At 48.7% G+C, this 131569-nt stretch overlaps 17 protein-coding genes across 17 annotated transcripts; 5 read left to right on the top strand and 12 right to left on the bottom strand.

Moving 5' to 3' along the window:
- Window positions 1-3028: 3028 nt before the first annotated feature.
- On the top strand, window positions 3029-3655 carry N7446_011880 (uncharacterized protein; the record flags this gene model as incomplete). Its single annotated transcript, XM_058520622.1, has 1 exon — window positions 3029-3655. One exon carries the CDS (start codon window positions 3029-3031, stop codon window positions 3653-3655), a length of 627 nt encoding a protein of 208 aa, XP_058366908.1.
- A 116-nt stretch (window positions 3656-3771) lies between these two features.
- On the bottom strand, window positions 3772-4725 carry N7446_011879 (alpha/beta fold hydrolase; the record flags this gene model as incomplete). The annotated part of the gene is made up of 1 exon (XM_058520621.1): window positions 3772-4725. One exon carries the CDS (start codon window positions 4723-4725, stop codon window positions 3772-3774), a length of 954 nt encoding a protein of 317 aa, XP_058366907.1.
- A 2840-nt stretch (window positions 4726-7565) lies between these two features.
- N7446_011878 (alpha/beta fold hydrolase) lies at window positions 7566-8516 on the top strand (the record flags this gene model as incomplete). Its single annotated transcript, XM_058520620.1, has 1 exon — window positions 7566-8516. One exon carries the CDS (start codon window positions 7566-7568, stop codon window positions 8514-8516), a length of 951 nt encoding a protein of 316 aa, XP_058366906.1.
- Window positions 8517-11535: 3019 nt separating this feature from the next.
- N7446_011877 (uncharacterized protein) lies at window positions 11536-13653 on the bottom strand (the record flags this gene model as incomplete). The annotated part of the gene is made up of 6 exons (XM_058520619.1): window positions 11536-12041; window positions 12098-12212; window positions 12277-12404; window positions 12469-12635; window positions 12688-13095; window positions 13169-13653. 6 exons carry the CDS (start codon window positions 13651-13653, stop codon window positions 11536-11538), a joined length of 1809 nt encoding a protein of 602 aa, XP_058366905.1.
- A 9444-nt stretch (window positions 13654-23097) lies between these two features.
- On the bottom strand, window positions 23098-23952 carry N7446_011876 (uncharacterized protein; the record flags this gene model as incomplete). Its single annotated transcript, XM_058520618.1, has 2 exons — window positions 23098-23241; window positions 23365-23952. 2 exons carry the CDS (start codon window positions 23950-23952, stop codon window positions 23098-23100), a joined length of 732 nt encoding a protein of 243 aa, XP_058366904.1.
- A 138-nt stretch (window positions 23953-24090) lies between these two features.
- Window positions 24091-24810, bottom strand: N7446_011875 (uncharacterized protein; the record flags this gene model as incomplete). The annotated part of the gene is made up of 2 exons (XM_058520617.1): window positions 24091-24172; window positions 24206-24810. The coding sequence occupies 2 exons, from the start codon at window positions 24808-24810 to the stop codon at window positions 24091-24093; spliced, it is 687 nt and encodes a 228-aa protein (XP_058366903.1).
- A 6462-nt stretch (window positions 24811-31272) lies between these two features.
- On the bottom strand, window positions 31273-31617 carry N7446_011874 (uncharacterized protein; the record flags this gene model as incomplete). Its single annotated transcript, XM_058520616.1, has 1 exon — window positions 31273-31617. One exon carries the CDS (start codon window positions 31615-31617, stop codon window positions 31273-31275), a length of 345 nt encoding a protein of 114 aa, XP_058366902.1.
- A 12176-nt stretch (window positions 31618-43793) lies between these two features.
- On the bottom strand, window positions 43794-44282 carry N7446_011873 (ankyrin; the record flags this gene model as incomplete). Its single annotated transcript, XM_058520615.1, has 1 exon — window positions 43794-44282. The coding sequence occupies one exon, from the start codon at window positions 44280-44282 to the stop codon at window positions 43794-43796; it is 489 nt and encodes a 162-aa protein (XP_058366901.1).
- Window positions 44283-52344: 8062 nt separating this feature from the next.
- On the bottom strand, window positions 52345-54301 carry N7446_011872 (SANT/Myb-like DNA-binding domain-containing protein; the record flags this gene model as incomplete). Its single annotated transcript, XM_058520614.1, has 3 exons — window positions 52345-53546; window positions 53606-53794; window positions 53902-54301. 3 exons carry the CDS (start codon window positions 54299-54301, stop codon window positions 52345-52347), a joined length of 1791 nt encoding a protein of 596 aa, XP_058366900.1.
- Window positions 54302-54763: 462 nt separating this feature from the next.
- Window positions 54764-55078, bottom strand: N7446_011871 (uncharacterized protein; the record flags this gene model as incomplete). Its single annotated transcript, XM_058520613.1, has 1 exon — window positions 54764-55078. One exon carries the CDS (start codon window positions 55076-55078, stop codon window positions 54764-54766), a length of 315 nt encoding a protein of 104 aa, XP_058366899.1.
- A 7-nt stretch (window positions 55079-55085) lies between these two features.
- Window positions 55086-55343, top strand: N7446_011870 (uncharacterized protein; the record flags this gene model as incomplete). Its single annotated transcript, XM_058520612.1, has 1 exon — window positions 55086-55343. One exon carries the CDS (start codon window positions 55086-55088, stop codon window positions 55341-55343), a length of 258 nt encoding a protein of 85 aa, XP_058366898.1.
- A 12793-nt stretch (window positions 55344-68136) lies between these two features.
- On the top strand, window positions 68137-68681 carry N7446_011869 (uncharacterized protein; the record flags this gene model as incomplete). The annotated part of the gene is made up of 2 exons (XM_058520611.1): window positions 68137-68308; window positions 68362-68681. 2 exons carry the CDS (start codon window positions 68137-68139, stop codon window positions 68679-68681), a joined length of 492 nt encoding a protein of 163 aa, XP_058366897.1.
- Window positions 68682-87705: 19024 nt separating this feature from the next.
- Window positions 87706-87953, bottom strand: N7446_011868 (uncharacterized protein; the record flags this gene model as incomplete). Its single annotated transcript, XM_058520610.1, has 2 exons — window positions 87706-87798; window positions 87834-87953. 2 exons carry the CDS (start codon window positions 87951-87953, stop codon window positions 87706-87708), a joined length of 213 nt encoding a protein of 70 aa, XP_058366896.1.
- A 16752-nt stretch (window positions 87954-104705) lies between these two features.
- On the bottom strand, window positions 104706-105365 carry N7446_011867 (uncharacterized protein; the record flags this gene model as incomplete). The annotated part of the gene is made up of 1 exon (XM_058520609.1): window positions 104706-105365. One exon carries the CDS (start codon window positions 105363-105365, stop codon window positions 104706-104708), a length of 660 nt encoding a protein of 219 aa, XP_058366895.1.
- Window positions 105366-110892: 5527 nt separating this feature from the next.
- Window positions 110893-111798, bottom strand: N7446_011866 (uncharacterized protein; the record flags this gene model as incomplete). Its single annotated transcript, XM_058520608.1, has 2 exons — window positions 110893-111305; window positions 111366-111798. 2 exons carry the CDS (start codon window positions 111796-111798, stop codon window positions 110893-110895), a joined length of 846 nt encoding a protein of 281 aa, XP_058366894.1.
- Window positions 111799-112557: 759 nt separating this feature from the next.
- On the top strand, window positions 112558-113207 carry N7446_011865 (uncharacterized protein; the record flags this gene model as incomplete). The annotated part of the gene is made up of 2 exons (XM_058520607.1): window positions 112558-113025; window positions 113091-113207. 2 exons carry the CDS (start codon window positions 112558-112560, stop codon window positions 113205-113207), a joined length of 585 nt encoding a protein of 194 aa, XP_058366893.1.
- Window positions 113208-113449: 242 nt separating this feature from the next.
- Window positions 113450-113689, bottom strand: N7446_011864 (kinase-like domain-containing protein; the record flags this gene model as incomplete). Its single annotated transcript, XM_058520606.1, has 1 exon — window positions 113450-113689. The coding sequence occupies one exon, from the start codon at window positions 113687-113689 to the stop codon at window positions 113450-113452; it is 240 nt and encodes a 79-aa protein (XP_058366892.1).
- Window positions 113690-131569: the final 17880 nt, after the last annotated feature.

Raw genomic sequence — 131569 nt, 5'->3', positions numbered from 1 at the left:
TGGCTTGTTACAGCTTTATGGCGTGTCGTCGTGGCTGAAGAAGTGAGGACTGGATATGCACTTGGACACTTGTGGCGTAGCAGGCCATTTTCGAAGTGATGTGCCGCGTCTAGGATAACGCGGGGCGCGAAATGCACAACCATAGATTTCGACCTTGGTCTTTGTCCATTCTGATAGAGCTATGCTGCTATTCATAACCGAGGACCCATGTATCCAATTACGAGGCGTATCATGCCGCGTGTGTGGTCGGCGGTCTTGTTCCGGAAGTAGGCCCAGCCTTGGTCCCCACAACACGCTGTGTTGAACGATCCAATTCATGTTTCTGAGGCACTACAACACGGTGCGGGTGAGTTGCCTCTGGCTTTTTGTTAGCCTTTTCGTCTCTTCAACCCAACAGTCCGCTGCATACTGTATGTTGCGGCCGGCAGCCGCACTTTGTCGAGGCCATGAAACACGTACTGATACAACAGAGTGCCCTTGAACTTTACTCCTGTGCTTCCAAGTAGCATCCTGCATCACTAAAATGAAATAGAACCCGCCAAAAAGCACATGGATAGCAGAAAGCCCTCAACTTTCACTTCTCGAATACCGTACATTTCATCTTCCACGGCTGCAAATGTCGCATTTGCCAATTATCATGACAAGTCGTTCATGGGGCTCGTCTTTGCAGCAAACATCTTTGTTTCCCTCCGTTTCCATACGGACGAAGTGTAAAGAGGGATGGTTGCAGGAGGAATATACGTGGTAGATATGGAAATAGTTGCACATTGCGATCCCATCGGAGGGACTGGGTTAGGAGGGCCAGTTGCAATAGGAAGAGGGTAAGCGTTCAATGTAATTGAAGTGTGACAGATTGGACTGCGGGAGTATGAACGTGGATGTTCTCCATCTGTATACAGCAAAGAGCTTGACAAACACTGAGCGAGGACCCAAAATATTTGATCGAGCCAAAAAAACTAAGGATATTAGAGCAAGCTGATGCGAGCATGTTAGTCAAATAGCATCACCACGCTCCAGGGTCTTTGTTCCTCTCCTGTTTAGCTTCGATACTTTCATCCGCTGGTACCGAATAGATCTGTTCTTTTCCGATGGCCCGTAACATCATCGTTCTAAGCCGTACCACGTTTATTAAAAACCCAAAGAACAATAAATAATATGCCGTTGTGAAGAGGGGCGTTCATAGACGAGTAATCCAGGGTTCTAGCTAAATACCCACGCCTCCATCATATTGAAGGATTTTTGGCCGACCCAAAGGGAAGGAGAGCAAAATTCCGCGTGTACCTTCCAAACTTGTGCAGCTTGTATAGTTTTACAAGGGAAACAAGTCTCCTACAAGGGTATCAAAATTACTACGTGTGTCCTCGGGAACTAACACTTGATCGTGTATCGATATTAGCCCCGCTTATGCTCGCTCGCCTTCCTAATCAAGGCGGACATCCCGTAAACTCTCTTATGAGCCTGCTTCCCCTATCTCCAAAACTCTAATCACCAACGGTGCATTATCGCCTCGTTCAATTGGCAGAAAAACACGTAACGGAAATGCCGTTCGCTTATAATCCCACTCCAGCGGAACTTGGGCAGGCTGACTGCCGGGATCCTTAACCCAATGGAAATACCACGCTCTTCGAGTGATGTACAGTGCCATGATATTAGTTTTGACAAGCACTAAGTACTAGCGCATCACGCTAGATTAAAATAGGATAACGCGATATTAAATTGGCTAACTATTACATACTATTACCTTAATATTTCGTGTACCAACCATCTGCCTCGATTACTGCTTGCACACGATGCCGGATCGTCTGTGATAGACGCACTCGAACCTGGTTCCTAATATTCTCCAACGCCTCCTTGGCGGCAGATTTTAATGCCTCGAGTGTATACGCATTATCATGAGCGTGCTCAAGCTCAGGATATAGCCTATAAATTAACGCCTAAAGGTTTTCAATCGGATTTAAATCGGGAGAATAGGCCGTGACGGAGAACCGACGGGGGACCTGTGTCAAGTTTTGGGCTTAACAAGCCAAAGCCAGCTGATTGGACGATAAGTATGCGTAAAGCGCTTCGCAGGTACGCAAGCCTACATCGTGTATTGTTGCGCCGCTTCTGATGTCCACTTGCACTATGCCATCAAGGCTAGTTAGAATTTTGTTTGTCTGATAAGGTCGAATTTGCTTTCCCTTGAATATTTCGCGGGATAGAGGAACTGTCTACTACTCTATTTCCTGCAAGAGCGCTCGGCTCTTGAAGACATAATTATTAGTGTTGCTAATGATTTTGGGAAGGTGATAATTGACCTTCGGCCCCAGGGCTTTCTAGAGGCAGCGCCTGCATACAATGCCTGAATGCTACCTCTAATCTAGGGAGAGTGGCAGTAGATCCAAGGGAAAACTAGTCTCCGATGGCAAATGGACAAGTCATTTGTGACACAATGGCCCTGAGAGAAACCCCATTGATAGGCAATTCGTCGATTTTCTTATAAATTTGCTTGCACCAAATAAAAGGTGCTCCTTACAATCATACATAGCATTTGGACGTGATATCACGGGGGAGCTCCAGCGGTAGGGTCTATAAATTGCCCATCTCAGCTGCACCACACTATCCTCTCTTTCCCTCCGTTCTGTCCATGCGACTTCTGCATTACTTTCGTGACACAACTGCACTTGTCCTTGAATTTGTGTAACCTTTTTCAGGGAAGTTTACGATCAAGTCCATCCTCAGTTAGGCTCCCACCCAGCCACAGCTGAGGAAGCAGCCACCGTGGCCTCGCGCGAACACGACTTCACCAACATGGATGATGGCTCACCAGAGCAAACCGTCAACGAGAAAAGTGCTCTCCCAACCACTGGTCACGGTACGATGGAAAAGGTGCACAATCTTACGGAGAAATTAGTGGGCAGTCACGGTGACATGGCACCAATCGACGACACCGACTACGTGATGGACAACATCAACATAAAAACTTCTTAAGTACCACGAGTATGACTATAATTTCTCCAACGTTCTGCGAGAGAAGCTCGCCTCCTTGATGGAGGGGCCATCTGAGGAACAAAACAATGAAGAATGGGAGCTGCAGATGAAGACCGAAACAGCTTTGAATCGCTTTTACTCGCCGTACCCTGAGGTGCGCGCCATTTGTACGCCCACGGACGATCCCACTATTCCCTGCGAGACCATTCGGGCCCACCTCCTTGACTATATGTGGGCCATTATCGCCCATTTCACCAATTCCTTATTTAATTCGCGCTATCCCTCCATCACTCTGGGATCTGCCGTGGCACAAATCCTGCTTTATCCATGTGGATTATTCCTTGCATGGGCTCTGCCAGACTGGGGCTTCATGATAGGAGGCAAGAGAGTTTCTCCCAATCCTGGTCCCTGGACGTACAAAGAACAGATGCTTTCCACCATCATCATCGATGTTGGTCTAACTTCTGCCTATTGCTTTTGGAACATCCAGACCCAGACCGTCTACTACCAGGACAAATGGCTTACCCCGGGCTACAGTATTCTGCTCTTGCTGTCTACCCAGCTCCCGGGTCTTGGGTTTTCCGGTCTGCTCCGCCGCTTCGTGGTCTACCCGGTCGAAGCATTGTGGCTCAACATCCTGCCCACAAGACGGATGATCAAGAGGGTTTGGATGGCAAATTCATAATTCACACGCCCCGAGGGGGCTCCAAATTCTTTACTAAGAATCAAAAGGCAAAGTCACATCATTGGAAGGTCCGATTTGCAAGCCGGGAGCTCAAGACTTCATTAGCAGATTGAGGGTTATCTGCAGCTGTCCATGGTCCACTGTATTTCCTGAACTATGCTCTGTGGTTGTAAAAGCTGCACATTGTGACTGCAATGCAGACGAACAGATCTGCTGAGACGAGAAAGCCTCAAAAGATCTCTTTGCCGGTCCTCATTCATCTCGCGCCATCTATCGAGACATTTTCGAAACAGAACTCGTTCTTGTTCTGTTCCATTGCCTGCGGCGACTCCAAAGTCATACATTTTCTGGAAATCTTTAGGTGTATCCGCAATGATGACACTGACCGGATAATCCTTGAGAAGTAGCTTTTCCAGTTGATTATTGTGGGCCAATGCCCGTCTGTTATTCGGCACCGCCTGCAACTCAGCAGCCTCGGTAGGTCGATGTCGGGGATTAGCCTGCTGGTCTCTGACGGCTTTCCACTCCTCCTCGGATAGGACGTGCGACGTTGCAAGACCGGTGGTTTCAACATAGTCTTGGTCACCGAGGACTGGACCGGAAACGTCCCAACCCCACGCACCACTGTCAAATAAACGTTCAGTATTGCAATCCACGAACACCATGCCCACGACATCATTGGGCCTGAGTTCCAGAAACTCGCGAGAAGTGTAGCCTCCCCATGAGTGGGCGACAATGATAAACGGAGGCTCAATACCGGCGTTCCTTAGAAGGGTATCAAGCTCTGCTGCGACTGATGCTGCAGATATGCTTGGTGGTGTTTGGTTGGGACCTTCACTCCTACCCATCCCTGAACGATCATAGTTCAACCAACGAGTAAATGGAACCACAAGCTTTCGCACTGCAATCCACTCATCGACTGTGCTGCCAAGTCCTTGCATGAGAACCACGATAGGCTCTCTAGGCTTGCGATCTGGCCCCGAAACGGACAGATAGAGTTTATGGGAACCGACAGTGACAAGCCCATCCTTATAACCTTTGTCCCAGTCAACTTTAGAAATTGGTTGCATTGTGAACTGGATGTGGATTCAAGTTGAGCAAGCAATGAAGTCAACTGGTTGAGTTTTTGGATAACGGGGAAGTGAATATTTTGAAAGATGCCCAAGCCCCCGCTTCAAATGTTCAATGTTTGTAAACTCCCCCTCCCTGGGTAGAGTTACATCACGAAAATAATGTGGGACTTTCCTTGACTGAATTAAATTTAGCGCAATCTGAGTGGGGCGCTGGCAACGTTTTGAAAGAAAGCGTGAATGTCTCAAGGGTAATCTGTTTTCGAATTCTACTGTAACTTCGTAAAAAAAGGCGGGGCCTGTAGTTCCAACATTTGAATGGTTGAATTATCTCGCAGTTTCAAATGTTGTTATATGAATAAAGCCCTTGGTTCATCGTTGATTCTAACGTTTGAAAGTATCCATGAATTAAGCTTACTGTACATGTGTGGGCTGGCTGTGCCTTGTGTTCAGGAGCCAATAGAGGATAGCAGATAAGTGCGAATAATATATGTCGGAGCAAGCTGCGACAGTAATGGCTAGCAATCCTAATAGGTGAATGAGGTCGAGGATTGGAGCAAGCGGAACCAATCTTGGATCCAAAAGTTTATTGATTAAAGAAAACGAATGTCATGGGGCAGGTTGAAATACCCCATGTATGGCTAGGGTACACGGTGTTACGGCAACCGTACAGTAATGCCAAAGTTACCATATTACTGTAAAAAACACAAAGGAAAGTGAGTCACTCAGTATAACCACGTGTCAGAAATAGCCCGGGTCTAGGAAGCCATTGCCTAGTCCTTCGAATGTATCTTGATCCATAGTTTGTATGAAGGGCTTTTTCAGTGATACGTTGAAACTTCGTCATAAATACAGGCAATAATTCGCTTTGTTGATCAGCTGACTATCAAGATATGTGACTGAATTGACGCTCAATAGCACATTGTGAAACCCGCTTGAAGAAGCGCCTTCAAGCGAGTCTACTAACAAAATTGCTAACCCACAAGGATCCCTATGATATTGACAGCTGAGAGGACATATACTGCAAGGATCCATGTATGAGCTCGAAGGAGGCACGACATATGTATATTAGGACCTGTATTGATAGATCAGTTTTAGTGGCCCTTTCGGCTTGGCCGCCGGGCGTTAATGAATTGTGTGTGTAGGGCTACCATACACAATTTCTTCAATCTTAAGAGGTCTGATCACCAGTCGCCCCTAAATGACTTCGGTGATCGAGAGATTCTCCTGGAAAAGGATATATGATCTAGTCGCAGATTATTGCCCAGCACCAGCTAATCCTGACCCATTCGTTGAATTCATCTCGTGTCTACTCCGCAGCAATATAACCAGATTCTTTCATTTAGCATCGATCTTAAAATACCCGAAACTGAAAATCAAGGACAATACTTTCAATATCGTTTTTCTTCGATGCTAATGGTGCTTGAGCTTAGCGCTCGCCAAATTTTTAACATAGATCGTGAACTGCAATACCCGAGTATTCAGGCAGAGGCGGCAGTTTAACTGTCGAGACGTTGTGCTAGCTAGTGCTTACAGACCGTGGCAAAGTTAAACCGCCGCTGAAAGCACCTTTGTACTGTGTAAGGCGACAATAAACACGAATAAGTTGAAGAATTGTTGGTCAATCATTTTGTGATAATTTGGGGACAAGACGGTGACGTGCAATTAGTGTTGAGTAACCCCGGCAAATTTTATGAACAGATAATAGCAAAACTAGCATAGTTGGTGAAAAGTGAGGTTGCTTTACTTATTCACCCGAATATGATCACTCTTGCTCAGGATCTCGCGTGTAGAAATGCTAAACATTGAGACATGAACTTTGTAATCTGACGAACACTTGAACGAATAGTATATTGAACGAAGAGTATCTTGAACGAACACTACCATGGTTTGCTTCTAGTATTTAGTGGAGCCACTAATTAATAGTATGTATTTTAATGACTCATTTGCTTTGCCTACAGGCTGGAGAAAATCGTTATAACCACAGTTAAATAAACATATTTTGACTCATGGTTCCATTGAGGATAAGAACAACACGATCCGCGTCACCTGCGTGTATATTCCCGTAGGGGGATGCTTTAACAGAATCATATGTGTAAATAATATGATCAAACAGAAGATAACGTTTTAGCTACTTATAGGATGGCCGTTTTGAACGGGTTGGAGCTAAACAGCTTAAAGCTCGAGCAACTAAATGAATGTGAAGTCTTCAAGTTAGGTGGTCTTATATTTTGCCTATACTGGTTTGGATATTGCGTAGGCGAGATTAACTACTCTGTCGTTCCGCGATCATTATTTGCCTCTTTTAGGTAGCCTACGCCATTTAAAGGCGGTGTTAATTGCGCGCGGACAAAGGGACGTTGAACAATATTGACAGTCGGACATTTTGAATAGTTCTTGCCAGTTCCACGGACTGTGTAAAATGTCATGTAAAACTTGAGGACAGATCTTGGCTTCCTCGGCTCAGATTAAACCGGGTAATAGTCTCCAGCACCGCGAAGAGGTGTCTGACATTTGCTGGAGGGCGGGCAAGGGGAATCTCATCGCAACCCGACCTGGTGCTTGATCCAGGATTTGTGTTCGTACTACAGTGGGTTTACAGTGTGCCGTAGCCTTGACCTCGATGGGTGGACTCACAGCAAATATGAGTCATCCATGTTAGTTACAGGGAACAGGTAATTAACCCAGTATAGCCTGGGGTTCCCGTCAGTTAAACCAAACCCCCCACCACTAACACCTCAACTGTTGCTCGAACTCACCCGTTTATAACCCCGAGCCAAATTGAGTTAATCGAGTTGCATCGGTCCAGTTTCGCTCAACCCCCTCCGCTCCTTTTCAACATGGAACATTTTCGTCATACCGCTCACATTGGAACCCACACCCTAAGCTACGCATTGCGAGGAATCCCCCGGCAGCCCGGCGCTCCACTAGTGGTAGTCTTCACCGGGATCACGAGCAGCGCCCTGGAATGGAGCGCAGTGTGTCGCGATCTCGAGCAAGAAGCAACCCTGCTCCTATATGAACGATCCGGCTACGGCCAGAGCGAGGCAACCGTGGCGGAGCCGGACTCCCTCACCATTGTCGAAGAGCTGTCCCGACTGCTCGTCACTGCCGCCCTCCCACCCCCGTACCTGGTGGTCGGGCATTCGTGGGGGGGCATGCTCGCGCGCGAGTTCCTGGCCGCCCGCGGCCCCGAGGCGATCTGCGGGATGGTGTTAATAGACGCGGTGCAGGAACGCATGCTCTTCGAGACGTGGCCTGATCCCAGTATTGCGGCAGTCACCGCGGGGCTCGACTACATGGAGGTCGTGGGGTTGTCGCACGATCACCAGCTGACGGACGCCGAGTGGGCAGAGTTGATGGCGGAGGAAGCCAGCTCGCACCACGCGCGCCAGGCTGTCCGTGAGCTGCCCTATCTGCAGATCAGCCGCCCCGTTCTGGCCCGAAAGCAGCAACTCCACCCTGCCACCCCGGACGGGGGCCGAGCCCTGCTACACGGCCAGCCGCTCAGCGTGCTCCGCGGCATTTCCTACCGCGACCAGCAGCGCCTGTACAACCGGGGTGTGGCCCAAGGATTGGGGACAGAGGCCCATCGAGCGACCTTTCGCAACTATCTGGCAAAGTGGGACAAGAGCGAGGAGGCTTTTCAGCGCGAACTTTTGAATTTATCGACGACCGCACGTTTCTCAACAACAAACAAGAGTGGCCATAACATTCACATCCTGGAGCCGGAGCGAGTTGCAGATGAAATTCGCTGGGTTCTAAGGAGGATTTTATCGGGTGTTCTTTAAATATATATATATGTATGTAGGTACAGTCAACTCTCGCTTATACCACAGCATACTATCCAAGCCAAACTACGTGGTATAATTGAGTTGTGTTTTGGTGAGAGGATGACATAATATTTGACAAGCTAACTCTAAGCCCTAATACCTATTTAGTCTTCCATCCCATCATCTGATCCAAAGTCACCTGACGTTTCTCATCAATCTGAATCCTGCCAAAGTCGCTGATTAAGCTCTCAATTTGTCTAATATGGTCCGAGGTACCCTTTTCTTTGCTACAAACCCATAGTAGGATATCCTGGAGGCTGTCCAATATAGCAGAATTAGACAGAAGCTCAGGTGGGGGCCCATCAATGTCAATATCCTGAATTTCTGAGGTTGTTGGGGCAATATATATATCTTGCTCATTGGTCTCATCTCGCCCTTCAGTCCCATCTTCTAACATGTCTTCGTCCGAAGGGTTCAAAAACTCGTCAAATGGCACAATATCTTTATCACCAAGCTTATCAATTGCTTGATTATATAGACTTTCAATCTCATCACTCAATCCGGGCTCGGAAAATAGTGCAGACTCAGGTGCGGACTCGGGCGCGGACTCAGGTATAGGTATAGACTTTGGACTAATCAAAGTACTTTGTTTAAAGCAATTGATAATCGTTTGGTCTGATACACTTGTTCTCCAAACTTGCGTTACCCAGGTAACAGTATAATAAATGCTCATTCTTTGTTTTGGGTCTATCCCACGATCAAGAAAAGCAATCATATAGCGCATCCATTTCTTCCGATAATGGTGCTTCAAGTTTTGGATAATACCTTGGTCCAAGGGTTGATAAATTGAAGTTGCGTTTGCTGGCAAAAAAACAACCGTAATCCGGGGTGGTGGTGGCGCTCGCTGGAGTCCAATAACATGTGGTGAAGCATTGTCTAAAAGGAGCAAAGCTTTCTTATCTAAGGGAATACGCCCATAGAAAGATCGCAACCAGTCCTCCATAATGTCATGACGCATCCATGCTGCCTTGTTGTGACGCCAAACACATCCCAGAGCTCGGAAATTAACCCCCCGGAGTGCGCGAGGGGTTTTTGCTGTGCCAATCAACCATAAAGGGACTCGATCGGAACCATCCGCATTTGATGCAACAACAATAGTGATTCGTGTTTTATCAAGCTTTTTGCCAGCAATTTTTCCCTTTGAAAGACCACCATTTGGCATACGTCGCCAAAATAGGCCAGTTTCATCCATATTGTAGATTTCGGACGGTTTGAATTGATTGCAAATCGATTTGGTGCTTTTGATCTGATCATGTACCGAGGATGGGACTGAGGCAGCTTCTCCGTGGAAAGTATGATATTGAAGAGAGTGGCGTTGTTTGAAGCGAGTTAACCAACCCTCAGAGAATTGAGGTTTGGTCCGATCTTTGTATTCCGGTATTTGTCTCCAAAGCTCAGCTGCTTTAGTTTGGATCAAAGGGCCATTTATTGGTATTCCATTGCCAATATGGTTATCTGCCCAGTCATATAGCTTTTGGTCCAATAATGGCCAACGAGAGGATGAAGATCGTTTGTTTGCCCCTGCAGGGCCCGTATCAAGATAATTGTATTTGGATGAAAGGATCCTTGATATGGTTGACCGGTCAATCACTTGTTTGAATTGGTCCTCAAACCACTTAGCACATGCAGTCTGCGTGGGCTTTGGGCTAGTATTAGACCAAAATGCCCGTAGTGCCTGTTTCTGCGCGTCTGATATACCCAATTTGGTACGCTTTGGTCCCATTCTGACGCGCTTGGGTGGGGTCGGGAGGGTAGGAGAGCTTGTAGATTGAGGCATTCTGATTGGTTGATTGCGCTGACTAAGCAGATTTGAGAGGAAGAAAGTGTGGTAAAACAAAATGTGTTATATTCTGTCAATTTATATGGAAAAAACTGGAATGAAGGGGCCATCCAAGCAAGGGATGTGTTATTATCAAGAATGTGCAATATCCCACCGTGGTATAAGCGAGAGTTGACTGTACTGCCCATATAATTTTGACAAACAGCCCATTGTGCCTGTGGATTTGGATGGTAATTATCTTTAGAGTATTCTAGACAGCTGAATTTTTATGGCTATAAATCCAGAGTTCTTTATTAATCAATTGGATTATAAGCCTGACAGGCGCCGGGGCGACCTGTTAGCAGAATACAGCTCCTGTCACTGTGTGGCGAGCTCGGCATCACTGGACCCCACCTTCCACATGACTCTTGGCATACATTCCTAAAGTATTGTATTGTATCCTATAGTTACCAGGGTCTCTGGATTAATGTATGTTGTTTGTTTGTATTATTTAACTAGTTCTTAATTAGTTACTTTTCGTCTCATCTTCTAATTGATTAAGCATGACCGATACAGCTACAGTATCTTACGTGACCACTACTTGGTGCCTCATTTGTTGGCGGTTCTCGCAGTGGCTCAAGGTACCAGGGCTTTGCAACGCTGAACATAGAGGCCAAAAAGGCAAGTATCTATATAATGGGGATTTACACATCTAGGAGCCTTGGTAGGTTGTGTATCTTGTTCTCTCTCTTATCTTGCGTACTGGCTTCCCGGGCTTCTTGTGTTTAGAGTCTTGCTCTTCCTTTTTTCCAGTCTCGTAGTCTTTGCATGATAGTAAAAAGTAAAAACAGATGCTTCATATTTTCTCCACAGTCGCAGCTAGAACGAGAGCAAGGTGGCCATGTTCTAGACAATGAAAGATTGGGCATTGGAATTGAATACAGCAAATTGAATACAGAAAAAGCAGAAGAAATGGCAAGGAAAAGCCATCTACCAACGCGTGCAGATATACATTTCAACAAATGAGACCTTCCTTCCCTCTGTTAAGCCTGTTCGCTCCTATCATCAAGCTTCCGGCTCAAACCGACTAAACTATCTCATTTCCGAGTGCCCTAGATGAGAAGATGCAGGTGTTTCCCAAACAAAACCTCATGCCTTAGTTAGAAGCTGCACAACTGCGCGTCATTCGTATTAGAGCATACGCATCTATTCGCCCGACTACACAGGAATAGCGCATCCCCATGAGGTGGCAACTGAGCCTTCTCCGCTGAAGAACACAATCAAAGCCTCAATAGATGCCCACGCACCCATACCGGAAAGGACGAGACCGCCCATAAAGTAAACAGTGCTGGCAGTATTGACTGGCCACCGCTTGAAGTATCCACGAACCCATCTCTTCCAGCCGTTGTCATGTCTCGTGGTGACGCGAGTGGTTGGGTCGAAGCCTTCGCCAGGAAGCTGGGCACCGAGCTGGCAGTTGAAGCCAATGTTCAAGAGGGCCGGGAATGTGTAGGTAAAGTTGAGGATGAGCAGAGCTCCGACGAGGCCCGAGATACCACCCATATTTGGAACGGACGCGGCAACAATGAAGGCGATGACCCAGTAGAGGGGACCCAAGGTGTACCAAATCCAACGCCCCTTTGTAGTGGTAATTGCGGGGAAGTGGAAGATTTCCTGGAACACCTCGATGTAGACTGTCTTCATACCAATATTGAAGTACATGACTAGTAGCAGAGTTTTAGCGAGATGAAAATATTCAATGCTTGTAACAGATACTTACCACATGCAATGCCACCTGTCAATAGGGCAAATACGTTACTAACCGTCTGCAATGAGAGAGGCTGAACTGCAGTTGTGATAACTAGGGCGGAGTATTGGCCATAGAAGGAGTAAACCTTCACGGGTACGACCGTTAGTGCGCTTATAACTTTCGCGTAGCACTAAGTGAGTTCAACCTACAAAGACGCCGAAGAAAATGTACACGACACAGATAAAAATCTGGGCACATAGAAGTCCCTTCCAGAAGTCCATCGGATGTCGCATTTCGGCGATGAAAGCCACGAAGAGCAGAGCACCGCCCCAGCTGTCTGATGTCGAAGGTTAGAGGGAGGTGAAGGTGGTTTTAAAAATGAACGAGCCAAAGTTACATACAAACCATCTGGTTGATTCCGTTCAACTGTCCCGCAAATCCAACAGCTGCAGGCTGATACTGCGACGGGGGAGGTCCCGCAAACTTCACAATAGATTCAACATCATGAATGCGCGTGCCCTGAGTGGTAGCCGGGTAATAGACTGGGTACTTGGCAGCGGCAACCATGCTTTCACGCCATTAGTGTCGCATACGAGATAGTAAATTGCCATAATACTCACACAATGAGAAAGCTGACGATATTGAGCCAAACGGACAGGTTGGCCAGCCAGCCGACATGCTGCAAGCCACGAATCAAGCCAGCAATGATACCAAAGGCCGTGAAGATCACGAGGCAGGCAATATAGCACACTGATCCGCTCGACAGCTGAGCGATGATCGTTCCACTTCCCAGAATAAGCACAGCAACGGTCATGAATTGCTGGAAGGCTTGCGTGACGTTGATAAAGTGGCGTGATTTTTTGCCAAAGATACGGAAGAAAGGGTCGCCGTAACTCAAGATGGGGTACTGAGAAGAATCAAGATGCATGCAAACTTTCCATAAGATCCAACCACTAAGGCCAGCTGCAATAGAGAAGATGATATAGAGAGCTGTTCCCGGGCCATAACCGACGGTAGAAAATGCGTATCTGGGTATGTGTTAGCATCTGCCGGATTCAACATGTCCCTAGAGACTTGATAGAAGAGAATTGGAAAACGCACGGGGTAGATGCCCAACCGAGGATGTCAGTTGTGATTAGGAAGAATATGGTTCCCCAGCTGGCTGTCTTCAATGCCCTGGCTGCAGTTTTCCACTCTTCTTCTGTCGCGGTTACTTCATTGTGCTGAGTGCTGGTTGGATTCTTCTGTTCAACCACGATCTCCATAGCATGTTGAAGAACATTGCTAGCACCTTCTTGCTCCTTCTTCTCCTCATGATGATGGCCGTGCGAAAATCGCGCCTTCAGGACCGTGGCTACCGTACGTGGACCGCGCTTCTCAACGTACTGGCGGTTTCGTTCCACTTCATCAACACGCTCAAGTTTAGCCCAATACTCATATTCCTCGAAGGAGACGGTATCATCGACTCGAGCTTCCAGACCCCAGGTACGCTCCATGATCTCGGGCTTAGCCAGGACATGTTCCGCCGCCGGATTGGCTCGAGTATTCGCAATTGGCTCAATGGTCAGACTCCCTGCGGCATCCATAATCACACAACTTCTGCTTCTGGAGGCAAATCCTTAGATATGGGGGAATGGGAAGCTGATTACAGTGCGGTTTGAGACGCGAAATCCACCTACGGGCAACATCGACCGAGGGTCGAGACGCATATAAAGCTTCGATGGCAAGAGGCGTTCCGCGTTTCACTCAACGGAACCGAAGATAACACTGATAGGGGGTTTTCGGAACTCCGCTGGCGTCCGTAATCGCTGAGACCCGCTATATATCCCTCTCTCCATACAGGTACACAGTACGCCGTACGAGTGAAAGGCAAGTGGGGGTGATAAGAGATCTTTTCATGGGTCTTTGGCCGGGGAAGTAAGCTTTGGCACCATCCACCCATGGGAAACAACAAGCTTCCCTATGAACGGGATTGGGGCCAAAAGCATGGGTTTCCATGTCCACTATCGGGGATCAAAGTCGCCATAATTAGTTACCAAGCGGGTGTACCCGGCTATATACTATCGCTGGATGGCTATCAGAGATCCATTGATAGGATGTTTTTTTCTACCGTGCACCGTTAAAGACTAGATGAACACCTAATCTCAACTAGTCCTCTAATCCCGAATAGGTATGTGTTAAGCGGTACAAGTGGCTCAATCTAAAGAGCAGCAGTAGCCCTGTACTCGTCATATGTCTGAATGATTGACGGGGTTTCCCTGCCCCAGTTAACCCCGCATAATATCACTAGGATCCACTGTCAAGTTCTATCTTCTGCTTCTCCAACCAATTCCTTAATTTCGCGTGCCCCGGGCAACTTCGCATACTGTAACCAGCGTCAAACATCATCTGGCCTTCCAAGGTATATGGCGTGCGCAAAATTTGTGGCCGCGGGGACTGATGTAATTTTCTTTTCCCCACGCGAGATATTATCCTAAATTATGCGGGAAAAGAAACTCAAAGACGAAAAAAGGATAAATGTAATGAATCAAAGGAATTCCGCCCACCTATTACGAAAAAGCCTGGTTAGCGAAGAGATACTGTCGCAGCATCTACGGATTACACCGAGGCGTCGAAGATAAGCCAGATGGCTATGGCCGGTGGAACGAGGGTATGCTAATCGTGCGACGACAAAAGAAGCTTAAACAAAATTGACTCCGACCCACTTGGCATGCAGTGGTCCGTCGACCTTATCGAAGACATTACATTCTGACACCCCTTTCGCCTCGTGACTTGGCCAATCACAACCAACCGGAATGCCCGAGTGGCAAGGATGATTATCCACCATCCTCTTTAATACTAGTGCACGAATAAGTTTAGGCACTCTTGTAGCATGTGTATATTTGTTGTATTGTTATAGAGTTCTGTGGGTCAGGACCCAGTATTTTATAGATACAGGTCTAACCCTAATGTATAAGTAGTGCGTATCAGGGTGACAGGACAATACCATCAATACAGGGGGATCCAACAGGCACCGTTTCATTCCCTATCTTGACGGACTGGCCACTTTCAGTTGCTTCTGGTGGCGCCGGCCATTATAGTTTGCCTACTCCTACCTGGGAGTACTGTCTCAGCTTGCTCCGACATTACACTTTGTCCTCGAGGAAAAAGTTTAAATCCTTCGGCTACAAAGTCGAAACTTTCCTAAATTGGCTTAGTCCAAGGTAATATACTTTCCAATTTCCACGGCAGAGTAAATCCACTGCCTGACAAGGCACGGAATGTTAGAGCTCGGATTTGAGGCTTGGGGAATATTGCAGAAAAGTGAACAGAGTACGAGCTTGTCCCGGAGGACAATTCTGGGTGGGCAGGGTGAAATAAACTTTGTAGCAGACTTGGAGGGTTGCATGGATATTAGGAAGAGCGCGTGATTCGGAGTGAGAAAAGGAAGAGAATCAGTCCCGTCTCTTAAGAGAATGTGTTCGGTCCCTGACGGAATCATGTGGAATCCTTGGGGATATTTTATAATCCTTTCTTCGAAAGGAAAGGAAGGGAATCAATCTTGTCTCTGATGGAAGATTGCGATGGAATTTATGGAATCCTTTAGGAATTTTCTGCCTAAGGGGATGTTCGACAGACCATGGCAAAAGTTTCACTGCTGGGCTCTGGCCCGTTACAAACATCGTCTTATGTAACCCGACCGGACAGTCGAAATCATAATATGCTCAACGCTCACTAGTATGTGCATCCATCTTCAGAGCATACTTATCAACCAGTATACCATAGATTAACCCTCATTTCGAACTATATTCTTGTTGAGATAGGTAGTTGTAGTGTTCTTGTTGAGTGTATTTTTTTATCAGAAGTGGGAATCGCATCTATTTAAACGTCCATCGCTAATCCGCCATAAGCTTTGACCACCGCAATACTCAACACTCCCACTCAATGGCAACCATCACCAATGATGTCAGTGACTATATAATCGGGGTTGTGACAAGCCCCATCAAAACCTTCAAAAAACTTCATTTGAGAAGAAAGGAAGGAAAGGGTACCCTGCGCCTCGGCCTGGTTCAAAGCAAAAATGGACTCGCGATCACTAGGGCTCCGAAAGGAATATGATTATTTGTGAATAATCATGAATATCTGCGAATATGAATTAAATGAATTGAATAATATGAATATGAATAAGCCGTCTATTCATATTCGCATTAATCATGAATAAATGAATAATTCATATTTATCCCAAATACGCAGATCCCATACATTACCATTCATTTCATTACATCCCAATACATCAATAGGGTTCATCATTTTGTTCTTACGCAGCGTAATAATGCGAGGCTTTGAACTTTGAATTACCAGAAATTTATGCTTGATACCGTTCTCTCAGTAGCATCAACCATCGCATAGTCTCTGCATTTAGGCAGTGTCTTCGGAGACCCAACATATCTCTGGCATTACTGAATTCACGTTCAATACCGACCTCTGCTGAGGGGATCGATAGGTAATCGCGAGCGGCTTTTGCCATTAGAGGGAAATTAAATTCGTTGGCCCTCCACCATTTCAGGACCCATTCTTCGTCCGCATCGCCGATCATATGGTGGGACCAGCTGACCGGTGGTGAGTCCAAATATTTATCGATATCAGATGAAAGTTTTCCTTGGGCAGGCTGAACTTTGCGCAGAGTTTTCCACATGGTTTCCGACATCCCTGGCGGACGTGAGTTCTCAGATTCATGCAAGGTAAAGGCCTCCGGAGGATATTCTTTCTTTAGAAACTCGCGCACTTGAGAAATGATGAGCCCTGCATCCTGGTCACTCATCTGCGATACAATCAAGGACGACTTGATACGCGGATCCAACACGGAAGCAACGTAGTAAAGAAGGTTGTCGTCCATTTTCCTGGCAAACTTGTTCATCTTCCGAATCCCTCTTTCCACTGCATTTCGAATTTCAGTGTTCACATCTTCAAAGTCTCCCGCGGCATTCCGAACGTCGTTCAACAAGTCGTCCAAGCTCCAATAAATTGGTAGACTTTCCACAATTGTCGGGCGAGTCTTTGATACGGAGTTTGTGTGGTCCCAAAACGGCTTGAGAATCTTGGCTACTTGCTGAAGCGTCGACCATTCGTCATCGGTGAGCTGAAGGGCCTGGACTTCTGGATGTATCCGGACAAATTGCCCCAGCTCAGTCTGTAGCCGGAGGGCGTCTTGGATCATGACATATGTTGAGTTCCATCGGGTGTCAACATCATAGCTGATTTGCTTGCCTGGTGACACTTCTTTCCAATCTTGGCGGCGTTGTGGGCTGCGGGCGATCCATAGCGTCAAAAGCCGGATTTTCATGATTGCTCCTTTCGTGCTGTGAAGGGAGTTAAATGCTGAGCTAGTATTGACGGCCAAGTCGTCCAGCATCGCCTTCGCCTCTCGTGCCGAGCCGGCCCTCAAAGAAGCTAACACGTCCTTGCAAATCAGATTGAGGACGTGGGCAAGGCAAGGGATAAAGCTCTGTCGTCCACGGAACCGCATTAGCGGCCTGATGCGAAAGCGGTCATCATCGTTGTCGTACTTTTTGCAGAGCTCGTCATGCAGACTATCGCAGAGAGTCCCGTTGTTGCCCGCATTGTCTCCTGTGATAGTCAGGAGTTTAAACGCAATGTCCAGTTCCTCGAGCATCTTTAGCACAATCTCCGCAAGATTTTCTCCAGAATGTGGTCCATTGATATCCGTGAACTCGAGAAGCTCTTCTCGCTTTTCAAACTCGGGTGAGATCCAATGACCCATGATACCCATTATCGCGATCTGATTCTCCGAAGTCCAAACGTCAAGAGATAATGCGAGTGTTCGACTGCTTATAGCAAGCTTTTCTTTCACGCAAGCCCTATCTGAGTGGAATTCGTCCTTGATTCGATTGAAGAGAGTGTCAGCGGTCCTGATAGGCAACTTAACCCCCGTTGCTTCAATAAGTGCCCTGAACGCCGGATGCTCCACTACCGTGAAAGGCTGCCTTGTTTGAATGACCCATTGGACTAGCGTCTTTTCAACATCAGCCTTCTTCCCCGGCGACTCCAAGAATGGGTCGAGGTTCCCTTCGGCCGTGGGCAACAATATAGGGTGATTCCCGGATTTGATACGATGCTTGGTCTGGAGATGCACCAACAAATTCGAAGTGGAACCATAGCGCGCCGAATCCCTGGAGGACCAGCTACAGTGCTTGCAAACCAGCAATCGGTCTTTCTTCAAGGGGCCGCCCTGTCGACACCAAGTGTTGTCCAGCTCTGTGGTCCAAAAGTGCTCAGTGGTCCAACTAGAATAGGACTTGGTTTTTCGTCTCTTATACGGATGCAAGCTACTCGTATTGCTCGTGCTCTCTGAAAACGCGGGATCAAGCGGGGAGGGGGAAGAACTAGGCATACAGTAGGACCGCTTAGATTGGGGTGTTTGCTCAGGGCCCCTAGACGGAGAGGGTTCCGGAGAGTAGGGGCGTCCTATTTCACAAATGGATTCCTCGGATTGCTCAGAAGGTGATGAAACCAGGCCATTGTGTAGAGCATTATAGTCCCGGCGTGGAAGACCCCGCGTCCTCCGCACGAATGGAGCAGGTGTAGATGCCATGCTAGTGTCTTCTGGGTCGGTATATCAAAGTGGTCTCAACAATGATGCATAACATACCTTGAGCTACTTGAATAATCAGGCAGAGCTGAGAGGGGGACTGGAGGGTGGGATGATTGTTGGCAATCTCGGTCATTTTCGCGCTTTATATGCCCCTTATGAAGTGGAAAATCGATAGGTCACTTCTCTATTTCTGCAGCGCGCTATTCATAACATTGAGCGTAAACAGAATGTAAACAAAATGCAGCCAGGGTCATTGGAGGCTCTAGATTGTGAGGCAAACGTGTTTCTACGTGCCATTCATCGTACACAGTGCATGGACGAAATTTGAAATGGATCACAATGAAACTACGGGAATTAGTGGGTATAATCAAATAGACCAAACAAGATGATATGAAGCTGGGTCATAGATATATATAATTTCAACCGCTCTTTTCTACTGGCCCTAAAGTCTCCATGATCAGACGCTTGTGGATGAGTATGGTACCTCAAAACAATCCACTGCGGCTTAGTAGATAAGCGGATCTTGAATTCTAGCATATATTTGGAAATGACATTCTACGGTTCAACGCCGTCGATGAAGTGATGGCATTTTGAAATTAACCCCTAACGTATTTCGGTAATACAAGAACCGTTGTACCGGACAAAGTATTAATGCGGATAAAATTCACAATATGAATAATATGAATGCGAATATGAATAATGCGTTTATTCGCGTGAATAAAAATTCATATATTCATATTCCTGCAGTGCGAATATGAATATGCTGTATATTCGCATTCATTTATTCCTTTCGGAGCCCTAGCGATCACTCGATGCCAAGCCCTTTCCGAAACCACTCAAATCTTTCCCGAGTCAGGGGTTTGGTGAAACCATCAGCAATTTCTGTGGTTGGGACATAATTGAGCTGTACTGATCCGCTGTCCTGGACCTCTCCCTGCCACTTGCGTTGGATTTCCATATGTTTTGTGCGGGAGTGGTATTGTGGGTTTGAGGAGAGAGCGATGGCACCTTGGTTATCACCGCAGATGATCGTGGCGGTTGTTCCTTGGTTCATATTCAATTCATTGAGAAGTCGTCTCAGCCAGACTGTTTCTTTGGTGGCTTGTGTCTGCCCCAGAAATTCGGCTTCGCACGTTGAGAGAGCAACGACGCCCTGGCGTTTCGATTGCCAACTGATGGCCCCACTTCCAATATTGAAGAGATACCCAGCTGTGGATCGTCTCGTGTCACGACATTCTCCCCAATCTGCATCTGTGAAGCCTTTCAGTTTCTGAGGCTGACCCTTGTACGCGAGTCTGAGGCTCTTGGTTCCTTTGAGGTACCGTAGGATGCGTTGAGCGAGTTTTATGTGTTGGGGCCCAGGATTTGCCAGAGACCTACTCGCCACAGAGACTGCGTACGCGATGTCCCCCCTGGCTCCAAGCATAATGTACATCAGAGATCCGACCATGCGTTGGTCAGAGGTCCTCTGATCTGGAGGGCACGTGTAGTCTGGACTGTTCTCTGGAAGCGGTGAGGTTTCTATCGGCGTGCCGATGGGAGCGCAGTTGCCAATATCAAATTGATGAGCAACCTTGTCAATGTATGCTTCTTGACTGAGGGACAGTTTCCTGTTTTGGCGGTCTCGCTGGATGGATATCCCAAGGTAGTAGCTGCATGGGCCCAGATCTGTCATCTGAAAAACGGTTCCTTAGGCTCCGCTTGATCTTCTTGATCTCTGCGATACTCGGACCCACGATCAGGAGATCATCAACATACACCGCGATGTACATATTGCTCCGAACGAAGATACCAAGATCGGCGGTGATTGGCTCGAAGCCAAGATTGCGCAGGAAGTTCGTGAGGGTCTGGTACCAGATGCGAGGAGCCTGCTTTAATCCATAGAGGGCTTTTCGAAGCTTGCAGACCCTTGGGGTGCCATCCATCATGTGGTGGGCTGTTCGACGTAGATCTCGTGGTCGATATCTCCGTACAAGAATGCGGTTTTGACATCCATTTGTTCAATCTCCAAGTCCAGGGCCGCTCCGATGGCGAAGAGAGCCTTGTAGCTCATTGGCTTGACAACCGATGCGAAAGTTTCATCATAGTCAATTCCTTCTTCTTGTGTGAATTCTCTCACTACCCATCGGCTTTTGTGGCGGATGATTTCGCCATGCGGCCCGCGCTTGAGTTTGAAGACCCATTTACCGCTGAGCACCCGCCGATCTTTGGGAGGATCCACAAGCTCCCACGTGTGATTTTGGTGGAGTGAATTCACTTGCCTCAAGCATGGCTCTTTCCCAATCCACCCAGCTTGCGTCGTTTTTTGCTTGGCTCAGAGTTTTGGGTTCAAATGGTTCCGTCTCCTTTGCAGCCATGGCCAAGAAGGTTGGAATGACGTTTTCTTCAGGTACGTTCAAGAGCGCAAGCTCTTCGTCCCCATCGGGATTGTCCAATGTAGCCTCCGAAGCCCGAAGTTTTAGTTCAGGGTGGTGATGTAATGTTCTTTGTTGAACTTCATGGACCGGCCGATGGAGCTCTGAATATCGTTCCCGTTCTAAAATTGGCCCTCGTTGGTGTTGCTGGTCGCCACCGGATGGTGAATCAATCCCAAGGACAGAATCCTGATAATCAGGTAATAGTGGCCCGAGGGTGTTCCCTCTCCGTATGGACGATAAGGTTATGTCTCCTTGAGCATCAACCGCGTCGCCCTGTTGCTGGTCGCCACCGGGTGGCGATTCAATCCCAAGGACGGAATCCTGATAAGCAGGTGATAGAGGTCCGAAGGTGTTCTCACTCCGTGTGCGCGACAAGGTCCTGTCTCCCTGTACAGCAACAGCTGGCTGCGAGTCATCGTCACTCGTTTGGGACAACGCTTGAGTTTGCGAGTTATCGTCACTCGGCTGGGTAAGCACTCGCGAGTTATCATCACTCCGAGGCAGTGTGTGCGAGATATCGTTTCTCGACTTAGGTAGGGCCCGCTCTGGGGGAACCATCGACAATTGGCGCCCCGAGGCAGGCACGGATGCTTGCCGTATTCCTACCGACGGTTGGTTTATTAGTCCCACCGTCCCACTCCCCCTGCGACAGCAGCCGTTGCCTCAGGTGAGCCGTCTTGTCTGGCTCCCACATCTTGTAAAGTCTGTGTGGAGGGAGTTGTAAGGACTTCTTGAAATTCAGCGTTTGGTGTTCCAACGATTCTCCCGTCTCCCAGGAGGATACGGTAGTTGGTATTTCCCTCATAGCCCAGCAAAATACATGGCCTTGTTCGTGGATCCGTGAGCTTCTTTCTTTGCTTTGGCGGAATCAAGTATTCTCCTTTTGATCCGATGACTCTTAGTCTTGAGAGGTCAGGTCTGTCGCCGTACCACGCTTGGTACGGAGTCATGTTGAGCTTCGATGACGGCGACCGATTCGAGAGGAAAGCTGCAGTTCGAGCAATTTCCGGCCAGAACTTAGATATCCGGTCCAGACGTATTCGTTTGCATTTTCGGTCGGGGCGCTCGTTGTGGTCGAGGAAGAACCGCAGTGATTCTATGACGAAGTGTTGTCTTCGCGGTATCGGGAAACTCTCGATCCAGCCCGTGAAGTCGTCAACGATGGTTAGCCAGTAACGGCTGCCATCTAGGCCGTCATCAAATGGCCCTGCGACGTCAATATGGAGGAGGTCCATTGTGTGTTCTCCTCTCCTGCTGACTCTTGATTTTCTGTGAGACCTTTCGATCATTCGCCCCTGCAGACAGGGATTGCATGGATGACGTGCCTCCATGTCCCGCACGCCATGAGCTTGCTGCTTGAGTCGCCGAAGGTTTGCATCACTCATATGAGCAAGCCGGCTGTGCCACAGAGACATTTGTGGGCTAACATGGTAAGAGGCGAAAGTCAGACTTGCCCACAGATGGAGTGCGTAGACTCCATGATATTCACTGGCAGTAAACAGATTCTTTCCGTTTGACTTGTTGCGAAGGATAGCATCCCGGCTTGAGAATTCGACTTTTGCCCCTCGTTGGAGAAGCTGGAGCACCGATATGAGATTGGCATGTGCAGATGGAACATACAGGACGTTGTCAAGCACTAGCCATTTCTTTCTGCCGCGTACATTGCACAGGATATTTACTGTTCCCACGCCGGAGGGAGCTGGAGGCGCTATTGCAAACATGTTGAGCGCATCCACTATCCACGATCCACGCGTCACGGACAGAGGGGGTCTTTATCGCCATCATAATGGGAACATGGTCAAACAGGGTGAGATTGCCCTCGATATCGTTTCCAAATGCTTCGTTGACATCTTTTCCGGAGACTTTCGTCGCCATGAAGGTTGGTTTCTTCGGGTCTTTTGGGCCACTCCCATCGTCGTCCTCGTCGTCCGTCAAGGTCCGCCTCTTCGACTGTCCGCGTGCGCCTATGTGCATTCTGCCTGGTCTTGGCTTCAGTCCGTCTCCGTCCTTCTTTTGGACGTTCAGTCTCGGGTTCTTGGTGAAACATTCGGCGTCGATGTGATAAGGTTTTCGGCAGAAGGAGCAATATGGGACGTTATCGATCTCGATTCGACAAGTAGCTCCGTCCGGCGACGGGATGAGTTTCTTGTCACCTGGCCCACGGACTAGGGCAAGAGCAGGAAGTGCTTGCGACTCCATTGCTTGTTTGCCCAATTGCCCTTTTCTATGCTCTTCCTCAATGGCCTTATTCTCGATATAGTCAAATGTAGGTGCTGCTTTGATAATACTCCCATTTGCCTCTCTTTCGTTGACAAGGTCCATTTGTCGGAAGATATGATCGCGGAAGCTCTCGTACTCGGGGCCAAGTGCATGAACAATCGAAGTGCATGAACAAAGAGAATTGTTCGCTCAATTTCGGAGGTCACGCAATCAGGGTCAAGAAGGAGTTTTTCAGCATGAATATTCCTGATCTCTACCCCCAGCGCTTGGGTGCTCCCACACTTGTCTCTTGTGAGGGTCATGTATCGTCGTTGGAGGCTAACATACGTGCCGGAGCCTTCCGGTTTGAAGTTGTCCTGGACTGCTTTAAGCAGTGCTTGAACTCGAGGTATCTCAAAGGCATTGATTCTTTGCGCCGCGTTGTGTGTCAACTTTGCCGTAATCATCGCAGAATAGAACTTTTGGCGGTGAATCCATTGCCGTGCTGCTTCTTCTTCTATCGGTGGAGTCGCTCCATCGTCGGCAACCGCAGATATCCGAATGAACTCATTGACCTTCTGATTCCACCGAAACCAGTCGCTGGCATTGTCTAATGTTGGAATTCCGTTATAGAACGTATTGATTCCGAATTGCTCGAACTTTGCGATTTCAGTCATGTCGGCAGAGGATGCTCCTCGGAGCTGAAGAATTCAGAGCTAGATATGTCGTTGGGCCGATCAGAGGTAACCGGGCCACTATTTGATGACCGAGGAGAGCGCGCCTCCAAGCCGAAGAGTTCAAGGCTTGACGCGGCACTAGCAAGGCTTGAGATAATGGAAACGCTTCGATCTGATGAGCTTGGCGTAGGCATCCGAGATGGAGGAGTGTAGTCGCTGTCTGGGATCCCCTGTCGATTGAGAGAGTACTTACGATCTAAAGAAGTGGGGGAAACGGCGTCGGTCAACTAGATATTGCGGCTTTCTTGGAGGGAAGTTTGAGGGTCTGTTTGGCCGGAGTTCGTAGCGACTCGAGTTGCACTCGTTGGAAATGAATGGCTTGTCTCTATCCACGGGACTTTGAGGGGTCGATGCCAAAGCCTCAATACTGTTTTCTGATCGACTGAGATTATCCGAGATGGAATGAGTTTTGGAGGCACTTGAGAAGCCTTTCAGCGAGTTGCGAGGATCGGTGATTGGGATAGTGGCGTTCGACGCTCGGCGTATGCGGTCTTCGGTAGACTGGTGCCAGTAGGCTCCTCGGAGTGCGCTCGGAGAAAGTGATGGGAAGTATGACTTTTGGATTTGCTTGAAGTGCCAGTGGCAAGTGTGTCGGAGGTACGAGAGAATCTTCAGCTCCTCGTCTGTCCAAGAGTGTCTCTTTTGTAGTGTTTTTCGCATTTTACCTTCCGAAATGGCCTTGTGGCTGGTGACTCCAAGAAGATAGATACCGAGCTTGTTGAAAATGGTGATATGTCTCAGCAGTAGATAACGTTTGCAGTACCTCGTGGCAGTCCATAGTGTAACCGTAGCAATCATGGCACACGAGCGGAGAAATCCCTAAGGCTTGCTGCAAACGGCGACATGTCCCGGCTATGGAGGCAACCTTGCGATACTGCGTGTCCTTGTCACAGTAGCAATGATAGCATGCTGTCTGTAGCTCTTCAATGAAAATAATTTCCTCCAAATTATTGCTTCGAGAGAGGGTTGAGCAATATGACATCGTATTTTTCATCAAGTTACTGAGAATATCTGATCAGTTTCTGAAGTTCATGGAGTTGGTCTCTTGACAGAGAAGCTTAGCTGTAATCATAGGCAAGGGATTTTTGGTATTTAGATGCCTGCATGCCCAAAGGTAAAGCCACCCGGGCTCATAACCTGTTGAGATAGGTAGTTGTAATATTCTTGTTAGGGTTATTATCAAAAGTGGGAAACCCGTCTATTTAAATGTGCATCGCTAGTCTTGCCACACAAGCTTTGACCACCGTGATACTCAACAAACACCTTCATCAACGCTCATGAACACTTATCAACGCTCATCAACGCTCATCAACGCTCATCAACGCTCATCAACGCTCATCAACGCTCATCAACGCTCATCAACGCTCATCAACGCTCATCAACGCTCATCAATGCTCATCAACACATCCACGATGCACCCAAACACTCAAGTCTCTATTTGCTCTCCGCTCTGATGGCAGATGCAGTCTATTACTGCGGATGGACTAGCATACAGTAAACTATCAAGGCAGGAGGGTTGGGAATACGGCGCTTGATAGTGAAGAAGATTTAGTCGTGAATTTACGATTCTGGTGATTGATAGGCATCTATCTAGGGCTCACTCTATCTCTCGGATGATGATACTTCGGGATACGAAACACATCATCAAGATGTTGCGCAGATCTTTGCTTCTTCGAGTACTCTTGAATACTCGAATACTGGTCCCTAGCACCGCGAAGAGGTGCCTGCACGGGCTAGAGGAACTTGGTTTCGCAGATGTCCCTGCGGAGACTCTTGTTGTCGCAGATGTCCCTGCGGAGACTCTTGGTTTCGCAGATGTCCCTGCGGAGACTCTTGTTGTCGCAGATGTCCCTGCGGAGACTCTTGGTGTCGCAGATGTCCCTGCGGAGACTCTTGGTGTCGCAGATGTCCCTGCGAGGCGCTTTGTTGACGCAGGACCTAGGCTGCGGAGAACTTGGTAATGCAGCGGTCTCCTGCAGAGAACTTGTTAACGCAGCGGTCTCCTGCGGGTCTCACTTGTCATCACAGCGCCCCCCTGCGAGGATTGTTGTTGACGCAGACCTATCCTGCGAAGCACCTTTTTACGCTCGCGGGGCTCAGGGCAGCGAGGGAGCACATTTTTACACTCGCGGGGCTCAGGGCAACGAGGGAGCACATTTTTACACTCGCGGGGCTCAGGGCAACGAGGGAGCACACTCTTACACTCGCGGGGCTCATGGCAGCGAGGGAGCACAGTCTTACATCGCTGGGCTCGTGGCAGCGACAGCCGTGGTCACGGAAGCTCTCAAGCCCGCAGGCAAGAGAGGGACACTATGATGCATCAAAGTATGAGGACCAAAGTGTGAGGATTGAAGTCCTGAGAATTTTGGGCTGGGAATCCGCCCCCTTTTATAATTTTTCGGTCAAGTCTCTACCAAGGAACCATTGCGCCAAGGGTAGAGAGAATCACTGTCCTTTGGTTGGCGTTGAAGCAATTTGAACGACGTTGAAACGGTATTTGGAGACTTTGTGGCCTACCGACACAAGTTTCGACCTGGGATCATTTTTCTCAAATCTTGCGTTGAGTATGGTGAACCACTTTCATCAACTGTTGAAAGGAAGCAACGCCGCAAAAATGTGATTCCTACATATTGTTGAGTTTGCAATTAAATCGTTCAACGCGGTGGCACTCTACATCTGCCTGTTTTAGCCACGGTCACCGTCTCTTCCGTGAGGGTTTAAGTGCTTCAACAGATGCCAAAATAATAGGTTGGAAAATTTCTGGCTGACAGAAACGCTGGACTGTACCTGCGGCTGGCTGGAGGATCCTTTGGTCTCGCTCGAATCAATCCTGTTCATCCTTGGCCCCGCGCCGCTGAATGTTGTTTCTTTCCTGTCTACTCGCAGCCAGCTAATGTTGCTTTTACTAGAATCTCTACTCTCTGGCCGCACAGATATTGACATACTCTCAAGCTCAGGATGAGGATTGTTCTTCTTTCGGAGGGCATAACCAAAAGTCCAGAGCTTATTGGAAAGCCTCCATAGGAAACCGAGCCTAGGACAACCATGTAAAATGTGCAACCAGGCCCACGAGCTAGGTTCTCGTGATCGCCACCCCCTCGCGAGATTGCAACGCTACTATCACATTGATGAAACCCTGGATAGAAATAGCACCCCGACGGACCAATCAAACACAATGCGCGAATTTAGACAGACGCAGGTACGGTTCTGCGATGCAGATCCCAGCGACGACCCACGGGACACTAGTTCAAGGAGGTCTATTTATGGCCCGGAGAAGAAGTGAAGGATTTGCAAAGGTCCAGACCGATCCACAAGCCCAAACTTGACGGCCGTCAGTGTCTGATGGAAAAGGAGTTTGTTGCGTAGAGGGTACGGCCGAGGTACGGTCCAGGCGGGTGAGGTATTTGGAATATCGCGCGGAATTCTGGCAACAGAATGGTAGGCTAAATCCCGATCCGTGGTTATGTTTTCCTGGTTCTTGTCACAGGAGAATAATTCTCCTGTCAAGTGGCAAGTTGCTCCTTGTCTATCAGGTCTGTCGAATGTTCTAGAAGCTCTGTCTTCTGTCCTGCATAAAGCTTTCCCGTAGAGATTGTACTCTCTGAATCCGACACAACCCCCTCAATCGTCAGTCCCATATCCCTAGCGGATAGCTTGTGGAAGCTATGCCGATCATGGACAGATCTCATGAGCTTATGTAAAAATATCTCCGGTTTTTGCACTAAAACCGAGGAACCGATTGGCTGCCGGAAATGGGTTGAGGTTGTGGGCCGGCGGCCCCTAAACTTTATCTCAATTACCCTCCACATCTTGATTACGACTGTAGCGAGAGAGAATCTTTCTAGTACACTGTTGGTCTGTTCAATTCCCGGTACATGAGCAGATCGAGACTGTGGTGAATCTGCCCCAATTCTCTGGGCTTCTCTTTTGGGCTGTAGGAATTAATCATGAGCAAACTAGAAAGCAAGCGGGGCAGAAGCTCAGGCTTGAATCTTTCATGACGACCGCATTCTCTCACCGAGCAGGCGATTCCATGGGTCGTCCAGACTAAGCGGTGGAAATGATTTGCGGTTCCGCTGATGATCGTCAGCTGCGATCGTGATTCCACGGTCTCTGTCTAACTAATTTCCTCCTGACTTGGGTGTAGGTGAAAACAAATCGTACGCTTCACCCCAAAGATTACCCTGCTTTCGACCATCGACCCTATCAAATCCAAGCAGACGTATTACCTTGAGCCAACAAGAATGCCGTATTTCCATTTCCCCAGAGTCCCCTTGCTACCATGTCCTGTCTCCCCATGGGAACACTCATAGTATCGTAAATCCTTATATGCTGTCCGTAGTACTTACCGGGCCACATAACACTCCGATGAAATCCTCCTGGTTTTGCATGACAAGGATGAAAATGTGTAGGCGGGCCTGTTGCAAGGGCACCATCATCGTGCTCAAGTCCTTTGACTTTGGGACATCCTCTATATTGTTGTCATTCCAAAGAAGGGCGATTGCTCCTTTCTATACGGAATACATGGAATGATATACGACCACGCTTATATCCTCATGCTGAGGCTTCATTGCGGATCATAGCCTTTGATATAGGAACGTGCACCAGGACTAGTTTATCAAGATAGTTGGCCACTGTTCCTTGGACATCGCAATGTAGCGCTCCAGCCGATGAATGCTGCTAAAGTGCACGCTCTGTTCGCCGGTATCTCAGCTTCCTAGCAGCACAAACACGATGCACATAGCCCCACCTCCTGGATGACGACCGTGTTCTTTTACGCCGGTACGGAATACGGAAGGGGTGCTGGCGTCACGCGGTCTGTGCTGGACCCTAACAGATCATTCTGATTTCTCCTCTAGGCCACAAATTCGAACCTCCTTGATCCACTGTCCCTTGGACAGACGATGAGATTCCAATCGTCGGTCCGCATTCAAGCGCAGTATTTTCGACCACTTAATGAATCATTTCACATCTGTTTATCCCGAGATACACGTCAACAAAACGTCGTATTTCGACATCAGAGATTGGACCGATTGAGTAGATGCCATCTGAATTCAGCTTGCATGAAACTTTCTTCTTCCAAGTTGTACATTGCTTCAATCCGGTGAAGAACGTTCTGAGTGTGTTTCGGCAGCAACAGAAATCAGAAATCGGTTTTTCAGACCTTCGAGGCGCAGTCTTGGCAAATAAAATTGGCGATTGAAGTTCCGTCTTGACTGCGTTCGACGGCACTCTGACTTTGGGAGTCTATCTTCCATGAACATCAATAGACGGCGAAGCTTCTGCACGCTCGAAAGTCCACCGATACAGAGAGAGAACTCAATGACGACGCGGGTCATGTGGAGAAGAGATTCACGATCCTGTGAAAGACCGTGGACACCAGCGTGGCGGATGCTAGAAACCAATCTTTGCCGTTTTCGCATGGTAACAGCGGCTTGACGGCAAGAGTTACTCCGGATTTTGTCCCGATGTCCCCCAAGAATTTGAAAAGCCTGTGTAGCTCTAGTTCCTCTGGGCACGTCCATCCAACCATGAGAGACCCCTCCAAAAGCCATTTGTGAACGAATTAAAATGCATCGAATTCGAGATGTCGCATATGGCTTGGAGGAAGAAGATTCTGTGCCCGGAAAGGGATGCTTGTCATTGGAACTCCGAGAAGTGAGTATAGACCGTGTAGGACTGTTGTTCGAGTCCGTCGATTAGTCGGCGCGCTCCTACATTTTGTAGCTTGGACTTACTGAAGATGATATCTATCTTTCCCCGGTAATATTCAGTCAATTGTTTTACCAATCTGAGAGCAGTGCGTTAGTAGCAACTGTCAAACCGGGAAGACTGGTTGGGAGTTCTTATCGCTTATTCACAGGCTGAGAGAGCCTGGTCGAAGTGTCTCCGGCCACCTACTGACTTACTGTAAAAGAAACAATGCTAGTCTCAGGCCGGCTTTGTTTGTTATTCGTTATACCATTCCAGTTCCACTGCATCGAGGCAATTGGATGCGGTTGCACTTCACACGATTGGCCGCGGCGCGGGATATCCTTGGCTGTCCAAGCTTGGTCTTTCGGCAGCTTTCGCGCCTGTACATTGAATCTTCCTTGTCGCTGGCGCCGACTTTGACGCCTTGGATGTCTCATTCTGGAAAAATTGAGAAGACGATGGGTCTCTTGGATGGGAGAGCAACTGGAATATTAATCGGACTGGAGTTTGATAAATAAGTTTTCGTGTGCCTGAGCAAATTAAGTGGTATAAATTACGACGCAAATTTTGTGATTAAGCGCTACTCGCCTCTGCTGTGTTCCGGAACAAAGACCAGACAGGAAGCCGAGCGTAAGATGACTGGGTGAAGAAACGAGACTCTACTGAGCGCCGTTTTCCGAGTAGAATGCACTGGCTCGACTCTCACGCCTAGTCATGAAGTTCATTTCCCGAAATATTGATTGAACAACCAAATCTACCGAGGGAGTTGAACCGCTGTTCTATCTCCTCACGAGTCAGATGAATAGCGCTGAAGTTGTCGGAAGCCAATGGTTAAACAAACAATTCCACATCTGTGGGCAATTGCGACAGCAATACACATACATTTCACTCAATTGTCTCATATACCACACGGCCAACTACAGCTGGTGACAACTGACGCCCCAAACCTATCCCAGCGTATGCTCAGAGCCATGAGTATCAAAGTCTCAACGAAGAAATACCACTTTCGAGGGTATCTTAGCACAGGAAGGGCGCTCCTGTTGACTGCAACCCACATCATGCTCTCGTGAGTACTCGAGTCGACCCTGCTGCCGTTGGGTATTCGGCACGGGAGCAATATATTGAACTTGATGAACTCGGCTAGCAAATCAAATGATTGCGCCGTTCAAGAGACTATAGATTCATAAGAAATAATAGCATTGAATGACGGTAACTGGACGTATCCGCTTCGGGTAGCACCTTACAGATATCTCTGTGATCATGGTCTAACTATCTGTCTTGTTCGCTGCTGCGAGCATCCAATCTGCAGGATCGCATCGATTCCAATTCCCTTTTGAGGCTCTTGACTTCTGTTCCGAGGGCCTCAATATGATCTTTGTTCTTCATACTTTGAGGGGAATTTCCTCCGTTGCGACGACTTTGTCGTTCGTCTGGCTTAGCTTTTCCGCGAAGTGACCTATTGTTTGTACGTATCAGTCCTACCGCTAACAAGCTGTCGCGTTTGAAGTGAGCCTTCATGATTGCTACGTAACACACCTTTTTCGCCTGCTCGGCCTGCGTAATAAATTAGCAAGAGGACAGGGGTGCTGATGTTGAAGCGGCAACGATGAACGGAACTGACCAGCTAGCTATGGACTTTTCCGGCGCGTGCGCGCCGGATGGCACGGATTCCTTCAACGGGCCTCCTGGAGCTGGCTCGAATCGCACTCTTTTGAGTGGTCTATCTTCAGGTCTATCTCGGCGGGGCGAAGTATGCTCACGGTTCTTGAGTATCGAGCGACGTATCTCCTGAGACGACACTGTGGGCTCCACAGAGTCTCTGGCTCTGTCGGAAGCCTCAATTGATTTTTTCAAGTCCTCAAGCAGGGTGTGCATGCGGCTCTCAGTAGGCGACTTGTTCGGTGGTGTCATTTGGAAGAGGTTGTTGGGTTGAAAAAGAAAAATGACTGACAAGAGCGATTTCGTTGAGTAAAGTTCGCAAGAAGCAGGAGATTGAGCAGGAGCGGCTCAAGTTAGCGAGTAAAACCTAGGCAGGATGCACAGTAGGAAATTGAGATCGAAGCTCGCTAGCTTGTCATTGGGAAGCTAGTGAATAGCGAGAGAAGAAGCTAGGTGTGGGAACTGTCGAAAGCTAAAGTCGGTCACGAATGGATGGAGCCTCCGAATGGCGTTACGCTGAAATCGTGCTCTAGTTTTGGTCTGCAGCTATACTCACCATCAACACTCACCATCAACACTCACCATCAACACTCACCATCAACACTCACCATCAACACTCACCATCAACACTCACCATCAACACTCACCATCATCCAACATCCCGCAAACAATTTTTTTGAATACCTGCTACCGCCACGTAGATACACCACCCTCATTCACCGCAATGTGAACACGGCGAACCACGCGTAGCAGGTGTTTCAACCCTCATGGAACGGCGTCCTTGAAGGATCACCCCGAACCAGAGCGTTCTCTTGGCCGAGATCTTCTTTCTCGGTGAAGGACCTGCACCCCTGGCGCCTACGCACAACGTAGCTGCCCCCCATAAAAGCAGCCTCCTCCCCCGACCCAACTTTCTTCTTCACACACCGCGGCCACGGTGTGTCCCCTCTGGTCTGCCGGCCAGAGGCTTCCGTGACGACGGCTGTTGCTGGCCTGAGCCCAGCAACGTAGCGACGGTGCTCCGCAGGGGGCGCTGCGTTACCAAGTGAGCAGGGGCACGCTGTGATGACAATTAAGACCCGCAGGAGACCGCTGCGTTAACAAGTTCTCCGCAGGAGAGTGCTGCGTCACCAAGTTCCCCGCAGGATAGGCTCTGTCGTGAACAACTGTGCCTCGCAGCATAGGGCCTGCGTCAACAAAGCGCCTCGCAGGGACATCTGCGACACCAAGAGTCTCCGCAGGGACATCTGCGAAACCAAGAGTCTCCGCAGGGACATCTGCGACACCAAGAGTCTCCGCAGGGACATCTGCGAAACCAAGAGTCTCCGCAGGGACATCTGCGACACCAAGAGTCTCCGCAGGGACATCTGCGAAACCAAGAGTCTCCGCAGGGACATCTGCGACACCAAGAGTCTCCGCAGGGGCATCTGCGACAACAAGAGCCTCTAGCCCGTGCAGGCACCTCTTCGCGGTGCTAGGGACCAGTATTCGAGTATTCAAGAGTACTCGAAGAAGCAAAGATCTGCGCAACATCTTGATGATGTATTTCGTATCCCGAAGTATCATCATCGGAGAGATAGAGTGAGCCCTAGATAGATGCCTATCAATCAGTAGAATCGTAAATTCACGACTAAATCTTCTTCACTATCAAGCGCCGTATTCCCCACCCTCCTGCCTTGATAGTTTACTGTATGCTAGTCCATCCGCAGTAATAGACTGCATCTGCCATCAGAGCGGAGAGCAAATAGAGACTTGAGTGTTTGGGTGCGTCGCGGATGTGTTGATGAGCGTTGATGAGCGTTGATGAACGTTGATGAGCGTTGATGAACGTTGATGTCGTTGATGAACGTTGATGATAAACGTTGATAAACGTTGACGAAGGTGTTTATGAGCGTTGATGAACATTGATAATGTTGACGAGGGTGTTGATGTGGCATACGGCCGGGCGGTGAAGGTGAGTGGACAACGTCTACGGAGGTTAATAGGGATCACGAGTGCAAGAATGACAAATGGTGGCTTTTGTCGGGCAGAATTCCCGCTTGGCCGACTTAGAGGTAGTGAGAATAGTTATGCTGGTACCAGTCTAGCCTTATTAAACCTAGCGTAATACGAAGTAACGTCGTCTATGCCCAATTAGGCTTTAGTCTATCCAGCGCTCACAAATAGACCTAACGTCGGCCAACTCGTCTTCCTACCCTTCCCTGCCTATAAGGCACTAAAACAAGCTGAATTCTTCCAAATAACATGTTTTCGCTAAACAAGCACCTGTCTCCTCTTTCTGACTAGTCAAGACACGCAAATTGAAGTTGATTGAGTCTCAAAATCGAAAAATAACGCGAAATGACATATACTCTCCAAGTCCTTCCACTCCGCCATCTCTGTCTTATGCTAATTACCCCCTGCTTGCCCTCCAGATCTCCGAAACAGGCCCTGACTCAGTCATTCTCTCCATATCCGACTCTCGCAGCTGGTATCTCCGCCGGGTACGTGGTGGAGAGATCCCTGGCGGCACACGAGCTCGCTTTCGCCGCTGCGGCAGCGGTGCCGGTGGTGCTGGTGGCGGAGTGGCCTCCACAGCTCTCTGCGGTGATAATGACCTGATAATTGCTCCTAGTGATGGGAGAGATGATGGGATAGATGCCTCTGACGGCGGAGGAGATGGCGCTGGAGCTCCTGCTGCCACAGGAGCTTCAGCTTCAAGCTTTATCGTCACCGGTTCCGGTCTTTTCCTCTTGATAATCAGGAAGACCTCATAACTATCCTTGATCTTGGTAAATTTCGTACAGAAGTCTGTGAGGAAGCTGTTCATGATCTTCCCGCATGCCTAGGAACCAAGGCTCCTTTTTATTTTTAACTGCAGTTGCAAATCGAAATGTATCTCCCTCCTCACGTGTGTAATCCTCAGGGTCGAGCTCTACTAGAAGCTCGTTTTCGATGAAATCGACGAAGCTACTAATAGTACCCGGCGTAAGGATTGGAGTAACTGTAGCTACTCATAACGAGACAAGTTAGTATATCTCTCTTAGCTGCGGGATCTCTCCATACTTAGCTTTTCAAGCCTATCTGGCTTTCCCGATGCTAAGCACCAATAGAGATAGCAGTGGACGATTAATGAGACTGTCGCTGGCGCTGTAGGGACTTGAAGTCGCCCTCGGCCGAGGCGGCCACCTCCGGAGCTTCTCCCACCAATAAATTGGCGCTGAATCGATCGCTGTTGGATCTGGCGCTGCCGGATCTCATTTGTCGTCCCCGATAAGGCCTGGAAGCGTGGTTCAGGGGTAATTAGGCTTCTCTCGTAAAGGGTCGCCCTAGCCGAAGAGGATAAATTCTGTATAGGAGTTCTCGTGCTATACGTAGGGGAAGTAATCTGGGCAGTGGAGACAGGAGGATAAGTAAAAACATCTTCCCCAGTATCGTGGGACTGAGTATCGCGGTAGTGCGCCATAAAAACACAAATAGGATGTTTTTCGAGGAAGAATATCAGGTACAAAAATAATGTGAACATAGGAGGGAGCCGAGTCAGCTTGGAACAGAACGAAATCCCCTAGTAAAATTAGTACTCAGTTAAGACTTTATGACGAACTGAGGCATGGATATCTTACCACAACGAATCCACGGATAGGCTTATTTAGCGTCGGCGCCTTCCCCTATTAGTTTCGTATGGTAATCCGGATAGAGCCGGAAGTATAGCGCCGTGATAACCTCGTGTTTTGGCGTTGAGACATATATACGTAAGAAAGTTTATATATCGAATTACCTCCGTCGATCCCCTTCTTCCTAGATACTAATTGGCTATCCTAAAATCCTAAGAGCGCTATGGCACTCGCTGATCGGCCTGTGTTTGGATATTGGGCCGAGATGCTGTATAGCGGCGCTGAAAATTAGCTTTCCTGTGCCTCTCCAGGCTCCCAATCCCACGCGCCGAGGGGTTTTGTAGTGAGGCGGAGCACTGGATACTCATCCAATTGGTCATGGAGAAGGGCACGGCGGCGGAGTTCGAGATATTCTGCACGGTTAAGGATGACTAACTTCCACTGGCGCACGAGACGGGGGGTCCTCAGGATTGAAGTCATTCCCAGGCCCATAAAGCTCGGCTCCAATCTCCTGAAGCTGCTGGTGGCACCAAGCCAGGACGTCAAGGGGTAAATATTCATCTTTATCCCAGTCCCGGACGTCCTCCTGTAGCTCGCGAAGCAGCATAGGATCAACTGCACGCTGGTAATCGGGCTTAGATGCATTAAAATAATTCATAAAGGGCTTCCCGGTAACAGCGTTCGGCCGTGACTTTTGCTTTCGGATATTATGAATATTCCAGGTCTTAGCGTACTCGCTAATAACCCGGCGGAGTGTAGGCATATAGACCGCAAGAAGGGCGACTTGCTCAGGGATAGAGCCGGAGAAGAGACCTATAGAGGATTAGCGGCAGCAGCGGATAGTGGGCAGGATAACTTACCTTGTTCCTGGAGCTCCCGGAAATACTGGTAATAGAGGAAAGTACATGACTTAGATAACTGCGCCCACCAAGCCTCTATTCTCTGGTTATCTGTACTTCGTCCTAGCCAGAAACAGTCTCCATGGGCAGCCTCTGGATCGAAAACCTGCCGCAGCGCCCATTGTGCATCCCCAATTAGGGATGTCTCCGAGCCGAGGTCAGACCGAATAATCTCCGGTTGGTAGCAGAGGTCGGCGATGGTGTCAAGAAACTGAGAGAGAACGCTCACTGCTGTACGAGAACTAATTCCCACGTATATCCAGAGAATATACCGAGAGTACCCATCAATAGCGGCATAAACCTCAACTCCGAACTGCGCTAGCTTCATATAACCATCCACATGCCACACGAAATTCGGCCCAGGGCACCAATACTCGCCGCGGGAGCGCTGGAGATCGTATGATCGGCGGAGGAGTGAGTCAGGGCGAAGGGAGCGGTAGACTTCGAATACTCGGTGCTGTGGGAAAAGAAAACCATGACGGCGAAGGTGGTGATAGAGAACGCGACGCCCATAACCTTCGGCATCGCCAATCCCAAGCTCCTCGGTCAAGATAACCTCGATTTCGAGCCGCTGCTGCTGCCTCTGAAGCGGGCAGTCTGTACGAAGCTGAATTCCAAGCTGTTTTCGTAACCTTTTAAGTGTAGGTTCAGAGACCTGGAATCCCTCCTTTTGTAGCACTTCGAGTGTCTCTTTAGGAGATAAACCGGCTTCGGTAACTAGCGTGAGAAGGCGAGCGTGCAAAGCTTCATTTTGGCTGGGTAGTTCGCGTCGCAGGCCCCAGGAAGAAAGGCGAGTTTTGAGCGTGCGAAGTGAGATATTGACGCCGTAGCTTTGTATGATGGTCTGGATATTGGCAATAGGTGTATTCTGAGAATATAAGAGAGTAATCTCCTCCCTATAAGACTCTAGGTTAATTGGAGGGCGTGGCATGGTAAAAATAGAGGTTATTCATACGAGCCCAAAATAGTAGGAATTATACTGTGTTAAAATCAATAGAAAGGATTGCCGGCTACCTGGTCATACGGTCTTATATACACACTACACTAGCGTAACTACTGAGTCGGAGATTTAGTAACGTAATCTACGGGCGAGTGAAACACCGCAAAATACCATATTGAATGCCATATTTTGATTCCTCTATATCTCAACCACTAGCGGTTTATTCTTGTTAAAATTTGAAACAACAGTTTTCCAAGCAAGAGCAATAATATATCTAGATTTTGAGCTAGTCAGACCATTATTTCGACACTTTACCATAAAATACAGCGTAGTTTTGATATTGAGACATCAATATATATATATCTCCTATTTCTTAAACTTTCTATGCTGCACCACTAGGTCACAAATGCTATTTAGGTTATACGAGCTTTATATGCTATCCGAAAGAGCTATATTTTTGGAGATATGAAGTTGTTATTTATCGCATTTAGTATGGAGTTTTGGGGTATTTCACACGCCCGTGTGTTTCACTCGCCCGTGGATTACGTTATTCCGACCTAGAACTACAGTGACTGGACATAAGTTTCTACACCCCGGCCAGCTCACCGTCTCTATTGATTTATACCGCCTACCTAAAGCGCGTAGTATAGAACCATGCTAAAAATAGTAAGCGACGCAAACCTAGGATGGGAGCATTTCCTTGAGACGATTCCGCAGCGGATGGAAGCTATTATTGGGAGCCAGAGGCGGTATACACCGTATTAGATTCCATAGTATGAATTCATGGAGGTTTTTGACTGGCAGTATATTATATAATCAGGGGATGGGGCCAGACAGTGTAGAAACTTATGTCCAGTCACTGTAAGTCTGTTCCTCGCCATAGTGGCTAACCTAATTAAGGTAGGGCGAACAGGATATAAAATACGGGCGGAAAAGGAGGCGGTATACAGATTGCCCAATTATATTGGATTCTGGGTTATTGCACTCGTGATCCCTATTAACCTCCGTACAACGTCTCACAGCCTTAGCGCGAGCCCTTTCTTGCATCTAACCCACATGACAGAGATATCGGTTCATTGTTTCAATTCGCCTCATTTCTTGTCCCCAGCTGATCACTCGGTGAAGTTGGCATACGGCCTTCATTTCGATTGAGCTGGTCGAATGCAAACACTGAACATTTCTCGGTTCAGCTAAAACAGGGCTCAAGGTCAGACCTACCAGGTGTAGAAGCATTTGATGAGGAGACGCTCCAAATATCATTTCTTGTCTCAACTGAACATCGTAACGCGATAGACTGCTCCTTGCTAGTCAAGTTTATCGCTTTGGTCGGCGAATGAAGTCACTCAATCATACTCTACTGTAGAATGCCTACATCATAGAACGGTCGCGATAGTCAAATTGGATTCGCAACAAAGACAATCAAATTATTGAGGGTTTTGCCTCAAGAACATCCGGTCGTCTCCTTCATATGGGAGCTGTCGTACCCTTGTGAGTAATCCCTGCCAACAAGTACGATTTATATGTGAGCCCATCGCCCATGTAGTAACCACAATGCACTCAAATTGGCGATCACTGCTTTTTGGGCGTAGTACCCGAGTCCATGCGATCAAGCATGCTCTACTGCCGAGGGAACACGTCTGCGGCCGGATCGGGGTCCAGCCAGCGCCATCTTGACCAGATCTGGTAAATAACTCCGCCGTCATTGATGACATACTTTCGTGAGGAGAGATCATCGCAATTGGTACTTTACTTGACTTGTAATCGCAGCAGACATGCGCTTAAACCATTCCTCCAAAGGCACACATGGCATGAGCGCCGATCAGGGGTAGGAAATCTCAGTATAGGTTGTCGTAGATAGTCAAAGAGGTCGCACAGCAGGATGACTCTGGGTGGTTTTGTTAGGGACATCAATGCCACCTTCAGTGAATCTGTCCGAACAGTGATATACCAAATGTCGTTCAAAGCGCATTGTCTGACGAATAATTGATTCTTAAGGATAGTCGACGTAGGGTACGTAGAGAATGTGGCCATTCCTAGCAAGAGCTGCTTGCGCGCGACCTGTTAGAAAACGACCTCAATGGAAAAGAACACAAGTGGTCAGCATTTCTGACAGTGCCCTTGATGCAGCGTCGTGTAAGTCCAGTTTATACCTTTTCGCTCGTTCGTTTCCGTTTGTTAGGTTCCACCCGCTTGAATACGTCTAACGGCTCAGCAAGGCGGAGTACGATCAGGTAAAACAGTGTCGGTCGGTGATTCTTTAGCTCGTGGCTCTTGAGTCGGCTCGGCTGTGACTCGGGACTAGATGGTCTCCTTTTCTCGATTCGTAGCTGATATGGTAATGTTAATCTGAGGGCTCGATATGACGGGGCCTTTGCCTCACTTCTCCTTGCACACAGACTTGGACTAACAATCTGGCCGTCTGCGAATGTATGGCTCACCTGCCATCAAGCCCGAAAAATCAACCAGCGCTCCCCGGGTGTTTCGGATTTCCAGGCATCGAAAGATACGAGAAGTCAACCGAGGACAATGAGGATCACCCAATGGACGCCATGATTCTAATCCACAAGAAACTGTTCTTTCGGATACCGAGACGCACGGTGGTGCAAGCCCATCGTGGCTTGGACTCTGTACCAGGTAGACAGATCAGCACATGACTGATGCACAGAGTCGACTGAGAGAATGGCCGAGACGATCTGAACATTACTTTGGCTCATCATCGATGCCACCAGTAGTTATGTGGAAATGATAGACAGCATGCGATCGCATCGGTATAGGGGAGCTCAAGCAGACAAGACATTTGCTCGCCTCGCATTCTACTCGAGTGACGGGAATATGAGGGACCTCCTGTTGTACGTCCGAGTCAGCAAGGCTTACCACTTGGACGAGTTGTTATGACTCACCTGTTCATAGATGTTCGCTTGAGACAAGACGATCAATTAGCTTCGTGGCCATATCTTACCGACGAGATCACTTACAATTGTCTTCATCAATGCAGTCACCATTCATGCCAATTGACATGATGTTGTATCCAGTTCGTCGCACTCTCCGGCTGTCGCTTCGGATAAGCCGCGCTGGGTTCACCGGGCAATTCTGAGCCCCAAGCGCACGTGACGAACCCACCTGTGACAAGAAATTGTACAGTCGTAATGGGACATGACCTCGCGATGGGTACGGCGAGAGGTTCATACACCCCGCCGTTCACGGCGTGAGGGCGGTGAGGTTGAGGCGGAAGACGCGATGGATCACGCGTCGTAGTGACGCCTTGGTCTTATCTCCGATGCGGCGATAGAACTCCCAACAGCGATGTTTCACATTGGGGATGGGCTGCTCCTAATTCCAATAGCATGAAAATCGGCAGTGTTCGTGTTTTGGAGCACAAAAATTTGCGCGAACAACTGATATAGCACAGCAGAAGGCGCGACAAATCACTCACACTACCAGGATGAATGGACTTCCTTGCAGTCAAGCTCGCAATCGAATGTCCATACCTGTTATTGGTATTGCTCCACCTAAGGTATGCTGGCTAGTCTTAAGCGACGGGACCAGGAAAGATGTGTAGGCCATAGCTTGTGCAGAGCACTAACAGGAGTGCGGTAGCCTCGGGGGCACTCTAATGCGATGTCCTTGGTTCACTGTCATTCATTAGCTTTCAGATCGGCGAGATAGTGCATGACTCACATGTTCTGGTGGCCAAAAGTAGGGACGAAGAGACGGCAAAAAGCTGTGGCCCTTGCCCTCGTGCCTTGTTGTCGAATTTCCTCGGTTATATTTAAATCGCATCGACTTCAGGATCAGTAGAATCCAGACAGGTCAGGCTAAGATTCACATAACTGCGACGCGGGTATTCACGCTCTCTTGGGAATACACACAGAGGCTGTACAGTAGATCAGCTCAGTCGGCTTCTGTGGCGGAGGCATCTTCGCATAAACATCTTTAATCGGCTAGTGTGGATAGCAGTGCATCTGGTGGGAATCATACCTGTATCTCTCACAAGCACTGTCTGGCTTGCTAATCCACGATGTATTCAATGAATGTCAGTACAGTGGCAATTTCAGTATGGGATCAATGGGGAAGAACTTCTCCAGTGGCTCAGACACAAGCCCTCTCGAATTTGCAGAGTCAGGAGAATAAATTGTAGAGCAAATTGCCGGGGTAGAGGACGTATTTATAGGCTTATCGGCTTCTGTGACTTACAAGCTTGGTACCTATCCTAATTGAGGTCCATTGAAACTCATGTCTTCTTTTTGCCGCAATATTTGCAGCGACATCCTTGATTCCTTAAGATGCTCAGCGAGAGAGACGAGTAAAAGTGTTGAGAAAAAGGATGCTGAGTTGGTCAAGAAACGTTGGCTGACTGTTGAATCTTTCACGGCTCTCTAAAATTCAGGCACTGAGTACTATTCAATCCGCAATGGCAGGCTCATATTTCTTGTTCTAATACCTCACCTGTGAGTGACTCAACGTTGAATCACCGAAAAGCGCCTACAATTTCGTCCCGAGAAGTATGCATTTCTTTTTCTTAACCTCGCTTTAGTGTGGTGTTGGTTGTGTAGAGCTATGAGTCTGTCCGTCTGGACTGCAGAAAACGAGGTCGTGTTCGACCCGTCAACCCGTTGAAGCTTGGCCACGCGTTGTCAACACTCAATTTCCGAACTTGCGACCATGAAGACACGCCTATTTTTGGTTTTTTGTTTTTTTTTTCCCGTTTTGTTATCTTTTTCAATTTCTTTTTTTGGTGACTATAAGTTCTACAATATTCCATTTGTCGGATTTCTGAGGTGTTCAACGAAACGGAAAGAAGTGTCGGGTTGAAATACATATCCTCAACAATTTTGAAATGTCTGACTATGAGGGTTCTCTTGACAAGAAGTGTATGTCAATGAACGTGAGGTGTTTTAATTCTCACTCTCTGAAGAGGTACTTTTACAGGTATTTCTAGTAGTAAAATACAATAAGCGAGAGTGCGATGTAACTGCAAGAGTTCCATGGTATAGAGCATCCAATGAGCACTACATGGCCATTGCGCATGAATTCAGAGATGTTGAGGCCTCAGGCTTGGTTAGCCAATATCCCAACAAAAAGGTGCTACGCTGATTGACTTTCATGGTGAAAGTGAGAATGAGTAACCACTTACGTCTGCTAGTCTATAGAATCCTCTAAGAATTGATGGACATGCTATTGCCCAGACACTCGACTCTTCCCTACGATCAAGATAGATGCCCCTAACAGCACGTCAGACCAGGAAGCAGAAGGAGAACAACAGCCTAGTGCATTGCCCATCGTTTGTGAAAAAGACAATTCGCAGGAAACTTCCGATCATGCACCAACGGTAAGTGGAACGACTCAGCTTCGAATGCTCTTGCTGGCCATTACAGCTCTCCCCTCGCATCAGGAAGCAGAAATAAGACATACGTGGGCGATCGAGCCTTTTCGACCTATTTTAAAAGTGCTAGCAGACCTCCAACGCGACGATCCCAAATTCGCCTTTCCCGCGGCTCGACTTGTCGGGCTCTATCGACGCCCATGGGATTCGTGCGTGTCCAAACACATCGATGGCCAGAAGCTAGAGCAAAGCAATCGTATCTTGGAGGAGGCTAGCACACACCTGACTAAAGAGAGGGACGGACTTCAGCTTCGCCACGACAAGCAGCTGTCTCGGCTGCGCTTCTTTGAGCAGGCACTGGAATCATCTCGGGGCCGACTGACTTGCGTACTTGATGACTGGGACCACCCGTCCAGACTCAATCTGGCAGGGCTGCCAGACATGGCAAGAGAAGGTTGAAGGATTGTATATTCTTGATTGTCCTATGTCTTACTTTTACAATGTGGAAAGTACCCAACGATGTATCCAACGATGTCGTAATGAAGAGAATTACCGCATGGAAAGCATCTTATATCTTTTCGAGAATTCATATTGTAGCCTTGTGGAATGTGTCTGCGAACAACCCCGCATGTTCTACTAACATTTTCATTAATCCAATATTTCATAGACGAACATATGGATCCAGTGACAATGTAGACAGTGCAGCTAGCGCAGAAAGGGTCGATCGGCTCAGCTATCTCCCATTGTACCACGAGAGCTACTTGAGGTAGACATCGCCAGGTCTGACAGACCATCAAGCCTTCTCCTCGGAGACCGCTTCAACAATCTTTGTGGAACGTTGTCGTCTTCCATTCTGCTTCGAATGGCACTCTGGATGCAATCGTTTCTTGTTAGATCCAGAGAGCTCTTCAGTCTGAAGTTTTTCAGTCTGGGATTGACCACAAGTGCATCAACAATCGAGGAATGCCCGCCCTTGACCGCCAACATGATGGATCCTCAGAACATTGATTTTTGAGGTTCACATCAATCCGATCATGGCTAAGTAGTGCCTGGACCATCTCCAAGTCACCGCCACGGGCAGCCATTCAGAGAGCAATGTCGTGAGTTGCGATCGTGCTTTCATTGATGTTCAGACGTGCGACTCGTTGCCTTAGAAGTCGTACCACATCGAGATGGCCATGTGCAACCGCTCGACAAATAGGCGGATCTATTAAATCCATTTCATTAATCTCCACGCCCTCCATACTCAGTAGACAATCAACCGTGTTCACACGTCCGTGACATGTGGCAACGGAAATTGGAGAGTGGCCTCCAACACAGAGATTCAGACTGAGCCCTGGCACCGCAAGCAGCCGTCGTAGGAGCACGGTATCCAACCTGGTCGCGGCGTGTGGAGGGATGCAGACAGCGTCTCGAATCTCCGGCGGCCTCCAACAAAATTGGTGTTTCTCGGCCAACAGCCTTTCGGTTATCTCGTCGCATGACGAGTAAGTAGACAGCCAAAGTGGCGTATTGCCATCTTTGTCTTTGCAGTTCACGTTGGCACGGGGGTGACTTAGGAGCAAATTGACCATTTCCAAGCGTTTGTTTTGAACGGCGAGATGGAGCGCCGTAGAGCCTTTTCGGTTCTGGATGTCCAAATCCAGATTTTTTGCCTGAGAAGCCTCTTCCGGCTAATGACTTTCGCTCTCATACTGGCTCTTGAGTCCACTAAGAGCCGCCCGGAGGGGAGTTGGTGGCTGGTTCAGGACTCCTGTGGCTTGAAAGGGTTGACCCTGTATGGTTTTGCCAAAGTCGTACTGGAAAATGCCACTGTTCCCAGCGCGAGGAGTGCTGACCACTACGTCTCCTAGACGAATGTCGTGTTTTGAACTTGGTACACCGCCGGCGATGCCTACCATCAGGCCGATCCTAATATTAGGAAAGCTATGCAACATGCCTCTCGCGACATTTGCTGCCGAAGATGCACCGTATTCTCCATCGGGTAAGACGGCAATGACGACCTTATGCTTCCAAACCCTGCCACAAGCGTAGTCGTTATTGTCAGCAGGCGATAGAGGATCTGGTGCTTGGTGCTTCTCATCAAGAAAAGCTTGCGCCGCAGTGAACTCCGTACTAACCGCGCAGATCCAACCGATGGTGTATTCCTTAGGGTACGACATGATGTCTCGTGTAGAACACTAGAGAAGAAAAAGATCCAAGGCGATTGAGAACTTGGGTGTTCGAAAATCTGGCCGTTTACTGTGCAGCAGATGCTTAAGTCGCGGAGACAACACGCGTTATAATGAACAACAAGAAGGAAGAGCAATCTTGGGAGAAGGAATAGAAATCTTGAAAGTAGTCTGGTCACCAGCTGGAAATCTCAGCCCCATGAGCTGGCGGCAAAAAAAAAATGCTATTGGCTGGAGCAGTCTCGTCCTCGCGCCCGACGTAAGAGAGCACCAGGATTTCAGCCCCAAACGCACCCATTTCACCCAATTAATTAAATAAAAGATTCCGCTCTGGAAAAAGATTGCGGACCAATGTGATTCTCCCCCAGCTGCAATTAGGCAGTTGATTGAGTCGCGTACACTTGGCTATGTCGGTCAAAAAACCATTGTTCCTGTTATCAGCAAGCCGATATATAAAGTCTATGCAAATTTTAAAAGCTCTGGCTGTATAGAGCTCACACCCGGATACTGGTGGTGTTTGATCGTATGCTTGGCAAAGTCTAAGACCAGGGTAGAACCGTGAATTTCAAGTGCCAGGTCCACTGTACTCCCTTGATACAAATGAGCGCGCAAGCGGCGACCGGCAGCTGAGGAGGGTAAAGGCGACAAGGGGAGTTGGGGTCAGGAGAGGAGCTAGGAGAGGCGGAGCAGGGTCCCAGTGAAGGCGGTGAGGGCCAGGAACGCTCATTTTGGTGCGGGCAAGGGGTTAAACGCCTGCACTCTTTCCTTTGTCTTATATAAATTCTACATTCGATGTGGCTAGAGAGAAGCTCGGACATGAGCCTCTCTAGGACACCCAGTGGGCTCTGATTAGAGTAAAGCGCTAACCGCTTTGGGCTAGTATGTATACCTGAAACGTGAGACCTGAGTCATTTTCCGGAAGAAAGCATTTTCCGAAACCCGAGATCTGCTGGCAGAAAGCTGATTTGACCAGATCGTCAGCCGGGCTCTGACGCACTTGCGTCAAGGCATGACTTACCCTTTTCAACAAATCGATGGCCGACCACAGCTCTCCAAACTACAAAGATCTTTACCTCAAGGCAGAAGAAGGACGGAAGCAGGCGGAAGAACGCGAGAAGCAGGCGGGAGAACGCGAGAAGCAGGAAGCAGAAGGGAGGCGGCAGGAAGCAGAAGGGAGGCGGCAGGAAGCAGAAAGGAGGCGACAAGCAGAAGAACGCAACCAACAGACCTCTTTCACAGAGCTCTTGCAACACTGTCATGACCTTCTCTCCCGCCAGTTGCGAGTCGAGACACCATCTCGCTCCACCACTGGCAAAATACCCCTTCCCACTGGAAAAGACTGCCCAACTCGATTGGAACATTGGGCCGACTGCCCAGAGCAGCTGCTAAGGGTCTACAGGTCTGTCTGCCAATATCTACAGTCGGAGCTAGGGCAGGCGCCACGCTTATTCTCGTCTCTACCGGAGCTAGAAGGACTTGGCCGTCGATTTGCCCGCAAGCCCCTCAGTAGTGAGCAAGATCTCGAGGCCTATGAGCGGTTTGGGGTGGAAGAACACGTCCATGATATAATAGCCGAGTTGTGCAAATTTCCTGCGGCATGTGACGAGTTCGGCCTCGGTGATGGAATCCAGTTCAGCAATCACGCAAATTCTTTGAGCAGGAACGAAACCTTTGAAGCGGATACAAGCCAGCTGTCAAGCACACCACACCCACGACCAGACCAGTTCTGCATTCATCGTGTCGACGGCAACACGACCACCGTGCTGACGACCGTGGAGTACAAGCCGCCTCACAAGCTGCCTGTCGCAACTCTTCGTATGGGACTACGACCAATGGATCTGTGGAAGAAAATGGTCAGATCAAATAAAATACCCACCGAACAGGATGCGAAGCTGAGGTACAATGCAGAGCGGCTTGTCTGCTCTGCTATCGTCCAAGAATACCACGTGATGATTCAGGAAGGACTCGAATATTCCTACCTGACAAATGGAATTATTCGTGTACTACTTCGTGTTCCACGAGACGAACCCACCACGCTGTATTACTTTTTTTGTGATCCCCACAACGAAGTGGACCCAACAGACGATACAACTCATCAGCTGTCGAAGACCTCTGTTGCGAGGGTATTATGCCTTTGTTTGATGGCCTTCCGTTCACCCACACGTGGGCAAGAGTGGAGAAATCGCTTGCGTCCCGGTCTTCATACGTGGGAAACAAGCTTTGAACATACTCGTTCGCAGATCCCGAGAAATGAATTACAGCAGATTCCTCACTCCGATAGCACTAACCCTGAGTTCCCGAGCCCAGGGTCTGGTTCGTCCTATGAATTACCGTCGTCATCTCCGCTACCGTCTCCCTCAGAGGGCCGTCGAGTGCCTACACGCTCTCAAACAAGCTGTGCACCTTCGGAGATCCGACCGCGCTCGCAGTCACCTAACTCGTCCGGGTCCAACACAAATCAAACATCTAGCCATAAGCGGAGGATCAGTCAAGTCACGCCTTCACCGTCCGCTCGACGATCAGGTCGCCAGCAAGAGTCAGTGCATGATTACGAAGATCATTCCCGACGCCACGCTGCACAATTTTGCACACAGCGATGTTTACTCGGCCTGCAGACTAGGAAATCCCTGGATGAGCAGTGTCCAAGCGTGGACTATCACCGCCGGGGCCAAGACGACCCGACTCAGCATCCCATCTCGGCTGAAGATTTGATGCTTTCACTCAAGGGCCAATTGGACGAAAATATCGATCGTTGCATTCCTCTTGGCGGTTGTGGCTCCTTCGGAGCCCCGTTCAAATTGACTTGCACGAAATATGGTTACACGGTTATCGGTAAAGGCACCACTTCGGGGTTGTGGAAAGAAGTTTCACGCGAAGCGCAGGTATATCAGATCCTGCGCAAGGCTCAAGGATCCGCTGTTCCGGTCTTTTTAGGAACGATTGACTTAGCAAAAATCTACTTTCTACATGGTGCTGGACAGATCCGCCATATGCTCATAATGGGCTGGGGCGGTAAGTGCACGGCCACGATGGAGCTGACGCAACGGCTTCGCCGCGAGATTCACAAATCGAACAAGGAAATAAAAGCTCTCGGGATACTACATGAAGACCTCAGGCGAGACAATGTCCTTTGGAGTGAAGAGCTCGGGCGTGCTTTAATCATCGACTTCCACCGTTCTACTCTGAGATGCCGACCGGCTAAGCAGCGACCGGGGGCCGCAAAACGACGACTATGTCGAGTGGAGGCAGGAGATGCAAAACGACTTCGGGTTTCGTGATAAGGAAATCTATTTTCTACCTGTTAAATTAGCGATTTTGTGACTCAAATTCCCATGGTCACCTATATATTCCGAGGCGAAGTGCGCTCCTTATTCATGTGCATCGACACCACCCGACTTATTATGTGAGCCGGACCCTGGAACTTGAGAACTTTTCGGAATGATACAGTTGTTTTCGAAATCAGTTATACCTCTGCACTCTCTCGACTTGATTGCCGGAAAATATACCCGGTTGACGCTAAGCCCCTTTTGGAGCACCGCTCTGTAATGATGGCACAACTGTGACGGTATTTGCTTCGTTACATTCGATGAGTCATCGCATTAAGAGACCAAAGCCTGATGTCTCACAATGGTACTGTAAGTTACAGAAACTAATTTGGAAAGCGGTCTGAAAAGCCTATGTCGAACATAATATCCAATCAGGACTCGTAAGTGTCGGAATTAGTTTCCGGCAATCAAGTCGTAAGAGTGGAGGTATAACTGATTTCGAAAACTACTGTATGACCATTATAAGAGCATTGCAGACTGTCATTCAATTCTGATACCTAAGACTGTCGTGTATAAACCGAAAATATCGCGGTAAAGGCCCCGGGTTGCTGAAAACCCTGACAGCAGAATTATCCGCTCACGTTTGCCATGCATGTCGTTAGATATACATCCCGTCAACAGGACCCTGCCTGCCAAACTCCTTGGAAAATTTCTTGTTCGATTTCGCGGCTAATTCCAAGTATTTATAGCTGACTTGCGTTGTATCTGCCTCAGCGTGGGGCAGAAGCCCGGGCCTGAATCCTTCATGACGACCGCATTCTCTCACCGAGCAGGCGATTCCATGGGTCGTCCAAACTAAGCAGTCGAATGATTTGCGGTTCCGCTAATGATCGTCAGTTGCCCTCTTGATTCCACGGTCTCTGTCAAACTAATTTCCTCCTGACTTGGGTGTAGGTCAAAACAAATCGTACGCTTCATCCCAAAGATTACCCTGCTTTCGACCATCGATCCTATCAAATCCAAGCAGACGTATTACCTTGAGCCGACAAGAATGCCGTATTTCCATTTTCCCAGGCCCCCCTTGCTACCATGTCCTGTTTCCCTACGGGAACACTCATAGTATCGTGAATCCTTATACGCTGTCCGCAGTACTTACCGGGCCACATAACACTCCGATGAAATCCTCCTGGTTCTGCATGACAAGGATGAAAATGTGTAGGCGGGCCTGTTCCAAGGGCACCACCATCGTGCTCGAGTCCTTTGACTTTGGGACATCGTCTATATTATTGTCATTCCAAAGAAGGGCGATTGCTACTTCCTCTACCGAATACATGGAAAGATATACTACCACGCTTATATTTACCATGCCGAGGCTTCATTGCTGATCACAGCCTTTGATGTAGGAACATGCACCAGGACTTATTTATCAAGATAATTGGCCACTGTTCCTTGGACATCGCTATGTAGCGATCCAGCCGATGAATGCTGCTAAAGTGCATGCTCTGTTCGCCAGTATCTCAGCTTCCTAGCAGCACAGACACGATGCACATAGTCCCACCTCCAGGATGACGACCGTGTTCTTTTAGGCCGGCACGGAAGCGGTGCTGGCTGTGCTGGACCCTAACAAATCATTCTGATTTCTCCTCTGGGCTACAAATCCAAACCTCCTTGATCCACTGTCCCTTGGACCGACGATGAGATTCCAATCGTCGGTCCGCATTCAAGCGCAGTATTTTCGACCACTTGACGAATCATTTCACATCTGTTTATCCCAAGATACACGTCAATAAAACGTCGTATTTCGACATCAAGAGATTGAAACGATTGAGTAGATGCCATCTGAATTCAGCTTGCATCAATCATTCTTCTTCCAAGTTGTACAATGCTTCAATCCGGTGAAGAACGTTCTCGGTGTGTTTCGGCAGCAACAGAAATCAGAAATCGGTCTTTCAGACCTTCGAGGCGCAGTCTTGGCAAATAAAATTGGCGCTTGAAGTTCCGTCTTGACTGCGTTCGACGGCACTCTGATTTTGGGAGTCTATCTATCTTCCAGGAACTTCAATAGACGGCGAAGCTTCTGCACGCTCGAAAGTCCACCCATACAGAGAGAGGATTCAATGACGACGCGGGTCATGTGGAGAAGAGATTCACGATCCTGTGAAAGACGGTGGACACCAGCGTGGCGGATGCTATAATTGAGGGTCACTGGAAAGCAATACAACCGCTAGGACGAAAACATTGCCATGGTCCAGAGAGAAGGATGGACAGATGATACACCTGCCGCACAGACACTTCTCACCATATACGCACCCAGAAACGTATCAGGGTGATCGAAAAGCGAAGGTCTTCTCACCCTGGGGTGAGAAAGATGAAATGAGGATCTCCATCCTCAAGAGTGAAAAGGTGAGAGGGAACTGAAAGAGATCCTAAAAACCCACGGGTATATCGGAGATAGAACCAGAAGGATATCGCAGAACAAAAACGGTGTCGCAGACCCGCAGCCCCCGCCAGCCACGGTGGGTGTGCCTCGACCACTTAGGGTGATCAGAAGAAGGACCTGTCTGAGCAAGCCAGGACAGTATGGTCTAGTAATCCGGATAGGCGAATGAGGGAGAGGAAGAGCTCAAGCGGAACCAATCTTGAATGCAAAAGTTGATTGACTGAAGAAAGAATGAATATCACGGGGGGTTGAAATACCCCATGGATGGCTCGGGTACACAGTGTTACGACGACCGTAATGCTGAGGAAACCAAATTACTATACAGAAACACAATAAGAGTGGGTCACTCAGTATAACCCCTGTCCAAGCGGCAAGTTACTGCTCCATTTCTCGACACCATCCTGCCTCGTCCTAAATACCCTTTCTTAGTCGTGATACCACCGGTAGGAAAAAAGTTAATACTTACATTCTTAGCAATGGTCCCTATTGGTCAAGAAGGCGCAGGAGCTATGTACAAGTGTTGCGGTCTTAGGCTTGCCTGAAGAGCTTATGGTGACCCTCGTGTCTGAACAGCCGCAGCCACCAAACCATCTTGAGCACCCCACGGCACACTTGTGACCATCACTGTAGTCACAATTGATTTCTCCACCAACACACTTTCTAGCAGTTGTGATTTGGAATAAAATAGGAGAGACAAGGAGAAGCCAAGACCAGTTCACCATATCTTTTGAATCGTGATTTTTTCGGATTGGTGAATAAAGATTGTAAGGAAATTCGATTCGAAAGGTACCACTGACTATGTACCAAGATCTTGACGTGAGGAAAGAATAAGAAGTTTGAACGTTGGTGTGCTGTATTCCGCTAGTTAAAAAAGAGGAAAGAGTGGGCTTTTATAAACTAATAGTGGCAGCTGGCTTCGCGTAGAAGGTCTGCCTACTACCCGCGCCATAACTAGTTATATGATATAGGTAGATAAAGCGAGCCCCACCCATCAGCAGGACACGTTGGAATTTTAGGAGCTCACTGATTGGTGGGGCTCGCTATCTGGTGCAAATGGCTCGTTGAGTAGATTAGTCGTTGGTTCCCCTTCCACAATTGTCCCTCTTGAATTACTGGAGAAGGGGAACCGACGATTAACACCCACGTTGCTTTCTTCGGCTTTGGTTATATCTAGCGGGCGTTTAGTCTTAAGTTAATGTAGAGGATTGGAGGTGCATTTGCCCTCCAAAATATCGTACCAATCCAGGAGGGAGTGAGACATGGGGCGAAGTCGTACAAATGGATAGAAATTTGTTTCATCGCTGTTATCACATAGTCTCTTCCCCGAACTTTATTTGGTTTAGCACCTTTCAGTAGCTGCATTGCGGTGGGGCACGAGCCCGCAGCCCCGAAGCAACTGGATGGGTTTCACAAAGTACATGGATGGATGTTCACGGCTCTGGGAGAGATGCAAATTGACTTTTATGTATATTCCCTTACAGATGTTTTGCTCGTACTGTCATGTATACACCATAGAAGTAAAGCGATGGATCGTCTTCGCCACAAGGTGGAGAAAGGAATGGCACGTTTACAGTACCGGTCTTCACCGCCGCGACACATTTTTAGCCTCCTTCCCTTGGGACTGTCAGTTTTCTTGCGGTTACCGTGCTAGGGGACCAGGTACATGGTGGTTTGAGAACCAAATGACCAGGTGCGCCACTCTGTGCCAGATTGGGAAAAGAGTGGCCTGTCGCGGTTCAGTTCGATGCGTTGCTGGGGTATTTTTATGCTTCGCGGTTAGAGGAGGGAGACATAGGAAAATAGTGCGCCGCGGCGGTTGAGTTCGATGCGTTGCCAGGATATTTCATGCGCTCGCAGTTAGAGGATGCAGTCATGAGTTTGCGGTTCTGAACAGCCACGCTTGAGCCTCGGTCCTGAGACAAGGCCATATGATGTTACCAACGACTACTTAACCCCACCTTTCCCCCTATGTGGACCTTCATTCGCAGAGCGGAACAACCAAAATGATTGATCGTCCATGCTCTATTACAGCACCCACATCTGAGGCCTTCTGAAGGCTATTGGGATTTGGATGCTGTTGATCGCTGGATTGACGACTTGCTTGGAATCCATGAATTGGTTAATACACTAATTCGATTTTTATCAGACGCAGAAGACGCGGTACTTGTAAGCTATACTCTGGGAATGATTTTTAAATTATGCTTTCTCTCTCCTGCTCAAAATAGAACCAGCAAATCTTTGGGACTCCTCAACCTTCGTCGTATGGAACGATGAAAACATCTCTAAGGTCAGAAGACTGCCTCGAAGCCACCGCTCTCGACCCTCTGCAGCGATGGGGCATAGAAAGTTAGCCGCGTGAAGCCACAGCCGCAGTTGCGGGACATGTAACCTTTCCACTCCGACCCCGCCTGACATTTCTAGTTCCTCGGTCCTTGAGCTTCGTACTATAGCGAACCTGAAGAGCACCCCTGGTCCTCCCTGGAAAATGCTTCATGATTCGATCCCATGGAAGACTTCGCTTTTCCTTCAGTTCAATCAAGAGTTCGTCCTCAGCGGGCAGGAAACGAGTTGCATGCGCTGAAGGGTTTTTGTTACTAGGCTGCGGGGTGTGCCCTGCCCTGTCTAAGCTTTCTTCATACGCAGGAGCTTTTGTTGGCTCATGCGGACAAGAAAGTTGCCTATCTTCCTCGAAGGTACACGAGTAGATGACTCTCGATAGAAACATTTGCCGCGTAAGGAAGCCTCTGATAGGAATGGTTTGTATGTCCTGCAAACTTGTGCCGGGACCCGGATTTGCAATTTCCACTTCTGGAGCCGGGGAGGAAAGCACGCGATACGGCCTTTCGCGTCGAGCCTGAGCGGGTTGGATATTCGTTACAGCACTTCGTCTCGGCCGCTTCGTTAGACGTGGCAACACGGCGATGTCACCGATACCGGAATCGTTCCCATCCGTATAGTCACTGTCGTCAGGATCATCGCTGTCAACATTGCAGGGGGAGTTTGCTCGACTTTTCCTTTTCCCTGTACAGCATGTGGAGTCGGCTCTAGTGGACCTTGTTTTTGGTGGCCCACGGGACCGAGTTACAGGCACAACGACCGATACGGAGCACGATTTAGATAAGTCTCTTGGTGAATCCTTTCCCTCTGACCTGGAAACTGCCTGTCTTTTTTGGTGCAGAACGGGCGAGATATGCCTTGACAACGCTTCGTCGTCAGGACAACAATCTGTTAAATGGATGTCACTGCCGTCGCTCCGAACGTCCAGGTGGCTGTCGCGAGTTGCTGAAAGGTCCCTCGCGTGCAGCTCGGTGGAATGTGCCTCCGTGACGGGTAGAGGACTTGACTTTCTGGAGTCTGCTCCAGTTTCAGGAGTCCCCCTAAAAAGCCGCTGATTCACTGGCTCTGGTTCATCTCCAGCTGGAACAGAAGTGCTGGGATTAGGCGATGGAGTTTGATCTCTCGAAACATTACCGGCCGTCACGCGTTTGACCTCGGTTTCACAGCCAAAACTGGAAAGCTGGGTTTCATTGCGTTCAGTGGGTGAAAGATCTGTAGTCGTATGATGAGAAGCAGCCTAGGAAAACCCTATCATCAGACGCACTACTAACCTTGAACGGGACATGGTTCGTTCGGTGAAACGGAACCATCAGCTCGCACAGGACAAGTGGGTGCACTGGCTGCTGATAAGAGGCCTGTCTCGGCAGCATTTGATGAGGCGGCGGTGTCTTGCTGCGTAGCAGGATCCTCTGAGAGAAGCCTTAAATCCTCCCTGTAATGATCGTGGTCGCGGTCCGCTACTTTAAAAATAAAAAGTTGGCACATTTCACTTGTCTTGAACTTGAATAGCGGCACCCGAGGGGGACCTGAAAAGCTAGAGGAGCCAGCAGACGATCAGGTCACTTACCATAGTGTTGTTCATGCAATTCCTTTCTTTGAATGTCGTTGATATCCTTTGATTGACTCTCCTCGCTGCCTCCAAAGCATGATCCTGAAGTCTCCTGGCCCTCAAATTCGGCTATTTCCAAGTTTTCCAATTCCTTACCAAACTTGTTTGGGTGGGCGTCGCGATCGCGAGGCAAACATGACGCAACAGGAGAAGGACTCTGCCGGTGACGATGAGGTGTTCGCGGCGAGTCACGATAAAGGGACGGGGGGCGGGGAGGCAGAGGATGGATTAGGATGGGCAGATTCGAGGGGAAATGGGAAGAACCATGAGAGGTGGTCAGGTGTAATGGTTTGCAAGGGGCCTTTGGGATGGGGGGAGGGTGGTAATGGATGATATTGTCGAGATCGATCGGCACCATGGTTTGCACAGGAGGCAGGAGAGAAAGAAGCGGTTGGAGCAAACAACAGAGAGGGTGCACTATATTCTGAAAATCCGGTACTTTCGCTCGCGCGCGGAGGAGGGTCCTTTATACTGAGATGAATAGAAGAAACGCTAGCGATACATGTCCAGCATCCTTCTCCGAACGAGGAATCCCAAGACTCTTTATATGCAGCCCCTGAGACCTCCTTTCATTTGACCTAGGCTTCTCCATCCGGAACGGCTTGGGAAATTGGATGGGACTTACCATTAGACCATTATCACGGAGCCAAAGTGCGGCCCGTCGATATGGATGGTGATACATCAACTTTTGGAGAAAGAATGACCAAGGGGTCAGATAGCAAGCCGCTACAGCATGCGGCATTTTTCCAATTGGACGATAGTGTCACATCGTCAGGTTTGGTCCGATCTCTCCGTCACCGATCAGACTTGCTGCGCCTTGCTAAAAGACGTCCAGAATCAAAGGACCGCCCTTGGAGAATACCAGGGCGCAGCCGAAGGAGTTATGCAAGTGAGCGGCCAATACCATCACAGCGTTTGAAGTTCCGATGCGGAGTTCTCCGAGGCAGCTGTACGAGGCAAAAGGCTTCGCGAACATGTGAGACACCTGGTCAGTCTGCGCCACGGCGTCAAGACGAGGGATCGGCGAGAGAAGACGAGGGATCGGCGAGAGAAGACGAGCCAATGGCACACGGGTACGCAGATTGGACAGCGCACGAAAGAGCGATAGTCGAGTAACGTCGTATCGTAGGCGCATTTGGGCAATGACGAGAGTCAATCCAGTCTCCAGCCAACAACTGGACACTGTTGATGCCCACGAGGATAGACGGAGATATACTGGTGAGACGGTGGGAGCCCGCACGTGTCCAGAGGGCAAATCCTCTCTAGCCAAGATTGTGGACCGGCAACCGCAGCTGAAAAAAAATACACAGGGCGATGGACCAGTAGGACCAGTAGACAGCGCTGCCGGCGGTCTGGACGGTGCTCCAGCCTGTGGAGAAGGGGTACCGCTCCGTGCGTGAGGCAACCAGCTGAAACAGGGGGTCCAGTGCCGTGTGATCCGGGAATACGGTATCATTTCACGGCGGCGAGGTCGCTGGGCCTGGCCGGGCGAGAGCGAAATGTAGCAGACGAGAGTGAGGACGTCGAGCGACGCACCGAGTTATATACTTGTGTCGGTGGGGCCAGCTGGCGGTGGAGGGAGGCAGAACCCCCGTTCGGGGAAGGCGTGGGCCGCTAGACCATCTTTGGACGTGCTAAGCCTAAAGAAGATGGGATGGATCTCGATGCCATTTTGGGGCTAGCGCCACGCCAAACCGCATCGGGAGCGGCTCAACCCGAACGAGGTACCCGAGGGCGGACGCCAAACCCGATCGAGGCGGGCGCCGAATCCGGCCGCGCCGGCACAAATGGTTGTTGTACCCAGACGTGTTGCGGTCAATGTTTGGCTGAAGACGATTAAAGCAATTCTCTGGCCCTAATGTGAGCGTGATTGGTAGATCGCACAGATATCAGCAAAAATAGCTCTTTGCCAAAAGATTTGAAAGGCTCCTTTAATCCCTCATTGGGCAACGTATACCTGATTCAAAAGAAACAAAAGAAGACAAAGGATAGATGACAGCAGCGGATTTGCCAACCTCCAAACCCTTCCAACATCAAGCCGGTCCTAAGAGTGAGTGATGGGCTTATGAGAAGAGGTGACATGTATATGAGAAACTTCCAGGAGCTCGGCAAGAATACCCGCTTTCTCCCCGCTACCGCTCCGCACGAATTTTCGAACTGTTCGAAATTCGCGAATTTCGTCGAATCGAATCGAATTCGAACCTTGGTTTTTGGGCTTCGAATCTATGGGCGATTCGATTCGTCAAAATTCGCGAATTTCGAACAGGTTCGCGAACTATTATCTAGCTTTCTTAGGAAAACCAGGTTCTGAGATGAACTTTCGAGATGTCCGGTCTCTGCAGGAAGACCTCAGCAAATCAATCCATGGACGGAATCACGACTGCCCGTTTTAGATAGATTCACGCGTATTACATTAGGAACTGAATATTCCACTCCCACAATACGGCTTATAAACCTTCTCTCTTACATGTCATTGGAATGCAGAATATCAACCGCATGTGCCAAAGAAACCATAACTATATAACTACTCAGACTTCCAACGTACAGCATCTTTCAGCCTTATTAGCGTCCCAAGAGTCTTGCCTTTCATAGAGAAACGTCGAATTCCCAGTACATCTCTCCCACCATTGAATAATCTCTCGATATCTACCTCTGCTGCTGGTATAGCAAGATGATCTTGGGCTACCTTAGCCATACAAGTAAATTCAAGTCTGTTGGCCTTCCACCAGTTCAGTATAAATTCAGTCTGGCTTTGGCTTCTTTCGAAACCAGTGCTGATTGTAGGAGTATCAAAATACCGGTCGATATCAGATTCAGCGACGTTATACTGTGTAGGCTGAAAGGCTTCCAGAAATCGATATTCGAAGCTCTTCCAATTAGTGCTTAGAGTAGTCGATACAGGCTGTTTTGGGGTGGGATATGCTTTCTTCAGGAACGCCCTGATTCGGCCAATAATCTTCTCTCCATCTGGCAGCGTTTTGAGCCACTTGGTCTTGATTCGAGGGTCCAGAACGCTTGCGATATAGTATATATCGTTGTCTTTGGCGCAGTCGTGGTACTGCTCCAGGAGTGAGATTCCATCGGAAATAAGAATAGTTATTGCTGGCGAGACCTTCTGCCACTCGCCTCGTCGTTCCTTGATAGCGAAGAGTATAGAATGGAGCTCTTCAAACATACGCGCCGCCATATGAATTGAAGGGCTATCTCGGGAGACGTACTCAGTATATTCGTTGAAGGGAGCCAGGATTTTCTTGATATCTGAGAGCTGTCTCCAGTCGTTCGGTGTGAGACGTAAGGCTTCAATGTCTGGTTCATCGTTGACTGTATCTTCGAGCTGCCGGCGGCACTCTTCAGCTCTCTCAATCATAACAAAGGTAGAGTTCCATCGAGTATCAACATCGTAGTTGATAGCTTTTGTACATCCAGGTCGATTATCCCACCTCTGTATTCGCTGAGGAGATCGCGCAATCCAAAGGACAAGTAGTCGAAGCTTTGCAATAGGTGAAGTAGGAGCATTGATCATCTTCCAGCTCCTCTTAGCAACATCATCAAGAAGATCACAGGCTTCCTTATGCGAGCTGGCGCGTAGAGACCTCAATATAGTTTTCATAACCAAATTCAAGGTATGAGCAAAGCAGCGGATTTGGGAGTTCTGGGTAAACTTCATCCTCCCTTCTCGGATGATGGTCTCGGCCAGGTACTTATCATACCGCTGAGACAGCCTTCGGTAAAGGCATCGGTGTAGGGTGTCATTATTAGATGCGTTGTCGGCTGTAATCGTCATAACTTTATCAGATATATGAAACCTCTCAAGAACCGTCGCGACGATATCAGCAAGGTTCTCTCCAGAGTGGTTGCCTTCGATTTCAACAAACTCAATACAAGCTCGATATTGCTGAAAAGTAGAGGTCATCCAGTGAGCACTAATTGCCAGCATTGGCAACGAGTTCTGACTTGTCCAACCATCAAGAGATAGCGCGATTGACGAAGCTGAAGACATCAAGATTAAAAGCTCATTGTCAAGAGCATCAAGCCGAAGATATAATCGGCGTGAAACAGTATCCGCACTTAGTACGGAGTCCTGAAAGCCTGCAGACCTCAGCATGGCCTTAAATGAAGGTTGTTCGACGCATGTAAACGGCTGGTAGGTCGATACAATCCAATTCAGGGCAGCTTCTTCGAATGGGAGCTTCTTTTCCTTAGAAATCCATGAGCTTAATGGTCCTTGGCACTCTGGATGACCGTCCTGAAAGAGCTTGTGTGTTCGCTGCAGGTGCTGTTTCAACGCCGTGGTTGAAGATCGCAGTTTAGATGCAAATCGAAAGAATCGACAGCTAGATGGCGATACAATACACTGGTGTTTAAGCTCGAGCCGCTCCTTATTTCCTAGTCTCCAGGTACCAGATTCAGGTGTTGTACGGTAGTGTTTCCATACCCAGCTCCGCTCTTTCGACCCACTCTCATCTTTCTGCTTGATTTTAACCCTCTCAACCTCGTATTCGATCTGAGAGATTGATTGGGATGGGCATATGTCCGTATCAAGGTTCGATAAACTTCTAGAAACATCGCTGGGAGCGGTAGGGGACGTTGAAATCGGAGGAGTCGGTGACTTAGAGGCGGGCTGGACCGCTCTCTTCTTTCGAGGGGGCGGGGGTGATACATCCTCTGCAAGGAGGCCGTATTTATTAAGCGCCGCATAATCGCGTTTATTCTTCCTAGTATTAGGACAATCGAATGTTGTAGCAAGTGGAGAAGTCATCTAACGTTACATTAGTATATCAAGCTTGTGTCTTGCTTGATTGCTTACTCTGGAGCACCCAGAAGTGGTGGTTTTCGATAGCTCTTTTTACCTCGATTCGAATGTTGTTCTGATTGAAAGCACGTACGCGCGGAGACGCGTTCTTGTGGAATCTCCGCTAACCCGATTAGACGATCCATTTACTCTACATTGAATAAAATATGCAACTATTGATATTTTGGCTCTATATTGATGTGTTACGTGTATCTCGAGGGGATCTATGAGATAATCTAAATTTGAAGCGAAGCCGACTATAAATAAGGTTGTGTTCTTACTGAGTAAACTTAGGGGTAAAGAATATATATTATGTGCATGGACGTAGCTGGCGAAAACCCATGTATATTGATACTGCCCTACAGCTTATTCGATCCAAGGCCAAATCGTTTAAATTTTATATCAAAGACCAACCTCAGCTTAGTTATATCTGTACCTGTTAACTTAATAAGGGTTGTTTATTAGACTACAAGTCTGGTGTCGATTGCTGCTTATAACTGATGGTGTTCAACTACAGGTACTGCCCGACTTGGTTTACCGCCTTCCCAATGAGGATTTAATACAAAAAAGTTCGCGAACACCGAATCGAATTCGAACCGGTCATGAATTCGAATTCGTACGAATCGTTATTTTCAATATTAATTCGAATCGAATCGAATCAGGCAAAAGTTCGATTCGATTCGATTCGTGCGGAGCGGTACTCCCCGCTTGACCTTTCGAGTCTGAACATGAGCTTTGCCCTAACAAACCAGGATTTACCGTTCATCTGCTTCAGCATAGAAGAAATTGATTGCTTGGCTGGACTGGAGGATTCGCCCGCGTCAATCTTAAAGTTTGTCGGGTCCACTGTGGAATATATCCAGATGAATCCGTTGGAGTACTCGAAGGAAGCCGCACTCGCGTTCCATTTCGAAACCAGCGTGTTGAATAATGGCCCGAAGACTGTGACTGGAAGGCCAACACAGACATAGGTTGCCTCATCAGGGCTCTCTGGACGCACAGCATTGGGTACCGATTTAGCCTCTTCAATGGATCTTGAATCAACAACGACCGAGTCGGATACCCAGAATTCAGTTGACCAGCGATTGGAAGAAAGAGAGCCTCTCTGCAACAGGGAATGCTGGAGGCCAAAGAGGCTTCCGCTGAAACGTTTTGTTTGCTTCTCTTGCTTCGCACCGAGAAGGATAATCTTCAGGTTTGCTGAATGCGTTGTCTCCAGAATCCCAATCTGATAGTCATGTGGTTCCAGGTTCGTGAGCTGTGCTTGAGGGAAGACATGAGTGAAGCCATTCTCGATGGATACGAATTTGCCTTGGCTATCAGCTTTGTTTGGTGGATGACCTTGTGGAATCATGGTGGACGAGAGTGTGATGTTGATGCTCTGGCCACAGAGCTTTGACTGTTCCCACTTCCAAACTAGCTCCTCGGTCTTCGAATATATAAAAGGGGCTTTGGTGACCGGGACTTTCGAGGAGAGATCCGCATGAGGAATATGCTTCCTGCTTTGTTCAGCATGTTTACAAATGGCCAATTGAAGTCAAAATACGTACCTATTCGTACCCCCCAATGCGACAGAAACGGACATTCCAGTACTTGTAACATCAAGTGCAGTATCACACAGTTCTTTCCAGCAAGATCTTGTCGTAGTAATCCGCAGATACTGGTCTCTGTCGACGTAAATGTGCAGAATCAGGTATTAAGTTGGCCGTCTTTGGGATGAGATTAGTGTATAAGACTGTATAGGAGCGCCTTACAGTGAGTATATCCTGACGGTCTAGGATAAAAAAAGTGCACTTCACGGAGGACCAAGCGAGTTTAAGTGTTTTCCCATCACAACTTGAATGTGGTCACACTAATCTGGGCTTCCATTGTGGAAAGGTATATCCTGGTGTGAGTAGCAAGCCACGAATGTTGGCCAAACTGTTCTAGGTTACGTTGGCATCACGCCAGGCACTACTTATTGCTCAACGTTGGATACGAGCTGTTTAAATATGATTCTTTCCCACGGCGAGAGACAACACGGTCAAAGCGGGCAGGGATGCAGCTGATGAATACACAGAGCTTTTTGATCTGTGAGTAGCGTATGAAAGAAAGAAGTATGCGATGAAAATGCTCGTAGAAATTCCGGCCAACTTAACTGAATCTTTACTCTGGTCATTAAACATGTCAATTTGTGACTACAGCTGGAGCGTAAAGCCACAAGACTAGACTGCTTCAGTGAGATCCTTCCAGATCAACCTGAGTTGGCTTTGCTAGGATTTATCACTTTATTGCGGGGTAGAAGTGTTGAGCGGACGGAAGATGTAGATGTTGGGCGCTGCCATACTCTGGCGATATCAGAACGTGCAATGAAAAGAAGACACTTGCTCAGATCGCACTGTGGAGATATGATGCAGAAAGCCTACCAAGTGATGTACATATTCTCTCCAGCGTATGGAGACAGGGCCAAATATGGTTGGGAAGAATATTAACATAACGAGCCTCTCGGTGAAAAGCGATCACATCGCTTAGCACGCGTCAATACAAAGACAGCGTACTGACAAACTGGGATTATGCACAGCTCCAATGCTAAGTACAAATCAAGTCTCCTCAACAGCGCCACTTATATGTGGTTTTTCCTGCTCCCAGGACCGCCATATAACCAAATATTGTACAACCGAACTCTCATTCTGTTGAATAACACGTTTGCTCAGTATGCTTATTGGTACTTTCTCGCCATTCTGGAGATGTCAGCCCATTAACTCAAAATATTCTCCTCAGGCGACTTACGAGAACAGAAGAGTCATGGCAATGCATGTGGCAATGCCGGCTGTACTGGGACGACACAGAGGATCTGTTCGAGTAGGCGGATTGCCCTCCGTCGGATACCACAAATGCGCGGTCTTCACTTGTTTCCGAAATATCATCCTCGGAGTGCTCGGAGACTGACTCTGAAGCACAAGAGTCATTGAACTCACCGTGAGAGGACATGACTTCGACAAGTTCACTTTCTCCTTTCGTGGCCATCTTGGACAGGGACACTAGGTGTCAGAAGACTCAACAGAGTATGAACGAAATGATGTGTTTGACTTTTCCAGTCTGGTGCGCCGCCCGCTTATATAGCCAAAATGTCTATTTGATGACTCTATGGTCCTGACCATCTCTAGGCGGTGTCCCAACGGGCGCAGTAATTCTTGGAGGGCGGATGGAAGCCTCAGAGACGTGCGGGAGTAATTCAGCCTAGCTTATGGTGCAAACCCAGTAGACAGTTGATTCACTAGATTCCTAGTGAGGAAGACCCGGTGAGAGGCAGACTTGTTGACCAGATTAGGCGTTGAGAATCGTTGATCGTTGACTTCCCTGCGTATGCTTCATTATAACGCTGGCCATATCGATGCCAGTGAAATCATCAGCAATCCGACAAACCCATCATCAACAGGGTTGCAGTAAACATTTTGCAACGTGTACCGCGTTGACTCAACAATGGCGAAGCAGAGCCCGGAACACCACCAACATTTCAATTTGCGGGCCGCCTAAATTGAGAATTTTGGATCAACATTGCTGTTTCTTCAATGTGTCACGGAATTCAACTTCAACACCCAAGGCAAAAGAACGGACAGATTAGTCAGGAGAGCAAGATACATAATCTCTGACGCATTGACTGATTCCTGGGACCCAGCGGTCGCTCTACCATAAAACCCTAACATCCGTCTCGCTTGGTTTGCCTATGATCCTATCTATACCGACGGGTCTCCTCGCCAGTGAAACACCTCTTCAGCGCGATGTTTTCAATTGGGACAGACTCAGACCCGTCATCTGTTCCAGTATCGCGGTCTTCGGTATGTCTTCCCCGGATGCAGTCAATTGATTCTCACCTAAGAAACGACTTACAGTCTTTCGCTGGCCACTCAAGGATCGTTGCTTTGGAAGCTGGACCGAGAAGTCCCTCGGCCAACCTCACGCGGTTTGCACCCGACCGCCGACATTGGGTGCTCTACGAGACCGCCCAGGAGCACGAATTCTTATCGTGGTGGCTGGAGACCGAATATGGACAACAACTGACCAAAAATGGACAATACAAATTCAGATGGTCGACTGAGTCGCGCTCCTCGGAGGTGTGGAGGCACTTTGACCAGGTGGCAGAGCTCAGGTCTGGTCGACCCAAGGTAGTGTGTCGGTCTTGCCTCACGCCGCTGAATCACCCACATCACCCACATCACAAATCTCATGGAACGAGCGCAATGGGTAAGCACCTGAAATCCAACTCTTGTCGGAGAAGCAAGCAGAAGGTGTCCGTTTCTGCTGTCACCCCAGGCGCAACCCAGGAGGCCCGTGCGGGCTTTCCCCCGAGAGGAGCAGATTCACCAAGGCGCAGCTCATAGAACAGCTTCTGCGGACAGTTACATCCGCAAATCTTCCATTTGGGCTCACGGAAGAACCCACATTCCGAGAATTGTTGAACCTGGTCTATGCCGGACCACAAATTTTGGAGCTTCCCTCGTCGAAACAACTCCGCCAGCATATGTACGATGTGGCAACTACCTACCAAGAGTCACAACTGCAGGATCTGCCCGGGGACTCCAAAGTTTCGATTGCCTTGTGCTGTTGGAAGAGTCCGCTCGGGCACGACTTTCTGGCTACTACTGCGTATTACTTTGATAAAGAGTGGAGCTACCGAGAGGTACTGCTTGGATTCGAGCTACTTTGCAGGCCCGAGACAGGAACTGACCCGGGTGATCAAATACTTGCACTGATCGGGAACAAAGGGCTGCTTGGTCGGATATTCAGCGTGACAATTGACTATAGGGTCGACGAGAATCTGGTGCTGTCATTACAAGAGAAGTTGATTTCCTCTGGTGGTATCAGCCGTCTGCAGTGCTTTGTTGGGCTTCCTGGCACAGTGCAGGCCATCCAGCTCTGTCTTCGGCGGTATATCGAAAACATCACAAGCTCCCCAGAAAGGGAAAGGGTTGAGAATGTGCGAGCAATATCACACGCCAATGGTTGGACTGAACCTTCAGATGGCGAAGAAATAATGTGTGTTTTGGAAAAGGTGAATGTCCTCCGTCCTCCTGACGAGAAACAGCTCTGACCCTTGTGTCTTGCAGATTCGATCGTTTGCAAAGTTTATCAACGAGACCCCCGGGAAGCGCGATGAATTCTTGTGTCTTCAGCCCCCAGGGATTCGACTCTTGCCGTTGGACGATGCAAACGCCCGCTGGAATTCGGTGTTTTTGATGTTGAAGCGAGCCAGCAGATTGCGAAGATTTATCGACCAGTACTGCCAGGAAAGGAAGAATTTACGGTACAAATTGACGAATACGGACTGGCCCAAGGTTGACTACGTCCTGCAGCTGACAATGCCATTCATCCAGTTCACTACAGCCCTCCTGGCCTCGAAAGAGGCGACAGTCCACAAAGTCTGTTTCGTGTTCAAGATACTAATGACGCATATCGACCAGTCAGCTGAAATATTGAGAAGAAAATCAGCTCCATGGAAGCGAACACTACTTGAGGCGTCGCTTGTCATGAAGATGGAACTTGGAGAAGTCTACGAAAAGACATTTCAAGACTTTGGGGTCATGTATGGCACTGGAACTTTTGTTGCGCCCCAATATAAAGTGTCCGCATTCGATGGCGCCTCGTCATGGCAAGGCTTGGGCCATTCCGAGCGCTACATTGAATATCTCAGGATTTTTCACCTACAGTATCGGCCGCAAATGCCCACGAGCTTGTCATGTGTGAATGGACTGTCTTGCTCTCCGCAGCTTCTGGGGCTCGACCGGCTTCTGCATCCACTAGCTGGTCTGGCTGGTAGTTCAAGGAGTGGGCAAGATGAAGTTGATCAATATCTCCGCGAAGGTCTGGACAACTACTCACTATGTTTTCTGTTGACTACTGACACACAACAGGAGTTGTCAATATCTCGCCATGCGCTTACTGGAAAGACCATCAACACAAATGGCCTGTTCTCACTCGACTGGCTCGAGATCTACTCTCCATTCCGGCTACAGGTGCTGGCACAGAGCGACTTTTCACAGTTGCACCAAAAATCTGCTATGCGCATGGGGAATATTTAGATGAGTCGGCCATGCAAGACCTAGTGATGTATGCGTACTCGGAGGAATCTGAAAGAGGGAAGCAATTGATCAGCCGGCTAGAACGTAACAAGGAAAGTAACGAAGAATGGGAGGAGTTCGAAACAGAGGCAGAAAGGCCTGAACCGATCAGCGAGGATGAGTGGAGCCCAGCTGAAGCGAGTATTGACGAGCGCCCAGAGGACGACGAAAACAGCGAGGCAGACACAGTGATTCCGGAAAGCGCACCTACGGATGACCTGGGCCAGGATATGGCGGATGAAGGCGATGAGGACTCATTCCTGCCCCCGCCTGTCACGCGGCTCATCAATAGCGTTCGAAGAAGATTCTCAGGCAGAATGACAGTGATCTAGCAGGGTGTCTCATCATTCTTCTCCGGTGTTTGTTTGTTGGAATTTACCCTGCCTATCCTGCAAGAATGATACTCGCATTACAAATTCATTGTCGCTGATTTATAATAAGCCGCGCCCATGGAAAGGGGAAAACGTCATATCAACAGATCCTGGAAAGCGCGTATGCAAGACAGTCAACGTTACAATTGTCACTTTTAGCACTGCAGTCTTGTTGCGTTTTCTGAGAGAGATGTGGTGGCGATTAGCTGACGCTTCTCTCCATCATGGGCTCATCAAAATACGTAGCAGTACCTTAATGCAAAAATGAGCAAGTGTTACAACTTTGAAAGCAGAATACATAATATCATGAGATCTCAATTACATCTTACTACTGACACGCGACAAAACGCGGCTATCTCAAACAGATCAGTGGACGCTTTATATTATATTGTCAGTGCTAAAATACAGTGAAAGTGACAAATCAGTTTAAGGATAATCAGCGTTCCTTATTAATCTCCAAATAAATGATATAAGTGCCATTATATGTCTTGCTGCTGCGGTGGAGTGTAGTCAGACTGTCGTCCGTTCAAAGTATGGAGCTTTTGGTCATCAAAATGATCGTTGGCTGGACGAATTCTGGCTATCCATTTCAGGCTTTAGCTGAGCATCCATATTAGTACAGTACAGATGGATTAAGAGAGCAAGATAACCTGTTGAGGCCGCCAACAATCAAGCTGATGGAACTACCGGTAAAACGTGTTGACCATTGCTTGTGCAAGTATAAAGACACTAGATGGGAAAATGGTAAGAGTTTCCAGAGTTGCCTAATCCATGTACGTCTCTGCCACTCCTACGTCATTCCTCCGTTTAATGGTGCGGCGGTTCTGTCAGCAGCAAGCCTCTTGCTTTAATATCCTGTTGTTATTACCTTTGCTGGCAAATTAGCATCGTGGTAAGATTTTACAGCAACCCAAGTATGGCATTACGAGATGAGGTTGTTAGCGTACGCGATCCTCTATCGTCTGCACTCGGGCAAGATTGGACAACAAACGAATAGTGCATTATTACCATCCCAACGTTCAAACAAGCTGGGATGAATCTTACTTTCTATTCCGATATTAACAGAGGTTTTGACTAGTACAGGAACATGGGTTATAGGTGGCTGCGCTGACAAACGTTTGTCTTGGGACGTAACTCTGTGTAAGAAAAAGGGATAAGAATGCATAGACTCCTTTAGTAACGAACAATCACAGCCTTCAGAAACACAACAGGCAAACTATGGACGAAACCTAAGTTGGGAAGGTGCTGGAAGATTCCCCCGTAGACACGACACTCAGAGAAGCCCAAGCTTTTGCAAAATCCAGGCCCGTTTGGCACCTTTCATGGTTGCCCCATTCTTTTTGAGATATGCTTTGGTAAATGGGAGGCCTTTGCAATCAGGAAGCCCGGCATGTTCCAGCCACGACAATGGTGTCCCGTACATATCGTCGAGAGCATTGACTTGGGCTCCATTTTCCACCAGAATTCTCGTTGCGTTGTAAGAGCCATACTCAGCAGCCCAGGAAAGAGGGGTACGTTTGTTTTGATCGCGATCGTCAATTGGCGCACCAATATCCAGAAGTCGTAAAAGAAGCTCAGTACAGTCCCCCATAGCGGCGTAATGAATCAGAGACCTCTTGAAAGGGCCCCTTGGGTTGCATATGCCCCGGGATTGGACCGACTTCTGAGTTGCTTCGAGGAAAGCCATGATGTTCTCGTCCAGCGCATTCATCTGGATATTTTTGAGGCGCTTGAATTCACCATCCATGGTTGTGGTGGATTGAGAGGACATGGCCTTTAGACACTTCGAAAAAGCCAAAGGTCAGGGTCGCGAGAGCCCGTGACCAAGCTAAAGGATCATAGGCTATATATTAATGGTGGGAGAGGATGTTCCATGTCTCCCAAAGTATAAAATATGAATATGCTTTCTGCTATCCATGTGCTTTTCGGCGGGTTCTATTTCATTTTAGTGATGCAGGATGCTACTTGGAAGCACAGGAGTAAAGTTCAAGGGCATTCTGTTGTATCAGTATGTGTTTCATGGCCTCGACAAAGTGCGGCTGCCGGCCGCAACATACAGTATGCAGCGGAATGTTGGGTTGAAGAGACGAAAAGGCTAACAAAAAGCCAGAGGCAACTCACCCGCACCGTGTTGTATTGCCTCAGAAACATGAATTGGATCGTTCAACACAGCGTGTTGTGGGGACCAAGGCTGGGCCGACTTCCGGAACAAGACCGCCGACCACACACGCGGCCTGATACGCCTCGTAATTGGATACATGGGTCCTCGGTTATGAATAGCATAGATCTATCAGAATGGACAAAGACCAAGGTCGGAATCTATGGTTGTGCATTTCGCGCCCCGCGTTATCCTAGACGCGGCACATCACTTCGAAAATGGCCTGCTACGCCACAAGTGTCAAAGTGCATATCCAGTCCTCACTTCTTCAGCCACGACGACACGCCATAAAGCTGTAACAAGCCATTTTCCTTCGGCCGGGTTGTGAGGTGTAATCTGGTGAGATGTTGAAAGGAAGTACCTCAGAACTCCGGAGCTCATCAGTTCTGAAAAGGTCGCCCGCATGTTCTAGCCCTAGATACGTCAAGGGTTATTGAGCAAGCATCAAGTTGTCTTAGCTGGCCTAAACTGATCTAACCGATTCCTGACCGCATAGTGAGCCTCAATAACCGACCATACTTGCCAAAGTGTTAATCTCCCATGCACCTCAACTTTGGTCAGCCGACTGACATTTTTAATTCCATATGTGCCCCCTACAGGCGATCTGAAGGCTCTCAGAAATCTCGGTAATTCTATAAAAGCCTCTGTCATCCTTCCTCGTTTTGCTCGACTACACACAACGCCAAATCAATCGGTTAAGAAATACAGGACACAAGACGCAACACACAATATTTTCGAATTTTAAGTTCCTGTAATTCGTCTAAGACAAGGAAAATGCGTTTCTCCATCGTTATGATTCTCGCCAGTGCCTATGCAAGCGTATCTCTCGGCGGCACCCTTGAGATCATTGATATTGATGGTCAATGCGCGATATGGTCCTATGACAACCATGGCTGCACGGGATCTTCAGCATTCTTTGGCCAGCTTGAGGGAGAAAAATGCTCAAGTAAGTGGACTTCTGGCATAAGAGTCAGCAAAAAGTGTTACTAACACTCGCAGCGGTGAACGAAGTCGGAGACCGTACCCATCGCTACCCTGTGCACGGGGTGGAGGCTTGTGGCACGGAAGACAATTCGTCAGCTGCATGGATTCAGGTGAAGGATACGGGGGTGGTCACCTTCTCCAATCACCAGGGAGAAATGTCGTCATGTACATTAGACAACGGACTCAAGCATGGCAGCCGATGTATTGCTTCTGACTCGGGATCTTCCACCAAGGCGTCCTCCGCTTTGACGACACCGAGGTCTTCGTCATCAGTGTCGGAGTCATCCTTGACTACCTCCCAGACCGCACCTTCTTCTGATTGTTCCGCGGATTGAGGAAATATGAAGAACAAGTGCAACTCTCGGGATGTACCAAACATACCCTTCACTACTTTGCAGGTGCATGGAATTTTTGGCTTTCTATTATTTATGTTTTACAATGTCTGGTTTCATTTCCTTTTTGAACATTATATGTATTGAGGGCAAATTAGACGGAGACGTGGACAGCAATGCACTGAGTTAGACTGGATGGGTGTTCTGATAGATTTATGCTGATTCATAGGTTGTGATTTGATTCTGCATTTTGTCCTTTAGGTTCAGTTGGGAGAGGAGTAATAGCTTGTGCTGTAGCTATGCTTTGCTTTCCAATTTGGGCGCTTCTCTTGAAGACTTCCATCGATATGATAGTATTCGAGACCTTGTCCCAATCCGACGAAAAGCAAATAAGGGACTTCCCATTTTCGGAAATTTGGGCCATGGTGATTGAATATGCCCTTTGATGTTGTAGGTTAGTTTGTGCGTTATATTGTCGTCCCAGGGATTGAACATACATATAATATGACGCTTCTTGAGTTTTCCGACGGTCTTCGAGCTCGACGACAAACAGCTCGCCAATCACGGGCGCACGGGTAATGCAAATACCAATGACAGGCTCAAGAGGTATCTCGTTACCTTGAGAATCTGCCAGAATCAGTTCCGAATTCGCATGGTTTGCTTGGAGCGATTGCCTGCTTGTCCTAGCGCATTGTTTAGTCTTTCAATTTCCTTTCTTATCACTTGGACCGAGGAATCACATACAACAGATCGCCCTGTTGGGAGTAAGAAGCTATGTCGATGGAGCAACCGTGCTTGAGATTGCAAGTTGGGGTTGGGTTGTATGCAACTCCCTGCAGTGGTGTTCGACTTCTCACCCGCACGTAAAGTGGTGCTCAAACAGGGGTCATCCCATTGGAGTTCTGCCTCCCGAATAAAGCGAAAAATTATTCTCTCTAGGGGTACTTTGGTCCGAAATCATTTTTATATGGCCTTCAACGCCGGAACTTAGATAAAACTTTCCATGTTTTATGCACACTTTCTGTCTCTGTCCGTATAACCAGCAACTAGATATCCATAGCGGTATCCAGATACAAACATGCACATTTTCTTCATCACCATTAAGAAACAGGTCACGCCCCTGTAGATGGTTTCATTGGTGCTAGGAACTTATCTCTTGACCCTGGGAGTTCTCTTGCTCCCGGAAGCCTCTGAGACGTTTCTGGGAGCAAAGAAACATCCTCTAGGAGCCACGTAGCCCCCAGGAAACCCGATGTAGCTTCTGGGGTCTGCTATCCCCGCCTCGGGGAATCAAAGCCGCGTTCCTGTTGACGACTTGTTGATTCCTGGGGCGATGATTTGACCTTCTAGGAGTGACCGAACGACGCAGAATTGTGCGCAGGTCCGGTGAAGGTGTTTTGTGAGGGCTTTCGCCGATCTCAGAAGGCAAGACAGTGACTCTAGGACCCTAAAGTAAGCTCCCAGGGGCTCCACAGCTCCCAGATCTGGTCAATGTATTCCCAGAGCCAGTTTCGTATTCAGTCAGGAACGTAAAGTGAAGATCTCAGGGGTAGATCCATTTTCCTAGGGATTAGAGATAACCATAGGAGCTATGTGAGGGTCTCACGTATTCATAGAGGTGGATAGTGTTTCAAGATGAACAATCGATGTTAAGAACAACTATAGTTGACTCTAGACACGAGACGTAGCGCGAGGAAGCAAAAGAAAGGTAGCTTCCTCGCGTTCAGGGGAACCCATGTACACCATGTGGGTCCCGCGCAGATCATATGTCTATCCGTTCCGTATGCTTCCAGTATATCCTTGACAAGCTAAAGCGTATTTCCTAGGGGATAAAAAGCTCCTAGAAATGCTTTTGAGGTTCCCAGGGCCAACACATTGATTCCCAGAGTAAGTTAACAAGCACGAGAGTTTGTCAGTCCCTTACCTGTGGCTTTTTGCTAGCAATGCCCGCCTTCACGCGACACGGCTCCACTGAGATGGATCCTTATCTGTATTTCTTTGGTCACCGCCGTTAGGTATCATGAAAACAGAACTCTTATCTACCACTACAGTTTCGAGCTCAGACATTTTCGGAATCAGCGAAACAGTCAATAGCTACTGGCTATGGTGTATTGGTGTCCAGCACTTACGAGATGAAACGGTCGCGTTGTCCTTCTGAGCTTAACCATCGGTATTTCATTTCTTGCTAATTTGCTTCAAAATTCTATATCACGGCTATAACGGCTATAACTCTGTTGCCGATCACGATGCCGAGTGTCGGTCACGTGCACTCACGTGTGATTCACTGGCTTTTCGCATTTTCCGTCAAACTCGGCTGTAACCTGTGATCACCTACGCTGAGTGAAATTCAGTCGTGCCGACCGGCGAAGCGGTGCAGAAGTAGAAGGTTCTCGCGGTAGATGAGTTCCTGCTAGTCTGGCTGAGCGACGGGGCCCACCAGTGGGAGATGGATCGCTTGCCGTGTGGACGGAATGTGTCTCGGCATCCGACGGAGGGATTCGTAAGGGGCGAATGATGGCATCTAGGGCTCCTTCGTTTCGGCTGCGGTCATCAGTATCTTGGTCGTCTCAGAAATAAGGTCATCCACACTTACCACACACAGCATGACGTGCCAAACCCTGTATCTCGCTTTTCCAACCATTCTTCGGCGCATGACAGATGACAGAGCGATGTGCACTGACCGCAGTGCAAGATCACGCTCTCGTCCGCATGGTCTTCATCCTCGGTCTGGCAGAACACACAGTAGATGCTGTCGACGTGGATGCTGTCGACCGCTTGGCTCGGCCTGAGACTCTGCAGCGTCAAGTCTTGGACACCCGCCCGGATATTAGTTGCCGATGAGAGGATGGCTGGTCGGGTCGGCGAAACGCGCCATGGAACATTGTTCGTCCGCAGCGTTGCAGAAGTCACAAATGGATAGAATGGCTGCACTGGCTCGGGGTTGGTTGAAAGCCGCACCGGCGGGTTTTGTCTGAGCCTGTGAGGAGGTGACGGGCCAGTGTTGTCTGATGCAGGGCGTCGCCTGGAGGCTGACGATGTCTGACGCTGGCCTGAATGTACAACAACTGATGGAGAGGCCATTCTGGAGCCATGTGGTACTCGCGCCTGGTTGCGGACTGCAGCTTCATACCACTGCTGGCCAACTTGGTCGGCCTGCCGTTGTCGGTGCCATCTCGCGCAGAGGAAGTCTCTGGCGACATCACAGAGCTTCGACTGCAACGATGACAGGTCAAATGGCTCTCTGGCGAGAGTGGTCAACTTTTGATGGCCGATCTTGGTGTCTTCAACTTTGATCGAGTTTTTGCACGGCTCGCCTTTTTTCGTCATCCCGCAACAGGAGCCAGGACCGCCATTGGGGCTGACCTCTATCTCACAAACAAGAAACGGATTCCAAGGCAGCATGGTAGTTATTGAGGTAGTCGTCAAAAATGCTTCGGACTGTGGTGGTGTTCGGCAATCACTGCGGCGTTCCCTCGCCAGCTTTATATGCCATCGCCCTGGGCTCCTTACCTACATGGCTGCGTGGCTGGCATGGAACACTTCCTTGAAACAGTCGGTACGTGGAAGAATGCATTCACACGCAGTATGCGCCGTATACAGCCGATCAGTGGCCTGCATGAAGGGATATCATTCCAGACCACTGCTGCAATCAGCTGCACCTGTGACTGTCCATCGCGGTGACCAGGGAGTGGCGAACAGACTGGCTACTGCGGTGAGCAGCAAAGTCGACATATGCTGGGTGAAATTCTGGGTTGCCTATGGAATTCGGAAGCGCGTGATAGGTTATGATCTACTCTTATGGCGCTAGATGAAAGTGGGTACCAAGATAGATTCGGTTCCCAGGCCATCGACACACTACCAGGAACAGTTTTGGCGTTCCCAGGAGCTAGACCCCACAGATTCTCCAACTCCGCGCCTGAACATTGTTGTCAAGGCTTTGATGCTGCCGTGTGATTGCTACGCACCTCTCAGCGGAGTGACAGACTACACTCCTAGCTGACCACGGAATTTAGCTGAGGTGAGTATATAAAGGCCTCCCATATCCTACTTTCACATCTCTCACCTCACCCCTATCTACATTTCGTTTGCTCCATCCGCTGTCCAATCATGGTCCGTTCAATTCGTTCTTACGGGGTTTACCGATGAGCTAATACGTTACAGCCAAATATCAGAGACCTGCCCAACGAGCTTTTGCTGTGGATTGTGTCGTATTTGGACGGTAGTGCATTATTTGCCCTCGCAAAATCATGCAAAGACCTCGATTTTAGACTGCAGCCCAGCATCTGGAAATACAATATCAAATTTCAGAACAGCAATCTGTTGCACCTGGCCGTCAAATACGACAACGTTGGTCTTGCGGAGGTTTTGCTCCGGCACAACGCCAACATCAATGCATTTTACCGAGGCAAAACTCCTTTAATGAGGGCGCTGAAATTCTCTTCCGCTGCTGTGCGTGACCTCTTGCTCAATCGTCGAGATCTAGACATCAACATTCAAAATCAAGCGCGGGAGAGCGCCCTGTGGTATGCCATCCACTACGGAACTTTTTCCACCGTCAAGCGCGTTCTAGAACAACCCAACGTCCAGGTGGACATCAAGCACAAACACGGCCGAACGGCGCTCCACCTAGCAGTCTTCGCAGGCCGAATAGGGCTCGTGCATCTGCTACTTTCTAGAGGCAGCGACCCTGATCTACAGGATGATTCGGGCCACTCGCCATGGGACTGGGCATGTCGCTTCAATAGACCCGTGATGGAAATGATTTTTTCAAACGATCCGATGGCCGAGGTGTTTCTTGGTACCCAATCATCACAGGAGGCTGAGCTACCTCTTCACCAAGCAGTGGCATATGGGTCGGTAGATGTTGTCAAACGGCTTCTCGGAGAAAAAGGTCTGAACTTGGACGCCCACGACCCGAATGGTGATACGCCGCTCCATCTCGCCATTCAAAGCGATCGCCTAGAAATGGTCAATTTGCTCCTAAGTCACCCCCGTGCCAACGTGAACTGCAAAGACAAAAATGGCAATACGCCACTTTGGCTGTCGACTTACTCGTCATGCGACGAGATAACCGAAAGGCTGTTGGCCGAGAAAGACATCAACGTCAATTTTGTTGGAGGCCGCGGGAGTTTCGAGACGCTGTCTACATCTCTCCACCACGCCGCGGCCAGGTTGGATACCGTGCTCCTACGACGGCTGCTTGCGGTGCCAGGGATCAGTCTGAATCTCTGTGTTGGAGGCCACTCTCCATTCTCCGTGGCCGCATATCACGGAGCTTTTCTACTGAGTATGGAGGGCGTAGAGATTAATGGAAGGGATACAATAGACCCACCCATTTGTCGAGCGGTTTCACATGACCATCTCGATGTGGTACGACTTTTAGTGCAACAAGACGCACGTCTGAACATCAATGAAAGCACGATCGCAACTCACGACACCGCTCTCTGCATGGCTGCCCGTGGCGGTGACTTGGAGATGGTCCAGGCACTACTAATCCATGATCGGATTGATGTGAACCTCAGGAATCAATGCTCTGAGGATCCATTGATGTTGGCGGTCAAGGGTGGGCATTCCTCGATTGTTGATGCACTTTTGGTCAATCCCAGACTGGAAATCTTCAGTTTGAAGAGATCGCTGGATCTAGCAAGAAACGATTGCATCCAGAGGGCCATTCGAAGCAGAATAAAAGACGACAACACTCCTCAAACATTGTTGAAGCGGTCTCCAAGGAGAAGGTTCGGTGGTCTGTAAGAGCTGGCGACATCTACTTCGGTTAGCTGTCATGATGCAATGCGGGACGGCCGAGTTAATTGACACTTTCTCCGCTAGCTACACTGCCCACACTGTCATTGGACCCGTAGTTTTTTGTTTATGATGTATTGGGTCAATAAAAGCGACACTAGAACATGCGGGATTATTCGCAGACACATTCCACAAAAGCTGTAATATGAGTTCTCGAAAAGATATAAGCTTCTTTCCCTGCGGTAACTCTTCATTGCAACATCGTTGGATACTGTACATCATTGGATACTCTCCACATGGTAAAAGACATAGGACGATCAAGAATATAGAATCCTTCAACCTTCTCTTGCTATGCCTGGCAGCCCTGCCAGGTTGAGTCTGCAAGGGTGATCCCAGTCATCGAGGATCCTAGTCAATCGATCCCGAGATGATTCCAGTGCCTGGTCAAAGAAGCGCAGCCGAGACAGCTGCTTGTCGTGGCGAAGCTGAAGTCCGTCCCTCTCTTTAGTCAGGTGACTGCTAGCCTCCTTCAAGATCCCATTGCTCTGCTCTAGCTTCTGGCCATCGATGTGTTTGGACACGCACGACTCCCATAGGCGTCGATAGAGTCCGACAATTCGACCTGCTGGAAAGGCAAACTTGGGATCGTCGCGTTCGAGGTCTGCTAGCACCTTCAAAATAGGTTGAAAGGGCTCGGTCGCCAAGGTATGTCTTGTTTCTGCTTCCTGTTGCGAGGGAGAGAGCTGCGGCGGTCAGCAAGAGCATTGGAAGCTGAGCCGCCATACTTACCAGTGGAGGGACATTATCAGAATCCTCCTGCGAATTCTCTTTTTCAGAAACGATTGGCAATGCACTGGGCTGTTGTTCTCCTTCTTTTTCCTGGTCTGGCGTGCTGTTAAGGGCATCCATCTTGATCGCAGGGGAAAGTCGAATATCTGGGCAATAGCATGTCCACTAATTCTTGGAGGCTTTTATAGACTAGAAAACATCGGCGGCTAGATACTCAGTCTCATTTTCACCATGAAAGTCAATCAGCGTAGTCAGCATTTCAATCTCAGCACTCTGTTAGCAGTCCATTTAATGATGGTGCTGGTGATCAGTCTCGTGGTGTTGATGGTTGGTGAATGTGCCTCATATTAGTGGCTTCCGGTGATGAACGGACCGGGAGATATATATTCAATCACAACGCATTTTCCACATTCGTTTGAGAGCTCAGAAATTCCAAAAGTAAATAGAGTAAAACCTAGAGGACTGAAAAAGAAAATCGAAAAAACAAGGTATCCATCTCAACCATGATCACAAGTTCAAAAGTTGACTCTCGTCAACAAGGATGGCCAAGCTTCAACGGGTTGACGGGTCGAGTACGTACCCGCGCCCGCGCACGACCGTGGCCTGACGCTTTCCGCAGCCTAGACGAACAGAACCACACACAGTTCAGACAATCAACACTCGAGCGAGGCCAGAAAATTTCCATCTTCCTTAGATGAAAATGTGAGCGCTCTTGGTAAGATTAAAGAATGAATAGCTTCCGTCGCCTCAATATTAAGACCGTAGATTCAATAGTGACCCAACGTTTCTTAACCGACTGACTCTCTTTGACTCATTTTCAACATGACTTTAGCATGTTTTCCCGATGAGCATCTAAGATCGCACCACGAATTTCGCTGCTAATAGTTGCGGTAGAATGAAGGCATGGGTTGCAACAGGCCTCACTTAAGATAGACATCGTGTTCAACGTTTGCTCTCTAGTAGAGCCCGCGTGCTACAGGAGCCGAGAACCTATAAATACGTCCTCTTCCCCCAGCAATTTGTTCTCCATTACCATCACTTGGCTATGCAAAGTCGAGCAGGTCTTCGATTCCTGATAAGTTCTTCCCTTTGACCTACTGGAATTTCACTGTATTGACATCTACAGTTACATCGTGGACCGACAAGCTAGAAAGTGCTTGTGAGACGCGACGACCACCAGGTCCACTATGTCACTCATGCCAGCCGATCAAAGAAGCAGATTTGGGTTAGCTAGTCAAAGTACCTATGCGAACATCTGTCCACCATAGCAGCCGACCACTGTCCGCTCCTGAATATACCGATGCAGAAGAGCGGTCGAGGTAAGTCTGTCTCCGCGCGACCCTATCCGAGACTAGACTGACTTCAAAGACGGTGCGAAACAAAGATCCATGCATTCCATCCAATATACACCAGCCACGGTGCCCTTTCCCGTGTCGTCTTTCAGAACATGTGAGTCATGCATTGCCTTGCCGATCGACAAGCTAACGACGGACAGGAAACCGTTGACAGCGCACCAGACCGAGTCCGAACCAGCTCTCCGTCAGTGCTCCGCGCAGGGTCATGGCTTACACGCCATTTCTGGCCCTATCACTTCAAACCATGCAACATGTCCTATGTGAAATACTGCAACTAAGGCCGCGGGCAAACAACAGGACGCATAAGCCCCAGACGTTCGTTGTGCACGACGACGTAAGTGCAATATCACGCCTCCTGCTGCGCCGGGTCCGATGATTTGTGCCAACTCTGTGCCGGAAACACAAACACCACTGACATCTCTATGCCATTGCAGGAGCAGCCAGCCCATCGCCACCCGCGACAATTCTTGTGGCGAGTAACCTATTCCCGCCGAGCCCGACGCGCCATCGCGTCTTCCCCTTACTCACCGCCTTCACACCATGAACAGGGGAGTGCCTCAGCCTCTCGCTGTCTGCACGAAGCTATCTCCTAATACAACTGTACAATTTTTGTCACACGTGAGTTCGTCATGCGCCTTTGCCGTGTTGTGAACTTGTCGGTTCATCCAGCGCGACTTCTCGAAGCGACAGCCGGAGAGTGTGACGAACCTAGATACAACATAGCATATTGGTGACTGCATCGCAGAACTGATTTGGCAGTGATCTAGTTGGTAAGCAGGTATGATCACGAATCTTGTTGATTATCTGTCTCAAGCATACACTCGGATTCTTCATGAACGGCGTAAAGCACAACACCTTGTCCAACTGAATCAACACTTGCTGACTCGGGTCTCACAACAGGAAGACGCCGTCAGATTCACATCACCCGAATGCAAAGCGAGCAAATCTCTTATCTGCTCGACCTCCCCTACACCAATACCATCTATGCTTTGTTTCTTAACATGACTACTGGTGGCATCGACGAGTCGCTACCTCGACCTTCTCCCAGTCGATTTGGTTCATCAGATCATGCGTTGGTATGCCTACCTGATGCAGACCCAATGGAGCGCATAGCAGCGTCTGTCTCCCGGCATTTGAACCCTCTCATAGAATGGCCTACTTGCGGCTTGGATCCCTGGCGTCCAGTGGGTGACCATCGTTGTCCTCAGATGGCATCTAGCGTCTTTCGAGCCTGAAATCCCTAAGAAACCGGGAGAAGCCAATGCTTTGTCTCACTAGAGCCATATTTTCGTACTGGCGAGGTTGTTAGTCGGGACTGCTTGCATGGAGAAGGTGAGGCAAAAGTCCCGTCATTTCTACCCGAATCAACTAACAATAGCCAGTCAGCTTCAAATCGATGGACAAGACCGAGGATGGCCAAACGATTGAGAGGACCCATGACCCAAGAACCACGCCTGATAGAGTCCCCCTGATTCCTCTTCCTCTCCTTGTTGCTCAGCTTATCGACATATTCGAGCGAGCGGGAACCACTCGGACATACACGGAGCTACTCGCTATCACGATTGTTTGCTTTCCCTGTTAGACAGAAGCTTGGCGATTTCATTCCTAAGCCTGTGTTTTTCTATCCAAGCCCGAGCACTACGTGCAAAGCCCATACACCTTGAATGTCACAGCAGCTGGAGGTCAGTCAAGTTATTCAGTATCCTTCGTCCATTGAGACCGTCGTCTAACATATCGTAACTGGCGGCGCAAGCAGGTCTTGCCAGCAAATCACCGATTTCTCTACGTCTCTGAGCTCACTGTGCTTTGATCATCTATGATGTATTTGACATCGCTCCCAAGACGATATCTGGCATATCACTGTTGGGCAATTCACCGTGAAGGTGGGTTTAATGTCTGTAACAGCACCACAAGGGCCCTCGGGTTGTAGGGCCTTTGAATGTCCCGTATGTTGAGGTATTGGCTCAGTGAGCCTGAGGCCTCAACATCTCTAAATTCATGCGCAACGACCATATAGGGCTTATTGGATGTTTTGTACCATGGAACTCTTGCAGTTCCGTCGCACTCACGCTTATTGTATTTTTACTACTACAAATAGCTGTAGAAGTACCTCTTCGGAGAGTCAGAATTAAAACACCTCATTTCATTGACATACACCTTTTGCCAAGATACCACTGTCTAGGCATATATTTCAACACCGTACAGCCTATACTGAATTATCTACCCTAATCAGCGCTCATGTTATCTTTGCTTGGGGAGGAGTTTGAGCGGATGCCTGCTAGGGTCACACGTAGATGAGAACACCCCTGTAGAAATATCACTAGGTCCTGAGCGGTGGTCGTGGAGAGTGTCTTTACCAGTTCTGATTTCAGATGGCTCGTTGGGCCCCGATCGGAATTTAATCATGCTATATCAGCAGCGGAGCATGATTTATCGCATGTAGTGGGGAATATGCCTCACGGAAAAGTAACGACCGTTTCTTCATCGCTGTAGTGGACTTTTACGAGACTTTGGGTGGACTATGAATCGGAAGTACTGACGGGGAATTATTCACAAATTTGCGACGGGCTCCTACCTGTTGGAGCCAATCATATATTCACGAGCCAAAGCTACCAATGAAATGTTAACCTCGAGAGAAAGAAACTCTCACTCTCGCAATGGCTCTACGATGTAGGCATTCTAGTGTAGAATAGGTTCGAGTGACTAGCAATAGTCATCTCACGCAATTTCTTTCGCGACGCAAGAGACTAAGCCTATCGCATAATCATCTTCAATTGAACCCATGATTCGGATTTTCGAGATACATCACATGGCTCTACACTTCGTAGTTCTGATCTTGAGTGTACAGTATATTGCGTGATCATAGTTGGACAATTCTTGAATTGGATCATCTCAATTGAGTTGGAGGCCATAGTCAAGACGTGACCCACAGGGATCAAAATTGCTTTGCGGAATCAAAAAAATGCAATTGAATTTTCTATAATGTGGGTGACATGGCAAGAAACCGCGCTGCCTCCATGAGACGTGGACCACCCCTCCCTTCACCGCCCAACCATTCACTACAAGTGATGTTTCGCTACACACATTTCACCACATCGACATCAACATCAACACATCAACATCAACACATCAACATCAACACATCAACATCAACACATCAACATCAACACATCAACATCAACACATCAACATCAACACATCAACATCAACACATCAACATCAACACATCAACATCAACACATCAACTCTCACCAATTCAACTCTCGTCAGGACAAGCATTCTATCAAAACAAACATACCGGCGTAACATCTCTGTTTACTCTAAACCTGAATGAGAAATGCCGTTTTCCATTGCAGCAGCGACGGGATCATCGGACTGCGGAAAAGGCAGAATGAATAGGAATACGGGTCGCTAACGAGGGAAGCCCATTTTGAATCTTACGACTTGGTGATTGATTTTGGGACGATCTATATTCGTTCTATCTATCCAATTGTGCTTCTTGGGAATACGAAACAGATTATGAAGATGTTGGGCAGGTCTTTGCTTCATCGAATACTCTTGGAATGCTCGAATACTGGTCCCTAACACCACGAAGAGGTGCCTGCACGGGCTAGAGGCTCTTGGTGTCGCAGATGTCCCTGCGAGGCGCTTTGTTGACGCAGGACCTAGGCTGCGGAGAACTTGGTAATGCAGCGGTCTCCTGCAGAGAACTTGTTAGCGCAGCGGTCTCCTGCGGGTCTCACTTGTCATCACAGCGCCCCCCTGCGAGGATTGTTGTTGACGCAGACCTATCCTGCGAAGCACCTTTTTACGCTCGCGGGGCTCAGGGCAGCGAGGGAGCACACTCTTACACTCGCGGGGCTCAGGGCAGCGAGGGAGCACACTCTTACACTCGCGGGGCTCAGGGCAACGAGGGAGCACATTTTTACACTCGCGGGGCTCAGGGCAGCGAGGGAGCACACTCTTACACTCGCGGGGCTCAGGGCAGCGAGGGAGCACATTTTTACATACACAGGGCTCATTGGCTGTGAGGGAGCACATTTTTACATACACAGGGCTCATTGGCTGTGAGGGAGCACATTTTTACAGTCGCAGGGCTCATTGGCTGTGAGGGAGCACATTTTTACAGTCACAGGGCTCATTGGCTGTGAGGGAGCACATTTTTACAGTCACAGGGCTCATTGGCTGTGAGGGAGCACATTTTTACAGTCACAGGGCTCATTGGCTGTGAGGGAGCGCAAATCTTACATCGCTGGGCTCGTGGCAGCGACAGCCGTGGTCACGGAAGGTCTGGAGTACTTGGTTTCGCAGAGCCCATCCTGCGAGGCACACTTGTTGACGCAGAGCCCATCCTGCGAAGCACACTTGATCACGCAGAGCCCATCCTGCGAAGCACACTTGTTCACGCAGAGCCCATCCTGCGAAGCACACTTGATCACGCAGAGCCCATCCTGCGAGGCACACTTGTTGACGCAGAGCCCATCCTGCGAAGCACACTTGTTGACGCAGAGCCCATCCTGCGAAGCACACTTGTTCACGCAGAGCCCATCCTGCGAAGCACACTTGTTGACGCAGAGCCCATCCTGCGAAGCACACTTGTTGACGCAGAGCCCATCCTGCGAAGCACACTTGTTGACGCAGAGCCCATCCTGCGAAGCACACTTGTTCACGCAGAGCCCATCCTGCGAAGCACACTTGATCACGCAGAGCCCATCCTGCGGAGGCTCTTGTTGTCGCAGATGTCCCTGCGGAGACTCTTGGTGTCGCAGATGTCCCTGCGGAGACTCTTGGTGTCGCAGATGTCCCTGCGGAGACTCTTGGTTTCGCAGATGTCCCTGCGGAGACTCTTGGTGTCGCAGATGTCCCTGCGAGGCGCTTTGTTGACGCAGGACCTAGGCTGCGGAGAACTTGGTAATGCAGCGGTCTCCTGCAGAGAACTTGGTAATGCAGCGGTCTCCTGCAGATAACTTGTTAACGCAGCGGTCTCCTGCGGGTCTCACTTGTCATCACAGCGCCCCCCTGCGAGGTAGTCTTGTTTTCGCAGCACCCCCTGCGAGGATTATTGTTCACGCAGACCTATCCTGCGAGGTAGTCTTGTTTTCGCAGCACCTCCCTGCGAGGATTGTTGTTCACGCAGACCTATCCTGCGAAGCACCTTTCTACACTCGCGGGGCTTATGGCAGCGAGGGAGCACAGTCTTACATCGCTGGGCTCGTGGCAGCGACAGCCGTGGTCACGGAAGCTCTCAAGCCCGCAGGGAAGAGAGGGACACTATGATGCATCAAAGTGTGAGGACCAAAGTGTGAGGATGGAAGTCCTGAGAATTTTGCGCTGGTAATCCGGCCCCTTTTATAATTTTTCGGTCAAGTCTCTACCAAGGAACCATTGCGCCGAGGATAACGAAAATCACTGTCCTTTGGTTGGCGTTGAAGCAAGTCGAACGACGTTGAAACGGTGTTTGGAGGATTTGTGGCCTATAGACTCAAGTTTCGACCTGGGATCATTTCTCTCAAATCTTGCGTTGAGTATGGTGAACCGCTTTCATCAACTGTTGAAAGAAAGCAACGCCGCAAAAATGTGATTCCTACATATTGTTGAATTTGCAATTAAATCGCTCAAGCGGTGGCACCCTACATCTGCCCGTTTAGCCACGGTCACCGTCTCTTTCATGAGGGTTGATGTGCTTCAACAGATGCCAAAATAATAGGTTGGAAAATTTCTGGTTGACAGAAACGCTGGACTGTACCTGCGGTTGGCCGGAGGATCCTTTGGTCTCGCTCGAATCAATCCTGTTCATCCTTGGCCCCGCGCCGCTGAATGTTGTTTCTTCCCTGTCTACTCGCAGCCAGCTAATGTTGCTTTTACTAGAATCTCTACTCCCTTACCCCACAGATATTGACATACTCTCAAGCTCAGGATGAGGATTGTCCTTCTTTGGGAGGGCATAAACAAAAGTCCAGAGCTTATTGGAAAGTTTTCATAGGAAACCGAGCCTAGGACAACCGTGTGAAATGTGCAACCAGGCACACGAGCTAGGTTCGCGTGATCGCCACCCCTCGCAAGATTGCAACGCTCCTATCACGCTGATGAGACTCCGGATAGAAATAGCACCCGACGGACCAATCAAACACAATCCGCGAATTTAGACAGACAGGTACGGTTCTGCGATGCAGATCCCAGCGACGACCCACGGGACACTAGTTCAAGGAGGTTCTATTTATGGCCCGGAGAAGAAGTGAAGGATTTGCAAAGGTCCAGATCGATCCACAAGCCCAAACTTGACGGCCGTCAGTGACCGATGGAAAAGGACTTTGTTGCTTAGGAGGTACGGCCGAGGTACGGTCCAGGCAGGTGAGGTATTTGGAATATCACGCGGAATTCTGGCAACAGAATGGTAGGCTAAATCCCGATCCGTGGTTATGCTTTCCTGGTTCCTGTCACAGGAGAATAATTCTCCTGTCAAGTGGCAAGCTGCCCTTTGTCTATCTGGTCTGTAGAACGTTCTAGAAGCTATGTCTTCTGTCCTGCATAAAGCTTCGCGTAAGAGAATACTCTCGTTGAATCCGACACAACCCCATCATCAACCCCATTCAATAACCAGTCCGATATGTCTAGCAGAGAGCCTGTAGAAACTATGCCAATCATGGACAGATCTCATGAGCTTATGTAAAAATATCTCCGGTTTTTGCACTAAAACCGAGGAACCGATTGGCTGCCGGAAATGGGTTGAGGTTGTGGGCCGGCCCTCCTGCGGCCCCTAAACTTTACCTCCATTACCCTCCGCATCTTGATTACGACTGTAGCGAGAGAGATTCTTTCTAGTACACTGCTAGTCTGTTCCAATTCCCCGTACATGAGCAGGTCGAGACTGTTGTGATTCTGCCCCAATTCTCTGGGCTTCTCTTTTGGGCTGTAGGGCTTAATCACGAGCAACCTAGAAAGCAAGTGAGGCAGTAGCCCGGGCCTGAAGCCTTCATGACGACCGCATTCTCTCACCGAGCAGGCGATTCCATGGTTCCTCCAAACTAAGCAGTCGAATGATTTGCGGTTCCGCTAATGATCGTCAGCTGCCCTCGTGATTCCACGGTCTCTGTCAAACTAATTTCCTCCTGACTTGGGTGTAGGTCAAAACAAATCGTACGCTTCACCCCAAAGATTACCCTGCTTTCGACCATCGATCCTATTAAATCCAAGTAGACGTATTACCTTGAGCCAACAAGAATGCCGTATTTCCATTTTCCCAGAGCCCCCTTGCTACCATGTCCTGTCTCCCTACGGGAACACCCATAGTATCGTGAATCCTTACACGCTGTCCGCAGTACTTACCAGGCCACATAACACTCCGATGAAATCCTCCTAGTTTTGCATGACAAGGATGAAAATGTGTGCGCGGGCCTGTTCCGAGGGCACCACAATCGTGTTCGAATCCTCACCTTTGACCTTGGGACTTCCTCACTATTGTCATCATTCCAAAGAAGGGCGGTTGCTACTTCGTCTACGGAATACATGGAACGATATACAACCACGCTTATATTACTCATGCTGAGGCTTCATTGCTGATCGCAGCCTTTGATGTAGGAACATGCACCAGGACTAGTTAATGTTGTAGTTCAAAAGGAAATTTTAAATTGTACTGAACTAGAGGGAATAACCGAGGCTATATATACACAAGAGCAGATCAAGTTGATTAGAAATCAAATTGTTTCTTCGTATAGACACCTCGGGATTAATTCCGATGGTACGGCTTGGTTCCTGATCTGCACCAGCCTCAGATCACAACAGAATGAAGAATCTGGTGGAAAACTGTAGTCTCATTGATGATGGATGGATGCTCTCCCTAGAAGGAGAAGGCTGCATGCAAGCTTCCTAGGGCATTTGCGACACCTTAGGCCAATAATACGTCTCAAAAGCCGTACTTCATCCGACCAATAAGATCTCGATGACTCTGTCTTTTATTACTACCAATTTCAAGCTATTTATGCTATTCACTAATGACTAATCCGCATATTCGGAGTAACGTAATTCACTACCGAGCTGATCACACCACCGAGTTGATCACCCTACTAAACCCATCAATTTTAAATCCAATTATTTCAACCAAAACGCTATTAAATTCAATAAACTAAACTCGAGATCTATTAGGACATGCTGTCAATTTATGACCCTTAACTCCACAAACACTACACGTCGGTAAGGCTCTTTTACGTGGCTGAGAAGGTGCCTGAGCCGGCCCTACCTCATAGGGTATCGCTGCTAAAACTGCTTGCTCTGGCTGCCCTAATAAGGTAGAGGCCTCTAAAACTGAAAGACCTTCTTCGGAAAGTATCTGCCTTGCTGACCTAGACTTCTTTCGCTTTTTCGTCTCGTTTGCAGCGCGTAAATCGCTTACTTCTTTCTCGAGAATTGCTGCCGATTGCATTGTAACTTGACAGGCCTTTAAAACCTGATTTATCGCACAATTAAGCGGACTCGGTGGGCTTTTCGAGCGCTGTTTTAGTAAAGCTTTAATTGAGGAAGCTTGTTTTTGTAATTGGACGTAATTCGAGGGCGTCCTTAGCTCCCAATCACTACCCCGGCTCGAGGGGGGGTCGGCGTCCGAAGGCAAATATCGAGCTTCGAGATTACTCGATCGGGGTCGTAAGGCACTAAACCAGTAGCGGCGAAGCTATTCTTAATAGTCTCCGATTTAAATGCCTCGATTCGTGCGGTCGGATAGGCTTCGAGGAAGTCTAGTTTATCGATGTGGTTGATTCTAGCCCGCATTTTTGACTCGATAAGTCGACCGTACGCGCGCTTTAACACCGCAAAACAGCCTATATCGAGAGGCTGTAAAAGGTGAGACGAGTGCGGAGGCATACAAATTGCGATAATATCGTTTTCTTCGCAAATTTTATCGAATTCCGGGGTTAAATGACTTCCGTGGCCGTCGAGTATTAAAAGTCTATACTTCCCCTTCGTACGCGAAGAAGTAGACGGAATAAAGAGCTTTTAAGCCATCGAAGTCCAATTTCGTCGGAGGTCCATCCGTTAGGACTAACCTCGAGTCTCCAATCTTCCGGAAGGCCGTCGAACCAAGATTCGATAAAAACTTTGCCTTTAAAAATCACGCACGGAGGAAGCGCCCACCCCGACGCGTTTATACACTCAATTGTGGTCACCCACGCGCGATTTCCGGGCTGTATAAGCGATCGCCGACCGTAGACATCCCTTCTCGAGATAACCTTCGCGGTCGTAATTAAGCCCATTGCAAAACCGGTCTCGTCGAAGTTATAGATATCGTCGGGGTCGATCCCGTACGTTAGAATCGTCTTTTGAACAAGAGAAAACCATTCAGAAATAATCCTCGGATCCTCGCATTTAGCTCGTTTAAAATTATAGCTTTTCGAGAATCGGGAGGAAAGGTCGGGATGCCTTTTAACGTATTTTGTAACCCAATTTTGACCGACTGAAAGAGGAGGGGTAGATCCGCGCGCTGTAAGTAGCAAATTGGCCATTTCTCGTACAGAAGAAGGCCGAGGGGCTGCTCCACGAGAGTCCATAGAGAGAATCCATTTTTTAAGAGATTCCTCTTCAATTTCAGTCAATTTTAGACAATTTGCGCGCGAAGACGCGCGGCTTTGAACCCCATGTAGGCGTGTTGTAAGAGTTGAATACGGTACGTTGAATTGGCGCGCTGCTTCGCGGAGTGAGGTAATTTCTTGCTTCTGAATAGCCTGAATAGCTAATAAGATCCTACCCTCTTGCTCCGTACGTTTTTGAGAGGATTGAGTACGAATTGGTGGCATAGTGGGTGGTTGAATAGAGAGAGTCTAATTCATTGACGCGTTTTTGGTGGGGTGATCAGCTCGGTGGTGTGATCAGCTCGGTAGTGAATTACGTTATCCATTTCTCCGGTTCTCTTCCAGTATTCATGAACTTGCATTGACAATATGCTACAGTCACGGGATCCACCACTACACTATTAAATTGAATTGAATTCCGAGGTTTCTGCCAGGCAGTATGAAAAGTGGGTCCTAAGGCCCGAAGTACCGGAGGTCAAATACTTTTGTTACACCACTGTATCAATCGGGTCTCAGGGCGTAGTTGCACTTTCTGCGAATTTGATTTTCTAAGATTTAATTCGTCTTCAGAGGCAATCCAAATATATGGGAATAGGTTGTCGGGCCTTGTCCATATATCACCGTAATGGGATACAAGATGAAGTCCAACTGTTTTCAAAGAGCACGTTCATTCCTATAGATAGTGCACAATTAATTTCAATGATGTGGCTTGGTCCTAGTCTGCACGAGTTTCAAACCACAACATTCCTAAATCGTCATTCTGATAGGGGAGCTTATCGCAACGCTGCTATATACATAATTCATGCGCTTCCAGTTCAGTGAGACAAATCAATATCCGAAAGGTCACACAGACACTCTGGTTTCATTTCGATTTCACGTCTTCTCGTCACTTGTATAATAACGCAGATACTTGCAGAAACGGTATTTGCAAAAGCGTTCCCTTAGGTGCTATGCTCTTTTCTTCTTTCTCAATCATCGAGCTGGAAAAACAAATTTATTTGCAGAGCGTTACAAACTCCAACTACTTATGACCTAGGGTCCTACCTAGAAAGAAAGATGAAGGTATAGCACCGGACACCATTTTTGCAATTTGCTGTAAAACGTGTACTCCATTTGTCGTATCTGAAATACGACGAGCGGCGGTGGTTTACCCGTCGGACACATTTTTGTATATTTATGCATTGCCTTTCAATAGATTTAATTGGTACCAGTAGACAGCAGCGGCTGCTGATCAGAGAAGTGGTTAGCCTGTAGAAGCAATGAATCCGAAAGGGTTGGTCGTGTAGGGTATTGCAGAAAGAAGTGATATTGGATCACATACTGTTGGTATCACCAGCTAGGTACCGTGTACACAGTTAAGTGAACAGTGTTTATGCTCCTAAAGCGAAAGTTGATTGATTCATGTAGATAGATGTGTGTTTCAGGTCATCTCAGGTTCTAAGATACCCCTTAATCCCATGCACGGACACTCGGCGGTCACAACACCGGAGCCGCAGCTCCGCGCAAGAATGCGTACACCAAGAACGGGACGTTATGTCCCGACACATACCGATGGTTATTATGCTGTGACCCAAAGCCACATCAGTCATAGAAACGAAGTTGATAGACAAAGTTTGGTCTCCAATCAAATTCAACAATCTGCGTACCACCACGGCCTGCAACACTTGAGGTGGTCTGGACGGGTTGAAAATTGCCATTTATGACTGTACCAACTTCGAAGCGGCGCGTGTTGCCCCCCAGTTGCGTAAGCCAACGTAGCCGATGTCGGTGTCGAGATCTTGAACAGTATTATAATGGAATACGTAGACTTCGATATCGGGTTCATCCATCATTGAAACATAAAACGATGATTCACCCCGCCTTGGAGGGGCCTCTCCCCGTTCAAGCCAGACTGCATTGTCTCTCGCGAGAAAGTTTTGAAGTTGCATTAGGCTTGTTGGTTCAGCGTTGTCAATCCTATGATACGGATTTGAGCTGAACCAATGCTGAATCGTACGACTTTCCAAGCAGTTTCCTTCTGCCGGGCACAGCCACGGGAGGGCAGCAATGACATGAGTGAGAGAAAGGAAAGTAAGAAGGCTGAAAATCATCATGACGGTTACTGCGATGGATGGAGCACAATCGGAATGAGAGATGTTAAGAGCTACAATGAGAGGGGGAGGAAACTTAACTTTATATGACCAGCAGGAATACGGGAGCTGGATCTCCTTAAGTTTCAGTAGGATACAGAGATTGGCTGAGATGTTTTTCGAATGGCTTAGTTATTAGGTATCCCTTAACCCGGCCGCTAATGCATTTTAGCGGTATTTTTTGTAATATATCTCTTACGGCCTGTCATTGGGTTACAAATTCTACCGCCTTACGCCTTTACATACATTAAAGTACTTCTTATTGGTGGCAGAAAAGTGGCGCTAAGGCGCACCCACAGCGGGGCGCGGTGTGGGTAGGCTGAAAGGCGCAGATATAAAGAGTACACAGTTTATCACTTCCCATTTAGTTCAATGCTCTGAGACAAATGCCTCGAACTAAGATGAATCAGCGCTTTATCCACCCTAACTGGTGGCGCGCGCTGGCGCACGCTGTGATCCTGAAACGAAAAACGCGCTGAAAAGTGTTGTGATATGAGGCTGGTGCAGATCAGGAACCAAGCCGAACCATCGGAATTAATCCCGAGATATGTATACGGAGAACAAGTTGATTGGAAATCAACTTGCTCTTCTCGTTGTATATATAGTCTCAAGTTTCCCACCGAATAATAGATGAATCAATCTTCCTTTTGAATTACAACAAAAAGTGAAGCAAAATTGAGCGATAAGATGAAAGTCGGAGTGTTTGTTCTGGTAGGGCGCCAGACAATTATATGCACGTTCAATAGGATAAATTAATCATATGCATACCAAGCCGCCGTGCAGCAGGGGGCAGTGTAAAGACTAATTGGATAAGCATGGAAAGAGGAATATACGCGTAAAGTTAAAAGACAATTAAACGGATAAGTTCTCTCGGGTTTCTTTTCTCGGATCTTCTTTTTCTGGAATGACTAGCATCTCTACCCGTGATGCAGCAGGACGATGCTATCATAGGGATAACGGGCAGGCTGTTCACCTCACTAGATGATCAACAGAATCCAGTGCATAACATGTTGGAAGATACGGAGGATGAAGGTCTGGAGGCCGCATGAGAGGATGCACGAGAGGATGTGCGCCATCCCTAGAAAGTGGGTCTGGAAAAGATGACCCGAACCCTTTTTGTCGCCCTACTAAGCTTGAAGCCTTGGCGAATTGTCTTAAGGTGGAAACTTTGGAATTCTGTAAAATATCACTCTTGTGCCTACTAAATACAGTACTTCTGGGAAGAGACACTCGCTAGCGCTGAAGCTCCTCCTCAGTGAATACGAGCCGTATTTGGAATATAGGAATGCACAGCGGGCATACTATACTGCACCAGGCAGATATTCTACACCAAGAGAAAGTAGAAAAGTTAGATAAGAGGTTTCCGCACCAACGACATCAAATCTAAACGCCCACCCCGTTGTTACAGTACCCCTCACTACGTTGCCTTAGGCCACCATAGCAGGTATGTTCCTGGTCTCACCGCGCTAGTTAAGTGCCAATGATCAGATAGTTACCGTCAAGTTTAATCACAACTGATGGTGGCATTTCGGCATTCTTAGCCCTCAATCAGATACGTGTATCGCCACCGTTTTACATAGATTACTGACGACAGTCCTTATTAGAGGCCATACTCTCGGACATTCGTTTGAGGGGAGACGGACCTCGATTGTATGAAGAATAAAGTACGGTTATTGCAGGAGCTCATAGGCTTTAATGGGTTCGAAAGTTCCGCAGAGGATAATCTTCCCCACCAGATAATGTACAGCGGAACCTCAGGGTCACCGGAGAGAATTAAAGAGGGCACAGTGCCCATTGGAATCCACAGAAGGACCCACAATACGCAACGGACCCCAACCACGCCGCGACCCAGACAAGGCCCCAGCAGCCAGGGTTGGCTATTTAATTGAAGCTGTTAAAGCAAGAATATTTCCATAGCACCTACTTATATCTTGGGCATATCTTATACTATCTATAATTGGAAACATCGCTATTGGTACAGTAAATCCTCATCATATATTGACTTAGGAAATAGGTGAGTAAATTGATACATGAATTTAAAGAACCTAATCAACCTATTTAGGTTAAGTATAACCTCATTGTGTATATTCTACTTATTCATCCATATAAAATTCCCTTGGCGTAAGGAGATATTATGGGGAGACAGGCCAAATGAACGAGACTCGTTGTATCGAGCGACCTCGTTATTTTTATTGGAGAATAATTCAGACATGTATGAGGATCTCGTTATATCAATGCTCGTTACAGGGAGATTGTACTGTAACCCGAAAGAAAGGAAATTCCGAAAGAATAGCCCTAAAATCAGAAGGCTAAAGTACTGTCAACCAGAATCTGCGCCATCATTCCTACTATGCTAGAAATGGAAGTTTAGACGCCTTTTTGGCTGAGTGGTTTGATGGTGATAGGTACTGTAAAGAGAATAAAATGGAGACCACTATTGGGTAATACGTAAATTTTATAGAGCTCTAAAAGCACTAGATCATGAGAAAATAAAATCGTATATATTCTCTCTTCCCTCCTTCTTTGTACCGCTACCATCTTGCAACCGTGCCGCAACGATTCATACATCTCCTACCTATCGTTAAGGTCTATTTCCACAATGGTGAACCTTGTTTTGTTGGCTGTTTCCTTCATGTACTTTATCTATCCCCTATGAAATGTTAAGGAACTAACCCCATATATAGGGCCTTGCGTGTTAACGCTCATTCTCGATACAAACTCTGTGCCTGTGAATCCGCTCATGCATCTGCTGTTGACGATAAACTTACTCTGGCGGTTGTCAATGCGGGCAATGGAAGGTTTGTTTACAGTATGTGAATATATTCCGTTTCCCATACATTCCCTGTTATGCCGTACCCGATGCCAGTTGGCAAGGGCAATGCAATTTTAAAAGAACCACAATGATTTACTCACTACCTTACGCAGGCACCTACTTTTGGACACTTGATGAAGGCACTGACCATCCTGGACATTATGTAGGTCCTCTATTTCCAGAATGAGGTACTTGATTACTCACTGCCATTAGTTCCATGCAATCGATGGGATGGTCCGTGATGGGGAACTTACTGCGGAAGACGATGGAATACTAGGAGGGTTTGAAGTCGACGAGCTTTGCCGAAGTTGGGGGGCACCGCATAGCACATGCTTCAACCCCAAGAAAGGAGATTATCGCCAATGTGGCAGCGGACCAGGAGGTTGTTCCACTGCATTCTATCCAATGGCTGATATGTACGGGGACTCCAATTAAGACGGTATAGAAGTACTGTGAGTAGGGCTCCGAAAAGGAATTGTTGAATATCACGGTGGCTGAATCATATGGGAGGGATTTGGGAACAGATCGACACAGCGTAAGCACAGCCTTCTGTGTGGCGACTGGCGGGCGTACAGAGATACACAAAAGCTGTGCTGCATGTGGGAAGAATGAGGGGAACTGGCAACTTTGGACTGGTGGGAGGGCGGAAAGTAGGCAAACGATCTTGTCAGATCGCCGGATATACCAAGGGTTCTAGGGGATTCGATGTATCATTACAGGATTATTGCAATACGTCCTTGGAAGAGTTATTGTCATTACCACCATAGTCCTGCCTAACTAATAGAGCAGTGACCCTAAATAGGATTAGTGTATTTCGGATTTGTTTTCGGGAAATCATGTCTAAAGAGGGTTAGGTCAAATTTATTTCGAAAACTACTGTAGCATAAAGCCGCAGGGTTTCCGTGAAGGAATAATGGATGGTTCTTCACCGCAGAGATCTGCGAGCTTAAGGCTACTAAAGGCCGCATCGAAGTGGAATTGGAACGCACTAGTTCTCGGCTAGATGATTGTCTTCGCGAAAATGATACGCTCCGGGCTGAGGCCAACCACCTCCGGCCCCCATCCGCAGATTCTTGAGTCGCAAAATGAGATGCTGCGTGATAAGCTGGTAGAGACAAGAAGGGACATCGCTGGAGCAATGTAGACACTGGGTTCGCTGCAATCAGAGGGAACGGACATCGCACTTGATGACATGAACGACAGCCAATAATCAGCCTTTGGCAGCCGTGCAGCATCAAGCGAGATCTAAATTGACAGACACGCAAAAGGCTGAAGCAGCTGGAGCACACTGAGAGCCCACCGAATATTCTAGTCCTCATGCTGCGGATCGCAGAGGCTGTATACGGCCAGTGATAAGCGCCAATTGTTTATACCCAGATTTTCAGATTCAAGCTGGCGCACAACTTCTAGCAATGCATATGTATGAAAAGGTTCTGAGCGAGAGATACTAGTAAAGTGGATACAAAGAGCTTGAGCAGGGTGGTTGAGAACAGAGTGTATCAAAATATTACCAGCAGTTCCTGCAAATAATATTTCTGGAGAGGGATCTGCTGCGTTGCAACTTCAAAGTGACTATTTATTCTGCACTAGATGGGCTGGACCCCCTACATGGACACACGTACTAAAAGCGAAGCATAACAGTCCAAAGAAGGCGCGACCTACGTAAACTAGGAATTATGGTTATGATATCATTTAAAATAAACAAGCGTATTAGGAATCGGCCTATACCGGTTGAAAACTTTCTGAGTTATTTCGTCCTGAATCTAAGTCTTATTCCAAAAACTCACTGGAATGTATCAATCGTACTGATTACTCCAGGCGTAAAAAATCGACTTTGCAGCCTATCGTCCGAACCCTCATTAAACCATATAAACTGGTCTAGTGATCAAACAATATGGACGACACATTGCTTAGTCGTTGTGGGCGTTCCATTGTACTCTTGGTTCTTGTTGAGCCTGTCGCTTGAACTGAAACTTTTCACTAAAGTACGATGTAACTCATGCGTGATATTACTTGTAATAATAATATGAGGCTGGCCTGTTCATGCGGTGAAAAGGTAGTGTGCATCCACATGTATCTTTGCGTGCGCTAATTGCTCGCATCCCCGACAGTACAATCGAAGGGCAGATATTTAGTGCGTCGCGCTAATGCTCCACGGACTACGGCATTTAAAGTAGTCCTCAATCTTTTGAGTTCGTGATTCTCATCCCGACGCAATTGCTTGGCAGGAGCCCTGCTCTGTTTCCGATCTTACGCTTAGGCCTCTCCCTATTCCTGTATAATGCCAGATTCTCGGCAGGTCATTGCTGATACTGTTATCATCCCTTTTGTGCCTCGTTGATTCGCTGTTGATTGAGAGAAACAAAAGTTCGACCATGGCAAAGAATCCCAAGCCTCCTCAGGATGACGCAAACCTCAGGTCTGACGGCGTACGGCGGCGTGCTGTACCGTCATTCTATTCTGTTTGTTCTACTGGTTCTGAGACCAAGGATAGGCGAAAGTCACGCAAACCAGAGACGAAATTACACAGAACGTCGGTACGCCAATGCTCACATGTTTGTATCGTACTACGCTATGGCCAGAACAGCCCCGGTGGCATCCCTTTGATTTCAATGTACTCTTTACTGACCATGCTAGAAATCCTCCATTACGAAGAAGTCCAAAAAGAAAAACGACAAAGCGACGCATAGAAAGTGTCTCCAGCTGATGAGCAATATTGAGGAGGAGTTTCAAGAGGTGCTTGAGGAGAAAGATGGAGAGAACCACGATCTTTCTCAGTTGCTGGACCAGATCAAAGCCGAGAAAGCGCAAAAGAGTTCGGAATTGCAAATCGCTGTCACGGCAAGGGATATTGCATTAGCCGAGCAGCAGAAGCTCCAGCGTGAGATTTGCCAAATGCAGCAGCAGGTGGAATCCACGAACACCGCTTTGCAAGATCAGGTCCCGTTGAATGATATACAGCTGGGGTTGAATAAGGCACACGCAGAGCTGGTTTCCGCGACCACTCGATTCTGGAGCACGATCGATGCCTTCCAGAACAGACGACTGGCAACCAATTTGCCAGGCTCCGGAATGATTCAGGCAGAATGGCCCGATCAGGGCGGCGTGGGTATGCTTGGCCACGATATGCTCCCCAGCATCTCTGAATCTAACAATGACTATGTCCCGGGTACTCAACCTGAACTAAGCACAACCAACTGAAACGACCCCTTTGTCTGACGATTAGGGTGCGTTGGTCTGAAAAGGTCCTCACTTTCCTGCAGAAGAAGATTTCCACTGTATCCGACGCGCAGATAGTTCTTGAAGAAGGATTTTGCTACGTTCTGATTATATATGTCCTGTGCCAAACCGTGAGTGTTGTAAATTCTGTTAATTGCCCTCAAGGGCAGAGCTACGTGCTTTCGTAATTTGAGCACGCACAAGCACCTGCGCCTCGATACAGTATTAGGCATCACACCGTTCAAGGCCGAGACGGTCAGATATGCTTTAGAAGAGAGAAAATACCTTGCCACGTTGTCCTGTGGATTTCTTACTCACGTGGTCTTCCATGCCGTAAAAGAATCGCATTTCTAATGGTCAGATCGAAATATCGCTAATATCTGTGCTACGGGTTTCGTGGAGAAGCCCACGCTTCTCTTGCGCATTATAGCCATTAGTTCTTCTCGGCGTTCAGCCAAAGCTTGCCGTAGTATCCTGGTCCAGCCCAATTAGAAATAGCAATTGCTCGTTCAGTGGGATATCGCAAGTCGATAGATGTCGCACTACTGTGCGAGCATCAACTGCTAAGCATCGCACCTTGCTACATGTGTGGGATTCTTGAGCACTACTGTACTTTAGCTTTCTTGAAAATTTCATCACTTATACAGACCGAGTACAAGCATAATGGGCCAGGAAATACAAATCAGCTGCAGTGATGGAACTAATCGAATATTTAATCTACTCGGCAACATGTATTGGCTCGCGACTATAGCGAGTCGGTTCAGAAGAACCATCTCGGCACAGTTCATATACCAGTCATAGTTTTCCGTCTGCACAGCTAAGGGAAGCATAGATAAAACACGAAGACCCCAATGCAACAACAAATGATACATCGCTCGCCATGGCATCAGCTTGGCATCGAGTCAATCGACCTTGTCCAGTGACCGTCCTATCCAGCATCGATGATGAGCGTGTCCTATTCTGTTGGCCGAGCTGGTGATCATACCTCAAGACCAATACAGACTGACCTTGGTCTGATATACATGGTTCGGCATCCAAGTAAACCTCCAGTCGCATCACTGCTGCCGACGCAGGGATCGGCCGATCTTCTGGCCCTCTGTAGCTTTGTTTGAACCCTGCCTGGTCCCCTTCTGGATTTCACTTTCGACGATTGCCAATCGACTAAAAATGTCCGCCAGATCGTTGCGAATGGTTTCATTCCAGGTGGCCTGGTCATGCGACGAGCCCTCAATAGACCTGCGAAGACAGTTAGCGCTTTAAATTCTCACTCGGGATGGACAACAGCTGACCTCATTCGATTATCTAGTCTGCATATTGTTAGCAGGCAAGTCGTAAAATGACCTTGACGGGATTGTACTTACTCTGTCAGGCATTCCAGAGCAACCGAATTGCTATCGCCAGAAAGCTTAGTCTGCCTGCGTGGTTCCAAGTCCGTTTGGTGTTCAAACACAGTCTTCCGCTCTCGTACAGCTTCTTGCTCACTCTCCTCGGCCGAGGTGCTATTGTCCTGGTCGACAGAGCTGTGTTCCTCCTGGGATGAATTGTCCTCTGTGGTATCGCCTGTAGCGGATCTGGATGGACTACCAGTATGCTCAGACTCAGAAGACGACAAGGACAATGCACGTTGCAATCGGCTTCGAAAGTTGTGTCGTCGAGGAGTGTGCAAGACTTTCCGAATTCCGCCCATACTTGGGACTGAGTTACGCTGGGGTGAGGAGTGGTCCTAGTTCTGGTTTTCTGTGATAGGAGGAGGCACTCGGGTTTTATAGCATGCTGTATCGCGGAATCAGGATTGACTGTTTGCTTGCTCGCAATTGAGGAGAGGACCGCAAGTGCACGCATTTTTCATTCCTACTTTCTACCCGTAGATATCTATTGCTGAATCTGCACATTTTTTAACAATGACTCACTAAGAGGCGGACCAGACAATAGAATTTACCAATTGGTGAAACAACGGGAAATTGTCAACAAGAACGGACTCTTGTGGCCGCGTTCAATGTTGTTGATTCTCAACGATATACATTGCATCAACGATTGAGGGTTATTGATTGTCAACGAAACACATTGTCAAAAAATGAGGGCTTGTTTGGGTCAAATCTCATAAACACGCAGAAGTCGATTTTATCTGCCACACTTCAATCTTTTAAACTCAACAACCCTACATCTTCAAGTTTACTTTCTGCAGTTTTCTTCACCTGTTCTGACCACTTCTGCCAACTACCCAAGCATAACCATGTCCCCACGTAACCCTTGCGGCTGGCCAGAATGGGAGGAGAAAAACCTTCTTCCATGGTTGGATGCTCATCCGGAGCTGTCGTGGAAAGCTCTCTCCGACGCATATTATGAAGAATACCAGGTGCATCGAAGCGTTGAGTCTTTACGAGGAAAAAGTACCATATCCTGCGGAAGCAGAGTCGCACTGGTGCCAAATCTCGCCTAAATCCAAGCAAACAAAAGCAAGCAGGCGCCGTACGGCGCTCCGTGGTCGGTAGCGCTTCACGGTCGAGTCTTTCATCCAAGACCCCTGCCCAAAGGAACATCGACAAATGGTTCCAAACAATTCTAGCGGCCGACCCTAACCAGCATGATGACAGCAAAAAGCCACCTGAAACGAACCCAATTTCAGGTACGAAACACTTAATCGTCTCATACTACATGCTGACCCTTTGTCACAGACCGCTTGACGCCAGCACCGCTTCCGTGCCGGCCTAAAAGAACACGGTCGTCATCCTGGAGGTGGGACTATGTGCATCGTGTCTGTGCTGCTAGGAAGCTGAGATACCGGCGAACAGAGCGTGCACTTTAGCAGCATTCATCGGCTGGAGCATTACATTGCGATGTCCAAGGAACAGTGGCCAACTACCACGATACACTAGTCCAAGTAAATGTTACTATAATAAAGGCGGTGATCAGCAACGAAGCCTCAGCATGAGGAATATAAGCGTAGTTGTATATCGTTCCATGTATTCCGTAGAGGTAGTAGCAATCGCCCTTCTTTGGAATGACAATAATATAGAGGATGTCCCAAAGTCAAAGGACTCGAGCACGATGGTGGTGCCCTTGGAACAGACCCGCCTACACATTTTCATCCTTGTCATGCAAAACCAGGAGGATTTCATCGGAGTGTTATGTGGCCCGGTAAGTACTGCGGACAACGTATAAGGATTCACGATACTATGAGTGTTCCCGTAGGAAGACAGGACATGGTAGCAAGGGGGCTCTGGGAAAATCGAAATATGGCATTCTTGTTGACTCAACGTAATACGGGTAATACGTCTGCTTGGATTTGATAGGATCGATGGTCGAAAGCAGGGTAGTCTTTGGGGTGAAGCGTACGATTTGTTTTGACCTACACCCAAGTCAGGAGGAAATTAGTTTGACAGAGACCGTGGAATCACGAGGGCAGCTGTCGATCATTAGCGGAACCGCAAATCATTCGACCGCTTAGTTTGGACGACCCATGGAATCGCCTGCTCGGTGAGAGAATGCGGTCGTCATGAAGGATTCAGGCCCGGGCTTCTGCCCCACCTGCTTTCTGGGTTGCTCGTGATTAGGCCCTACAGCCCAAAAGAGAAGCCCAGAGAATTGGGGCAGATTCACGACAGTCTCGACCTGCTCATGTAGGGCTTTTGGAACAGACCAGCAGTGTACTAGAAAGATTCTCTCTCGCTACAGTCGTAATCAAGATGCGGAGGGTAATTGAGATAAAGTTTAGGGGCCGCAGGAGGGCCGGCCCACAACCTCAACCCATTTCCGGCAGCCAATCGGTTCCTCGGTTTTAGTGCAAAAACCGGAGATATTTTTACATAAGCTCATGAGATCTGTCCATGATTGGCATAGTTTCTACGAGCTATCCGCTAGGGATATGGGACTGACGATTGAAATGGGCCGATGAGGGGGCTGTGTCGGATTCAAAGAGAGTATAATATCTAGGAAAGCTTTATGCAGGACAGAAGTCAAAACTTCTAGAACGTTCGACAGACCTGATAGACAAGGAGCAACTTGCCACTTGACAGGAGAATTATTCTCCTGTGACAGGAACCAGGAAAGTATAACCACGGATCGGGATTTAGCCTACCATTCTGTTGCCAGAATTCCGCGTGATATTCCAAATACCTCACCTGCCTGGACCGTACCTCGGCCGTACCTCCTAAGCAACAAAGTCCTTTTCCATCGGTCACTGACGGCCGTCAAGTTTGGGCTTGTGGATCGATCTGGACCTTTGCAAATCCTTCACTTCTTCTCCGGGCCATAAATAGAACCTCCTTGAACTAGTGTCCCGTGGGTCGTCGCTGGGATCTGCGTCGCAGAACCGTACCTGCGTCTGTCTAAATTCGCGCATTGTGTTTGATTGGTCCGTCGGGCGTTATTTATATCCAGAGTCTCATCAATGTGATAGTAGCGTTGCAATCTTGCGAGGGGGTGGCGATCACGCGAACCTAGCTCGTGGGCCTGGTTGCACATTTCACATGGTTGTCCTAGGCTCGGTTTACTATGGAAACTTTCCAATAAGCTCTGGGCTTTTGTTTATGCCCTCCCAAAGAAGGACAATGCTCATCCTGAGCTTGAGAGTATGTCATTATCTGTGCGGTAAGGGAGTAGAGATTCTGGTAAAAGCAACATTAGCTGGCTGCGATAGACAGAGAAGAAACAACATTCAGCGGCGCGGGGCCAAGGATGAACAGGATTGATTCGAGCGAGACCAAAGGATCCTCCAGCCAGCCGCAGGCACAGTCCAGCGTTCCTGTCAGCCAGAAAAGTTCCAACCTATTATTTTGGCATCTGTTGAAGCACTTCAACCCTGATGAAAGAGACGGTGACCGTGGCTAAACGGGCAGATGTAGGGTGCCACCGCTTGAGCGATTTAATTGCAAACTCAACAATATGTAGGAATCACATTTTTGCGGCGTTGCTTTCTTTCAACAGTTGATGAAAGCGGTTCACCATACTCAACGCAAGATTTGAGAGAAATGGTCCCAGGTCGAAACATGAATCTGCGGGCCACAAGGTGTCCAGACACCGTTTCAACGTCGTTCGACTTGCTTCAACGCCAACCAAAGGACAGTGATCTCTCTACCCTCGGCGCAATGGTTCCATGGTAGAGACTTGACCGAAAAGTTATAAAAGGGGCCGGATTCCCAGCCCAAAAAACTCAGGACTTCGGTCCTCACACTTTGATCCTCACACTTTGATGCATCGTAGTGTCCCTCTCTTGCCTGCGGGCTCGAGAGTTTCCGTGATCACGGCTGTCGCTGCCACGAGCCCAGCGATGTAAGACTGTGCTCCCTCGCTGCCATGAGCCCCGCGAGCGTAAAAAGGTGCTTCGCAGGATAGGTCTGCGTGAACAACAATCCTCGCAGGGAGGTGCTGCGAAAACAAGACTACCTCGCAGGATAGGTCTGCGTGAACAATAATCCTCGCAGGGAGGTGCTGCGTCAACAAGACTACCTCGCAGGATAGGTCTGCGTGAACAACAATCCTCGCAGGGGGGTGCTGCGAAAACAAGACTACCCCGCAGGATAGGTCTGCGTCAACAATAATCCTCGCAGGGAGGTGCTGCGTCAACAAGACTACCTCGCAGGGGGGCGCTGTGATGACAAGTGAGACCCGCAGGAGACCGCTGCGTTAACAAGTTCTCTGCAGGAGACCGCTGCATTACCAAGTTCTCCGCAGCCTAGGTCCTGCGTCAACAAAGCGCCTCGCAGGGACATCTGCGACACCAAGAGTCTCCGCAGGGACATCTGCGACACCAAGAGTCTCCGCAGGGACATCTGCGACACCAAGAGTCTCCGCAGGGACATCTGCGACACCAAGAGTCTCCGCAGGGACATCTGCGAAACCAAGAGTCTCCGCAGGGACATCTGCGAAACCAAGAGTCTCCGCAGGGACATCTGCGACACCAAGAGTCTCCGCAGGATGGGCTCTGCGTGATCAAGTGTCCCTCGCAGGATGGGCTCTGCGTCAACAACAATCCTCGCAGGGGGTGCTGCGCAAACAAGACTACCCCGCAGGATGGGTTCTGCGTGACCAAATGCGCTCCCCCGCTGCCCTGAGCCCCGCGAGTGTAAGAATGTGCTCCCTCGCTGCCCTGAGCCCTGTGACTGTAAAAATGTGCTCCCTCGCTGCCCTGAGCCCCGCGAGTGTAAAAAGGTGCTTCGCAGGACGAGCTCTGCGTTAACAAACGTGCTTTGCAGGGGATTGCTGCGTTAACAAGCCCTCTAGCAATGTGCAGGCACCTCTTCGTGGTGTTAGAGACCAGTATTCGATATTCAACAGTATTCGAAGAAGCAAAGACCTGCCCAACCTCCTCCTCATAGTCTGTTTCTTTTTCCGAAGGATCATCATTGGACAGATAGAATGAGCCCTAGATAGATCGTCCCAAATTCAATGGCCAACATTATATAACAACGAAAGTGTCATTTTTATCAAAGGGGAGGTTCCCAAATGTTCTGCACTGATGGTTTGCGGTCCGATAGTCCTTTCGCGTAGTGAAATTGACACCCTTCATTCAGGCGTAGGGCAAACATGTTGGTGAGAATTGGTGAGAGTGTTGATGTGTTGGTGTTTTGATGTGTTGAGAGTTGAGAGTTGATGTGTTGATGTGTTGATGTGTTGATGTTTGATGTTTGATGTTTGATGTTTGATGTGTTGGTGTTTTGATGTGTTGAGAGTTGAGAGTTGATGTGTTGACGCGCGTTGATGTTTGATGTTGATGTTTGATGTTTGATGTTGATGTGTTGAGAGTTGAGAGTTGATGTGTTGACGCGCGTTGATGTTTGATGTTGATGGTTGATGTTGATGTTTGATGTTGATGTGGTGAATGGTCGGGCGGTGAAGGGACAGAGGCAACGCGGTCTCTTGCCATGTCCCCTACATCATAGAAACTTCAATTGCCTTTTTTTTTTTTTTTTTTTTTTTTTTTGATCCTGCAAAGCAATTTTGATCCCTGTTGTTCACGCCTTGACTACGGCCTCCAACTCAGTTGAGATGATTTAATCTACAAGTTGCTCAACTATGATCACGCAATATACTGTACGCTCAACAGAACTACGGAGTGTAGAGCCATGTGATGAGATCTCGCTCGAAAACAGGAATGGCGGGCAAACATTATGGTACGATAGGCTCTATTCCTTGTGTAGTCAGAGCTGTTTCTCCACATGAATATTGCGTGTCGCTCGAACGTACCTTATGATAAAATGCCTACATTCTAGAGTGAGAGTTGCTTTCGCTCGAGGTCAACATGTCATTGGGAGCTTTCGCTCGGGAATATGTGATCCGCTCCTTCTACATGTAAGAGCCGCCGCATCTTTGTGAATAATATCCCGTCAGTAACTACGATTCATAGTCCAACCAATCTGTCGAAGAAGTCCAGTCCGGCGATTAAAGCGACGGGCATTACTATTTGTGGACGTATTCCTGAGTCATGCGACACAGCATGCTCTGCTGCTGATATAGTTTAAGTGCGATCGGAGTCCAACTAGCCATCTAGAACCAGAACTGGTAAAGACACTCTCCACGATCGCCGCTCAGGACCGGGTGGTATTCGTACAGGGATGCTCTAATCCACATCTGGCCCTAGGGCGTCTGCTGAAATTCGTCCTCAAGCAATTATGGCATAAGGGTTTATTACGAGTAGAAAATAAAGTATTGGCTGTACGGGACATTCAACGGTCCTACAACCCGAGGGCTCTTGTGGTGCTGTTACAGATATCAAACCCACCGTCACGATGAATTGCTTAAACAGTAATATGCCGGATATCGTCCTGGGCGCGATGACAAATACATCATCGATGCTCAAAGGACAATGCGCTCGGGAGGTAGAGCAGTCTGTGATTTTGACAAGACCTGCTTGCGCCGCCAATTGCGATATGTTAGACGACGGTCTCAATGGACGAAGGAACTGGATAACTTGACTGACCTCCAGCTGCTGTGACATTCAAGGTGTATGGGCTTTGCACGTAGTGCTCGGGCTTGGATAGAAAAACACAGGCTTAGGAATGAAATCACCAAGCTTCTGTCTAACAGGGAAAAGCAAACAATCCTGATAGCATGCAGCTCCGTGTATGTCCGAGTGGTTCCCGCTCGCCCGTACATGTCCAAAAGCTCAGCAACCCGGAGAGGAAGAGGAATCAAGATGACTCTATCAGACGTAGTTCTTGGGTCATGGGTCCTCTCAATCGTTTGGCCATCCGCGGTCTTGTCCATCGATTCGAAGCTGACATGGCTATTGTTAGTTGATTTGGCTAGGAATGACGGGATTTTTGCCTCACCTTCTCCATGCAAGCAGTCTCGACTAACAACCTCGCGAGTACGAAAATATGGCTCTAGCTAGACAAAGCATTGGCTGCGTTGGCTTCTCCCGGTTTCTTAGGGGTTTTAGGCTCAAAAGACGCTAGACGCCATCCAAGAACAACGATGGCCACCCACTGGACGCCGGGGATCCAAGCCGCAAGTAGGCTATCCCATGTAGGTGTTCAAATGCCGAGAGACAGACACTGCTATGCGCTCTGTGGGGTCTTGCATCAGGTAAGCATACCAACGCGTGATCTGATGAACCAAATCGACTAGAACGTCGAGGGAGGGACTCATCGATGCCACCGGTAGTCATGAGGAAGAAACAGAGCATGCGATGGTGTTGGTGCAGGAGAGGTTGAGCAGACAAGACAGTTGATCGCTTCGAATTCGAGTGTGGGAATATGAGGGAGCCTCCTGTTGTGAGACCCGAGTCAGCAATTGTTGATCCAGTTGGACGAGGTGTCGTGCTTTACGTTGTTCACGAAGAATTCCCCGAGTGTACGGTTGAGACAGATGGTCAATTAGGATCGTCATCATACCAGCTTACCAACTAGATCACTGCCAATTCTGTTCTGCAATGCAGTCACCAACACGCCATGTTGTATCCATGTTCGTCGCACTCTCCGGCTGTCGCTTCGAGAAGTTGCGCTGGATGCACCGGGCAAGTTCACAGGACGGCAAAGGCGCGTGACGAGCCCACTTGTGACAAGAAATTGCAGAGTCCCCTATTGGGAGCCTGCTCCGTGTAGAGGCACTCTGTTGTTGAGGATGTGAAGGCGGTGAGGTGGAGGGGGTAAGAGGCGATGGAGCGCGTCGGCCCCTTGGTCTTATCTGACTCGGCGGGAATAGGTTACTCGCCACAGCACTTTTCGAGGTTGGTGATGGGCTGCTCCTACAACAGCATGAAGATGTCAGTGGGGTTCGTGTCTGGGGCACAGACTTGGCGCAAAATCAAAACCGGCGCAGCAGGATGCGCGATATTCCACTCACCTCATCGTGCACAACGTACGTCTGGGGCTTATGCGTCCTGTCGTTGACCCACAGCCCTGGTCTGCAGAATTTCAGGACATGCTGCATGATTTGAAGTGACAGGGCCAGAAATGGTGTGTAAGCCATGACCGCGTGGAGCACTGACGGAGTGCTGGTTCGGGCTCACTTTGGCGCGCTGTCAACTGTTTCCTGTCCATCATTAGCTTTTCGGTCGGCGAGACAATAAGTGACTTACATGTTCTGAAAGAAGACACCGGAAAGGGTTCCGTGGCTTTGCGCATGCATTGGACGGATGGATCTTTCTTTCGCATTGTCTTTGAAGTCAGTCCAGTTTCGGAAAGGGTCGCGCTGAAATCTACATACCTGTATGGAAATTGCTCTTTTGCATCGATATTCAGGGGCGGAACAGTGGTCCGCTGCTATTGTGGACAGATGTTCGCATACTTTGAACAGCTAACCCAAATCTGCTTCTTTGATCGGCTGGCATAGGTGGCATAGTGGATCTGGTGGGAATCACTTTCTCACAAGCACTTTCTAGCTTGTCGGCCCACGATGTATCCATAGATGTCAGTACAGTGGAAATCCAGTAGGGTTGAAGGGAAGAACTTATCAGGTGCCTCAAACCGAGGGCCTGCTCGACTTTACACAGCAAGTGACAGTATTGTGGAACGAATTGCTGAGGGGAGAGGACGTATTTATAGGCTTGTAGGCTCCTGTCGCGCACGTGCTCTGCTAGGGAGCAAACGTTGGACACGATGCCTATCCTAAGTGCAACCCATACCTTCGTTCTACCGCAACTATTTGCGGCAAAATCCTTGGTGTCATTTTAGATGCCCAGCGAGAAGAATGTGCTAGAGTCATGTTGTGAATGAGTCAAGTGAGTCGGTTAAGAAATGTTGGGGCACTGTTGAATCTACGGTCTTAATACTGAGGCAATGGAAGCTGTTCATTCTTTGATTTTACCAAGAGCCCTCACATTTTCGTCCAAGGAACATGGAGATTTTCTGACCTCACTCGAGTATATACGGGAAGGGTGTCCAAAGGTATTTTCATTCATCTTTTCTTTGATAGCCTAAGATTGTATCCTCGGATATTCTTCATATCGATTGATTTCATAGCTTCTTGCTCATGGAGTATCACGCTCTCCATTCGGTTTCCCAGTTGTCTCCGAAATCGCTCGACCACAGAACCTGTATCTCATCGCGGATGTCCTCGGTGACATCCTCCCATTCTCCGTCCATATTCTCCAACATGTCAGCACCTACAATGTCGAACTCATGGCCAGCCCATTCTCCCTTGGTCAAATATCCTCCCCCCGCAATGCTAGTTGAACTATCAGACGACCAACAGATACGCATCAGAACTATGTGGCCAAGAGTGGTTCCGGATGGCAACTTGTCCTCGAAGACATATTGACTGGTAGTCAAGTTCCTCAGGAGTCGAATTTTGGGATTGACAGATTCTTCCATGGCCGTGAGAGTCGCTGCCTCCCCTTCTTCTTCGTAAGACCATAGTTCAAACTCCTCCTCAACGACATCATAGCGGAGAAGCTTGGATGTTGCATCGCTCTCGGCGGAAATCAAGTGGAGTTTGTCTTGTTGAATCGTGGCAGGGAGATCGTCTGGATTTAAGCAATCTCCGATACAGATGAGCCGAGTGCCAGCCCACTCGTGTTCAATCAGGTCACACAGTATGTTGGCCCATGACGAAAAAAGCAACTCTGATAGCTTTCCACCACATGACTGTGTTGTGTACTCGCGTCTGGATGGGCAAACCACCTGCCAGTATTGGCCCATTGTTTCTTCAAAGAAAAGGATAGGATGGAATTCGTGGAAGTGGAGGCCGTCAACGGATTAGAGCAAAGTTGAATGCTCGAATATGCTAATATTGGATGTAGCGGGAAGATGGTACACTTGTAATATGGCTTGTCTGGCGAGGCGCTTGACCTTTATATGTTGGTCACAATGGCGCCACTTGGCCCTGAGACAAGAAACAGAGGTCGCAGGAGTTAGGTGGTTCGGTTTTCGTATGTCCGTCATATTAGAGATTCAGGTTCGATGCATAACTCCCAGGAATGGGTGGGTGTTTCCTGGGAACACTATAGCCGTATGTCAAGGATATACATGAAGCATACGGAACGATGGAGATATGATCTGCGCGGGACACACATGGTGTACATGGGTTCCCCTGAACGCGAGGAAGCTACCTTTCTTTTGCTTCCTCGCGCTACGTCTTGTATCTAGAGTCGACTATAGCTTTATTTAATATTGATTACTGATCTAAATACGCTGTCCTCATCTACGGATACGTGAGACCCTCACACTCTGGCGTCTAGCTCCCGGGAACGCCAAATCACTTCCTGGCTATGTCGATAGCCTGGAAACCGAATCTATCTTGGTACCCACTTTCATCTAGCGTCATAAGAGTAGATCATAACCTATCACGCGCTTCCGAATTCCATAGGCAACCCAGAATTTCACCCAGCATATGTCGACTTTGCTGCTCACCGCAGTAGCCAGTCTGTTCGCCACTCCCTGGTCACCGCGATGGACAGTCACAGGTGCAGCTGATTGCAGCAGTGGTCTGGAATGATATCCCTTCATGCAGGCCACTGATCGGCTGTATACAGCGCATACTGCATGTGAATGCATTCTTCGACGTACCGACTGTTTCAAGGAAGTGTTCCATGCCAGCCACGCAGCCATGTAGGTAAGGAGCCCACGGCGATGGCATATAAAGCTGGCGAGAGAACGCTGCAGTGATTCCCCAACACCACCCACAATCCGAAGCATTTTCTGCCTTTGACGACCACCTCAATAACAACCATGCTGCCTTGGAATCCGTTTCTTGTTTGTGAGATAGAGGTCAGCCCCAATGGCGGTCCTGGCTCTTGTTGCGGGACGACGAAAAAAGGCGAGCCGTGCAAAAACTCGATCAAAGTTGGAGACACCAAGATCGGCCATCAAAAGTTGACCACTCTCGCCAGAGAGCCATTTGACTTGTCATCGTTGCAGTCGAAGCTCTGTGATGTCGCCAGAGACTTCCTCTGCGCGAGATGGCACCGGCAACGGCAGGCCGACCAAGTTGGCCAGCAGTGGTATGAAGCTGCAGTCCGCAACCAGGCGCGAGTACCACATGGCTCCAGAATGGCCTCTCCATCAGTTGTTGTACATTCAGGCCAGCGTCAGACATCGTCAGCCTCCAGGCGACGCCCTGCATCAGACAACACTGGCCCGTCACCTCCTCACAGGCTCAGACAAAACCCGCCGGTGCGGCTTTCAACCAACCCCGAGCCAGTGCAGCCATTCTATCCATTTGTGACTTCTGCAACGCTGCGGACGAACAATGTTCCATGGCGCGTTTCGCCGACCCGACCAGCCATCCTCTCATCGGCAACTAATATCCGGGCGGGTGTCCAAGACTTGACGCTGCAGAGTCTCAGGCCAAGCCAAGCGGTCGACAGCATCCACGTCGACAGCATCTACTGTGTGTTCTGCCAGACTGAGGATGAAGACCATGCGGACGAGAGCGTGATCTTGCACTGCGGTCAGTGCACATCGCTCTGTCATCTGTCATGCGCCGAAGAATGGTTGGAAAAGCGAGATACAGGGTTTGGCACGTCATGCTGTGTGTGGTAAGTGTGGATGACCTTATTTCTGAGACGACCAAGATACTGATGACCGCAGCCGAAACGAAGGAGCCCTAGATGCCATCATTCGCCCCTTACGAATCCCCTCGTCGGATGCCGAGACATATTCCGTCCACACGGCAAGCGATCCATCTCCCACTGGTGGGCCCCGTCGCTCAGCCAGACTAGCAGGAACTCATCTACTGCGGCAACCTTCCACCGCTGCACCGCTTCGCCGATCGGCACGACTCAATTCCACTCAGCGTAGGTGATCACAGGTTACAGCCGTTATAGCCGTGATATACAATTTTGAAGCAAATTAGCAAGAAATGAAATACCGATGGTTAAACTCCGAAGTACAACGCGACCGTTTCATCTCGTAAGTGCTGGACACCAATACACCATAGCCAGTAGCTATTGACTGCTTCGGTGATTCCGAAAATGTCTGAGCTCGAAACTATAGTGGTAGATAAAAGTCTGTTTTCATGATACCTAACGGCGGTGACCAAAGAAACAGAGAAGGATTCATCTCAGTGGAGCCGTGTCGCGTGAAGGCGGGGATTGTTGGCAGAAAAGCCAAAGGCAAGAGACTGACAAACTCTCGTGCTTGTTAACTTACTCTGGGAACCAATATGTTGGCCCTGGGAACCTCAAAAGCATTTCTAGGAGCTGTTTATCCCCTAGGAAATACTCTTGAGATCCTGGGGCTGTTTCTATTCTTAGGAAAACGAGATCTACCCCTGGGACCTTCGCCTTACGTTCCTGACTGAATACGGAACTGGCTCTGGGAATACATTGACCAGATTCGGGAGTTGTGGAGCCCCTGGGAGCTTACTTTATGGTCCTAGAGTCAATAGCTTCCCTTCCGAGATCGTCGAAAGCCCTCACAAAACACCTTCACCAACCCTGCGCACAACTCTGCGTCGTTGGATCCCCTCAGCCTCTCCTTCGCTCTGCCCTTCTCACCCTGATCACACACTAACCAAAATCAAAATCATATAGTATCCACATGCTTCCATTGATGCCTCACACCCCCTTCACCCGCCGCAAGGAGTTCGTCCGCCAAGAATGGAACGCCATGTTCTCAGCCAATGCCTCCACACCTGCCGACAAGGTCGAGGGTGGATGGAAGGGCGTGCTATACGCCAACCTAGCCCTCATTGATCCCAAAGCCGCCTGGAAGAGGCCAAATCATCGCCCCAGGAGTCAACAAGTCGTCAACAGGAACGCGGCTTTGATTCCTTGAGGTCGGGATAGCAGACCTCAGATGCTACATCGAGTTTCCTGGGGGGTAGGTGGCTCCTAGAAGCTGCTTCTTTGCTCCCAAAAACATTTCAGAGGCTTCCGGGAGCAAGAGAACCCCCAGGGTCAAGGCGTGTGCTCCTAGCTCTAATAGAGCCGTCACCATGAATGTACCCGGTTTCGTAGTAGTGATGATCGGATATTAAGACGAGCGCCTTGTTACATTGAGAGTTCGAAAGTCTCATGGTGGCCACGTGCGGCCGGTTAGATATCCTCGCTTCGCAATCGAAATTCTGCAGCTCAGCTGCAGCTGTAAAGAGAAACCCCAAAGCAATTTGTGTTACACCTCTAGCTTCAACAACACTGGATTTCACCCTTTCGTAGCACCATTTGCCATTATACGCCCTTCGAAGTGAAAGCCGAGAGGTTAAAAAAGTAAAAGTGAGTCAGAGCGGATTGCGCTGTGATGGTTGTGACAGCAAAGAATTGATGAGAGGACTCAATGCCTCATAGTTCTGTGAATTTGGATATCGGCTAAGTTCGACTCTGCAGGGTCATCAGATAGAAGCTATATACTGATTGTACAGGCTTATCTGGACGACGCTCGTTAATGATACGATTCAACGCGTTGATTTAGCCCCCAGAACTCGCACTACTAACTCCCAGGGAGACTTCACGGAGAATGAGAAGGATATTCCTCATTACATATATATCCTCACATTTCCCATCCCTTTGATTATATAGTATCAGAGGCTTTCAACCTTCCTCATGTCTTCGGAGGCACTAATTATAGCAAGAAACATGACCTCAGGAAGTTTGGGAGAGTCGGAACCCGGGGCAAGACATGGTATGCATACCCTAGAGAGTTATAACGTTCCATCCTAGCCTGAAATTGAGAAGACGGGAGAAGCGCAGAGTTGCTTTGGGATCTAAAGGACTACTGGTCTTTCTTCGCCAAGTTGAGGGACGCGTATCGACTAATCAAATTGACACGCAAATTTCTGCTTTCACCCGCGGTAATTTCCCAGCGCCCAAAAAATATCGATGGGGTTAAAGCTGCGGTGAAAACCTTCCGTCTTGATTCATAAAAATGGAACGTTAAGCACCGAAGAGCACAGTACAAGACGCAAGATTGTATACTGTATGGTCGCTACGCTGAGTTAATGAACTACGTTGAGCGTTGGCAGGTGAGGGATCTAAGATAGCCTTGGATGAAACTATCTAAGTTACTGACTTTGTGAAGATTATCAATTTCCTGTCACGGGTCCAGCAAGAGAAATGAGTCGCGTAGATGGAAAAACGAAAGAGGAAGGAAGTTCACTGCTCTTGGCCAAATGATAGATTGGACGTCGCGCGATTATTTCGCCGCTGCCACGAATGCACTCAGGAAGCTATTGATGCTTTCGCCAATGGTGGGTAGGATTTCGAATTTTCTGGGTCCCGATAATCCTAATCCAGCCCATAGCGAGTTGGATGTATTTGATGGCAAGCTAGGGATTTATTAGATCTTTGCCTCACGATGAGAATTTTCATAGCTTACTCACGCTAGTATAACCTTTCCGAGTTGTAGGATTGACAACAGCGCAGCAAAGCATCTATGACTGGATTGTCAGAGTGGACAGTGCATCTTGAGATATTCTCGGAAAATGTAAGACCCGTTCCGGCAGTATCCGTCATTTATATGTTTATCTGGAGAGCATTCCTACAGGCACTACGTGCCCTTTTCCATTCAATAATACACGCCGTAGCTATCCACCAGGCTTTGCGAAGCTTCATCTTTGCACCGATACTGCCAATGGCCCTCAACCCAATTTGACTATCGATGAAATCGCCCAAGAATCAAAGGAATAGAGATCTGCGGGCGCAGCATGCGGTATGCAGAACAGGGGACTACAGTTGAGATTCGTCGTCAGAGATACCAATATTTCTACGATGTGAGAAAGAGCTTATAGAATATCGAGCGACCAAAAGCTGCAGTGGCACGCGCATGAATAGTCACCATGGACAGCCACATCTGGATCTTATCACTGCCAGGGATCGCGGTTGCTTGGGATTGACCACTAGGCTACATTGTAACAAGCCAAGAAGGCACAATGTTTGGTCATCCAGTAGCGAATTGGACGTGCACGGTGCCTCTGGCGCTCTGCCAAAAAATGTCTATCCTGAGACTTTTAAAGAATGATCTCTCATAGGATAATAAACACTGCACACGCAGTAAAATTGACTGTCTAATATTTCATAAGCAACTTGCATACTTCGAAAGGTTGGCATAGAAAATTATCTATTATAACGCTGGTGAGTTATTGCGAAGCTGGAGAAGGGAAGGGTGGGGGCTGCGCGCTTGGGCAGCTGGCAGGTTCGGTGCAAACCCGGAGAACCCATTGAAAACGCTTGACGCACATGATTTAAGAGCAGCAATCACGGCCGCTTTGACTCACAAAGCCCACTTCTATTTAGATGCCCTTAGATAACACAAACCAAAGCCAAGGGTGGTAGTATTTCTCATCATCCATAGGATCCAGGATCATCGGCAGATATTTCATGTGCCATTCTTCTTGAAGAGCATCATCAAAGTACTCTGGATCCACTCTCACTCGTCGTGCTTTACAATATTCCCAGTACGCAGGATACCACCCAGCCTGACCCCAGTCAATGATCGCTGCTACTTGTGGATTCGACCCAGGCGATAGAAGGATGTTGGGTGGGGCAAAATCGCTGTGAGTGAAGATGATAGGCACTTCGCTGTCGATCTCAATCCCACAAGCATCTTGAAAGAGTTGGATGGCGTTCACACCTTGAAATGGACCTGCAAGTTCTGGGTGGGCATCGAGGAATGCCTCACTCAGTGGTTGCTTACCGAAACTGCCTGTAGAGTATATTTCAGATTAAGGTTGTTTATGTATTAAATCCGAGGGAATGCACGTACCGATATAACAGTCCTGCTTGTCCTGCGTTAAGGCCCTCCATGTTTTCACAATATATTGAAGTTGTTCGCAGACGGCCCGTCTCTCAGCCTCATCCATGCCTCTCCATCTCTCTTGCAAAGTCTCACCCTCAATCAAGGACATGTAGATAAAGACCTGTCCTTCATCCTCGGTCCATCCAAAAATCTCAGGAGTAGGTACCTGTCCTTGTAGTTGCTCGCGTATTCTCATTTGAGTTTGAGCCTCAATCACGGTCACGTCGGCTCCGTACTTAACCACCAGTCCAAGAGACGGTATCTTGACAGGAGGGGGACGGTTGAAATTTGTGGCGTAAAGATTGCCAGAATTTTTGTTGATGGCTCTTATTTCAACTGGCGCAGGGAGTGCAGAGGCTCGTCTCTCTTTGAAAAAGCTAGACTCGGGAAAGATATTCATGTTACGACGGGTGAATGGGGTTCTAACCCATTGCTTGATTTCGAAGTATCAGGGGTCGAGATGAGATATTGAGGAACGTGACAGTCAGGCTGGGAAAAGAATAGTCGTGACGGGCAGCGATTTGAGGAATGGGATCGCTCGATGACTAATGAAGTCAAGTGACCACGAACCAGAGGTACGGCGATTAACATAAACGAACCGCTGCTTGTAACGCTAGGAAGGAAAACTATTTGACGGAGCCAGAATAGATTTGGTTCATCAAATGCAGGAATGATTTCCAAAAATAGCTCGTCATCTAAAATGGTGCGAAACATTCTTTTTTTCCTTTTCCTTTATTCATCAGTTTCAGTAAGCGCCAGCTCCTGGGACTAGTACAGTATAGGGCCTGAGTACCAATGAAAATCGAGGGCAGTTCCTGGGCGGCGCTACAGCAAGTCACAACGTAGTACTACACTATGACCCCTGGCATTGTAATCGGAAATTGCTTTCATCGCCATCCAATCAATAGGATATTCATTTCGTCGCGCGCGTCTGCGACCGCCAAATGGAGGAATGAAGAGATGAAACGTGGGATTAACTATGCACCACATCTATCCTTAGCAAGTAACTTACAGACACGTAAGTAATAATACTTAAACGGCCCTTTCCATCGGATCGAGAGGCTTTAAACTCTGCATTCTAAATTTCTCGTCAATCCGCACACAGAATTGAGGAACATTCTTGTACCATAACATCTATCGAAAGAGCTGCCTTATCACCATGCCTTCCCCACCTATAACTATTGTCGCCCCACCACCTCCTCCACCTCCGCCGGCCGTCATGGCCCCCACTTCTCTGGCCTCTAAGCCGCCGCAGGTGGCCCCGACAGGACCCATCGATGCCTTTATGGTCGAGCTGTTGATCTATAACGGCTCGCCCTTCAAAGATCACTGGGGGTACTGGGTACGCTCACACACCAGTCCGGACATTGGCGTTATGATACACGCGACCGGTGATGTGAGGAATGGGTTTGTATTCGAAATCAAGCGCAGCCATGACTTGCAAAAAACCCCCAATCGTCCAACCATGAGAGTCCCGCTGCAATGGGTCGATGGGAAGTACTTTGATGAGAAGGCTATGCTCAACAACGGCGAACGAAAAATCGAAAATGTGCCTGTCTGTCCCTTCGAGACCAGTGCTTATAAAGTGAAAGTTCCGGGGAAGTCTCTGAATACAACCAGTAGCGCGGTGAGTTCTATAAATTGCGAGAAATCTGTCTTATATGACGACTAACAATTTCAGGCCACACCCAGCAGGAAATCACCCAGAAGAACTGTCAGACATGGATTGTTGAATCTGCCGACCAACTCCTCAAGGATCATATTTTCAGCCGGGAAGTTGCCATCTATCTTCACGCGATTGAGCAGTAAACATTGGGAACGAGAGGTTGGAGGGGTTTGACTGCTGGATCATCGCGTGCATGTATCTAGACACCATGCTTCTTCTCTCTTTTTCTTACTCTTGAATGAACACCATCTCGCGCGGATTCGAGTCGGCTATGTTGACCTTCACAGCAACATATCGGCTCAGATGAGTATCTCGGGCAAGCCAAACAGTCGAATAGCTCCCAAAACCAAGTTTGTCTACAATATGATAACGGTCATGTAGCACGTCACCAATCATGATGGGATGGTCCCCCAGGCTGGTAACCTTCGAGTGTCTCCACACCCTTGATCCAGTTGTACTCGATGCGATAGTTCTCGGCCATTGTGGTGCCCAACCGGGTGAAAGGTCCTGAGTCGAGCTTTCGAGGACGGAAAAGGGATTGGTAAACTGGAAGTGAAGGACGAGATGAGACTAGTAGTATTGGAAGGTAGTCTAGTCTGGTAACCTTTTTGAAGCAGCGTGTCATAGTAGGTTATCGTGATTGTTCGGAGAAATTGACAAGGAAACGCCCTGGGAAGGGGGCGTGAACGCCGGATGTGTTCCGTTCCGTGTAATCACGTGACAGGAGCAATGTATGAGAAGGATTTCAAGGAAATGAGTTCACATAACCTGACATGAAGGCCAGCTATTGACAGCCTCACCTATTTCAAAATTGCCTTAGCTCGAAATAGTGCCGGTAGATAATAATTTTTTTTTCTCGTCATACCTAACCGCGGTGGCCAAAGAAATACAGATATGGATTCATCTCAGTGGGGCCGTGTCGCATGAAGACGGGATTGTTGGCAGAAAAAACACAACTCGGGGACTGGCGAGAGACTGACAAACTCTTGTGCTTCTTAACTTGACTCTAGGATCCTCAAAGCATTTCTAGGAGTGTGAAGGTCTCACGTATCCGTAGATGAGGACAGTCTTCCAGATGAGTAATCAATATTAAAAAAAGCTAACTATAGTCGACTCTAGATACAAGACGTAGCGCGAGGAAGCAAAAGAAAGGTAGCTTCCTCGCGTTCAGGGGAAACTCATATACACCATGTGGGCCTGAATCAGAATCAGATGTCTCTCCGTCACTGGGGTCGGTCGGAAGTTCTGAACTTGATGTGTAGTTGGCCTTAGGCCGATGCCGGATAAGTTTCTCGGGTATTCCTTGCCGATCGAAAAAGCTGATGAGAGAAAGCAACTGCGCTGCAGACGGCTTTGTTTGGCGTATATGATCAAATGATATTTGCCACGTCACCAGAATTGAGTTCTTTGCTTCCCAGTCCCGGTAGAGGTGACCCGCCTCTTTTTTCAAAAGCTTTGTTGCTTCACGGTCACTCCCTAGGAAATCTTTCAAGTATTGTGATACCGAAGACCGAGGCGCCCGATTTCGAATATAGCTAGCGGCCTGTACGATCGCTAGCGGCATGGACTCTAACGCGTTCACTAACTGTCGACTCTCTTGGCTCTCTCCTGGTTGTTCAAGCTTTCTTTGGAGAAGCTCTAGCGCTTCGGACTTTTCCATGGGTTTAACCTCAATGAGGTCGCTGTGATGGACCATCTTCAACGCAACCTCTCTAGTCCGGCTCGTGATGATGATAGAGCCATTCCGGCTTCTAGGAACGTATTCTAAGAGTGGTTTTGTCGAGGCGATCGTTGAGCCGCTCATCGGATCTCGCTTGCCCGCCCCCGGAACCGAGCAAAGAAGCTGATCGTCATCGACATTATCAAGGACACAAACCCAATTTCCTATCTTTTCATCCCGGAGCCAGTTTTCCACCAGTCTAAATATGTTAACTTTAGCATCTTGACGACCCGGGATTTTAACCTGGTCCGCGAAGTCCCGGAAACTTTGCTCAAATCGGGCTTCATTACTCGCATGGACCCAGAAAACCCATGTTGCCGGTGATTTGGATCGGACTTGGTAGGAGTATTCGATCGCAAGTTGCGATTTTCTTCGAGTTGTCAGCAATAGACCACGTAAGAGCCGCAATACCATTACCCAACACCGCCGAGGCCAATCAGCGCTATTCTCGAGCCCGCGACCGAGTTCTTACTATAGATCTGATCAAGCAGTGTCTCGGACGGACAAAATCTGGGTCGCGCGTGAATGGCACAGTTGACAAAGGGCTGGGCGGAGTTTCTGGCCGCTCTAGAGGGAAGCGGCAATCAGCAGTCGGTCTCGACCTTGTTTGGTTCCGTTCCTGACTTACCCGGTGGCAGATGAAAGTCTGCCGTGAATGTGCCATAATTGATTCCCACCTGGGCTCCATAATTGACACCAGAGTGACTTGTCGACGCCATGGTCGTATAAATTTGCCTGTCTGTAGTTCATTACAAGCTCTTCTCAGGCTCTCAACTGAAGGAGGGGTACGTCATCAGGTGACTCGGCTCCGCGGTGCTAAGACAGGAGACCAGATTTGCAGGCCACCCACGTCGAGCCGTGGGGCAGGACTAGCACCTTCCCAGGAACTGGATCGACCCGAGCCAGAACACTCAGATTAAGCGCAGCACGCGATAATCAGCCAGGTCCCGCGGGGTGAAAAGCATGCTTTGACAGTATCAATTCGAGAGCTTATTGCTGCCGGCTTTTTCAAGTACATGATGGATACTTTGAGATCGCATTTTGTTGTTGCTGTGGTGAACGTATGGTTTTCCAGCCAAGCAACCACTTTTTTCGAGGTCCGCAGCTTTGAGATGGGCCCCCAAGCTCCCAGGAACTGCGAGATCGCCCATGTCACGTGCATTTCCTAATAGCCAGCATCCCCCAGAATTTTCACCTAAATTCATTTTACCTGCTCACTGAGCAGAGGGGTGAGCAAGGGTGAGCAGATGGAGTCGCTCCCTATCCAACCCCCTCCCGGCGGTCGACCACTGCCTCTGCCAAAGCTCTCCTACATCAACGTCCAGACTTCTCTTCGCAATATGGCGCCAAGACTCCCTCTCTCAAAGCTTGAAATGATCCAGCACATGATATTGAGCAAATCACTGACTGCCTCGCAAATGGCCAAAGCTGCTGAATGTAGTAAGCGTTCCATCATCAACATCAGCAACAATCTCCGCCAGTTCGGAAATGTTAGAGCACCCCCAACTCGAGTCGGTCGACGACGAAGCATAACTCCTCCGATGATAGAAGCACTGTGTGATCGCCTCCTCGAAAAACCCGGGCTATATGTGGATGAGATGACAGTCTTCTTATGGGACGAGTTCCGTGTCCAGGTCACAAATTCAAGCCTCAAAAGGGCTCTCGCTTCGGTGGGTTGGTCGAAGAAGGTGGCTCGGCAAAGAGCAAAGGAACAGAATGCGGATTTACGTGATTATTATATGCATAACCTGTCGGACTTTCAGTCGTATCACTTGGTTTATGTGGATGAGTCTGGATGTGATAAACGAATTGGGTTCAGACGGACAGGCTGGTCTCCGTTAGGCACAGCACCATTGCAGATAGCCAACTTCCATCGTGACCAGCGGTACCAGATACTGCCCGCATATTGCCAAGATGGGATTGTGCTCTCTCGTATATTTCAGGGATCCACGGATGCTGCAGTCTTCGAGGACTTCATTGATCAGCTTCTTCGGCATTGTGGAAGATGGCCTGAGCCTAAGTCCGTTCTAGTCATGGACAACGCATCTTTTCATCGTTCTGATCGTATCGAGGAAATGTGCATTGAAGCAGGAGTAAAACTAGTGTATCTGCCGCCTTACTCACCTGACTTGAATCCTATCGAGGAGTTCTTCTCAGAATTGAAAGCATTCATTCGACGGAACTGGGCGCGGTATGAAGAAGACTCAGAACAAGGTTTTCAAACTTTCCTCGAGTGGTGTATTGAGGTGGTTGGATCTCGAAAACAGAGTGCTTTAGGTCATTTCCGACATGCTGGCGTGGTCATTGACCCTCACAAATATAAGCATTTGAAGGGTGATAGCGCTGGGTCGTAACATCATATATATACACCAAAAGTTACCAAAATTGCTCAATTCCCTGCTAGCCCTAAGTTCTGTGTTCCCACATTTGTGGCCTAGTCATTAACTGAAGGAGTTGCATCAAATAGAATTGATTAAGAGTCAACCTAGTGTCTATACTAACGCCTTCTTACGCCTTCCTGCACGTTCAAGCTGCGGCCTGCGTAGCTTGGTCAACCGGCGAGACATCTCTCACACACTTAACCCATTCGCCAATATCTCTCACGAATTGGCGTGCGATACCTACCATAATCCCTTTGTCGATGAAGAATGACGGATCTTGGTCCTCATGGATCATTCTAAGGTCTAAACCATTGGCCAACGCCACATTGCATGTTTGCCGAAATTGGGCTTTCAAGCTGTCGTCACTGACATTTGCTTCATGCCATGCGCTGTAGTCTCTGACAGCCACGTCTCGTAGTCCAGGAATAATGAGGTCATTCATGACTTGGCCTTTTAGTGGCATAGGCATGGTTGAGGCCGCGGTTGGGTTGGACTCTTCTGACTGAGGGAAAGGTTGCATCCCATTGAAATTGATACTTATAGGAAGACAGCTTCCTGTGCCGCCGACCATCTTGTTGTTCTTGGATTGTTGGCTCTCTAGTCTGTGCCGCTCTTCCATATATAGCTCTTCACGAAAATTGTCCGGAACGTCCTCATGAGACTGTAAGGTGGCGCCTTTCTCCACAAAGGCGATTAGACGCTTTAAATGATGGCTCCTCAATCCATAGTGTTTTTTCCCGGGTGGGTCTTGCCAGCAATGTGGGCCAAGGTGGCATGAGGAGGATGGGCAACGCATCAGGTTGTAAACACTCCACCAAACTGATTCTTGCCCAGATGCGTTTTCTTCGGCGTCCAATTGGGCGTCTCGCTCATTGAGCATTCGTTTGGTGACCGATGACCTTCCTCTTTTTTCGACCCTACCTGAGGTAGTTTTGGAGAGACGGTCGTCCTCCACATTTTTAAAGGTGATACTCAACCTCAGTTTCTTGCCTCGACGACAAAGTTCACCCCACCTAAGAAGCTGCTTTTCCACAGCAGTCCAGTCGATGTCGAGATGATCAAATCGTTTCGTCAGGTCGCGTTGGGAGCGATCATTCACCGACACAACGATCGTGGTGTCGTCCGACTTTACCCTTCCTTTACCGGGGATCTTTCCTTCTAATAACTTCTCCAACTTACCCTTCAGGGTCATCTGCCAGTAAGCGCTCGGAGCCAAGGCTACGTCCTCTTCTGTATCTCGTGAGAGGACTTTCTTATTCACCGCGACTTTCCACTCTATCGTATACAGACCATACTTTCGGGCCCGACCGACTGTACCAGGGGGACCTCTCTGTATGACTGGAACCTGTATCTGTGGACCGACTGTACCAGGAGGTACTTCCCGATCTTGAGAAAGAGAGAAGATTGCTGTGATATATAACTGTTGTGTGTACAGTCAACTCTCGCTTATACCACAGCATACTATCCAAGCCAAATTACGTGGTATAATTGAGTTGTGTTTTGGTGAGAGGATGACATAATATTTGACAAGCTAACTCTAAGCCCTAATACCTATTTAGTCTTCCATCCCATCATCTGATCCAAAGTCACCTGACGTTTCTCATCAATCTGAATCCTGCCAAAGTCGCTGATTAAGCTCTCAATTTGTCTAATATGGTCCGAGGTACCCTTTTCTTTGCTACAAACCCATAGTAGGATATCCTGGAGGCTGTCCAATATAGCAGAATTAGACAGAAGCTCAGGTGGGGGCCCATCAATGTCAATATCCTGAATTTCTGAGGTTGTTGGGGCAATATATATATCTTGCTCATTGGTCTCATCTCGCCCTTCAGTCCCATCTTCTAACATGTCTTCGTCCGAAGGGTTCAAAAACTCGTCAAATGGCACAATATCTTTATCACCAAGCTTATCAATTGCTTGATTATATAGACTTTCAATCTCATCACTCAATCCGGGCTCGGAAAATAGTGCAGACTCAGGTGCGGACTCGGGCGCGGACTCAGGTATAGGTATAGACTTTGGACTAATCAAAGTACTTTGTTTAAAGCAATTGATAATCGTTTGGTCTGATACACTTGTTCTCCAAACTTGCGTTACCCAGGTAACAGTATAATAAATGCTCATTCTTTGTTTTGGGTCTATCCCACGATCAAGAAAAGCAATCATATAGCGCATCCATTTCTTCCGATAATGGTGCTTCAAGTTTTGGATAATACCTTGGTCCAAGGGTTGATAAATTGAAGTTGCGTTTGCTGGCAAAAAAACAACCGTAATCCGGGGTGGTGGTGGCGCTCGCTGGAGTCCAATAACATGTGGTGAAGCATTGTCTAAAAGGAGCAAAGCTTTCTTATCTAAGGGAATACGCCCATAGAAAGATCGCAACCAGTCCTCCATAATGTCATGACGCATCCATGCTGCCTTGTTGTGACGCCAAACACATCCCAGAGCTCGGAAATTAACCCCCGGAGTGCGCGAGGGGTTTTTGCTGTGCCAATCAACCATAAAGGGACTCGATCGGAACCATCCGCATTTGATGCAACAACAATAGTGATTCGTGTTTTATCAAGCTTTTTGCCAGCAATTTTTCCCTTTGAAAGACCACCATTTGGCATACGTCGCCAAAATAGGCCAGTTTCATCCATATTGTAGATTTCGGACGGTTTGAATTGATTGCAAATCGATTTGGTGCTTTTGATCTGATCATGTACCGAGGATGGGACTGAGGCAGCTTCTCCGTGGAAAGTATGATATTGAAGAGAGTGGCGTTGTTTGAAGCGAGTTAACCAACCCTCAGAGAATTGAGGTTTGGTCCGATCTTTGTATTCCGGTATTTGTCTCCAAAGCTCAGCTGCTTTAGTTTGGATCAAAGGGCCATTTATTGGTATTCCATTGCCAATATGGTTATCTGCCCAGTCATATAGCTTTTGGTCCAATAATGGCCAATGAGAGGATGAAGATCGTTTGTTTGCCCCTGCAGGGCCCGTATCAAGATAATTGTATTTGGATGAAAGGATCCTTGATATGGTTGACCGGTCAATCACTTGTTTGAATTGGTCCTCAAACCACTTAGCACATGCAGTCTGCGTGGGCTTTGGGCTAGTATTAGACCAAAATGCCCGTAGTGCCTGTTTCTGCGCGTCTGATATACCCAATTTGGTACGCTTTGGTCCCATTCTGACGCGCTTGGGTGGGGTCGGGAGGGTAGGAGAGCTTGTAGATTGAGGCATTCTGATTGGTTGATTGCGCTGACTAAGCAGATTTGAGAGGAAGAAAGTGTGGTAAAACAAAATGTGTTATATTCTGTCAATTTATATGGAAAAAACTGGAATGAAGGGGCCATCCAAGCAAGGGATGTGTTATTATCAAGAATGTGCAATATCCCACCGTGGTATAAGCGAGAGTTGACTGTACCGAGCGGGAACTAACCCCTGACCGATGACGGACCCACCCACGGGAGGGCCCGAGACACCTCCCACAAACACCCAAGGTACTACCACCAGCTTCATTGAGGAGGACCTCGAAACCAGGGCCACCATCGAGAGCCGGAAACGAACCCGGAGTGGAGATGCCTTCGCCCCGTCGGATCCAGCCGGCCGAATCACGACCAAGGAAGTGTGGAAACTGATCAGCACGCTGAAGGACGTTATCCGCCACCAAACAACGACCATCGCAGCCACCCAAAATGAACTTAGGAGATCAAACACAACCAGAATGTCCTCCAGGAACAGAACGAGAAACTCCACGAGGAAGTAAAAGCTTTGAGAGCACGGATTGAAAGTGCCCCGACAGTGTCTGCGACCAGGTCTTGGGCCGCAGTCGCAGCCAACGGTAGCAATGGCGCCTTCTCACTGGGAGCCCAACAACCCGAGAAAGAGCAAGACTGCGTCCGAATCAGCACCGAGAGAACACTTGTTGACCCAAGAGATCATAACAACGATGGAAACACGTTCGGGCGCTATCTTCCTACCGAGGCTGCCAACACACACATCCGCACAGCGTTACGGAACGACGCTGCGACGCAAGACGCCCAAGTAGCTGGCATCGGCACCACCAAAACTGGCTACGTCATTCGATTCAAGAACACAGAGTCGGCTGAGACAGCCCGCAACAACACCGAGTGGCTACACAAATTGGGCAACAACACGAAGCTGGTTAAACCACGGTTCGGTATTGTAGTACACCGCACTCCCACCGAGGAATTTGACCTGGAAACAGGAGCCACTCAGGCAGCGGAGAAAATCATCGAAGACAACGACCTAGCGGAACACGGCTTCCACATCGACGAACTGGCCTGGATGAAATCGAAGGACAAGACACTGGGGAAATTTGCTTCGTTGGGAATCTGGTTCGACTCCGCAGAAGGAGCGGAACATATGCTGCGGAAAGGTTTCGTGGTCAGCCAGCACTTCATCCCTCACGTTGAACGACGCGAGATCAAGAAAAAGAGATGCTTCCGGTGCCAACGGTTTGGACATCTGGCATGGTCGTGCAAGGAAACGCCACGATGCGGACACTGCGCAGGCCAACACGAGCGGGAGCGATGCCCACCCGGCGTAAGGGCCCGGTGCCTTGATTGTAGCGGCGAACACCCGACCGGCGATCGACAGTGTCCAGGCCCAGCGACCTCCAACCCCGCCAGATGCTAGAGAGAAACCTTCGCATCCTACAGTTGAACATGATGAAATCGGGACCGAGAATGGAGGCACTGATCAATGACCCTCAGAGCCAAGATCTGGATGTTCTTCTGATCCAGGAGCCCTCAATCACCATGTATAAAACGCATGTCAACCACAGCGCCTGGCGACTTTATCGACCCACCACGCAGACCGATGCAGCTCGGTTTCGCAGCCTTATCTACGTCAACAGACGAATCTCCACCTCCTCACACCGTCAAATACCTTGCGACCACCCAGATGTCGCAGTCATTAAGATCTGGACAGCTAACTCTCAAATCCTTCTCTTTTCTATCTACATACCCCCGGTACCGCTTTTTACAGGCGATGATGCGTCAGCAGTGCCAGCGCTCACAGCAGTACGAAACACCATCATGGCCGCAATGCAAAACGAGCAGCGCTCTACAAGCATCATTATCACGGGCGACTTCAACCGACATCATCCGATGTGGGGCGGCAACCACATTCCACCCAGATTTATCGAAGACGCCAGCGATCTGATCAACTTTTTCCAAACCCACAACCTCCACAGCTGCCTCCCTCGAGGTACGGCGACTTTCTGGGCCTTGAACAACCCAGGACAAAACTCGACCATCGACCAGACAGTAACAGACAACCCAGATCTGCTCGTCAAGTGCCATCTGTATCACGAGAACTACGGATCCGACCACCGTGCCACCTACTCGGAATGGAATCTACAACCTCAGAGCAAGCCAAGCACAAAAGCGAGGAAGGCGTACGAGCGCGCGGACTGGGCCAGAATTGGCGAAGAAGTAGCCCGACAGATGAGCCCATGGAAGGAGATCAAGACCCGGCCAACACTCGACCGGGTTGTGGAGAACCTCACATCAGCGACGGCCCAGGCGGTCGACCGGTTCACGCCCGACACGCGCCCAACGCCATACTCCAAGCGATGGTTTACTCCGGACCTCAAGGTCCAACAAGCCGAAGTCAATCAACTACGCAGGCGGTGGCAGGCAAGCTGCGCGGAGCTGGGGCGAGACCATGCTAGCACCACTGCTGCCTTTCAGGCCATGCAACAAAAACGGCGAACGTGGACCCGGACCATCGAGAAAGCCAAAGCCTCACACTGGAGACAGTTCCTGGACGAGGCTGGTGAAGGAAAGCTCTGGAAAGCTGCGACGTACATGAAACCTCGAGAGACATGGGGCTGCGTCCCAGCACTACGAGTTGGCTCGGAAGAGTTCACTCAGAACAAAGACAAAGCGAAGGCTTTCCTCGAAGCATTCTTCCCTACAATGAACACACCTGAACTCAGCCCACCGGCCACGCCAGATACGGAACTTCCGTGGCACCCGATCACCGAGCTCGAAATTGAACGATCACTGAAGACAGCGAAAGGGACGACTGCGCCAGGAGAGGACAATCTGCCGACGCTGGTTTGGAAGAAGCTTTGGGGGCAGTTAAAGAGTTTTATTCTCAGCATCTTCACAGCGTGTGTAGAACTAGGACACCACCCGAGACAATGGAGGAGTGCGAAAATCGTCGTCTTACGGAAACCGGGCAAGCCCGACTACTCGGTTCCCGGTGCCTACCGTCCAATTTCACTGCTGAACACGCTCGGCAAGCTCCTCGAGGCAGTGATGGCTCGACGGCTGTCTTATCTTGCAGAGAAACATAGCCTGCTACCGAACAGCCAGTTCGGCGGACGCCCGGGCAGGACCACTGAGCAAGCCTTGCTGGTGCTGTCCAGCGCGATCGACCAAGCCTGGTACAAGCATAAGGTGGTGACCCTGATTGCATTCGATCTCAAAGGCGCCTTCAACGGGGTGAACCAAATAAGCCTAGACGCCTCCTTACAGACTAGAGGAATACCAAAGATCGCAAGGAAATGGATCGCAAGCTTCATGAGCGACCGGCACGCCAACATTGGATTTGACGACTTCCGTACCGAGACAGAGCTATTAGCACATGCCGGTCTAGCGCAAGGCTCGCCGCTCTCTCCCATCTTGTTTGCATTCTTCAACGCCGATCTGGTCGACCAGCCCGTCGACTCCCACGGAGGCGCGTCGGCATTTATTGACGACTACTTCCGATGGCGCGTGGGCCGCTCGGCCGAGGAAAACCTAGCCGAGATACAGTCCGAAGATGTCCCTCGTATCGAGGAGTGGGCACGGCGGACCGGATCCTGCTTCGCGGCGGAGAAAACCGAGCTTATCCACCTCACTAGGAAGAGGGGAGAACACTTACAAGGACATATCAGCTTCAATGGAGCCGACGTCAAGCCGTCGCCAACAGCCAAACTGCTGGGGGTGGTGTTCGACCAGGGACTTCGCTGGAAGGAACACGTTCAACAAGCGATCAAACGTGCCACTAAGACGACCGTCGCTCTCAGTGGCCTACGATACTTACGTCCAGAACAAATGCGACAGCTCTACCAAGCATGTGTCACACCCATCGTAGACTATGCATCGACGGTCTGGCATGACCCGCTCCGAGACAAAACTCATCTCCGCCATTTAAACACAGTCCAGAGAACCGTCTTGATCCGAACTCTATCGGCGTTCAGGACGGTGGCAACCACAACACTAGAGGTCGAAGCCCACGTACTACCCACACACCTCCGTCTTCGCTACCGAGCGCAACGCACCATCGCGAGACTACACACTCTACCTCGTAACCACCCCATCTGGAGCGCGCTATCACGAGCCCAGAAACGTAGAAACAATGTGGGGTCGTACGCGCGCTTCCCTCTGGCAGAAGCGTTGAAAACCATGGACGTCGACAGGCTCAACGAACTAGAAATGATCGACCCACGCCAGCTATCGCCGTGGCGTACGGACGCCTTTACAGAGATCGAGCTTGGACGCGACCGAGATACAGCGAGACAAAGAGCAGAATCCGCAAGGGACCTGTCGGATATTGTCGTCTACTCGGACGCCTCAGGGCGCGAGGGTCATCTAGGGACCGCCATTGTTGCACTCAACGACAATGAAGAGGTGATGGAATCCCAACAGGTCCAGGTAGGACCGATGGAACGCTGGTCGGTCCACGTAGCAGAGCTCATTGGCATCTTCTACGCGGTCGACATGGTGTTCAGGCTGGCCCACCGGCGCACAAATGTGGTGGAGGGAGTGCACATAACGGCAACAGTCCTATGTGACAGCAGATCAGCTCTACAGGCGATCCAGAACGTGAAGAATAAATCAGGGCAACGCATCGTCCATGCGATCCTCCAAGCCGCTGCCGAGGTTCAAGGAGAGAACATCAAGCTCCGCCTCCAATGGATGCCCGGGCACTGTGAAAACCCAGGGAATGACACCGCGGATCGACTCGCCAAGGAGGCCGCGCTACCGGGCAAAACCCATCCCTTCCGGCCGCTTCTCACCAGGGAGAACGCATTCCTCCGCAAGAAGATTCAGGCCCAGTGGGAGCAAGAATGGAAGTCGAGCACCAAAGGCGTGCACTTACGAAAGATCGACGACACCTTACCAGCGCGGTACACCAGAAAACTATACGGGAATCTACCCAGGAACCGCGCGTATCTGCTGACCCAGCTACGCACGGGCCACAACTGGCTAGCCAGTTACGCGAAGAAATTCGGCTTTCGCGACGATAATCTATGTGAGTGCGGCGCACAGGAGACAGTCAGCCACGTGTTGCTGGAGTGTCGAAACCTGCGAGAGCTGCGGAGTGAATTGAGAAGAAAAGTCGAAGATGCGCTCAACAGCGTATCGAGTCTGCTGGGAGGCTCAAAAGAAGGTGAGAAAGGTAAACCAGACACCGTCTCGCGAGCCAAAACAGTACAGGCTGTGCTGGACTTTGCAGAGGCGTCACAGCGGTTTCACAGTCGTGCGCCATCAGGGCAGCCTAACAATGGGAACGGCAATTAGGCCACGGTAGGCCGTGACGAGGCTCTAAGTTCGTATCAGGAAGAGGATCATTTTACATGTACATACTCGGATCTATAGTTGTTGTATACTGCATGTCGCTTTGGCGAGGGGTCAGTGTAAATGAATACTACTACTACTACTACTACTACTACTACTACTTCCTGTAAAACAAAAACCCCGATAAGAGCAATACTGCCCCCAGGGCACTGCTGAGTATCAATACCATTCCCTGTTTTGAAAGCCATGCTGATATGTTACTGCCATAGATTGCCGTGTCTTGCCACTCATGGTTTGAGGGTTTTGTGGCTGATGTTGGTCGTGTCATCGGCGGACTACTTTGAGGGGTGGCCGTTTCTGCCAACGTCATTGGCATAGTTTGGCTTTTATGAGTAGGTACCTCATATATAGAATGACTCATCGTCCCACTAGTACGACCGTCAGTATCAGACCGCTCGGTAGCAGAAAGTCTATCGCTTGTGGTCTCCTTTTGCGAAGCCTTCCTCTTCCCAGTTTCCCCGCTCGTGGAATGATCTGTAGGCGCTGGGTAAGATTCCGATGAATAGTCAGGGTGCAATGCATCCGAACTCTCCAAGATTTGCTGATAGGTACGATCGAACGAAAGCGGCGAAAGGGTGATTTTGCTAATGACATCCTGAAGCGGGGGTGTAGCGTCGCTCTTTAAATCTCCTTTCGGCGAGAGGCTTTCGCTACTAAATCCGGTGTCGATATACTCTTTGCTTGTGGCACTATTTGATCGACCTACAGCAGTAGCTCCTTCAGCGTGCTCGAGTTCCATCGCAGAGTCAACAGCAGATATGCTGGGTGGAGAGCTGGAGTATGATAGCGAATCACCAGAACATAATGGTCGGTGCAATATCAGTGAGGGGAATTGTTTCGAGACTGATGTTATGTGAAGTGGTGAGTTTTTCTCAGGTAAGACCTGGCTTGTCCGAGGACCAGTTGCTTGAGTCAATAGAGGCATCCGTGAAGCCAGCGTCGGCTGCGAATCCTTAACAGTCAGCGATGCTGTCTAGAGAAGCAAAGTCTAACCTCGGGAGGCCGTGGAAAACATAATAACGACGGGGGTTAGAGACATGTTCCATACGTACGATTGCTGAGGGACAGTATTCTGTTTCCATTGCAAGTAGCTTCACAGCCTGACTGTGCATCAAGGATGGGAAGTCCAGAGGGTATAGTATCTCTCCGCCTGACATAAATTGAACTGATATTAGGTCTGGGGTGAACTTCTGATACAATTAACATCAAGGGTTATGGTAAGAAAAGGACACATGGAATACTAATATTGTTGTGTCTCATCTGGCGATAGAAAATGCCAACAATGGCACGTCAATTTCGAGCCGCATATTTTGACCCCTTGCCCGCACTTTTAGTTGTAACAGGTGAGGATCGTTGGAAATCCCTGGGGATGTGGTGCTCGTCGTTGAAGACGCTAGGTTTGACGATTTGCCCATAGCAGATCTCCAACATAAATAAATGCTTTAACCGGCCATGGCGGGCCACTACTTTGATCGCAGCAAATTAGTCTAAAAATGGTGCCCGCCCTAAGCCGTGTCAAGCGAGAGCAACTCCGCAAGCGCCGCAATAATCTCTTACGGCGCCATAACGAATTTTGGCTTCTGTATGGGATGAAAAGCTGGCTTATTATGGAACTGCCTGATGGTCAAATCTTCACGTATCACTCTCATCCCGATGTCCTTCCGCCGTCCAAGGAAGATATGGTAAGACTATTCACATGAGATTTAATGATTGACCGCTAATTGGCGAAAGAACTCGCGCTCCAAGCCCACTGTCGTCCGAACACCTCACGATTATAATTCCACGGCCATTGCTCAGTCAGTCGGAAGAGACCTCCCTGTCCCCTACGCTCCAATACGTGAAAACAAAAAATGGGACGCTCTGGCGCAGCACTTGAAGAATTATCGTCGCATGGTCTCGTAGTAGTACGCACCCTTTTCATTGCTGATTGGTACACGTTGGGGCACAGGGGGTTCCTGGCCCATTCTGAGCATTAGCAGAGCAGACGTAGTCGCCAGAACCAAGGAACTCGGTTCAATATAATGACATTTCACTATCTTCAGCCATTTTCGCAGAACTTTGATGGCTTCTGCTATCATACGGTACATATATTTTGTGGGTGTAGTATTAAAAGACAGGGACAGATTGGGAACCCTTCGTCACTCTAGTAAACCGAGGAACTCTCAAACTTAAGACGCCTTTGTGTGACATGTGACACATAATAGAGACCAAAGCTATTGACGGTACGTAGTCTGTACTTACGTCCACCAATTAATATCAACTTCACAATGCGTCCGCCTCAATTTAACAGGTATCCTTCTACCAGGTAGCTATGTCGAAACGCGATCGGTACGGTACACTAGTACGAGCATAACTAGTTAAGTACTTGAGAGTCTAGTCTAAATACTACAGCTGTAGAATAAAACAGGGGTTTGGAGCTTGGCAAGGTCGTCGAGAGCCTGGCGATCATCTGGGATGCACGAGCAGAGTTGCGACCCTCAGGGAAAATGACTTGATCGCAGCCCCGGAAAAGTCATTACCCAGTATGCGCCCTCACTACCTACGTGTCACGTGCCTCCGGCGATGTCCGTGGAGTCGACCATGTTTCGCGCTTGGATCAAGAGAAACTGGAGACGTCATAAGTGAGCCAATCTTTTGGAGAGGGGGCTAGGGGTCGGCACGAATACATATTCGTAACATTTTGAGATATTCGCATTCGCATTCGTAGATCACAGACCTCCACGAATATTCGTATTCGCAAGGCCAATATTCGTACGAATATTCGTACAAATATTGCCCCGTCACCAAAACCAACTCCCACCCAATAGGAAAAAGTATATCACGTGCAGTTTGTTTATCCAAGTGACAAGTCGCGTCCGAATCTGACAAGTTTATTTCAAGGACGTGTTTCGATGACGGAAATAGAGCTCAGAATGTCTGGTGCTGAATTGCAAGCTTCAAACAATGATGGCTCCGGCAGCTCATCTGTCGAATTGCCACCACGCCCCCAACGGTCTCAGAGAATAGACTACCACTTCTTAAATGGTGGAAGTGACGAAGACGATATTGAAGATCATATCAGAAAGAAACCCCGACTGGATTCGCCACCTGGTCGCTTAGAATCGATTGGTCCTGAAGACTCCGCCAGCCAGCTGCATCTCAATCTACCTACTCCTTCGGAATCTGTTCCACCAGGGGGCTCTAGATGCTTTACAGAGGCCATACGGCCATACAAATCGCACAGAAAAGCCCGCATTAAGCCACTGAATCAATGGCTTTGGAATCAATTTCGAGTTAGTCCTCTTCCGGGCAAGCAATGGCGGCCCAGGCGAAGCCGACAGCTGCTTGAGGATCGAGAGATTCAATGCATTCATTGTGGCTGGAAAACCACAGATTCGGCAAGGGCAACATCTACGACCAACATGAAGACGCACCTAGCCAAACACAACATTTTCGAAAAGTCAGGTCCAGAGGACCTGGGCGAGGGTTCCAGCGAGACGAAACAGCTCTCAATTGCTTCAATATTCCAGTCCCGAGCCGAGCATGATACTAGAGCCCTGTTGGAACAGAACATACTTCGATGGGTTGTGACAGATGATGTGGCATTTACGGCAATTGAGTCCCCTGCGTTCCAACAGATATTCAAGGACTTGCCGGACGCTCCTCTTCCTTTCTCTTCTCGAACAGTTGCCCGCCGCATTGACGCAGATTTTGATCGCTGTCGGATCCAGTTGATCGATGAACTAGCACGGACATGCTCCACAATTGCGCTTTCCTTGGATGTCTGGACAAGCAAGAACCATAAAGCCATTCTGGGAGTTATCGGTCACTGGGTGTCCACCGACTTCAAATATCAAGAACGAGTCCTGGAGTTCAGCGAACTTGCTGGATCCCACAGTGGAGAAAATATGGCGGAGACTCTGCAGAAGATGCTTGTCGAGCTTCGGATTGAGGAGAAGCTGCTCACAATCACAGCTGATAATGCGTCGAATAATGAAACGCTGGTGTCTGAGCTGTATTTTCACCTGTTGGAAAAGTACAACTCGGAGGATTCCAAATTGCCCGATAAAGGACGTCTCCGATTTCAAGGTATTGACAGCTACATCCGGTGTCTTGCACATGTCCTCAATCTCATTGTCCGCGACATCCTCTCGAGGATGAAATCTGGAGATCACAAGTCTGCCATTGAAGCCTGTGATCTCTTACAGGGAAATAAGAAAATCGGACGGCAGTCTGCGTTGGCCCGGATTCGGATCATGACTCTCTGGATATTGAGGACACCTCAACGACGACAGCAGTGGAAAGTGACTTGCCAAGCAAATGGCTTGAACGACAAGTTCATCGAGTATGACGTGGAAACCCGCTGGAACTCCACATACCGTATGGTCCAGGGAGCCTTGCAAGCCAAAGCACAGATCCGGATGTGGATAGAGCATCAGAACCAGTTTCCGCCATTTTCAGCTGACGACTGGTTGCAGCTGCAACAGCTCGAAATGATCCTCTCCAAGTTCGATGAGTTCACTCAACTGGTTTCCCGGCGGAAATCCCAGATCAGCTTAGCCATTCCCATCTATTACGAACTGAATGACATGCTCGAAGATGCAGCTTCTGCACAAGGCGACTTTTCGGGGCTTAGCTCTGACATTACCTCCGCCATCTCCGCGGGGATGAAGAAATACAAGAAATATTATGAACTGATGGACGCCCAAGATGCTTATTATATAGCTCTTGTCCTTGACCCACGCTTCAAAACCCTCTTATTGGATAAGGAGCTTGGGCAGGTGACGGCGCCAAAGGTTATTCGATCCATCAAGGATACCTTGCATGAGCAATACCCATCGAAATCATCACTGGAGCAATCAACGTCACAGATTAATCAGGACAACAAGCGGCAAAGTCTGGAGGCTCGTGTTCTGCAGAAGCTGCAACCACAAGTGATCCAGCGTTCAGATATTGACCGCTACTTTGAGGAAGGTGTGGTGACTGTTGATGAATCTGTAACAAAGGATGAAGATTGGTTATTTGGCTGGTGGAGGACGCACAAGGATGAGTATCCGCGGATGGCAGCTGCAGCCAGGGATTACCTTGCCATTCCGGCGGCTGAAGTCGCAGTAGAGAGGTTGTTTAGCCGTGGTAGGGATCTGTTAGGGGTACGTCGACATTCTCTAAAAGGTGAGACAATGCGGAAAGTGATGCTGTTGAGAGATATATATAGTTCAGAGAACACCCAGTGAAAAATCCTAGAGCGTCTTGCTGGTATTCCCAACCAGCCGCTGCTTTGCTTCGAAGGATATAGTAGTATAAAGCCTCTGTGGATCATTGTTCGCAAGGCACGGAACATCAAGTGAAGTCTTGTCACTTGGGCTGTGACTGCTCACTAGTTATTCTTTTGCCACGTGACCGAACTTGCGAATATTCGCGGCGAATAGAAAATTTATTCGCATTCGCATTCGTCGTGCAAAATGTCTGCGAATACGAATGCGAATTGCGAATATTCGTAACGAATACGAATATATTCGTTATTCGTGCCGACCCCTAGAGGGGGCTGCAATAATTACCGACAGGTCCATTAGACACGTGGTGGTTGCGTCTCACGTTGTGGGCTGGTAGACGGACAGGCGTCTGCGTCGGAAAGAATTATCAGGGTAATTCCTCGCGATACAATACTACAGGAACAGCATTACTTACCATTGGTTCTGTAGTGAACATTATCGCCCTTAAAGGCCTGGAAGCCTGGTCAAGACTTAGCATTTCGCGAACTCGCACTGCAAAGGAAGGGTCATACCACTGGAATCGCGACCAGCACGACGCTCAGAATGAATACCGCCAGCGCAATCATGT

Source organism: Penicillium canescens (genome assembly GCF_028828765.1).
Source record: "Penicillium canescens strain IBT 15451 chromosome Unknown utg000009l_segment0_segment0, whole genome shotgun sequence".
NCBI lineage: Eukaryota > Fungi > Ascomycota > Eurotiomycetes > Eurotiales > Aspergillaceae > Penicillium > Penicillium canescens.
This window is presented reverse-complemented; position numbering and strand designations above follow the sequence as displayed.